This window comes from Scleropages formosus, chromosome 2 (assembly GCF_900964775.1).
Source record: "Scleropages formosus chromosome 2, fSclFor1.1, whole genome shotgun sequence".
In the NCBI taxonomy this organism is placed as follows: Eukaryota; Metazoa; Chordata; class Actinopteri; order Osteoglossiformes; family Osteoglossidae; genus Scleropages; species Scleropages formosus.
Window position 1 is genome coordinate 42,386,207 of NC_041807.1, and position 139,426 is coordinate 42,525,632.

At 48.2% G+C, this 139,426-nt stretch overlaps 9 protein-coding genes, 1 long non-coding RNA gene and 1 other non-coding gene across 16 annotated transcripts; 8 read left to right on the forward strand and 3 right to left on the reverse strand.

Annotated features, from left to right (window-relative positions):
- Window positions 1-1,499: 1,499 nt before the first annotated feature.
- On the reverse strand, window positions 1,500-1,571 carry trnad-guc (transfer RNA aspartic acid (anticodon GUC)). The gene has a single exon. It is a non-coding gene; the product is annotated as a tRNA-Asp (tRNA).
- Window positions 1,572-4,214: 2,643 nt separating this feature from the next.
- LOC108931179 (uncharacterized) lies at window positions 4,215-8,153 on the forward strand. The gene is made up of 3 exons (XR_001965886.2): window positions 4,215-4,377; window positions 4,638-4,771; window positions 7,216-8,153. It is a non-coding gene; the product is annotated as an uncharacterized LOC108931179 (long non-coding RNA).
- A 3-nt stretch (window positions 8,154-8,156) lies between these two features.
- Window positions 8,157-9,129, forward strand: LOC114909267 (zinc finger protein 257-like; the record flags this gene model as incomplete). Its single annotated transcript, XM_029247124.1, has 1 exon — window positions 8,157-9,129. A coding segment is annotated over one exon (969 nt), but the record flags the coding sequence as incomplete, so codon positions are not given.
- Window positions 9,130-16,886: 7,757 nt separating this feature from the next.
- LOC108931176 (FYVE, RhoGEF and PH domain-containing protein 2-like) lies at window positions 16,887-29,227 on the forward strand. Its single transcript, XM_018746797.2, has 16 exons — window positions 16,887-17,206; window positions 18,757-18,991; window positions 20,720-20,809; window positions 21,385-21,533; window positions 21,638-21,794; window positions 22,637-22,775; window positions 23,230-23,288; window positions 24,321-24,467; window positions 24,945-25,037; window positions 25,133-25,212; window positions 26,281-26,311; window positions 26,400-26,492; window positions 26,796-26,930; window positions 28,125-28,271; window positions 28,359-28,496; window positions 28,590-29,227. The coding sequence occupies exons 1-16, from the start codon at window positions 17,028-17,030 to the stop codon at window positions 28,788-28,790; spliced, it is 2,073 nt and encodes a 690-aa protein (XP_018602313.2). The 5' UTR covers window positions 16,887-17,027; the 3' UTR covers window positions 28,791-29,227.
- Window positions 29,228-32,176: 2,949 nt separating this feature from the next.
- Window positions 32,177-57,590, reverse strand: LOC108931184 (dihydropyridine-sensitive L-type skeletal muscle calcium channel subunit alpha-1-like). The gene is made up of 45 exons (XM_018746818.2): window positions 57,170-57,590; window positions 54,136-54,241; window positions 50,998-51,137; window positions 50,374-50,507; window positions 49,874-50,026; window positions 49,498-49,703; window positions 48,815-48,918; window positions 48,142-48,287; window positions 47,826-47,907; window positions 47,554-47,714; window positions 47,158-47,383; window positions 46,603-46,807; window positions 46,145-46,265; window positions 45,398-45,512; window positions 45,176-45,275; window positions 45,020-45,089; window positions 44,295-44,427; window positions 44,045-44,174; window positions 43,746-43,805; window positions 43,502-43,608; window positions 43,218-43,305; window positions 42,815-42,922; window positions 42,102-42,154; window positions 41,689-41,835; window positions 41,202-41,403; window positions 40,797-40,955; window positions 40,491-40,601; window positions 40,316-40,399; window positions 40,110-40,157; window positions 39,318-39,344; window positions 38,987-39,112; window positions 38,606-38,671; window positions 38,426-38,517; window positions 38,054-38,213; window positions 37,741-37,868; window positions 37,499-37,595; window positions 36,894-36,996; window positions 35,961-36,062; window positions 35,618-35,745; window positions 35,325-35,447; window positions 34,901-35,115; window positions 34,631-34,734; window positions 33,962-34,056; window positions 33,790-33,873; window positions 32,177-32,871 (listed from the first exon to the last, which is right to left on the reverse strand). The coding sequence occupies exons 1-45, from the start codon at window positions 57,355-57,357 to the stop codon at window positions 32,653-32,655; spliced, it is 5,556 nt and encodes a 1,851-aa protein (XP_018602334.1). The 5' UTR covers window positions 57,358-57,590; the 3' UTR covers window positions 32,177-32,652.
- A 1,237-nt stretch (window positions 57,591-58,827) lies between these two features.
- Window positions 58,828-62,141, reverse strand: tmem9 (transmembrane protein 9). Of its 4 annotated transcripts, none has more exons than XM_018746800.2 (6): window positions 62,080-62,141; window positions 61,148-61,253; window positions 60,021-60,112; window positions 59,841-59,949; window positions 59,464-59,595; window positions 58,828-59,375 (listed from the first exon to the last, which is right to left on the reverse strand). In XM_018746800.2, the coding sequence occupies exons 2-6, from the start codon at window positions 61,244-61,246 to the stop codon at window positions 59,235-59,237; spliced, it is 573 nt and encodes a 190-aa protein (XP_018602316.1). In that variant the 5' UTR covers window positions 61,247-61,253; window positions 62,080-62,141; the 3' UTR covers window positions 58,828-59,234. The 4 variants fall into 4 exon arrangements, with proteins under 4 accessions (XP_018602316.1, XP_018602315.1, XP_018602317.1 ...); XM_018746799.2 differs by having other exon boundaries at window positions 62,039-62,132; XM_018746801.2 differs by having other exon boundaries at window positions 62,061-62,114.
- Window positions 62,142-70,540: 8,399 nt separating this feature from the next.
- On the forward strand, window positions 70,541-87,535 carry LOC108931189 (differentially expressed in FDCP 6 homolog). Its single transcript, XM_029246022.1, has 11 exons — window positions 70,541-70,728; window positions 74,672-74,812; window positions 75,174-75,359; window positions 77,388-77,615; window positions 77,702-77,848; window positions 78,138-78,246; window positions 78,516-78,814; window positions 78,932-79,098; window positions 80,260-80,458; window positions 83,941-84,031; window positions 86,064-87,535. The coding sequence occupies exons 1-11, from the start codon at window positions 70,633-70,635 to the stop codon at window positions 86,249-86,251; spliced, it is 1,851 nt and encodes a 616-aa protein (XP_029101855.1). The 5' UTR covers window positions 70,541-70,632; the 3' UTR covers window positions 86,252-87,535.
- A 2,826-nt stretch (window positions 87,536-90,361) lies between these two features.
- ppardb (peroxisome proliferator-activated receptor delta b) lies at window positions 90,362-110,327 on the forward strand. The gene is made up of 9 exons (XM_018746817.2): window positions 90,362-90,830; window positions 99,134-99,507; window positions 102,662-102,813; window positions 102,928-103,066; window positions 104,271-104,473; window positions 104,577-104,783; window positions 104,947-105,190; window positions 105,811-106,136; window positions 106,559-110,327. The coding sequence occupies exons 2-8, from the start codon at window positions 99,192-99,194 to the stop codon at window positions 106,056-106,058; spliced, it is 1,509 nt and encodes a 502-aa protein (XP_018602333.1). The 5' UTR covers window positions 90,362-90,830; window positions 99,134-99,191; the 3' UTR covers window positions 106,059-106,136; window positions 106,559-110,327.
- An 863-nt stretch (window positions 110,328-111,190) lies between these two features.
- mkrn4 (makorin, ring finger protein, 4) lies at window positions 111,191-116,806 on the forward strand. 2 transcript variants are annotated; one of them, XR_003797124.1, is made up of 9 exons: window positions 111,191-111,304; window positions 112,174-112,302; window positions 112,870-113,144; window positions 113,405-113,595; window positions 113,816-114,060; window positions 114,233-114,343; window positions 114,466-114,580; window positions 115,817-116,138; window positions 116,447-116,806. XR_003797124.1 is itself a non-coding variant. In XM_029246085.1 (8 exons), exons 1-8 carry the CDS (start codon window positions 111,243-111,245, stop codon window positions 115,970-115,972), a joined length of 1,284 nt encoding a protein of 427 aa, XP_029101918.1. In that variant the 5' UTR covers window positions 111,191-111,242; the 3' UTR covers window positions 115,973-116,806. The 2 variants fall into 2 exon arrangements, 1 of the variants encoding a protein (XP_029101918.1); XM_029246085.1 differs by having other exon boundaries at window positions 115,817-116,806.
- Window positions 116,807-118,643: 1,837 nt separating this feature from the next.
- fance (FA complementation group E) lies at window positions 118,644-123,761 on the forward strand. Of its 2 annotated transcripts, none has more exons than XM_029246045.1 (10): window positions 118,644-119,001; window positions 119,111-119,714; window positions 119,823-119,867; window positions 120,096-120,152; window positions 120,401-120,544; window positions 120,638-120,761; window positions 121,600-121,675; window positions 122,647-122,713; window positions 122,819-122,944; window positions 123,214-123,761. In XM_029246045.1, the coding sequence occupies exons 1-10, from the start codon at window positions 118,763-118,765 to the stop codon at window positions 123,316-123,318; spliced, it is 1,587 nt and encodes a 528-aa protein (XP_029101878.1). In that variant the 5' UTR covers window positions 118,644-118,762; the 3' UTR covers window positions 123,319-123,761. The 2 variants fall into 2 exon arrangements, with proteins under 2 accessions (XP_029101878.1, XP_029101882.1); XM_029246049.1 differs by having other exon boundaries at window positions 122,823-122,944; window positions 123,214-123,447.
- A 4,784-nt stretch (window positions 123,762-128,545) lies between these two features.
- rpl10a (ribosomal protein L10a) lies at window positions 128,546-131,769 on the forward strand. Its single transcript, XM_018746793.1, has 6 exons — window positions 128,546-128,588; window positions 129,191-129,262; window positions 129,762-129,842; window positions 130,267-130,415; window positions 130,681-130,853; window positions 131,562-131,769. Exons 1-6 carry the CDS (start codon window positions 128,584-128,586, stop codon window positions 131,730-131,732), a joined length of 651 nt encoding a protein of 216 aa, XP_018602309.1. The 5' UTR covers window positions 128,546-128,583; the 3' UTR covers window positions 131,733-131,769.
- Window positions 131,770-139,426: the final 7,657 nt, after the last annotated feature.

Consider the following 139,426-nt stretch of genomic DNA (forward strand, 5'->3'; position numbering starts at 1 on the left):
GTGTCCCCTCCGGCCTTACGCCCTGTGTGCCGAGTTAGGCTCTGGTTCACCGTGCCCTGTATGGGGCGAGCGGTTCGGACAGACAGAGTACACAGCACAACCCAACTGCATTACACAACAGTCTGCCTGTACAGTTCCTTCCTGCTTTAAATACACTACCATTATTCCTGTCCCAAAGAAACCCAGAGTTAGCTGCTTGAATGACTACCTCCCTGTGACACCCACATTAGTTATGATGAAGTACTTTGAGCTTTGACCACTGCCTGACACCCTGGACCCACTGCAATTTGCATATCACTAGAACAGGTATACAGAGGATGCTATTGCCATTGCCTTCCACACTGCCCTCTCACACCTGGACAAGAAAGGGTCATATGTCAGAATGTTGTGTGTTGATTACAGCTCAGCGTTCAACACCATTGTGCCCTCAAAGCTTGTCATCAAGCTCCAGGACCTTAGACTGAACATCACTCTCTGCAGTTGGATCCTCGACTTCCTGACAGGATGTCCGCAGGTGGTGAGGGTGGGCAACAATATATCCTATACACCGACTCTGAACACTGGAGCCCCGCAAGGTTGTGTGCTTAACCCTCTCCTTTACTCCTTATTCACCCATGACTGTGTCACCAGGCATAACTCAAACACTGTCATCAAGTTCACAGATGACACAACGGCCATTGGCCTGATCACAGATGTTTATGAGACTGCATAAAGAGAAGAGGTTGACACCCTGGTAGGTTGGAGTCAGGACAACAACCTCTCTCTGAACATCAGTAAGACCAAGAAGATGATTGTGGATTTTAGGAGACATCAGGGAGGAGACCACACACCTGTTCATATCAACAGGGCAGTTCAGTATGCCATCCCATATCCAGGTCAATTTCTACAGGTGCACAACTGAGAGCATTCTGACTGGCTGCATCACTGCCTGGTGTGGGAGCTGCTCACCGCAGCATCGTAAACAGCTGCAGGAGGTGGTGAATTCGGCACAGCTCACCACTAGCTGTGAGCTTCCAAACATCCGGGACATGATCTACGCAGCCAGATGCCCTAAGAAAGCCGGGGCCATCGGCAAGGACCCCCAGTCATCCTGGTCACATGCTATTTTCTCTCCTGCTGTCTAGCAAACGTTTCCGATGTAGCAAATCAAAATCAAACAGACTGCAGGATACATTGGCTTCTATCTCCAAGCTGTTAAGACTCTTGAACAGTCAAACAGCATCCAAATTCGACAACTCATCTGGTTTTCGTTAAATAGTTTCACCTAATTGTTATTACTGTTATCCAAATCCTGTTTGTTGTTTTTTGCATGTGTTTTAAACTTACTGTAATGTAATGTATGTTATTTTTTTACCCCCCTACCAGAGCTTTCGGAAAGAGACACCGGTCATTGCCAGCAACCACTGTCGTATGCTGTATTGTTGTGCATTTGACAAATAAACCTTTGATTGCGGCAGGCGTTGCCAAGTTGGCCATACAGCTCAAAAGGGTCTCGGACTCTCCCCGTCGGGGAATCGAACCCCGGTCTCCCGCGTGACAGGCGGGGATACTCGCCACTATACTAACGAGGAGTTGCCTGAGGAAGCCCTTCTTCTCTCTCTCAGCACTATAATTCAGGGTTCATTGTTCTCTACTACATATAAGGAAAACATTGTTTCCGAGACGTACTGCCTAAATGTATTATTCATTTAGCAGAAGTTTCTTCAAAGCGACGAACATGTGTGTTTATTACATAGCAGAAAGAGACGCGTGATTCTAGTACAGTTAGTTAGTTTCTTTCCACCATATTGCAGTACCTTGCGGTATTATTTGTTATTTAATTGTAAATAAGTTGTCACGTTTCTGCTTTACTCTGTTCTTAATGATTATCTTCAGGAGAGGTTGAGAACGAGTGAATCGAAGGTGTGGAAGTTGGGAGTGCGCATGTGCGAGAGCGAGTGGAGCCGCTGTGAGAGGAGCTGTGTGGAAGTTGGGAGTGCGCATGTGCGAGAGCGAGTGGAGCCACCGTGAGAGGAACTGTGTGGAAGTTGGGAGTGCGCATGTGCGAGAGCAGCTGTGTGGAAGTTGGGAGTGCGCATGTGCGAGAGCGAGTGGAGCCACCGTGAGAGGAGCTGTGTGGAAGTTGGGAGTGCGCATGTGCGAGAGCAGCTGTGTGGAAGTTGGGAGTGCGCATGTGCGAGAGCGAGTGGAGCCACCGTGAGAGGAGCTGTGTGGAAGTTGGGAGTGCGCATGTGCGAAAGCAGCTGTGTGGAAGTTGGGAGTGCGCATGTGCGAGAGCGAGTGGATCCGCTATGAGAGGAGCTGTGTGGAAGTTTTTCTTTATTTCCCCTGGCTAGGTTGGCTGTTCTGAATTAATGTTTTTGTATTGTGTGCGAAATGTAAAATTACAAAAAAAAGTGTGGAAGTTGGGAGTGCACATGTGCGAGTGGAGCGACTGTGAGGAAGTGTGGAAGTTTGGGAGCGCGGGGTTCTCTAGACTAGTTATTATTATTATTATTATTATTATTATTATATTATTGTCGTTGGTGGTTGGTGTGTTCAGAACTTTATAACTCAGTCCTGTTGGAATTACCGTCCACAGTGTGTGGTTCCGAACTCCTTCCGGGTCATTAACAATATTGTAACGACCCGCGTTACTGATTTAATGTAAATAGTTGCATTGTGGGAAATTTGTAAATAATGTCTGTAACCGCTGGGGCCACTTCGGGGGGAAATGGTGGGTTGACTGTGTCTGCCACTATGTCGGGGAGAGCATAGGGGCGCTAAGGCAGATTGGAAAGTCTCCCTGTAAGCACAGGCTCTGGAGGAAAAGGGGTCGTCGGCCCGAGAGTATAATTATTTCTCTTGTGTTGGTGTTTAAATAAATCGTTCGTTATGAATGCTGCCTCTGCGTCCTCCTTCGCCCTATCCAAACCTACGGCGCTGCGTGCCACAATATGAACCATGGCATGATGTACATCACATGAGTAGCTGCACAAACTTGTGCTTTACCTGTCTCTACCCACATCTTTCTGTCCTCCTCCTTGAGGCTTGTTGTAATGCACTTTTGTGTTGTTCTCCGAGATGTATATTGTATGTAGCTTTGGTGAAAAGTGTCTAAATGATTAAAGGCAATTGTTTAATGTCGTGGTGAAATTATGGCTTGATGTTTATCATGTCTGTTTGACGGGTGGGGATTTCCGTATAATTTTTATCATTGAAAATAGGAATTAATTTCATGATTCATCGCAGGGTTGCTGTCCATCTGTGTTTCTCTTCTGCTGCGCAATTGGACACGGGTTTGAATTCAGCTTCGTGGAGTTCGCATGTCTTCCCCCGTTCGCCTGAGTGGGTTTCCTTTGGGTGCTCTGGTTGCCTCATGACGTTTCTGGTGAAATGGCTCTGAACTGCCCTTGTGTGTGTCTCTCTCTAATATATCCTACCCCTTGACAGATGCCATTGTAACAAGAGTCAATGTTATTCACATCACCTCGCAGTGGTTTAATGTTACGGCTGATCGGTGTAAGTGTGTTGGTACTCCAGAGGAACGAACGCACGCACGCCGGACTCCCCCACTCGCTGCTTCAAGCACCTTCTCGTCACCCTGCGAGGTCTGGAACCGCACTGTGATACCAAACCTCTTGTCCAGCGTGTCGAGAGCTGAATGGGGCTCCTGCGGCTGATCGGTTCCGGGTGGAGCGAATTTTTCATCCACAGCTTCTATTACTTTTTTATTTTAGCAACAAAAACAGAAAAAAAAAAACAATGTAGCGTTTCACAACCATATTAAAAAGTGAAAAAGCTACATCAGGGTTGTGGTGTTCAAATTTATTATTCATAGAAATTAAGCATAGTAACTGGTAATATTTCTCTGTAATGTGTTTTAAGGCTTTGCACTGCACTATGAAATGGAGAATCATTGTGGTGCAGGCTGTACCGGTACTAGGTCAAGGTAACCTGATAAAGGCAGGAATGTGGTCCTGCTCACATGCCAAGATGTAATCGCAGGCAGATGTTCCTGCCTCGGCTGTTAGCAAGGCCTACTTCAGAAAAACAGGAATGTTGGGTGTTGGCTATTTCTGTCTGTGCGAGCAGAGACTGAGAACGAAGAAGTGAAGAACTACCTCATGGAAAAGTACTGGTACACCTGTTGTACCACCTACAAATGAATTATGTATGAGCTTTGTAAAATAAAAGAAGGTGTTAGGTAACGAGTGGAGAGACACCCAGTTGTTCAGGGTTCTCCCATGGGCTGATGTCATGAGAAGTATTTGTGTGTCTGACTATTGTATGTATAGGTGAAGAGGGCTCCTGCGGCTGATCGGTTCCAGGCTGAGAGAAGAATTTCTTCCACAGGATACATATTACAACAGAAAAATTAGAGTAAACAAGGATAAGGTACACTTTGCTTTCCTCTTTGTACAGATTGAAATTACTTGCATGTAGGCCTTTATATCTGATTTAAAGTGAATGGAAATGCCAAAACTATAATCCAGGCAGTTACAAAACATATTTTTACATTATTTTCGGTGGGATTACAGGTCCTTGAAAAGACTTCCTCCTTCCCTCCATTTCTTTGAACAGCACCCTGGACATTTTTGAGGAATTCTTGGATAATATTCTAAACCCTATCATAATTTTGCTTTGGCACTTTTAAGGTGGTCACGGAACCTTGAAAATTTGTACCAGCATTGAGTGAGTTGCAGTGGGCGTGGCCTCTGGGTATAAAATGACAGTTGTCCAAAAGGGGAATACAATTTACTGGGAACAACTAACATATCTCACCAAGAAGGTAAGTACTTGGCCGCAGGGTGTCAAAAGCCCATGCCACAAGAATGGGGAAATGGGAGCCGTTTTGTATGGATACATCGAGAGCCTTGAGAATGAGTCAGAAATGATTTTTATTTTAGAAAAATCAGTATTCTGGTTTAGCAAGTGGTGTCCTCTTGTTATTTATTGGTTTTTTCCCCTTTCTTAGGAAAACGTTAACATCCTTTTGTTTGTAATGAAGCTGCTTTGTGTCTTTAAGTCTATTGTGACTGATTCCAAGTACTAATTGTAATCAGTTCACTTCCAATCAGCAAAAACATTAAAACCACCTGCCTAATATGGTGTAGGTCCCCCTCATGCCACCAAAACAGCTCTGACTCATCCAGGTATGGACTTCACAAAACCTCTGAAGGGGTCCTGTGGTATCTGGCACCAAGACGTTAGCAGCAGATCCTTTAAGTGCCCTAAGTTGTGAGGTGGGGCCTCCATGGATCAGACTTGTTTTTCCAGCACATCCCACAGATGCTGGATCAGATTGAGATCTGGGGAATTTGGAGGTCACGTCAACACCTTAAAGTCTTTGTCATGTTCCTTAAACCCTTCCTGAACAATTTTTGCAGTGTGGCAGGGCCACTGCCAACAGGGAATACCGTTGCCGTGAAGGGATGTACATGATCTGCAACAATCTTTAGGTAGATATTACAGTCCTGTGCAAAAGTTTTAGGCACTTAGATGTTTCACAAATATTTGTTTGACAGTTAATGTCTTCTACATGAGTGTCAAGGGGAAAGAGCATATTTTAGATTTCCAAGCATTCCTTTTGCAAAAGGTTTCAGTATTACAGTAGGGGTTTTGCATATTGTTTAAAAAAAAAAAAGTACACACAGAGACATTACTGTCTGAAACCATTTATCCCAAGCGGGGTTGCAGTGAATCAGAGTCTAACCCAGCAATAAAGAGTGCAAGGCTGGAGGGGGAAGGGACACACCCGGGGAGGGGACGTCAGTCCATTGCAGGGCCCCCCCCCCAAACAGGACTCAAACCCCAGGCCCGCCAGAGAGCAGGACATGGCAAAACCCACCGTGCCAAGCTGTTAATGTTGATCGATGGTTACTAAGCTTTGCAGAAGCTTCATTAATTAAAAGCATTATTTTTGGAAGGATTCTCACTTTGCAGCTCCCCCCCCTCAGTGCTTAAAATTTTTGCACAGTACTGTATGTGTCAAAGTAACATCCACATGAATGCCAGGACCTAAGTTTTCCCAAGCAGAATATTGGCCAGAGCATCACACTGCCTCTGCTGGCTTGCCTACTAACCATATTGCATCCTGCTGCCGTTTCTTCCCCCGGTAAACGACACACACACACACACACACACACACACACACACACACACACACACACACACACACACACACACAATCTAAAAGAAATGTGATTCATCAGACCAGGCCACCTTCATCCATTGCTCCATGGTCCAGTTCTGACACTCACCTGCCCATTGTAGGAGCTTTCAGCAGTGGACGGGGTCAGCCTAGGCACTCTGCCCAGTTTGCGGCTACAGAATCCTATATGCAACAAGCTATGATGCAATGTGTGTTCCGACACCTTTCTATCACAGCCAGCGTTAAGGTTTTCGGCCATCGGTGCTACAGTAGCTCTTCTGTGGGATCGGACCAGACGGGCTAGCCTTCGTTCCCCACGCATATCAGTGAGCCTTGGGTGCCCGTGACTCTGCTGCCAGTTCACCAGTTGTCCTTCTTTGACCACTTTTGGTAGGTACTGACCACTGCATACCAGGAACACCTGCTGTTTTGGAGATGCTCTGACCCAATCATCTAGCTGTCTGGCCCTTGTCAAAGTCACTCAGATCCTTACACACACACACACACACACACACACACACACACACACTTTCAGAACCGCTCGTCCCTTACGGGGTCACGGGGAACCGGAGCCTACCCGGCAACACAGGGCATAAGGCCGGAGGGGGAAGGGGACGCACCCAGGACGGGACGCCAGTCCGTCACAAGGCACCCCAAGCGGGACTCAAACCCCAGACCCACCGGAGAGTAGGACTGCGGTCCAACCCACTGCGCCACCACACCCCCTCAGATCCTTACACTTATCCATTTTTCCTGCTTCCGGCACATCAAATTCAATAACCAACTGTTCACTTGCTGCCTAATATATTCCACCCCGTGACAGGTGCCACTGCAACAAGATAATCAATGTCATTCACTTCACCTGTCAGTGGTTTTAATGTTTTGGCTGATCGGTGTGTGCTATTAATGATGATTTTTATCCATCGTAATCAGTCAGGATGTGTGGTGATTGTTCAGTACCAGTGTTGTTCACAGATCATTTTCATAGTTTGTGTTGAGCATGTTTGGTGCCACATACACATTCATACATGTAATCTATGGCAGATACTGATGGTAATTACCCTAACTCATCTGTTCCTCAGCATGTATTAACCCAGGAGTAGAGGAGAAGCACCAAGGCAGCAGGAGACAGGAGACATAAAAGATCATCATGGCAGAACCAGGAGGTGAACAATCTTCAAGAACACCTCATGGCCTCCTGCCAGAGTTGGACTGTTCTGGGAACCTAACGACCCCTGACTCAGAGGTTTCAGCAGTCATGGACATGCGCATAAAAACTGAGCCTGTTGAGCAGGACATGTCTCACCCTGCTGATTGTACTGAAATACAGGGTTTCAGCACTGAACAGCTGGGCTCAGGGCTGCACCTGTGTGTTGACCAAATTAAACAGGAGTCTGTGCTTCTCAACATAAAGCAAGAGAGTGATGATGGAGAGCTGTGCAGCACCACAGAGATGATCTGCTTTCCCTCAGAGCAGTTAAACTCTGGTACATGTCTGTTAGCCAAACAATGTAGGTCACAGACAGGTGAAGTTATGGCAGAGCAGACATCTTTGTTACAGGAGCCCTCTGTTTCAAACACAGAAATGCACGGAGCTGCATTTTATCCCATAAAAGAGAAGCATGAGGTCATAGAGGGGTATCAGTTAAGCTTCTCTCCGTTAACTGAACAACATAAACAAGAGACAGATGCAGTGAAATCAGAGCAGAATTCTTTACCAAATGACCTTACACAGAAGAGTTTGGTTGAGCCAAATAGCAGTTCAGCTGCTGAAGGTGCTTTGGAACAATCTATGAGACCTGGCACCAGTGGCATAAATCACAGGACCAGTAAACAGCCATTTCATGATAGTATTACTACTGAAGCCCAGAATTCGAAGGAAAAATTTCAATGTATTCGGTATGGAAAGAGTTTTTCTCAAGTAAGTACCTTAAAACAGCACCGGCCTGTTCATTCTCGTGAAAAACCACATGCGTGTCATCTTTGTGGGAAGAGGTTTGGCGACAGACGTGCCTTAACAACCCACCAGCGTATTCATTCTAGTGAAAAACCATATAAATGCAGTGAATGTGGAAAGAGTTTTTCTGACAATGGCAACTTAAGAAGCCACCAGCTTTTACATTCTGGTGAGAAGTCATACAAATGTTGTCAATGTGAAAAGAGTTTTTTCTATCAAAGTGCCTTAAAAAAGCACCAGGTTGTTCATTCTAGTGAAAAACCGTTCACATGTGATAAATGTCCAAAGAGTTTTTCTCGTTCAGATGACTTAAAGCAGCACCAGGTTGTTCATTCTCGTGAAAAACTGTTTGTATGTAGTGAATGTTCAAAGAGTTTCTCCCGTGCAGGTGCCTTAAAAGCCCACCAGGTTGTTCATTCCCATGAAAAACCGTTCACATGTGATAAATGTCCAAAGAGTTTCTCCCTTGCAGGTAACTTAAAACAACACCAGGTTGTTCATTCTCATGAAAAACCATTTAGGTGTAATAAATGTCCAAAGAGTTTCTCTCGTGCAGAACACGTAAAAAAGCACCAGGTTGTTCATTCCCGTGAAAAACTGTTTGTATGCAGTGAATTTTCAAAGAGTTTCTCCTGTGAAAGTACCTTAAAACAGCACCAGGTTGTTCATTCTCAAGAAAAACCGTTAGGATGCGATAAATGTCCAAAGAGTTTCTCCTGTACAGGTAACTTAAAAAAGCACCAGGCTGTTCATTCTCTTGATAAACCATTCGCATGTGATGAATGTCCAAAGAGTTTCTCTAGTCCAGAATACTTAAAAAAGCACCAGGTTGTTCATTCTCAAGAAAAACCGTTTGGATGTGATAAATGTCCAAAGAGTTTCTCCCGTGTAGGTAACTTAAAACAGCACCAGGTTGTTCATTCTCATGAAAAACCATTTAGGTGTGATAAATGTCCAAAGAGTTTCTCCCGTGCAGAACACTTAAAAAAGCACCAGGTTGTTCATTCTTGTGAGAACCCACACGGAAAAGAATGATTTGTTAACTCAACAAGCATTACCCTTGAAAATAAATGGCTTCGACTTTTTAAGATTTACATTTACATTTATTCATTTAGCAGATGCTTTTCTCCAAAGCAACGTACGTCTCATAGAAAATATAATTTGTGCATTACAGTAAGTGATAGAGACATAGTTGCAGATATGATTCTTAAGTACATTTAGTTTCTTTCCACCATATGCACCAATTTTCATCACGAGTAGCTGTGTAAAATTAAGAATATCGATGATTTATGATCACCTTCCTACTAAAAATTTTTTTTGAGATGCACAATAATTTACGAACGTTACAGGAGTAGCTCCACAAAGGCTTATCCAGGCATGATCTTAAGGTTATGATGCATGAATTTATGAGATAATGGGTGAAGTGTGTCTGGAATAAATGAGTTTCCAGACCCTTTTTTTAAATGTGGACAGAGATTTAACAGCTCTGAGTGAGAGGGGAATGTCGTTCCACCACAACGGAGCCAGAACTGAGAACCTCCATGCTTTACTTTTCGTGCAGGGACCACCAAGTGAGCAGATGTGGAAGAGTGTGCTGAGAGAAAGATAGACTTGAGTCGATCATCACTCCAAGACTCTTAGCTGAGGAGGTAGGCAAAATGAGTGAGTTTTCCAGTTTGATTGAGAGATCATGACAGGCAGACAGGCCAGCTGGGAGGTGTAAGATTTCTGTTTTGGTGAGGTTGAGTTGAAGGTGGTGATCAGACATCCATGCAGAAATGTCTGACAGGCAGGCAGCAGTGCACACAGATATATCTGATACTCCAGGTGGAAATGAGAGGAAGAGCTGGGTATCATCAGCGTAGCAGTGGTATTTGAATCCATGGGAGGTGATGACAGGGCTGAGGGAGGAGGTGTACATCGAGAAGAGGAGAGGACTCAGTACTGAGCCCTGCGGGACACCAGTTGAGAGGGGCACAGGAGAAAAAAGGGAGCCCTGCCAGACCGATTGATAGGATCTGCCAGATGGATAGGACTTGAACCATCTGAGTGCCATTCCTTTGATCCCAGGCTAACTAAGAGAGGAGAGTAGAATTTGGTGGTTGACAGTGTCGAATGCTGCAGACAGGTCGTGGAGGATGAGGACTGAGGAGAGGGAGGCCGCCCTGGCCGATTGGAGAGCATCAGACACCGCCAGGAGTGCTGTCTCTGCGGAGTGACCAACTTTGAATTCAGAGTGATTTCCATCAAGGAGATGGTTCTGGGTGCAGAATTCAGATAGTTGATCGCAGGTCTACCGTTTTAGAGTTTTAGACAGAAAGGAGAGGAGGGATACTTGCTTGTAGCTTTGGACTGAGTTGGGATCTGGAAAGAGTTTCTTTACCAGAGGTGAAATGAGAGTAGTTTTGAAGGCAGATGGGAAGCAGCCAGAGGAGAGTGAGGAGTTGATTATCTTGCAGATGAAGGTGGAGAGTTGCAGGGAGATGGTCTGTAGGAGTGACAATGGAATCAGATCTATCAAGCAGGTTTTGGCTCTGTGTGATATCAGAAGATCAGAGATTTCAGTTTCCGAGAGTGGCTTGAATTTGGAGAGCATGACCTTGCAGAGAGGTCCAGCTCGATCAGGGCAGGGTAATGTGTTTTGTTGTGGAAGAAGGTTGTTTTAGTTGAGGGGAAGGTTTTTAGCTTCACTTAATATCACAGAGCAACACAAAATTTCAACTTAACACTGAACTCAGAAGAATACAAACAATGAAAGAACAGCTGTGAGTTATGTCCGCATTCAGTTGCCTTTAAATAAACCCGACACACTGTTTTAAGTGTCGTGCATGGCAAACCACGTGCTGTCCGGTGTAATTGTGCAAAAACACTTCAAGTATAAAGTCAACATAGTCGTCTTTGCTCATCTGACCAAAATGCACATATCCACTACTAAAGACAATGAATCTCACAAAGCTTTCATGTGAAAGTGGCATTCCTCAGGAACAAAAACTCTATCTAATTCAGTCTCCACCATCTGGCAAGGTCTGTGAGTGCAACCATGTCCACTAATTGTGTGATACTGCACTAGAATAGCTAACAATTAACTGTGAGCACCAACAAAGCTTTGTATTTCCATATAGCAGCAGTCCTTTGAATTTTTTAAATTTCCTTATTGGTTATGTTGTTCTTATGCTTTTGACCAACACTAAGAACTCCCTCCCTTCTCGCTGGAGATGCTCGTAGAGTTAGAGCGGGACATGGGTTCACCCTGGGGACTGTTTTAAGGACTGCTCCCCACTGGAATTTTCTTAGAGAGTAATGTAGTATTCCATGCCACTCAAGAAACCCCTTAGGAGTAGGAGTGATGTACTGAACCTTAAATAGTTGTGATTTGCATATGCAATGTTGGATGATGTAAATAGTTGTTCAACCATGAAAGGACACTTGTCTATACTGTAGTGGAATTCCTTGTACTACTCATTTTGAGACAAGTGTTTAGAGTGCTGGATGTAGGGGAGCGCTATGGCTTCTCACCCTGTGGAAACTTGTTGGTATAGTATGTCATACTGGGATGTTTGATGTTTTATGAATGTTTCATTACTTTTTTACTCATATGTGATTAAGTGTTGCCAACTGAATAAGCATTATCAATAATGGCATAATGGTTTTTATTGTTTATTTATCAAATACAGATTTTAAATGGCGGAAATGATGAATTGAAAAATGTTCTCTGACAAAGTGTTCTCAGCCTGAAGAAGAAAAACCGGAAAAAGAAGTTAAAAAAAAAAAAAAAACTGGTTGTCAACCTGCTGAACTTGTTTTTGCTCTAGTATATCATATTGGGATGTTGCTTGATGTTTTATAAATGTTTCATTTCATATAAATGCTTAAATTTACATTTATTAATTTAGCAGACACTTTTCTCCAAAGCAGTATACATCTTAAAGAAAATAGTGTGTTTATTACTCATTTACCTGACACTTTCCTCCAAAGCAACGTATAATGTTAAAATTATTTACCCATTTATACAGCTGGCTAATTTTTACTGGAGTAATTCACGGTAAGTACCTTGTTTAAGGGTCCTACAGCTAGAGATGAGGCTTGAACCTGCAACACTGGGGTCTAAAGGCACTCGGTCTAACCGCCACCCTACCAGCTGCACTCGTATATGATTGTGTTACTAATTGATTAAGTGTTACCAAAATTCTACATTAATACAACCCAGTGTGAATGAACTAAATGCAGTTGCCAATCTCAAGTTAAACTGTGCAGTTGAAACAACTTACCTTTAGTATTGGGAGAAGTTTGACTGAACCTCGTTGATTTGTGCATTAGTAAGAAATTTTTTTTTTTTTTTTCTTTATTTTACCTAAAACTAATTACAGGGGTTTTGCATTTTCTCCTCAAATATATTCTATTTTGCTATATATTTCTAATACATTTTTATATTTCTATGTTATCCGCATTTTTAGATCGTTCTATTTTTATTTTACCACTATATCTTTGTCTTACTTTATTTATTTTACCCTATTTTTATCATTATATATCTTCGTATTTCTGTAGTATGTTTTTCTAATTTCTACTTTATTTGTATTACCTTATTTTTATTATCTCTACTGTTAGCATGTATTACGGACTGTCGGAAAAGCATTTCATTGCACGTCATACTAAGTATGCTGTCTATGTGACAAATAAAATTTGAATTTGAAATGGAGCATAGCGGAGGAGGGGTGCGGTGGCGCAGTGGGTTGGACCCTGGTCCTGCTTTCCGGTAGGTCTGGGGTTCGAGTCCTGCTTGGGGTGCCTTGCGATGGACTGGCGTCCTGTCCTGGGTGTGTCCCCTCCCCTTCTGGCCTTATGCCCTGTGTTGCCGGGTAGGCTCCGGTTCCCTGTGACCCCCTATGGGACAAGCGGTTCAGAAAATGTGTGTGTGGAGTATAGTGACCTTTTTTATGACAATTTTTCACTGTGGCAAGATTCTATGGATTTTTACCCTTCAGTGGTTGATTGGTGGAAGGGGGTTAACGTGAAGGCCAAGACCCTCACCATCAGCTATTGTATCCAACATGCCACTTTGGGCAGCATGGTGGCACAAGCAAGTAGCGCTGCTGTCTCACAGTGCTTGGGTGGTATGAGAGAATGTGGGTTTGATCCCTGCTCAGTCTGTGTGGAGTTTGCATGTTCTCCCCGTGTGTGTGTGTTTCCTCCCACAGTCCAACAGACATGCTTTTCAGGTTCCCTCATAGTGTGTGAGTGACACAGAGAGAGTGTGTTCCACTGATGTATGGATGAGTGACCCATTGTAAGTAGTGTGTCTAGCAGTGTAAGTCACTGTGGTGAATAAGGTGTGTGGACTAGTAACACTATATAGTATCCATTGTAAGTTGCTTTGGTGAAAAGTGCCTACTAAGTGAATAAATGCAAATGATACCAGCTCACTTGAGGAGGAACTCCAGAGGGTATATTCTTGCCACAATAATGGAAGGACCTTCGATTGTCATAAGGCTGTGGAGATAAAGGCTATTTTGAGGCGGCTGCATGAGTAGCAGGCCAGAGCCTTTCTGTTTGGTGCCAGAGTTAAGGAGGTAGAAGAGAATGAGAAGTGTACCTCCTACTTTTTTTAACAAGGTGAAGGACTTGAAAGGCAAGAGAGGGTTTACCTCTCTGCGGAACCAGCAAGGTGAGTCCTTCACCGATCCTGCCCAGATGTTGGAGGTCGCATCCTGTTTTTATGGAAATCTTTTTAAACTCAAGGAAACAGACCCGGTAATAGAAAGGAGCTTTTTGGAGAATTTGATGTCGTGGGTTCCCAAGGACGTCCTTGGTGTCTTAGAGAGCCCTGTCACTTTGTTCAAGCTGTTGGAGATGCTTGGCAAGATGGATCGGCTCAAGGTTCCTGGCCTCAATGGTTTACTGGCGGAATTTTATTCCATGTTTTGGGACATCCTTGGGCCAACTTTATTGTGTGTTTTCGAGGAGGTGCTGGGCAGGGACATGCTTACTAAGAGTATGAGGACAGAGGTGCTCTCCTTGTTGTACAAGAAAGGCGATAAAGCTGATCTTACCAAATGCAGACCCCTCACAATGCTTTGTACTGACACAAAGATCATCGTGAAGGTCCTGACCGAGCGCCTGAAGAAGGTATTGGTCAACCTGGTTCACCGTGACCAGATGTGCGGTGTGCCTTGGCATTCTGTGCTCTGGAATTTGCATTTGGTCCAGGATGTGATCGCCTGGGCAGAGAACTGAAAGATCCCCCTTGCCCTGGTCAGTTTGGACCAGGAAAAGGTGTTTGACCGAGTGGATCATCACTTCCTGTTTAACACCCTGAGCAGAGTAGGCTTTGGCCCTAATTTCCTGAGGTGGGTGAGTGTTATTTATACATGTCACGCCCCCGGGAGCAAGCCAAGCCACCGCACCTCCTGCAGATCAACCCAACCAGGTATGAAGGGAGCACCATAACCGCATGGGGTTGCAGAATCTTGCAAATGTCTCCCTATGTGGCTTTGTGAATTCAGTGGTCTACTCCCTGTACCTTATTCCGTTTCGTGTTTCTCACTCTCCGGGCTTCCAACCCCCAATTGCTCTCCCACTTACTGAGTTTTGCTTCACCCTGGAAAGACCCACTCCTGTCTACAACCTTCATTTATTGTCTTGTCCCTGCGAACACCCCAAAAAAACACGTACTCGCACTAGGGTCCAGTCCCTTAATTCCTGTCTCCCGCCCCCGTGACTGACAATAGAGAAATAGGTAGCCGAGTTACCATCAATGGCTCCCTCAGGGGGTGGGTGCCTCAGCTTAGTGGAGAGAGGGAGGGCTCTCCACTCTCCCTATTCCTCTATACTCTTTACATTGAGAAACTGGTGACCACCGTTCACACCCACCCAAGGATCGATAGTCTGCTCCTGCCGGGGGGTAGTGGTGGTGAGGTGGTGAAGCGGGCCCAGTACGTGGATGACACTATATTGTTCCTGCGCTCGGACCGGTTGCTTGGTCAGGAGCTTGGCCTGGTTCGAGCGTGCCTCTGGCGTGGCGCTGAGCTTTGGCAAGTCTCTTATCAAGTTCTTTGGCAGCTGGAAAAAACAGATAGGATGCATCGGTTGTTTTTCCCGATGCGATGGTCCTTTTAAGGTGTTGGGGTCAACTTCCTTTCGGAAGGTTCCGCCAGGGTAAACTGAGAATAACACTTGACTAGTTGACTAGCCAGATGGAAAATGGGTTTGTGGAGGACCAGGTCCCTCTCCTTGATAGGGAAAATGCTGGCGCTCAAGGTGGACATTCATGGGAAGAGGGAGGTCATGTACCTTCTGAAGGGAGAGGGAGGGAAGGAAAGATGTGCCCGGCATTCCTCTTAAACTGGATTGTTTAAGTTATATAACTGACTGGCAGCTCCGATCGAGCATCCCCACCAGTACTTTGTGCATCTTTGGTTGGCCCTTCCAATGCAAAAGTTGGTGAAGTCCTGCTCCAACACCGGACCAAAGGCCGAGACACAACCCACTTATTACAACTATGCTGTAAAGTGGAGTAAGAGCACAGCGACCGGGGTGGAGGCAGAGACACTCTTTAAGCACAGGGCCTTGTATAAGTATTGTATAAGGCTGTGGTCGAGAGGAGAGGAACTCGAGTTCTTCTGGGGCTCAAGGAGGGCATGTGGGCCAGGATTCAGTCAAAGGAACTTGACCACCATCTGCAAGATTTGAACTGGCATTGTCTACAAAGTAAGCTGCAGGTCAAAGTAGTCCTTTATAGGCAAAAATTTACCAGCCACCCACTCTGCCCACGACTCCAGTTTGGCAAGAGTGAAACTCTCGCCCATGCCTTTTGGGACTGCGGACAGGTGCAGGAGGTCTGACGTTTGGTGACTCGCCTGTGTAGGAAAATCGATCCGCAGATGGTTTTGACGTATGACAAAGTCTTGAGGGGATGGAACCCTGGCACTGGTGACCAGCGTAGCCAAGCAAATGCTTTGGAACGCAAGACCCAGCTGGTCCAGACAGGGGAAGACTTGGGTGTCCAGGGTATGTATCATAAAATCTGAGCCAACCTAACGTTTAGGATGGAGAAAGATGTCACGCAATGAAGTTACTTAGAAGTCAAAGAGAGGTGGAAGGGCCTCTTTTGGCCATAACCCCACAGGTTTGTGGCAGATCCCCCATCCTTGGGTGAGTAACACATGTCTTTTCACACTTCCAAAATACCGCAACCCCTATTTTTGGTCAATGCAAGTGTTGTGTTTTGTGGTGTGTTATGTGTCTTATGTGAGGTGTAGGGTTTTTAATCTTTTTAACACATTTTATTTAATTCTTGCACATTTTTATAATTTACACCACTTTATTGCACTTTCAAGTAGTCACTTGTAAATGACTACGTGTGATGTGTTTGCATTCATTTTATTTATTGTCACTTTATTTATCTTATATTCAATTTAGTAGTGTAGTTTAGGTTAGGAAGGATGGAGCGAAGAACTGAAGACTCACGGACAGCGTTCATTAAGAACACCCACACAGCACACTAACCCCAGAGCGCTACACAGTATCTGGTGAAAAGGGTCTAAATGATTAAATGCAATTGTTTTACGTCGTGGTGAAATTATCATGGCTTGATGTTTATCATCACGTCTGTTTCACGGGCTGGGATTTACGTATAATTTTTCTCATTGAAAATACGGATTAATTTCATTAATCGCGGGGTTGCTGAACATTGAACATGATTGATTTGTGTTTCGCTTCTGGTGCCGCGCCGTTCGACACGGGTTTGAAATCAACTTATTCTTGGTGGAGATCCGTCGCATGTTCTTCTCTGTTCACTTGGGTGGGTCTCGGCTAAACGCTTTAATAACTGTTACGCACTGCATCGTAAGTGTCCCTTAAATTAATGACAACAACAATAACACGGGACGGGTTGCGTGTTGCGTTAAACTGGAGGCGCGCAGGGGGAACCACGGGACATTAATGCGCTCTCTCTCTCCTATAGGCTATTTCCGTGGAGACGAGCGGAACCCTGCGCGCGACCTGCAAGCACGAGCGCTGGGCGCGCGCTCTCTCTCCGCGTCTGTGGCCGCGCGTCGTCTGTCCGCGATGGAGGAGACGCTGAGCGTTCTGGACATCGTCTCCAAGTTCGAGAGCCTCAGGTGGGTGCTCGCGCATCATGGGGTCGAATCCCGGCGGGCGGGCGGGCGGGCGGGCGGGCGGGGGGGTTAGTTCAATTACTCTGTATTATATAAATTAGTAGGTGCTAAAGTATCACAGCTGGTCACACGCACATGATACACAGTGTTGTGCCATCAACTCTGTAACTCTGATGGGATTCACTCCATCACGAGTGAATCAATGTCATTACATTTATTTATCTAGCAGACACTTTTCTCCAAAGCGACTTCCAATGAACTCTGTGTAGTGCTATCAGCCCACACACCTTATTCACCGCGGTGACTTACACTGCTAGATACACTACTTTCTACAATGGGTCACTCATCCATACATCAGTGGAACACACACACACTCTCTCTCTCTGTCGCTCACACACATGATTATAAACGTCATGTAATGTTGGTTCCCATGGTGAACATTCAGCAGTGAACACTTAGATGGCGCACGGTTGGGGGTGGGGGTCTGTGAAATGCTGCCTGATTCTCACAACTGGAAAGGTGAAGTAAAACTGCAGGCCGCTCAGAGGGAAACTGCCGTCTCTCGAACCTGGCTCACTTCCGACAGAGCCTTCGGGGAAGCGATCCCTGCGTCGAACCTTGGACCTCAAGGACCACGTTTACTGTGCTGCAGGTATCCGGACTCACCTGCCGGACACCTCCTGTCGGCCTGCACCCGACAGTCACTGGAGCAGGGTGCACAGCGGTTAGGGGTGTCACCGTCTAGTCTGAAGCTTCCAGGTTCAGATCGCCAGTCCTGCTGTAAGGCTCTTGATCACGTATTAGCCCTGAACTAATACAGTAAAAATGACTCTGTTGTATGAATGGGTGAATCACTGTAAGCGTCACTGGGTGTCATCTTAGACAAGGACAATTAAATAATGGTTGAAAATAACGGTTGCGCTGTGTCTTCAATTTATGAATACAACCGAAATTGGAACTCTCGATGAAAAGTTTTTTTCTTAAATCCAACCACTACATTACAGTCAGCAAAAGCTTGATAATATCGATGTCCCTTCATTTATTCACAGGATGGTTTCTGTGAAAGCTTCTTCCAAAGCTGTACTAAAAATACCTTTTTTTTAAATAATAAAAAGACTTTTGTTGTAACATTTTTATTAACTTTGAACTACGCTGAAATTAAAATTAAACTCGAAATTCTGTTGTCTCCACAACCTCCCATTCAGTACTGAATGTTTGTATAAATATGAGCAACATTCCTCATCCTCTTATTGATCATGGACACATTGGAACAGCAGACATGAGCTTTAAACACCGGACGTGAGTTGAATTAACCTGGTCTTATCTACCTGCTCTGGGTGTTCTTTACTGCCAAATAACAAGTTGACTGGAAAATGCAGGTTGTCCACAGAAAACGTGTTCTTGAAGACAGGCAAGTGAAAAAAAAAACAATTAAAAATACATAAATCTGTTCATGTCATCAAAAATCTTTATCTGGTGTTTGTAACAGAAGTTTCTAGTGTACACTGAGCCACGTGGGGACAGAGACCGTATGCGCTCTTCTCTCGATCCAGCCCAGATGTGCAGAAGAGACCCAGAGGGCCCGTGGAAGGCAGTGCTGCTCGGGTTCGAGAAAGCCAACCAGCGAGGTACAGAGAGCTAACCGACTCTGGACCTGTAGGGGGTGCCAGCTGCCAGTGGAGAGGGTTGCAGACCTTTAGGAGTCGGGCGTCCAACAGTCGGCTGACCCAGCGAATCACCCCCCCAACCCAAGATCAAGAGCAGGAGGAGGATGAGAAGAAGAAACAGGTGAATCGACATCTGCAGGGGTTTCAGCACAACACAGCGGTGATGTGAGTGGCCAAAGTGGAGCAACCCTCAGTGGTTCACAACAATACCAATGAATCAATCAGGTCATTATAGTTGTGGTGGTCCAGAGTCTGGACATTGCAGTCTCGCTCTCTTGTAAACACACAAACACACAGAATTGCTGCAGGGTCTATGGGCTTTCATTTTGTGCCAGAACTGAATTCATTATTATTTAAAGTCGTTGTTCAGATGGAAAAAGCACATCTTCTGGCTTTGAGGGCAGGTCCAATTTGCTTTTCGGGAGTGTTTACCTGTAAACGCTGTAGAAGGTTGTGACAATTTTCTAAGTTATTACCTGATGAGATTCTGCAGTCAGACTGCCCCCCCCCATTGAGTTAAAGTACATTACTGTGCAGTACCGTCCGAACCACTCGCCCCACGGGGAACCGGAGCCTAACCCGGCACACAGGGCGTAAGGCTGGAGAGGGAGGGGACACACCCAGAACAGGACGCCAGTCCACCGCAAGGCACCCCAAGCGGGACTCGAACCCCAGACCCACCGAAGAGCAGGACCCGGACCAACCCACTGCACCACCGCACCCCCTTGCTGCCTAGTACTGACAGTGTAAAATCGGAAATCTTAAATTTTGCTCTTTTATTTGCTATATATATTTTGCAATACAAAATGATAATCTCGACTTTAGTCTGGTATTCTGTACTTAGATATGAAATTGCCATGAGTTACTGATATGCTAAATATGCGTCAATACTCACTGTACTAATTTTATACTAGAAGTGACATTACTGACAAGTGACAAATAAGTCAAAACTTGCACTCGTGCTGCGTGAGGAAGCAACACCAGGAGCGATGAGTGAAAATCACAAAGACGCTGGATATATAAGGTCATCAGAAGCGACTTGCATGCAAAATTTTGGCTCGCCTGCTCAAAATAAAAATGACGCCTAGGTTTTTTGGCAAAGAGAACATAGTCTGCAGTGCTCCCCTACCCTAAGAACAATGCAGCAAAGGTGACCACACGTGCGTCGTCATCACGTCCACGTCATCACGTCCGTTCGAGGGGCAGCTATTGGAGCCACGACAGCAACGAGACGGATGACTTTGCCGCAGTCCCTGTCGTCCCTGGGGCTCTGAGAAGCCAAACCATCGGCTTGCAGCTGAGACGGAAAACATGCATAAACGTGGATGCGGCAGTGTGCGAAGAGCATTGTGACCACACTTTCATTTCACAGCCCAAGGGGCGTTGCAGCTAACCCAAGGTAATCCCATCCTTATCCACACAGAGTGCAACACATCGCAAGTGTTTTACAAGTGCTGTTTTCCATCGCAGCATCACTCTGATAGTGTCTTCACGTCTTCACGAACTGCTGGAACGGCAAAGCACGCACTGACAAGCAATAGACAAAGGGACTTGGACTCGTTTTTCTCTCAGCAGCAGTTGTACCGACTGCTGGAAACACTTGAAGAAGAAAATACACGTTGCTCAATGGACCCAGACCCCCTGACTTTTTCTCACACCGGCTCTTATGTTAAAGCAGTGAAAAGTAGATGTTTAATTACTTTGATTGTTTTCTGTAACCCGCACAGCTGTCAGGTGCGTGTAGTTCTGCAACCGCACTAGAGTCCGACAGCAGGGCCCCTTCTGGGACTTGACCCTGTGTGTTGTGATGCTCCGTCCTGTCGTGACCCCCCCCTTGCTTCACTACCAGGAGACAAACAACGAGAAGCTCCACAAGATCGTCTGCGAGCTCCTGGAGACGGAGAAGGGCTACGTCAGACGGCTGCACCTACTGGACCAGGTAGGACTGAGTAGAGAGCCGCCCCGGGGGCTAGAACTCTCACGCTGCTGCGGCAGCTTTTCTTCACAACAGAGCCACTCAGTCCCGGTTGCTATGGGGGGTCAAAACCCTCAGCCTGCAGCCTTGGGAGCTTTTTCAGCCCAGCCTTGCACCTGAAGCCTTCAAATCCCTTCTCCCACTGTTGAGCAAGGCACGTACCTTGAACTGATATTGTACAGATTAACACTGTTGGTTACTGTGGGGAATAGTGTCAGATTATTATTATTATTATTATTATTATTATTATTATTATTATAAGAATAATAATAACGGAGCTCTCTCACTGAGTGCTGTGTACCACTGTAACATGAGGACTACCAACCCCTGTAGCTCTTCTGAATGTAAAGCATCCAATGGCCTGTGGGGGTGCTGTTGTGCATAACTGAATCAGAGAGTAGCACTGTAAACTGTTGCTGTGAGGATTCCTTAGATGTGTGTGAGGGGGGATGGGAATAACACTGAGAATAAGTGATTTTGTGAAAATGTTTTGTGTTTGACACTCCCTCACCCACATGCTTCCTTTCCATCTTGCTCAGGGCTTCTTCTCGGCGCTGCTGGCCGAGGCCCGAGCAGCGGGATCCTTCCCTGAGGAGGTGGTCCGCCACATCTTCTCCAACATTTCCTCTATCCATCAGTTCCATAGCGGCTTCCTCCTACCAGAGCTGCAAAGACGCATATCGGACTGGTGAGACAAGCCCGCTCCCCGACCTCCTCTGTCATCTCGTGCACATGCACAGGTGTGGTACAACCTTGATGGACCCGAGCTTTGATTTATTCACGACTTCTCAGGAACCAGAACCCTCGCATCGGTGACGTGCTCCAGAAGGTGGCGCCCTTCCTGAAGATGTACGGAGAGTACATCAAGGGCTTCGACCGGGCCATGGAGCTCATCAACACTTGGATGGAGAAGAGCCCCCGCTTCGAGAAGGTCATACTGGACATCCAGGTGAGATGAAAAGGATTTTATGGGCCGTGCGGAATTGCTACCGTAAGGAGTCCTAGTTCCACCATGAACACTGACGCTTGGTGTGTAACATGCGGTTCACGTACAGTCAAACCCAGGTTAGCTGCACAATGAAAAAACTTTTTTGTATTTATACTGGCACTTTGTGTTGCAGACTGTGGAGTTAGTTTTTTAAAAGATGCAAAGGTTTTCAGTTTGGTTAATTTATTTTTAAGTGTATTATCTCAAACTTCTGTCTTTAGCAGAACAAACACAAAGTGCATTTACACTCAAACAGTATAGTGGGACCTCCTTAATTCAGCTCACTTTCTCATTGTTCACAGCTTGTGCTGATGTGAGTGGTTACAAACAAGTCAGTTTATAAACAGACTTCAGGTCCCTGTGGAGTCTGAGTTAAACAGCCAGTGAGCTTGATTCTGTACTCTAGCAATGACTGCACTAGGTTCCAGTACATCAGTATATATCATTTTATTATAATGAACTAGCTCCACTTCTGTCACTTTGGGAGAATTTATTTGAAACACTTGTTTGTTCTCTAATAAACATTAGTCCCTCTAAATGGTAAATTTTGTTGGAAAAGAGTGTCTGAGAAATAAATAAATTCTTGTAACCCCATGAGGTTAATACTGGTTAATATTAATATATATGAGTTTACTTCAAAGCAGAACAACTGTGTGGTATGAAGGCAAAGCCCACAGCTCACGCTTTCTCTTTCTCTCTCTCTGAGTTTCTATGTCTGATCCCTCTGTCGCTCACAGCTACTGAATCCCTCCCAGAGTTAAAGAATAAATGTGAAATAACTCTAAATGTCTGTGCGTCTGTAGAAGCAGGAGGTGAGTGGGAACCTATCCCTGCAGCACCACATGCTGGAGCCCGTCCAGAGGATTCCTCGCTATGAGATGCTGCTGAAGGACTACTTGAAGAAACTGCCCAAAGACTCCCCCGACTGGGGCGACGCACACAGTGAGTGTTTACGCATGACACGGTGGGGATATTGTGACCTTGTTTACACATGACAGTGTGTCAACATGCAGCTGTCCTGCAGGCTTGGTGGACATGACCTCTATAAAAGGCAGAAATCGAATATCACTCTAGGATCTGTAAGAGGTTTTAGTCGTGAAAAGACACTGTTTTAGACTTCCCGAAAATCAAGGGGTTTCCCAAAATGTGCCGTCCATCCATCCATCCATGTAATCCTGAGACAAAGGAGTTGGTTAACAACAAAGGTTTGAGATTTGAGATTTCAGAAGGGAGCGTCTGCCATTGTACCCTTGAGAAAGGTACTTAACCTGAATTGCCTCATACGCTGGCTCCTCAACTTATGAACACAAGTGGGAAGTCTGTCCACCATGCAGAGGTGTTCCAGCCCTGTACAGCTGCACTGTGTAACGTACAGCTGCCTCGCCTTGTCTTCCAGAAGCCCTGGAGATCATCTTCGAAGCAGCCCAGCACTCAAATGCAGCCATCGCCGATATGGTAAAAATCATGTGCCTTCCTTATCCTGTAAGATTTACCTGGATTCCTCTTTGGTTGCAGTGCAGTTTAAGATACAACCTTCACTGTCTGTCAGTTGCCACTGTGCAACATGAAGGTCAGATGTTCAAGAGTTTTTTTTTTTTTTTTTCTCCTCCTCTGCTCCTGACTGGCCCTTCATCATCATAACGTACATCGCTGATGATTCTGTTCCTTCTATTTGTTGAAGTATTTGTTCATTTATTTGTTTGCTTCTTCTCCTATTATTTTAGTTGTATTTATTAGTTAATTACTAACGGTGGCACAGCAAGTAGCACTGCTGTCTCACAGCGCCTGGATGGTGCGAGAGGCTGTGGGTTTCCTCCGGTTGCTCTGGTTTCCTCCCACAGTCCAAAGACATGCTGTTCAGGTTCCCCCATAGTGTGTCAGTGAGAGTGTGATCCACTGATGTATGGATGAGTGACCCATTGTACGTAGTGTATCTAGTCACTGCGGTGAATAAGGTGTGTGGGCTAGTAACACTACATAGTATCCGTTGTAAGCTGCTTTGGAGAAAAGCATCTGCTAAGTGAATAAATGTAAATATATATAATGTCTTGTTCAATTATGTGTAGATGGTTTGTCTCTTGCTTTGTCCGTAACCCTGTACTCTACGCTCTGCTAGAGTGTGTCTGCAGGATAAGGAGCTATATAAGAATAAACCACATTGCCCTCAACTTTCAAAAGACAAATGATTTTTTGATAACACACAACGGAGCGATGTTTTTTGTTTAAAATGGAATCTGGATGTGAAAATGAACACCCCAATGAATAGGAAGTTCATATAAAAATGAAGCTCTTGCCATGTCAGTAAACAGGAAGCTGAGCTGAAAATGAAGTTGTTGCTATATCAATAAAAGAAAGGGGATTTGAAAGTACAGTAAATAAGAAGTGTGAGTGATGTTTAAAACGTTGAGGAAATAAGTATATATAAACGGGGAGGGTGCTATGACAGATAGCCTGATGACCGCAGAAATTGTATTTCCGTGTCTCCAGGAGCGTTTGGAGAAGCTATGGGAGGTCTACGCCTTGCTGGGGATGGGAGAGGAGATGGTTGACCCGTCCAATCGGCTGCTGCGGGAGGGACCCGTGCTCAAGATCTCCTTCCGCAAAAACACCCCCAAAGAGGGCCACCTCTTCCTGGTGGGAGTCCTGGGAAGGACTGCACTGTTGTCTCGCACCTTGTCTCTCCTGTTCCTTACATTTATCAGTCACTTTTCACCAAAGTGATGTACATCTCATAGTAGCAACAGTGCATCAGCAACAGACGAAGAGCTTCAGACACACGCAAGACTACGGACACACAGCTTGTCTGTCTCACACCACCATGTTGTTGGTTCACATCCCTCCAGTAGCTCCTATAGGAGTGACGTTCAGATAACAGATATATAGATAATCATAACAGATGGTGTTGGGCTCATTTATGGAGCTGTCAGAAGACCAGGAGAGAAGTGGCTCTGAAAGAGATGGGTTTGAGACCCTTCTTCAATGTAGAAGGGATTTAGCTGCTGTGAGGTATAGCCCTGCAAGTAACCTTGGATTAATGTATCGGGTAACGATTAGTTAATAATCACAGTAGGTCACTTAAGAGGCATTTCTCCCCCGTGTTTCCCCTGGCAGTTCAGCAACATGCTGCTGTACTGTGTGCCCAGGTTCAGCCTGACGGGTGCTCGCTTTCTCATCAAGGCTCAGGTGGACATGGAGGAGATGCAGGTACCTGACGCGTTCAACTGTATCCGTTTGACTTGTGCATACCTTTCGCATCTTTGGCTTCCTCTTACACCCTCGCTGTCTGTGGTCACACACAGGTGAGGGAGATGAAGGATGCCGAGATTCCACATTCCTTTCTGGTCTGTGGGACATCCTGCACTCTGGAGTTTCGGGCCAGGTAAGACGACAAACTCACATTTCCTTGCGAGAGATCGTGTCGGGCAACAAGGGCAAGATACGCTTCCTCGCAGGTTCCTGTCCTAGTTCTGCTAGGATTTACAGCACTGGGCCTGGCTTTACTGATGCTGATCTGATCATTTAACTGATCTTTCTCACACTCTTCTTCAGGAGGGAATGAAATAATGGGATGTACATTTATTCATTTCGCAGACGCTTCCCCAAAGGGACGTACACCACAATAACAATGTCTGAACAATACAAAAGTGCATCACATCAATAGATGGAGAGATTTGGATTCACACATGATACCACGGTATAAACCAGTGTACATTACACATGTAACTACGTATAGAGATTGTCATTAAACAGCATGAACATCTATTGCAAGCACATAGAAGATCACGGGAGAAGTGAGTCCAATTTAACATTTATTCACGTAGCAGACGCTTTTGTCCAACACAACTTACAACAGATACTATGTAGCGTTACTGGCCCACACAGCTTATTCACCAAGGTGACTACATTGCTAGATAACACTACTTACAAGGGAAAACTCATACATGCACCAGTGAAACACACACACTCCGTGACACTCGCACACTGGGGGAACCTGAACAGCATGGCTTTGGACTGTGGGAGGAAACCAGAGCACCCAGAGTAAACCCACACAGACACAGGGAGAACATGCAAACTCCACACAGACTGAGCAGGGATCAAACCCACGTTCTTTTTGCACCACCCAGGCGCTGTGAGACAGCAGAGCTACTCGCTGTGTCACCGTGCCACCCACAATTAATTAGTTAATTAATTTCCCACAATATGATACGTCTCACAGTTTCTCTCACACGGCCACCTCCCACAAATGCAGATTCAGAACATCGGACCGAATGTTGCAGCCCAGACTTGGTGTTGCACTCGGGATACATGACACTGTAGACTGATCGATGATAAGTGGTACTAATAGTCTAGGACTAGACTGAATAACAGGGGAGCAGTGCACCTTATTTACTCGTGTAGCTGTTTTACCCAGATTAAATGGTGTTTTAATGTTTCATTTTGTACACAGGTCCCAGAGCGACATGGAGGCATGGACCAAGGTAGTGCAGCTGGCTGCTCTCTCTGTTTGTCTTCACATGCGTGTGACCAAACCTGTGCTCATCTTCTCTTGCTGAATCTCTGGACAAGGCCATTGAGGGCGCCATCGAGCAGAGCGAGAAGAAATCCGAAAGCTTCAAGGCTGCAGTCAGCAGCCCGAGTTCAGAAGAACAGAAGGTTGAGGTGAGTCTTTTAATTTATTAACAGCAAGGTGACCACCATGCACAGAAATGTCCAGAACACCACCGGGACCATGTAGACCTTCGACGTGCAGGTGACACGTTCACGCGTCTGATTGATTCCTTTAGAAAATGTTTGTCTAGAGGTGCAAAGTCACGTTTAGATCTGGACATTATGTGACGATTGCAGGATTACGCGCTTCAAGGGCGGTGAAGGCATTTAGCTGTGGGACTCGAACGTACAGCCGTAAAGTGAGAAGTGTGGAGATGGACCGTGGGAAGGATACTAAGTCTCTTTGTCCGGCAGGTTGTGGAGCAGCAGGAGCTGGGGAAGCGCGCCCCCCAGTGGATCCGCGACAGCCTCGTATCTATGTGCATGCGCTGCGGGGACAAGTTCAACGCCCTGATCCGCCGGCGGCACCACTGCCGCGCCTGTGGGCAGGTAGGACCATTCCACGAACTCTGCTGAAGGTGCCCCCCCAGTGCCTGAATTCGTAGCTGCACATTTTCACCCGATACAACTTGTTTAACTTGTAATTACGTGGGTGAGCAGATGGCCTAGCAGCTCGAACCCCTGCTTCTGGACTCAGAGGTTGCAAGCTTCAATCCTACCTTTTGTTTTAGCACCTCTGAGCAAGTAGCCACCCTGAGATGATATAGTCAAAATTACTCAGTGCTATAAAAGGGCGAAGGAGGCGTGGTGGCGCAGTGGCGCAGTGGGTTGGACCGGGTTCTGCTCTTCAGTGGGTCTGGGGTTCGAGTCCCGCTTGGGGTGCCTTGCGATGGACTGGCGTCCCGTCCCGGGTGTGTCCCCTCCCCCTCCGACCTTACGCCCTGTGTTGCTGGGTTGGCTCTGGTTCCCCGTGACCCCGTATGGGACAAGCGGTTCAGAAAGTGTGTGTGTAAAAGGGTGAAGCACTGTAAGCATTTTAATTCTGCTTTGGAAAAAAGAATACCTGGGTATCTACGAGCAAAATCAGCCATGAAGAATGTTTGATGTCTGTTTTAGTCAAATATGTGCTATGAGCTTAAATGATTATTTTCTCTTCCCCTTAGTTGCCAGTTTGCCAAGAAACCTGTTCATGTGTCTCTATTTTATTATTTTACTGTCATTATTTTGTGAGTCCAGACTTTGGTTTTTTCAGTCGCTACCTTGCTATTTTCCCCATCTCCGAATTGCTGTATGTTTGCTGCAGTTTCCATTGGGGCAGTTTCTCAGTTTTTATTCCTCTGTCACTAATCCTCATTTGCTCCGTGCTTTGCACAACTTTTCCGAGAGGAGCACTTTTTTTAAAAAAAAAAAAACTGAACTCAACTGGGAAACGACTGAGGAGAACAGGGACGATATCGGTCCCTTCAGGGACAGTTACATTCAATTCAATGTATTTTTATGGAGCTCTTCTCACGCGGTGACACAGAGCGCTTTAACACAGGCACAAGGCAAGAAAAACAAACACATCAGATAAAGAAACAAAGAAGACAGTTCACTATCGACTGTCGTAATAGCCTGACAGACAGTTACAGTATTTGTAGAGGTGCTGATCCCATTATTCAAAATAAACATGGGCCACATGAATTCACTTAGAATTTTGCCAGAATTTCTCACTGATTTCACTTCTTTTCCCCACAATTCCAGGTGGTGTGTTGGAGATGCTCGGACTTCAAGGCCGCGCTGCAGTATGACAGCGACAGGGTGAACCGCGTGTGCAGGGACTGCTACGCCATCCTGGTGGGGCAGCCGGACGGTCCGGCGGTCTCGGAAAGAAAGCGGGGCATCCTGGAGGTGCGTGAGGGCGGGGCTTTTCCACATGCGTGCGCTCACAGGTACTTGCCGCACCTCGACGGATCTCCGCTTGCTGTCTCCTCCCAGAAAGAGGCTGGTGAGGTATCCGAGAGGAGCCTGGTGTGCAGCTTCCTGACCATGATTGACAGGCAGGGGAAGACCAGGGGCTGGTTCGTCATCCCCAGGGACGAGCCACCGGTCCTCTACATGTACCAGGCGCCCCAGGTAAGTGGCGGGTCTCTTCCAGCCCGAGAGCTCCGCTCCTGCTGCGGACGGCTGATTGCGACGGCGCTCAGCTCTCGACCTGTTCTCTTTCAGGACGTAAGGGCACAGGTCACCATCCCCTTGCTGGGCTACCGTGTGAAGGAGCTGTCCCCAAGTGACAAGCGCACCTTCCAGCTGAGCCAGTCGAACCTGTTACTCACCTTCTTGGCGGAGTCCGAGGAGCTGCGGGACCGATGGGTGGAGGTGATCAGCAGGGTGGTGGACAGCGAGTACCCTGGGCAGCAGAGGGACTGACCTTCTACACAGGTCTTAATGAATATGTATTTGTAACAGTTTTTCTGATTATTAACTTTTTAACAATGTCCACTTGTGGTGTGGATGTGAAGGGTAACAATAATGTGATTTTCCTGGCAGACCTTCCAGAAATCATTGCTTTTATACACTTATTCCCCGTTAACCAGTCCTAATAATCAGTCCTAATTTTTTTCCTGAAAACTGACCGTATCTCAAAAAAATTGATCTTTTTTTTTGTGAAAAATTCCAGTTTGCTCCAAACCCATCCCAAGTTCATCTCAAAATCACTCTACATGATGCCTAATGTGAAAAGGGAAAGCAGTGTAACACTTTTTCAAAAAAGCTTTTTTGAATTGTACTTGTATCCGGAAAGTCTTTTTCGCGAACGCATGCATGATTGACATGGCAAACACGGGGTTGTATCTAAAAAGTATCCTCACCAGAGTTTTTTAAAATCCATATTTGAAATAGAGGTAAGAGCTATGAGTTTTATAATTTTATTATATATTTATCTTTATACTGTAGTTTTCTTATTCTACTCTAATTTATAAATAAATGCAGAAATTAAAGACGTTGTTATAATTTTATAGATGCTGTTTCTTAAGGTTTTAGTAGGTCTATAGGGTAATGGCAAACTATTTGCAGAAAATTTATACATGAAGGGTCTAATGTATATAAAATAAATTTTGAAAAGTTATTCCATAAGGTGGGGGGGGGGGCAGTGGGTTGGACCGCAGTCCTGCTCTCCGGTGGGTCTGGGGTTTGAGTCCCGCTTGGGGTGCCTTGCGACGGACTGGCGTCCCGTCCTGGGTGTGTGCCCTCCCCCTCCGGCCCCACGCCCTGCGCTGCTGGGTTAGGCTCCGGTTCCCCGTGACCCCGTATGGGATAGGCGGTTCAGAAAATGTGTGTGTGTGTGTGTGTGTGTGTGTGTGTGTGTGTGTGTGTATTCCATAAGGTAAAGTTACTGTGGTGGCAGGGTGAGTAGAGTGACTTGAGGAAGATGAAGGCTATTTGTCGCATTTAAATAAATGAATAATTAACTATTAAAGCACAGTGGGCACAAAACAGGATGCAAACACAATCTCGTAGGTGCACAACGGACAAGGCTAGTACATAGTTTCCGCAGCGTGCGGTGTGTCTCACTTAGTGTCACACACCGGGATCCAGTGTCTGGGTACATGAAATTCCAGATCAGTTAACAATAAGTGGCATGAATATTCACAGAATGGATCAGTGGAAAAAACACAGATATCAGGAGACTGAATAACGGGGATGTGTGAATATGTACATATACTATGATGATCTTTAGCTTTTTTGTAGTAAGCATACATTGCTTGATGATTCTTGTTTTCTATCAATTTTAAAATAAACATAAGCAGCATTTTTTGTTTTTCAAAGCCTTTTCTTTTTATTTCCTTAGTCATAATGAAATGCCAGAGCAGAGAAATTTAAGCTTCTCACAGAGGAACAGAGTTCTCAGTCTTTTTATTAGATCACATGTGATTAAAAGTAGGAACATAATTCCCTTGTTTTGCTGCATTTCATTGGATTCTGTTGGGGCAGAACCTATACTGTATGTGTTCTCACTGACTGGATGTGGTTGGGGTGGAGCCTGTAGGGGCTCTGTCTTCAATTGCAGCAAGGAGAATTGCTGTATTCACGTTTGATTTTCTTTGTTTAGAACGATGTTTATTTCTTTTACATGGAATCAGTGATCACATTTCTAAGTGATCACAGCCTCTCTCACAAACACTAAGAGAGCAGGAGCCAGGTGGGGCAGATGGGGGTGCACTCATGATTTTGAATCAAGGCCTTTTTCCATCTTAACGCTGTCAGTTTTGAGGGCATTAAGGAGAGCAGAGTTGGGTTTATGAAAACACGATGGTTAAATACAGCTGCATTGCTATGCATTACTACAGGCCCCTCCAACTTAAATTACAGAGAGAGATTGAAAAAAGTAGAAAAGAGTGCAATGGTAACGTCCACTTGGCACACAAAGAGTCTATGCCTCAGAAAACCCAGCATTCCCCCTCCTGCCTTCTCCTCATCCATGTCATTACATCCCAACACTTTGGCACAAGGCAGACATTCACACATTCATATATCTGACATCACACCAGTGCTCAGCGTACAGTACGGTACAGTAAACACGAGCCCGTACGCGTTCTCTGAGGTGTGTGCACATTTTCACGTCCGTTTCGTAAATCTCAACCTGTCTATACATTAGTGTGTAAGAATAAATCCATAGTTCACCATCAAATCCATGAGCACTGACACTTTATAACATGAGGTCCATGGAAAGCATCACCAAATCATCTGTAGAGTCAATTGCCTGCAAAGCGTGTATCTTATCTGCTTACGTTAGTCATTCTGCATTGAAACGCAAGGCTAAATTTAATTCCACTCCATATGCAAAAAGGTCCCCTTGAAAGAAACTGAAAGAGAGCTTTTAGACTCGTCTCTTCACTGAAAAAAGACCATAAAGTGTCGGTTCAAGACATGCCTCAAGTTAAATGCTACTTTTAAAGTATCCTGTGTCCTCAAACTCATAAAGTGAACATAGCTGGGAACCCTCTTCATAACTCATTTTGTCTGTAACTCCAAAGTCATTTTACCACCAACTCAAAATCAATCACTGCTGAAGAGTATGTTAATTAATTAATGTCCCTTACTTTACTAGTAGGATATGTTCTGTAAAAATCTTCCATATCGTTATAGTTAGAAATATTTTATAGAAACTTTGATCTACATTAAGGTGAATTTTTAAAAAATGAAAAATAAATATGTTGTCTTCACAAACACTATTCAGTGGTGTAAACGTGCAGTGGTTCTTTCTTGTTATTGATCACCAACAATGAGGAACGCCAGACACAAGTTGCAAACGCTGTAGAAGTGAAGGGAATTAAGGCGGTCCCACATTCCTATCCCGCTTTCCTCCTCATAACTGCCATCTACTGATTGGGCACGTAAACCCTGTTGGTGTAAGCCACACCACAAACAGGAGTTTTGGAAAATGTATCGAAACGATAAAATTCAGTTGCAAATAAACCAGAATATGTTTAACTTGACTGTTTATAACACATAGACCCAGTGTACTTATTAATACACTGAACTTTTTCACAAATAAAAATGCATTTCCCTTCAGTTCTCTTGGGAGGACACCAGTACAAAAAAATAAAAAAAGTACCGAGTAAATTAACTAGTACAAAAAACCTTCATCAGCTTAAGAGCCAAGACTGGTGAGAACAGAGGTGGCTCCCGAAGGACATGATATCACTGGTGGTTTCAGTGTTTATTAAAAGAAGTAACTGTACATTATACGTGAAAAAAAGAATCTTGTGCCTCTCCACTGCTCACGCTGGAGCGGGCCGATAAAAAGAAAAATTCCCATGAGGCTTTTCACCCTTCGCCGTTGCTGCAGGCCTCTAACTAATGGATTCCAAATTGCCATCTGAAAGGGGAAAAAAACTCCCTTGGTGGCACCTAGTGGCCTCTGCTGGCTGCCCGGTTGTTCACTTAGTCTTTGAATAAAGTGGGCTACCTGTTTAAAATTAATACGGTTTATTTTAAGGTATGGCTTCGTCGACATTTTTCCTCAGAAATGTACCCGTTTATTTCTTTTCAAATTTTCTTGGAGAGGATTTTTTTCTTGATAAAAACAACTGCTGTGAAGTTCAGAGATACAGCTGTGCTCTGCAACTTAGCTTTGGAACACCAGCACCCCCCACCCCCTACCCCTTACCCCCCCACCCCCTTACACAGCCAACAGTGAGGCCTTCCAACTCTGTGATGTCATCCACAAAACCCTCCTCTGCGTGTGATGTCACAGTCGATTGCAAATGAGGAGTCGTGGTAACCAGGACTAGAGGGGCGTGTTGGCCACGTGGGGCTCCAGTAGCTCAGCCTGAGGTGGGGGGGACTTCCGCTGGACCACATGGCCCTTTCGCCCATTGAGGATGACCATGGCCGCCTCCTCCACGGCTGCTGGGTCGAGACACAGCGCTTCGGCCATTTCCATCCGGGTAACGGTCACAAAGCGAGCATCCTGTGCCAAATCCTGGAGACCCTGTTGCACTAGGACCTGAAGTGGAGAAGGAAGGGTTCAGTCAATGAAGCTGCCAGACTTCGACCAGCTCAGCTGCGTGAGAGGACACTGCACAGAGGATTCACTGCAAAACGCCCAGTGCGAAGTGTCCGGAGCATGATGGCAAGTCTGATTTTTAATATCCATTAACCACAGATGGTCCTTGATATGCAGAGCCCCAGTGTTTGCTCTTTCACAGAAAAATTGCTCCTTATTTGCTATAAACCCGTTTATGTAGTGTAATAGGTTGTTAGACCGCAGAGGGATAAATTTTGTCTTGAAAACCAAAAGCTGAAAAAAACCCAGAGTCCAAAAAACTTCAGATTTAAATCACCTTCTCTGACTCCCACCACTGAGACACAAAGCACAATGCTTAAAGTAACACACACACACACACACACACACACACACACACACACTATCTAAACCACTTGTCCCATATAGGGTCGCAGGGAACCAGAGCCTGACCCAGCCCAGCAATACAGGGTGTAAGGCTGGGTGGCAGCAGGGAGGACACACACCCAGGATGGGACGCCAGTCCAGCACAAGGCACCCCAAGCGGGACTCGAACCCCAGACCCACCGGAGAGCAGGACCCAGTCCAACCCACTGCACCCCCCATTGCTTAAGGTAACAGTACACCCTAAATAGCAAATGTTTCCAAAAATTGCCAAAACCGGCCCATTAAATGTACTGTCTATACCATCAGGTTGTGAGTCATAGGATAAAGTCAGGACCTGTTGGAAACAGAAATATAGATTGAGAAATGCATTAAAAATAGGTTCTTTACCCACCCTCTTATGTTCCATAACATGTTCATTCCAGTAGATTCAGTAACACTGTAACATGCCGTAGTTCTGTGGCATCACTTGCGGGTGCTGTTCCCAAAACCCCACCGTGGTTTCTCGGCACTCACCTCCCGGATGAGCTGGTCTGCTGCTCCAGTGGGGCCCTGTCCCATGGAGTACTGGAAGTTACCCAGGCTAAACCTGAAAGGAAACTGCAAGGGGAAGGGCCACCATTCAACACCCAGATGCTTCGACAAAATGAACGTCCATTCCGAGACCTGAAGTCTTTGTAGGTCCCACCTGAGTGATATCCGTCCTAACTGTGATCTCTGAGAAGGGCCCATCTTGACTCTTCTTCAGGGGTGTGTTCTCCTTGTGGAGGACCAAAGATTTTCCTCCAAAGGGACACAAGCACACACAGAAGTTCACTCTAGTAGCATCATATTCATGGTTTTATTTGCTGGCAGTTTATTCAACCCCTTTTATACAAGATGACTTACAACACATTGTTTGTACAGAAAATTCACCTTCCATTTAACTGACACCTTTCTCCAAAGCTACTTACAATGTTAAGCTTCTTTACAATTGTTTACCCATTTATACAGCTGGCTAATTTCACCAGAGCAGTTGAGGGTATCTTGCAGAAGGGTATTACAACTACAGGTGAGAGTTGAACCTGTAACCTTTGGTTCTAAAGGCAGCAGCTCTAACTACGGTGCTATCAGCTGTCCCTTATCCTCTTTGCCATGTTTTACTAGTTTACACAGCAAGGTAATTTCACTGCACCAATTCAGGGTAACTACTTTGATCAAGGGTACCAAAGCAGGAATGGGGATTCAACCTCATGTTCTTCAAATGGGAGATAACAGCTCCAACTAATCTGCCATCTGCTGGCCCTCATATCTGCTCACTACCAAACACGCAACGTAGAGAAACTGCGCTGGTGTAATTTTCTGCTTGTGTACAAACCTGTTGAACATGGTTGTATGTCTTCTCTGAACTGGCTGCTGGTCTCTCCAGAAGTCTCTCTACGGGTCATGCTTTGGTCTCCTGTCTGCTGTTCATACATGAACCTGCAAGAGTGCATCTTTATTCTAAGCCTTATGCTACACAGCCTTAATAAGTAACAATACTTCTGTGGACACATTGAAAAGCTGACCTACAGGGTCTGGTTAGAACCTTCTCCAGCCATGTTTACAAAGGTTTACATGTAAGGTGAACTTAGCCCCTTGGCCTCACCTTTCACTGGCATTGTTATTGGTGTTGGTGTTTGTCGGCACCATGGGAAAAAACTCTGTGTTGGGCAGGAAGACCGAGTCCGGCGGAGATTCCACATCCTCGGGCCGGCTCTCGGTGAACTGCAGGGGGCGCTGACTGGTGACCTGCGTTGGGAGAGGGCTGCTTGGTTCAGTGCGGAAGGTGTCTATTTGATCCCCAAAGAGGCCGCCTGTCCGCTGTAGGGCAAAGATGAAGAGACATGACATGGTTTGCCACTGTTCCTTCCCGGTTGAACTTACCCTACTTCTCTCATACTTCCTCCTGCTATTCCTTATTTAACATCCTTCTATCTTGGGTCTCTATTCATGGTGTAGTTATCCTTCTTTCTCTTCCTGTCTCAATGTACCATGTTGTTATTCTCTTCCTTCTCAGGATTTTCACCTACCCTGTAGATGCCCTCCTCTCCTCCCTCCATGCCTTGATCCAGCTCTTCCTCCACCATCAGGTCTCCAGAGATGGCCCTATGGAGCTCTGGTGCTGCCTCTTCTTCAATGCTGCGCAGACCTGCCTATGATTGGGGATGTAGATTATAGAGCAGAAGGAAAGATTGAAATGAAGAAAATGGAGTATGTAGGGTGGGAGGACTACGAGTAGTTCACAGAAGAGTTCACAATGCTGGGTAGTAACACTAGGTGAGCACAAGGTGTGAAAGGATAAACTTGCAAGGTTGGACCATACCTGGATCTCCTCAGCCCGTTTCCTGGTGGGTCGATACCCATAGTACTCCTCCTGCCTCTTCATGAACTTTCGGAAATGCTCCTGGATGATGAAGGTGGCATAGAACTTGCCTATGGTCACTTCGTCATCTAAACAGCATCACAAAGTAAAGTGTGAGACTCTCCTGCAACCGCCATTGCATCCAAAGTCTTCTTCCTACATTCAGTAACTGCAGCAGTTGATGATCTGTCACATATTTGCCTTCCAAGAGTACAAGACCAATTGACACAGTTATCCACTGGCTTTGAAGCATATTTCAGGATCTGTTTTTGGTCATCAAAGAAAAGAGACCTGGCCATCTCACCTCCAATAGGGGGAATGACCTGGTCCAGCAGCTTCATACTTGTCCGTTTCCAGATCTTCTTGATGATGGCTCGCAGTTCCTCATTGGCCTGCTCAAAGTTACCTGTCGCAGACAACGGAGAAGTGTTTAGAGAAGTGCTGAGCAGGTGGTGAACCCAGACACTTGACATCACTTCCAATTGACCCAAAGCCACATACAGTCACATAAAGCTGGATTTCCATGGAAACAATCCAGATTTAGTAACCTCATCGTTCATCCCTTGTACCTTGATGCATTTTGGTCATGGAGGACTTCATACTTCAGTTTCCTAAACCGCACCTTCTACTTTAAAATACACTGCACTGCATTTAACAAGGCAACCATGCAGTAACTGCTAAATGCTAACTGCTGCATGACACTCTGCCATCAGAATGGGCTTCTCTGGTCCTCAGACATCATTACATTGTTGTTGATACGAGAAGTACAACAGTTGTTTTCTGTTCATATAAACGGTGTGTAATAATTTGCTTTACAAAATGTTAAACCAATCAGCCCACACTTCCACAGTTTCCAGGGATACTAACCAACCATCCCTCAGTTTTTTAGGAAATGATCGATTAGCCCTCATTTTTCTAATGAGAAGCCCTCAGCTTCAGGGGTATCTGTTCAATCATCCCTCCATTTTGGGGGAACTAATCAATCAGTCCTCAGCTTCTTGGGATGACTGACCAATCAGCCATCAGCTGTGAGGAAACCAACCACAAAGTCAATCCTCAATGTCGCCTGCAAACAGAAAGTACACTTGAACTCGATTCCCGTACCCCTGTCACCAGTACAACGTGAACTGAGCCAATTGGTATGTTGTCAAATAAATGTGAATCATAAAGAAGGAAGAAAATGAAATGCACTCTGCCAAGTTGCAACAGCTGCAAATGAATGGCAGAACCTGCCTACCTTCAGTCTTGATCTTCAGATCTGTTCTGACCAGGGCAAACAGGGTGGCATTAAAGGTCACTGTTCCATCGCTGTTCATTGGCATGTTCATCGAGATGAGGCGCTGAGGTAGAGGCATGGACATTTGTAGTATTTTTGTGGACTGTATTTAATATTTGTGCTGGAGCATCATTAGTCTCCAAAGATATGGAAGGATAGATGATCATTACTTTTATCATTAACCTTTGTTTAGCTCTTACCTCTGTAAAAAAAAAAAAATGCAATTTACAATGCTATTCACACATTTATAGAGCCGCTTATTCTTCCCGCGTAAATTCAAGGTAAGTACCTTCATCAAGGGCTCTACAGCAGTAGCTGGGTTTCAAACCTGGGACCTTCAGACTGCAAGACAACAATCCTAAATACTACAGCACCTGCTACCGCTTCATGGGAGAATATTGACCATATACACTTGGAGTTCCTGTCACTGCAACTGGTGTGTGCTGATCACTCAAATGTGATAGAAGACATTTATGTAAATGATCCACTGAAGGATTGTCGATGGTTTGTGTTGTTGACAGCAAACCTACGCTGCTTGGCTTGTCCTCCATCTGCCTCCAACTCACCTTGCATGCTGAACGGTGAGGGCAGAACTTTCCAAAGCCCAGAGGTGGCTGGATTCTCCGCAGCAGAGTCACCACATCTAGATGCTTGATGCGCCCCCTGCAGGACAGGAGGACAAGCAGTCATAAGTTGCAGCGTTACTGCAGTGTTACTTCTGCCCAGTGGTACTCAGTGCTGTTGTAACACCATCAGCATGATGGACTGATGTGTGTCGCAGAGGGAGAAATGTAGCCTGTGGACTTACGTGGCTTCAGGGTCGTACTCTGCCCAGATTTTCTTAAACTCATCTAGGTGATGTGGACCAAGGATTGACCAATCACGGGTCAGATAGTCAAAATTGTCCATGATAACTGCTACAAACAGGTTAATGATCTGGGGGAAAAAATAAATATATTTCTCTAAACTGGATCAAGATAAATTGTTGTTCCATCTTTAGTGTACTTGCTGTTAAGAGACATTTTATTAGGGACCTGGTCTCCAAAAAGATTAATTTGGGAGACTGAATTAAAAACACAGAGATCATCATATTCTGAGACTGCTGAGGTGTGCAGACCTACCAGGAAAGCGCAGAGCATGTAGAAGCTCAGGAAGTAGAAGACAGCAAAGTTGGAACCACATGTATACTCCTCGCCCTCACCGAACTTCGAATTTGGGTCGCACTTCTTCCCATACATAGAGGCCAGCATGACTTCCTGCCATGCCTCCCCTGTGGCAACCCTGTGGATTCGAGAGACACCACTGGTGGCTTGGTCTGGCGCTATTTTTCATCGATCATCGAGCCTACGCTTTCGGCACCCATCTTTGAAAGAGTTTGGGTCCAAAAACAACCTTTAATGATAAACTCCGAAAGCTTGTTCATGACCCATCAGTGATGCTCTCCGGGTTATCTACAGTTCTCTTTGAAGCACAATCCACCAGCCAGGGCTCACCGGAACAGTATGAGGACAGCCTGTGGGAATGTTTGGAAGTTGTTGTTGCGGTTGATCTGTGTGCCGTCTTCTAGGGCAATCTTGCCAAATACCTGAAAGACAGGTGAGAACAGGTGAGCTCCCAGGGCAGAGCTAGGGCGAAATGTGGGTAAGCATCACACACCGAGGTGGACCGCTTGCCTGCATCCCAATGACAGCGTAGATGAAGAAGAGCATGATGATGAGGAGTGCCACATACGGGAAGGCCTGTGGGACAAATATGGGGGTTATCCAGCATTATCTGGACGTTCCACTGTTTCTGTCTCTAAATCCTCTTTCTCAAAACCCTCAGTTTTCCAGAACCCCATCATGCCCAGCACTACTTCCCAGGAACCTCATACTCCTACCACCTCTCACAACAGCATCTCCTTCATGGGAAAATTCCACATTGCAAATGATTTTGCCTTCATTCACTTCATTACATGTATAATATACTTCAACTGCAGCATAATTCCATAGTGAGTAACTGGTTAAATAATATAACTGGGAAAATGCAACCAATTCCTGTGACCTCTGCCTGACCTGGAAGGACTTGATGAAGGTCCACAGCAGATTGCGAATACCCTCTGATCGGTTAAGCAGCTTCACCAGACGCATCACACGGAACAGTCGGAAGAAGGTGATGGACACACTCAAGTTCTCTGCATCCTTGGAAGAGGAACAAAACCAACCGATGAGCACACAGAGCAATGTGTAATGGCAACCTGTCAATTATTCTACAAACTGCCCCAAGATGCAGGGGTTAGGAATGCAATGAAGGCACTTTTACATTAAAAAAATGGCCATTTTCACTGATGCTTTTATATAGTGTAAAGGCCAATAATAATAATAATAATAATAAAAAAGAACTTACTGCTATAGCTTGCATGGGATTTTGCTCCTAAAAATAAAAAACATTAATATTTAGAACACTTTTATCTCAGAAGCTGATTTTCTGTATGCTAGCTGTCTTTTATTTCTGAAAGGCAGTGCAGTGATTGTAAAACCAGAAGAATCTATGAAAGTCTCCATAAGAAATATGTATCATGCTTAGAACAAGTTGCAAGTTTTCCATGATGGAGAAACAACCCCTTTCTGATCTCCTTCTTAGATGAAAATTCCCCCTAGAAGAAAGCCTCACTCCTAAATTTTTTCTTAAGTTCTGAATTATCCACTTCTTCCTGGAGATAAAGTCATCAATAAACTATTTCAGATAAATCAATGACTTTAACACCAAAGCAAAACATACCATGACTCAACACCAAGACCTCCTTCCAGCCAGAGCAAACTGTGTGAGACACTGCTTGGACATTAGCTCAGTACACATTGTGTAGTGTGCATTTCAAATGATCATGTTAGTCATGAAATCAACAGAGGTCAGATGAAAACTCAGCCACCAGCCCAACACAAGGTCCGAATCAGAACAGTTAAAGAGCAGGGCTGATCCTGACTCTTGGTTCTAAAGGGAAGCCATGCAGTAGGAGGTGACCCTGGCTCATGATCTAAATTACATCAGCCACACAGCTTAAAATAATCCTGATATGGAGTCAAAATAGAAGTGGCCATACAACACAGTACAAGGTAGGTGCACAGTCATGAGAGTGATCACACTATCAAAAGGAGACCAGTCACACACAGGTTCCATTCAATGCAAACGGATAGTTACATCGCAGCCATGGAGGCAGTAGAGTCCACCACTAGCAGTGAGGGCATTCTGGGGGAAACAGAGGAGAGAGGAGAGAGAGAGCTTGAGAACGAACCAGGAAGCAGAGGGAGAAGAAGAGTTTACCAGGTGATTGAATTAGTGTTTGACTTGTTATACTAGTACAGCCAAATAACTGAGAGAAGGATGAAAGTAGATCGGACACTCACATCAACCTCGCTGAGGATGACATCCACAATGCTCCCGACTACAATGAGGAAGTCAAACACATTCCAGGGATCTCCAAAGTAGCCCTGTGTGGGACATTTGGCAATTTGTGAGCTGTGGTTATAGTAGCTGCATCATGGGAAATGGTATAGGTAAGTCTCAGAATAAAGAAGTCACCTTAGCTTTGAAGGCCATAAGCTTGAGGATCATTTCCACAGTGAAGAGCACGGTGAAGACCACGTTCAGTGTGTTTGAGAGTTTTGTGATGTGTTCCGACTGGTTACAGTGCTAATCACAGTGAGAGATGGAAGAGAAAACACACATCCTTCAGAGGAGATCTCTGTGAATGGATTTCTTGAGAGATAAGCAACTGAATGTTGACCTGGAGCAAACATTATCTCAGTATTAACTCAGCGTAATGTCACTGAGGTTAAAGTGAGGGTTTCCAAGCAGGAACTGCAGATGGACCTATGTGAACCTTACCTGCATTCCCAAACACAGTGTGTTGAGCATGATGAGCAGGAACATGAGGTATTCAAAATAGCAGGATGTGACCACGTACCACACCTGGTATTGGTATGGGTTTTTGGGGATGTAGCACCGCAGTGGCCGAGCTTTCAGGGCATACTGAACACATTGGCGCTGATGGACCAGACAAAGACACATGGGTCATTGAGTTAAAAGTTTAGAAAGTAATGTGGACTGAAACCTGAACCAAAGTGTAATATTTAATTCCTTCTGCAAAATCCTGTTTTTCAGTTTTTCCTAGTTTGTCTGGAAAGAAAAGGTGAGCTACTTGGTTTGCTTGAGCAGATACAAGTAGGTTATTAACTTGTCTGAGGAAAAGGTTATGGGTTCCTGACCTGTGTTGGTATTTGGGTTAGTTACCTGGTTCTTGTTGAGCTCACAGTCCTTGTATTCCTGTTCTCCTTGCTCCTGGAAGGTGACGATAACAAAGCCTACAAAGATGTTCATCATGAAGAAGGCAATGAGGATGATGTAAATAATGAAGAAGACAGAGATTTCCACACGGTTATTGAAGATCGGGCCCATGTTGGGAGCATCTGAGTCGATGGCCTTGTACAGCAGCCTAGGGGTGACAGAGGTCAAATTTCAGGTCACATTAACATCATGGTGGGACCAGGTTTGAGATGAGGACCCCAGACCATCACCTCTATAGGTAGGATGAGTTCATTGCTGTGCTCCACTAAAAAAACTATCTCTAGTCTTCTTGAATGGAATTTGTAAAGGCCCTAGTTGAGTTATATATTGAAACAAGACACTCGAGAATCTCAAAAGGCCATCTAAATTCTGATCACATCTCCTTGGCATTATTTCGTGGAGCCATGGTTGGAAAATGACTGGAGGGACTTACTTGGGCCAGCCCTCAAATGTGGAAACCGTGAAGAGGGCCAACATGGCATTGGGGACATTGTCAAAATTAAAGTCGTTGTTGACCCACTGCCGATGCTGCACTTCCACAGGATGCAATGTGTTCTCCTTATAAGCGATGAAGGTTCCTCTAAAAGTGAGGGAGACAAATGTAGGCTCATCTAGCGAACTGGGCACTGGTGTTTTATCAGTGCTTATTGTCAATTACTTTTCCATTTACATTTTACATTTATTTATTTAGCAGACGCTTTTCTATAATGGGACTTCATACTGATACTATAGTGTTATCAGCCCACACACCTTATTCACCAAGGTATTAAATAATTAGATCTTAAATGAAATTAAGTGATACTGGATTGTAAAATAAAAATATATACTACAGGCACTCTTCCTTACTGGCAGTCTGCTGCAGCTGTTTTCGTGGGGTCTGTGCACATGTGGAATGTGCCCTTCAAAAGCAGGTAAAGAAAACATTTAAATGTATTAATTAGCTTCAGAGTACATTAATAATACACTGATTGCTCCGCATAACTGGGACTGAACATGTGTTTGGAATTCTTTGACTTTCTAACTCCAATGTCACTTTTATGAAGTCACAATCTATACACTAGGTAGGTTCTGTAAACACTTCAGTTATCTCAGGCATAAGCGTAAAAATACTTTTAAAATTATTACACACACACACACACACACACACACACACACACACACACACACACACACACACACACATTTTCAGAACCGCTTGTCCCTTACGGGGTCACGGGGAACCGGAGCCTACCCGGCAACACAGGGCATAAGGCCGGAGGGGGAAGGGGACGCACCCAGGACGGGACGCCAGTCCGTCACAAGGCACCCCAAGCGGGACTCGAACCCCAGACCCACCGGAGAGTAGGACTGCGGTCCAACCCACTGCGCCACCGCACCCCCTCTTAAAATTATTACTTAATTTTTTAAGTATTGCTAAAAAAATTAACTAAATTAAACTGACTAAAACCACATAAATATGACTATAATTTTCCTTACCCCCACTTTCACTGAATCTGGTTTTCAGCCCAAGCTCCAGAAGACTGGAAAGACTGTGATGCACATGGCTGTGCTGAGCTCACCTTAAAGAGCTGGACTCCAATGCAAGCGAACATAAAGTCCAGCAGTAGGGTGACCAGAATGATGTTGCCGATGGTCTTGATTGCCACGAACACACATTGGACCACATGCTGCAGGACAGGGCAAGACGCAGACATAGTTAACGCAGTCACCCAACCCTTAGCATCAGCAACAGCCTGGGAACACTATGTGATGCTGGTTTACTCCATGCTGAAAAGTTAGACTGTATCAGTGCTGTAGCGGTTAAGGAACAAACATTTTCTTCTAGGTTCAAATCCACGACGTGTGGTACGGACCTGAAGTGCTTGTTACCACAGAGACTGTCAGTGTCTTAACATTAGACGTAGAGAGGTAGAGTGTGTGTGCTGAACGTGAAGTGTGTGTTCGAGAGAGCAGTTAGCCCACCTTCAGCCCCTTAGCACGATTGATCGCTCGGAGAGGTCTCAGCACTCTCAGCACCCTGAGAATCTTCACTACTGAAATGGCACTAGATCTGCACAGGACAGATCGTAACATCAAAGGTCACACTATCATCCCAGGACTTTCTCAAAGTCTTACATGGTGTTGTCCACATGGTCGCGTTTTCACATGGTCAATAAGTGAAGCTGCTTAAGAAATGCAAAAAAAATCCAATTCTGCTCATTCTTAATTTAACGGTGAGCTACCAGTGAGGCAGCTGAGTCACTCACTCCATTCCCATGGAAAGCAGAGACACGCCGACCACAAGCAGGTCCAGGATGTTGAACGAGTTGCGGCAGAAGGATCCCTTGTGCAGGATGGCACCATATGTGATCATCTGCAGTCGTAGCAGACAACTGCTCAATATGACTCGATATGGAGGATCAACAGTGACACAGAGGTCACAAAACTGGGCACAGACTGAGCAATAGAACTTTCCAGAAGGTTGAGCAAGGAACTTAAGCTCTCTGTTACCTTGAGTACAATTTCAATGGTGAACACAGATGTGAACACAATATCCGCATAAGCCAAGATCTGGAAGAAGATACAGAAGGCAGTTAGATGAGAACAATGGAAGTGATATCCGCAGTACAGCTCCACCCAACATAAATATACCTCTTAATATACTTATCTAACATGGCAAACCATAACAATTTATATACTATATATAACAGTTTTTCTATAATTTGCACTCGGCCATTTCTGTTGGCAGCTTCATGCTACAAGGTTACATGACAACCAGTGTATTAACTGGTAGGTCAGGTGAGCGCGACCTCGTTCCTGAAGGACTTCGGATCAATGGGGTCCTCAGCTGCCAGGGAGATGCTGCTGAGCAGGATGAAGAGGAGGATGAAGTTGGTGAAGGTGGTGGCGTTGACAATCCGGTGACACAGTTTGCGGAGCCTGAAGTGGCACAGAAGACAGAGGCAACTGATTCAAAACCCATGAACACGAATGGCTATGCATGGTTACATCATATCACATGTAGCCAGAACCATGCAGCACGTGATGGACAGAGCTCACTTGTTCTGCGGTCCAAAGATGAAGAAGGCGCTGGCCTCTGGCATGGGTACTGCCTTCTCCTTTAGCTGCAGATCTGCCATGGGACGGGGCCTTGGACTCAGTGGGATCTCAGGCTCCTCCTCCTCATCATCACCTAGAAAACAGGTTGTAAGGAGACAGTTTTGGGAATGTGTACGTGAGTTTCATAGCTAGTGTCACATGGCAAGTATTTTTACATTTTTATACTTTGTGTTTTCTACAGAGGTTTGTAAAGTTGTACGCACATTTATTCATGTTTATTGCACAGAAATCTTCAAAATGTATGTCATGTGATGTTGTGGAGTATGCGTTGCAATGGCGCCATATTTGAACCCTGCTACTCCTACTGTAGCGCTCCCCAGAGCAATGCTGTTTCTCTTTACACGTGATGTCTCTTGTGCTTTGATGCATGATGACTACTCTTAGTAGTGTTCTTTGATGTATGAGGTCACAAAAAGTCACATGACATTGTTTGTTCCCTATAAATGTGCATGTTTTCCAAATGCTGCAAAAAGCTTTGGGATGAAAGGCATCCATGTCGTAATACATCTATAAGTGTGAGCGCAGTCTTATGTATGTTTCATAAGGGTGTCTACAAACTCATAGTGTAGTAACCATGTCAAGAGCCTGGAGCAGTAGACTGAAAGCTAGGGAACTAGATGCGTTGTGGATGACCGCACTACTCACACAGAGGTCACCTAGTTTACCTGGGAAATCTGCAGGCGGAAAAGGATCCTTGACTTCATTGACGTTAGATTCGAACTCGTCCACTTTGAGCTGAGAAAAACACAAAACAAACGAAATATAACAAGTGTATCTGTGACAAGAAAGTGCGGCTATGAATGAAGAGGATGTAAGCCAACCTTGGCTGTGGTGGGCATGCCCTCCGCCTTAGCCCTCTGCTCTGCCAGCTTTTTGGCCAGCAGCGCCCTCTCCTCCTCAGACTTGTCTGGCACATTGGCCCTGCAGCAGAGGAAATGCTACTGTTGTCATTTTAGTGATGACTAACAGGTATGTCATCAATGATCTGGCCAGGGATACGATCCATGACACCTGGTAGCCTGCTGGCCACCGGCTCTGCTCACCTCAGCATCTTCTTGCGCTTCTTCTCCTCAGCCTTCTCCTTCTGGGCTGAAGTCAGGCTCTCTGCCTCTGCCAGGTTGTCCACGGCAATGGCCAGGAACACATTCAGGAGGATGACTGGGAAAGGGCTGTCAAGGGAACTGCTGGCACAGAGGTCCTGAGTGCACACTGATGGTGCTCAGTTGTTCAGCGTTTGTGAGAATCGGGGTGTATGTACAGACACAGGACTGTCAACGCACAGCTTGTCCGTTTGATACCACCTCTATATTTGTTGCGAACAGAGGAGCAAAATGGAGAACCTACACACTTCTGATTCTGAGCCCCTTGTGAGTGGCACCACCAAGTAGTCAGAGTCAGAGAAGCACAGTGCTCTTGCTGGGGACTAGGGAGTGATCACCTCCTGTAGGTACGTACCTACACAGCAGCTGCAGGTCTGTCAGCAAATAGCTGCAATGCAGAGTTACTCACAAATGAGCTCATCGGTTTCCTTGAAGTGGATTTATGATGTTAGAACGTTCCAAAAATGCAGAGAAACCAGGTGATCTATGATTTCTTGCACCTTGGTGCCACAGAAAGGAGAGAAAGGATGATGGATCCTGACAGAGAAATTCTCACTGTCATCCCACCACAAACACTCTGACACTGGAAGGACATTAGAGTTAGAACTAGCATTAGTGTTATCAGTACTGCTAAAGCAGACGGCCGAAGAGCGAGACAGCGGTGCTCCTAGGTTCACCCACGAGGGATACAGTTACCGCAGACATAGAGGATGATGAAATATATGCTGACCAGGATCCCAGGGAAAACAGGACCTCCATGGGCCATGATACCATTATACATTACAGAATCCCAATCCTCGCCGGTAAGGATCTGCACAGTGAGAGGGAGAGAAACCGTGTTAAACCCTGGCCTGACATGGCACCGTCATATCAGATTTATAGTGGATGGACACTCTGACCATTTCATATTACGTTCCAATCCCTTAACCGATGCCCTCTAATCAACGGAAGCAAGACGTCTGGTAACAAGCACATATGGCACAAGACGCCACTGTTTTCAAGCACTGTTAACCATTAGGTCACTACAAACCATTATCAACATTTAGATGTTTTCAAAATCTTCAGCTGAACTGAAAGGTCAGAGGTCAGGTAACGCTATCCTGTGTCTAGTGCGCTTTTTCCCCCACATACATCCCAGAGCCACTTACCTGAAAGACAGTGATGAGTGCCTGGGGGAAATTGTCAAAGTTGCTACGCTGCACCTGATCGGGGAAGTTGAACTTGCCCCCAAACACCTGCATGCCCAGCAGGGAGAAGATGACGATGAAGAGGAAGACCAGCAGCAGCAATGAGGCGATGGAGCGCACCGAGTTGAGCAGAGAGGCCACCAAGTTGCTCAAGGACTTCCAGTACCTGGGGGAGCAGAAGCATGGGTGGCTAGGAAGCTGAGCTGAAGGTCACAACAGAAAGTGCTTTATGGGTAGTAATTTGGAATATGAAGCAACTGGAGTCCAGCCCGAGGGGACAAAACATCTTGTCCAACCAAGATGGCTTGCCACCTCCTCCAGGACTCCAGCTGCACTTGAGCAGCATCGGAAAAATCTGTTCTCATTTACATGTCCCCCCCCCCCCCCCCCGTTTGCCAACCATACACCTGCTCTTCAGTCTCCTACAATGGAGCTAAACGTGAAGTCCATCTTCACAGCATGCTTCCTCCAAGTCCTTCGAACCTTGAGAAGTTGCCAGTGATTCACAAAGCTTACTTAGTGATCTTGAAGAGGCGAAGCAGGCGAATGCAACGTAGCACAGAAATCCCGAGTGGTGTCATGACGTCCATCCTCACGAGCACCAGTTCCAGGATGCCGATGGTCACCACAAAGCAGTCAAAGCGGTTGAACAGGGACATGAAGTAGGAGGGAAGGCCAAGAGCATACATCTTGATGAACATCTCTATCGCAAACAGTGAGAGCAGCACCTTGTTGGCAGTCTCTGCAAACCAAGAGCAAGAAACGGAGGAGCAAAGGCTGAAACGGCAGCAGCAGCACAAGGGGTCAACAGTAGCGAAAGTGAATGCAATAAGTAGACAGGCAGAATAAGATCAAATGATCAAGAAGGTTGCAAAGTTTCTGTGAAGTTTTTTGTGAATGAGTTTCTCAGACCTTGCACTTCAGTGAGCGTTTCTGACTGGTTGTGGTGCTCTGTGGCAATGGCCAAAGTGTTGAGGAACACCAGCAGGATCACCAGCCAGTAGAAGGTGTCCGACTTGACCCAGGCGCGACACTTCCGCCGAAAGAATCGGTTCCAACGGCGCCACTGGCGGCTAATTAAGGAGAGAGAAAAAATACTTCATCAGACATCCATCTGTGTTAAATGTTCCTTTCCTTGTGAGTTCAAGCTTTTCTCCAAGCTACTCTTCATGTGATATACTCACAAGTAGTAAACAATGCGGTTCGTGCCTTCCATTTCATAGAAGCTCTCAGTTTCTGAGCCACCCTCCTCTAGTGGCAGGAGTCCTGTCAAAATTACAGTAAAGTTTGCCTTCGTTTTTTGGTCAAAAACTTTTATTGGACCCTTGAACCGAAGCTCACATTGCATAGTGTTATTTAGGCTTGAGTAAAGAAATGAGAACCTCTAGGGTGGACAAAGGTGAAGAGGGACCCTACACTCAGCCAGACAAGTGCAGAGCAAATGAGATGTTACCAAGTGTGTCGGTTTAACCCCTGGAAAAAAACAGCAAACGAAGGCACCTTTACGCTCTTGGTCGTTGTCCATGATCTCAGCATGGGTGATCCAGTCCATGTAGCCCTTGAGGTCCTCGTCCAGCTGCTGCCGCTCGCGTAGCTTCTGAAACTCGCCGCGTGACTTGGCCTTCTCTCGCTCCTTCGTGAACTCTCTTTGTAAGGAGCAACAAATGTATTACATATACAAACATGCATTAGTACATATAATAAATTATGTGTACAATGTTTTAATGTGCTTCTGCATGGAGCAGATATATGTATGAGGAAAGGGGCAGTGAAAAATCATTACAGGGGGTTGCGGAATGGCCTCTAATTTCCAGAGCTTAAAACTTATTGTTAAATTAAAGATACTTCTACATGTGCTTATTTCAATTCAATTCAATAAAATGCCAGTTAGGACTGAATAATTAAAAACTTGAATAAAGCAAAAATCAGCACACTTGTGACAAGGGAGTACCGTGGTCAACAATCGCTTTTCGAATCCCTTGTTTCTCTAACTGTAGTTACTGGTTAAAGCCGAAAACCCCAAAATGTAAATTCCAGTTTTCGAAACTATAGTCCAAGACCAAAACTGCTGGACTGCGCAGCCCACGGATCAGGCATCGGCGATTAAATGATTAAAGGTCCCCAGATTTCTCCCAAGATTACAAGATTAACAGCACGTGGAAGAGTAACTGACCCGCAGAGCACACCAAGAACAAGGTTGAGGATGAAGAAGGACCCCAGTAGGATCAGTGTGGTGAAGTACAACCAGGGCCACTCATTACCTATGGCATCGTTCACCTGCAGAACATGGGTTAATCACTGGCAAGACACAATTAGAGATAAAGAAAATACAGACGGAATAGTCGCTGGTAGGACATGGTCAGGGTTAGTCAACATATGGGAATGGTTAGAGAAGGAGAGAGACAGAATGGTCACTCTAAAGGCATGGTCAGAAAAAAGAGAGAGGGGGGTTACTTGTCTGTAGGGCATGGTCAGCCAAAGAGAAGAATTATTCACCATAAGGGCATAGCCAGGCAAGGAGAGAAAGGAATTAGTCACTAGTAGGATCTGACCCAAGAAAGAGAGGGTTTATTCATCATATGAGCATAGCCAGGGATTGAGAGGGGGGTTAGTCACCTTTGGAGAATGGCCCCTGAAAGAAAGTGAGTGGTTAGTCATCTGTAAGGAATGCCAGAGATGGAAAGAGAGGGGTTAGTCACCTGCAGAGCATACCCTTGAATCAGAGACTGCATGCCAGCTGCAGAGCACAGCCACAGGCGGAGTGGGGGAGTTGCCTATTTTATGGGCTGTGACCCCCCCCACTTGGTGACAGGTGACAGGTGTATCGGCACAATCACTGGGCAAGTGAATAGTTACCCAGTAGAGCACTTCTGTCCAGCCCTCCATGCTAATGCACTGGAACACTGTGAGCATGGCGAAGCCCAGGTTGTCGAAGTGAGTGATGCCGTGGTTGGGCCCGGGCCACCCGGGGTGGCACTCCGAGCCATTGATGGTGCAGCGGCGCCCATGACCCGCCTGGGCACAGGGAGAGGCCTTTTCATTTTCCGCTGTGGCGATGATGTCTGCAAGGAAGGACGTAGGGCAGCTGGGTTCAGCTACATGGGCCATCACTGTGTTTGGATGTTTCAAAAGTAGAGTTCTGTCTGATAAAGGTGCGCACTTGGTATATGATACCTGAATTTGGATTTGATAATGATACGTCATTCAGCATAGACCCCATAGCCACACCAACCTGTGCCTATATAGTAGCAGGTCTTATGCATCTTGCATTTGAAGAGCTCGAGGCCCACAATGGCATAGATAGTGACCATGAAAAACACTAGCAGGGCGACGTGCATCAGTGGGAGCATGGACATGAGGATGGAGCTCATCACCACCTGCAGGCCTGCGGACAAGAGGGCAAAAGGTTCTTATATTCTGCCTTCGGTGTCTTCAAATTCTGTGAACTGACATAAAAATCCCAGTTCACTTCATCCAAACACAATCAATGGCAGAAAGATTCAGTCAAGAAAGCTAAGGTGATATAAATGCAGGTTTGAGATTCTAAAGAGCACTTAACGCTCTTGGGTGAACTTGTTCTGGGAATTTCTCTAAACACGTTTAGACTTTCAACACAGAGGTTGTTCCGTGGTTGCACAGGGTTTGAGAATTGCTCTTGATGGACTGGACAACCCTACAATGCAGGGACGGGGTGAAAGTCGGCAGCGTGGCACACACTAGAGCGATGCTTACTGGGGACCCCAGAGACTAGGCGCAGCGGTCGCAGGACTCGGAAGGCTCTCAAGGCCTTCATGTCGAAGCCACCACCCTTCTCTGTTGGGGTCCCAGCTATTCTGTTGATGGTGTCCAAGCTAAACGTGAAAAGCCTGGAGGGACAAAGTGGACAAGCAAAATGACATCAGCACACTGAACACTCCCACCAGGAGGACCAAAGCTTTGCAGAACTCAAACCCAACTGTGCTAAGACAGCATCACCAAGACGTTGCTAATTACCCCAAGAGAGATGAATGAATGACATCAGATTTCAGAGACATTGTGCAATCTAAGAACTTTTACATTTACTGAAATAAAAACACGAGGGAAAGAAAAGGTCTATCTCACATTTATAACATGAACAATTAGTCATCTCAACACAGTTCAGATGTGTTATATTGCAAAATACTACATTTTATAATATATTCCAAATACTTGAAGATGACTTGCTTTAGCCTTACAAAAAATAACATGTTTCCACACAAAAGACAATATAAATGATTATATTGAATACTAACTTATAAAGTGAAACATCTTCAACAGACCAACTCAGATTGCAAATATATGCTCCAGACTTTTGCTCTACAGATGAGGTCATCTTACCCCATGAACACGATGACAAAGTCCAGTATGTTCCAGCAGTTTCGTAAATAAGCACCTTCATGGAACAGGAAGCCATAGGCTACGATCTTGAGGAAGCATTCTAGCGTGAAGATGATCAAGAAGATGGATTCGAGACTCTCCTGTGGAGCACAGAGGAGCATTACATTGTGGTTCTGCGCTTTGATTCTCGACATTATGATATTGAGCCTTAAACCTGGTTCTGGAAAGGGTCCCAGTGATGTGGGAAGCATTTTGCATGGTTCCAGTTCCAAACAAAGGGTGATCATGAGCTTCTCGTGACTGTCGGCTTGTAGCTCTAACTTCACACGTCACGCTGACCTTCGAAGAGCTGCTCTCCACACAACTCTAACCTCTAGTCAAGACCGAAATGGACCAACTCCAGTTTGCCTACCAAGACCACACTGGAGTGGATGCTGCTGAAACTATCGAGTCATGCCCTGGTTCAGCAGAGGAGTGCCTTCAACAATCAACTTGTCCAGTTGCGCTGTTCCAGGACGCTACCTGAGATCATTCCTACCAACAGCCATTAGGCTCAGAGTATCTCATACTGCAGTCGATGTGAAAGATCAGTGAGCACTTCTGGATTTCTTGGAGGATGTTAGAGCGACAATCTGGATTCCTTCACGACGTGCTGTCGGAGAGAACATCGGCTCCAACAGCCATTGAGTCCACAGCTAGAGAACAAGCTCATATGAACTGCACAAAAGATTTTTCACAACAAACAAGGAGTGGCCTAGTACTGGACCCTCCTGTGCCATCCTGCCCCAAGGGGTGTGACAAGGGGCTGAGTGACTGCACATGACCACGAGGTGGCATCATTCTTCCGGTTGGACAGTGGGAAAAGGTTCTGAAGGATCCCACGCACAGCCAGCCTTGCACTGAGAGTCAGAAAGGGGATGAGGGGTGGGAGAAACAAGTGGGGTCTGGATGCGCACCTAATTACTCAGCAAACAGTAAATGTCTCACCCTTTAACTGTGGGCTAAGGCCTCCTACCATTCTCCATGCCCTCATGCCTTGGAGGGAAGCACCCTTGGAGACCAGTTTGCTGTACAGAACAGGGTACCAGAACAGCAATCTGCAGTTACGGGAAGAAAATGAAAGCTATTTCGCAATAAACAAAGATGTGTTTTCATCACACTCTACAATCGGCTCCCTCCACAAACGTGTTTACAGATTCATTCAGCTCATGCTTTTCTTTAAAGCAGCATATAATCAGATACTTCCCGTCTGGACTACTGCAGCTCTTTCCTGTGTGGCCTTTCTGCTACTGCCATCAAACCTCTGCAGCTTCTACAGAATGCTGCTGCACGAGTTGTGTTTGATTTGCCAAAGTGTTCCCATGTATCTCCTCTTCTCATTTCTCTGCACTGGCTTCCTATAGCTGCCCGAATCAAATTCAAAACCCTCATTACTGTGTACAACTGCATCAATAGAACCGCTCCCAACTATTTACAAGACTTCATCAATCAGTACACCCCAGCCAGGCCCCTTCGCTCGTCTACTTCTGCTCGCTTGGTGGTTCCGCGCACGAAAGGTAAAGCTTGGAGGTTCTCGGTTCTGGCTCCATTGTGGTGGAATGACCTTCCCCTGTCACTCAGAACTGTGCGTGTGTGTGTGTGTGTGTGTGTGTGTGCACCGAGTCTGTCTCTGTTGCTCTGACTCTCTTGTGTACTGTTCTGTTTTGAACCGAGAAATAAAAAAAGACTGAGATGAAGATCATTCGGGGTGGGGGTTCAGTATATTCCTTTAAGTCTTTATCACTTTTCAAAATTTTATTATAGTAACGTTTTAGTCTGTGGGATTCAAATGAACCCTCGGTCATTTATAATAGTCACCTTCCGTGACAAACCGGTCATAGAGGCCTTACATAGACATAATGGAGCAACTTCTACCCTTTGAAATCATGGAAAGCAAATGAGATGTGACTGATGAACAACAATCCTGCAGGAGGTGTGGGGTATCTTTAGACCCTGCGCTGACGCTGCACTCCTTGCCTTCCCGCTGCCTCCTCGCTGCCCCAAGGAGCCGATTCGGGCTCTCTCTAAATATAAACTATCAACATGTGGGTCGAAGGAGCTTGAGGCCAGACACCTGCTTTCCTTTCAGCGCCAGCAGGCTGCTGCCTCCAGGTCCCGACACGCTGCGCCTTTCGGTGGGACGCTGGGCAATGACCTTGAACCCTAGAGTGACCAAAACAGCAAACATGCGGGACGTCTGCATGTGGACAGGACTGCATCTGAGTACCTTCACGGAAACACAGAGGAGTGCGAAAGTGTCGAACTGTAAATCAGGCCCCCAGCGGTGACTAAACGTAAGCAACAATGAGAATGAGTGTAACGGTGTGAAGGGTGGTGCATCTCACCAGGTTACTGCAAATGTAACATCGCATTATTTGATTCGTCCCACCTGTGAGCTGAAGGTGAGTGCGAGCGTAACATTTCTAGGGAGCTCGATTGTAAAAAAGGTTCTCGGTTCACCTCTCGCCAGGTGATGTGCTCTAACACCCTTAAGAGATGGATGACACCTCCATCGGTGTGCTTCAGTGAATATGAGCCCAGTGTGACACCAAACACTTGTCATGTTGTGTGGATTTACACTGGTGAACCTACGCTGCTAATCAGCAAGTGTCCCACAGATCTGCACAGCAGGTACTACACAGAATACTGCGTGTTTACTCCTGCTCTTAGGGCCACAGATCCAGCTCATGAACTGATACTGTCATCTGAGCTCAGCACCGAGGTCCAACATTCCCGAAGACATCACAGCACGTAATACGGTGGTCTTCGAAGCAGAGGAGAGATGTGAAGGTGCCCTCGTGTTATGCCGTTGATCCGTAACACCCACCTTAAATTAGTGTGGGAACTAAAGAGCGAAAGAGGAAAAAGTGTACGAACAATATTGAAAGGTGAAGGTGGGTTAAACCCCGGGCGTCTGCGCATACACGGCACGGCCAAACGAGGTGGGTGATGTGGATAATATCAGGTTCGTGTTCAATGAGGCAGGTAATATCGATGTGGTCTGTGCTAAATGAGATGACCGATGCTCATGTGGTCCATGATAAGTGAAGATGAGTGACGGGGGTCTGCGGCCGGCCGCAGCTCGCTGAGATCGCTCACCAGTTGGGAGTTCCTGCTGTTGGAGTCCTCCTCAGGCATGGGCAGGAAGACCGCGAGCGCCACGCAGTTGGCGAAGATGGTCAACAGGATGATGATCTCAAAGGGCCTGAGGACGGAGCTCAGGAAAACAGCGGGGGAGCGGAAACACGTGGAGTGGGGCGGTGAAGAGCCGGAGCGGGAGCACCGTGGGTTATGCTCCGTGAGCAAAAAAATCGGACTGGATGGGTCCGTGCCATGGAACCAAAAGTGTCCTTTCCCCATTACGTAGACTGACAGCGAGGATATTCTTCACCTTTAGCCAATGATTTTCTCCAGCGCAGCCTCCAATAGCGCCTTGCTCAAGGGTACCACAGCTGGAGGCGGGATTGAAACCTGTCAAGGCAGCAGCTCTACTCATTGCACTACCAGCCATCCCAACTGCTACTTAGACACATCTGTAAAAAAAACACTGTATTCATAATATTTTTTTAATGTGATTCTAATATTGCATGGTTTTAAGGCTCATTTTGCAATATGTTTATTTGGGGCTTCCTGTGATTGTCGGTTTAAGGCTGAACGCCAGGTTCGACCCCCTCTCAGGCTGTGTGGAGTTTGTGTTCTCTCCGCGTCTGTGTGGGTTTCCACCGGGTGCTCTGGTTTCCTCCCACAGTCCAAAGACATGCTGTTCAGGTTCCCCTATAGTGTATGAGTGATGGAGAGAGTGTGTGTGTGTTCCACTGATGTATGGATGAGTGACCCATTGTAAGTAGTGTGTATACCAGTGTAAATCACTGCGGTGAATAAGGTGTGTGGGCTAGTAATACTACATAGTATCCATTGTAAGTCGCTTTGGAGAAAAGTGTCTGATAAATAAATACATGTAAACGTAAGGCGAGTGACGTTCAGTTACAATCAGCTCATTCTGCAAGTTTCTTGGTCCCGCGTTGCTTTTCATGTGAAGTGTTTCCATGTTCCTTTCTCTCTGGGTTCGAAGCCCACTAAACCACGAACAGGCGCTGTGCCCAAGATGAAGCCCAGGAGGAGACCTGCAGCGCTGGTAACTCGATCGCTCACGCAGTCCGTCAGTGTGACTCGGGCACCGGGGCCCGGCCGGCACGGCACGGCAGGGCACGGCACGCACCTCCCACGCGCTGCAGGGGGCGCTACAGTGGAATTCCCCTGCCAGCTCAGCTCAGCTCGGCGTCTCATTTTTAGGCAGTGATGCCGCAGAACAGCTGCAGGCCCTCGGAATCCAGTCCATCTACTTAAACGGGTTTATTTACTTAACAGAAAATGTGTTTTGATTCAGGTTTTCCACACATTAATAACAAAAGTCTAATTTTGCTCTCGCTCTCTCTCTTTCCCTCTCTCTCAACCCCATGCACTTAAAGATGGCTTTTTAAGGCTTTAAAAATATTCTAAATAAAGAGAGTTCCTTTGAGTGCTCGGGTCTCTTTTTGGTTCATAAACAGCTCTTAAACAATGTTCAAAATATTAAAGAGCAGGTTTTGGGAACAGAATATGCTGCTTTTTCCTTTATTCATTTAGCTCATTTCCCCAAGGCGACTATTTACAGTTATTTAAGTACCTTGCTAAAGGGTACGATGGCAGGAATACACATCTGAACCAAGGAGATGCTGTAACATCTACATCTCCTGCTCTCTCCTTCACACACCACAGACACAGGAGGTAGAGGAGGATGTTTCAAATGTGACACAAGTGTGTGAGAAATGTGTTCACTGCCCCGCAGAGAAAGTGTGTCACATAGGAAAGCCTCTTCAGCTTTGCTCAAGTCCACTGTGCAAAAAGCATCTTGAGAAACCATGAGGGCCACCAGGATCTGGCTTCCAGCAGCGATTGAGGAGAGATGCCTTCTTCGTTCGGCCCACAGGTCACCTCATCTCATCGCAGGTACGTCCAGCCGGTCTGTCCACACCAGACTGGGGCGCAGGGCCATGGGACGCAAAAGGCTTTCTCAAGGCCGCCCTGAAGACTGCCTACTGTGCAGGAGTATTTATGGTCCCCACGCTCCGTAACGAAAATGGAACGCAGGCGGGCCGGCCACATATCGCTGGGTTTAAAGGCTTCCCCTCTCGCTCTTCCACCAGTGCCCTCAAATAGCGTGCCTTTAGCCTGCACATCAGCAGCCAGACGGCGAAAAGACCGGCGCTCGCTGTGTCCACAGTCGACTTGTCCTCAGCAGGCCCATCAGGTCCTTTGACATAACTTGAGGACTCTAAAAGTGACTGTTGTGGAATACAGCCCTTAACAGGTGCTCACTTACACTGCTTCCATTTATAGTTTCCGTGTCACACTGCTTCTCAGTCCCATTTGCATCTTCCCGCCTGTGCGTGTGCATGTGTCCGATCCTCTTTCCTGCTCTACACCGACATAAAACATGCGTTTGACCCACACAGAGGCCATTTCTAGCATACTTCTTCGAGGTTGTAACAACTTCGGGACAAACATCTCCTAAAATCACTGTAATTCACTCATAAAGCACAACAGCGTCTGATTAAATTTGAAAGGGTCCCGGAACTGACCATTTTCCTTAATGTATGTATAGCGTGGTGTGTAGATGGCTTTTCTCCAGACTCCATGTAAGCTCCTTCAGTGTGTTTGTGTGTGTGTGTGTGTGTGTGTGTGTGTGTGTGTGTGTGTGTGTGTGTGTGTGCGCTGACAACTTGGTGCATACTGGCTTCCCCGCTCGCTCCTCAGTGCTCACTACTCAGGCTGCTTTTCTTTTTCATATATGTAGCTTCCAGCCTCCTGGTCTTGTGGAACGAATAATAGTGGGCTGAACCTGCATGTGTGCGCAGTGGTTAGAGCTGCTACCTTTGTATCTAAAGGTTGCAGGTTTGAGTCTCGCCTCCAGCTGCACTACCGTCGAGTAAGGCACTTACCCTGAATTACTCCAGTAAAAAAAATTACCCAGCTGTATAAATGGGTAAATAACAGTAAAGCAGCTTCACACCGTAAGTTGTTTCTGCACAGTATTCATTCGGCTACATGAATGAAAGGTGTGTGAGTGCGCACGAGTGGCTGCAAAGGATACTTCCATTCCACGATGTTGATGCAGGTCCTGCGGAAGCGGTTCCTTAGCGTGAAGACGAAGAGGGAGCGGGCGGGCCGGGGGTTCCCACCTGTGGCTTGCAGCTTCTTCAGCTTCTCCCGCTGCTTCCTCTTCAGCTCCTCCTCGTCCATGATGAAGGACGTGAGGGCCACCTCGTTGGCGCCCTCCATGTTGACCAACGTGCTCTGGAATCGATGGGATAAAGGAGTTCCGTCTCCTGCTCTAGTCCAGGGCTCCTGGGGCTTGTCTCCGGGGTGCCGTCGCACTCCCCCTTCTTCCCTCTTCCCTTCCTTCCTTTTCCTCGCTCCAGGGCAGAGAGGCCACCTCTCTTCTAGGCTGGCTCTACGGAAGGGAGCTGCCCCAGGCGAGGAGAAAAGTGCCGCAGCTCCTGAGCAGGAGGAGCAGTTGGCTTGAGCGAGTTTTAAATATAGACAGCGCAACTGTCCTTCCTTGGGGATGAGTCGGGGGGGTTCGGGGCTGGGTGGGGCCGAAGCACAGTGGAAAGAGGGACTGTGGGGCTGTTGGGGGAGAAGAAGGTCAAGGAGGTCTTGACCTCACAGGAACAGGAGCGGCACTACACAGAGACGGCTTATAGCTGTCATGGCCCGGTCAGTTAGGGGTGGCCCACCACAAACGCTCTTTGGCACGCGGCGGGGGGTGGATGAGGGTCCCGAGGAGAGACCAGTGGTGTCCCGGGTCCCGGCCAGCAGAGGCGTCTTGCTTTTTCTTCAGTGACACTACACAGACAGCAAGGAAGGTTTACAAAACACGCAGGAGGGGCGGGTGGTGCCTGGGGCCGCCAGTTTTGGGATAAACCAGGCATGTGCTTTAATGACTCTCCGATAAATTAAGGGGGCTGGAACCCGTGGCGTGTGCCGAGGAACAATGACCGTAGCCCCCTTGCGTGGTACGCAGACACGCATCCAAGAACACACATGGTCTGTAGCAGCTTTGAGAGAGCGCCCCCTTGTGACACTGAACAGCTCCATATTTTCCCTTTTTTTAATGAACTGCCTGTGAGACCGATCAAACTGTCAAACCAATTCCCTCCGGATGCCCAAACGAGCCCCCAGTTCCGCCCTTTCCGTCAGCCTCTTCGGGCCTTGGTGCAACATTGCTCTAATGAGACAGTGTTAGTCCCATCACGTGCTTATGAGTTGAACCCAGAAATGAGCGGCGATGTGGCCGGTGAGACGGTGGCAAAAGAGCTGTGCACAGCGGGACTCCTGGGCTCCTTGTGTCTTTCCACTAGGGCATCCAACACATAGCTTTATTTACCATAAATCGCACGGCTTCGACAAGCGACGTCGCGAGGCCTCGGCTTTGCGGACAGCCAGCAAGCGATCATCTAAATAGCTTGCGAGATGTTTAAACGGACCTGCCAGGACGAGACAACCCACCTCAGCCAGCACTGTATAGAGAGCTGAAGGACCTGACTGACTGCAACCTGCCAGATCCACAGGTGACCAGCTGAACGTGTACAGTCACACGGAGAGGCTAGAGGGAGGAACAGATATTTATGTGTCTGTATTCTGATGTGCTGTCCTGAACGTTGTCACGGCAACACCTGACAACACAGTGAAGGTGCTGGGTCCGATGGTGCTTCAAACACAGTGTAACTGAAGATTAAGGAGGTTCTCCAGGTGCTTTATTGTTCAAGAAACATTTTCATGTCTATTGATTTTTAATCAGTTTAATTTTTATTGCATTTTCTTCACTTTTGACAAAAGTGGACAGGAACAGGAACTGCCACCTGTCAACTGCGTTCACCGAATGGTTCAAATAACCCGCTATCTGAGATTCCGGGAAAGCTGCTGCGCAAGAACCCCACCGGTCACCTTATCTGGTTAGTTTTACACTGTAAGCAAAGTAAATCGCAGTGGACACCAGTGTCTGCTGAGCTATGGAGTCATGTAAATAATGTAAATCAGCAGTAAACAGTGGAGAAGTGATCAGCCCCCGGGAACATGCAAGGACAGAGAGCCGACATTAGGAACATTGGGAAACATCAGCTGAACACCGAGAGTCGGTCGTCGTTACAGGGCAGTTAGCTGAGCATCTTGTGGCGGTCGAAGACGGTTCTGCGCTGTTCCTGAACCTGCCTCTTCCAGCGCTGCTGCGCTCCCTCCACCCGCTCCAGCACCGTGCTGCCCCGACCCGGGAGACCCCCGGCCTGACAGCGCACATCCTGCAGGGGCAGATGGACACCGCAGTTGGGTGTGTGTGTGCGCGTGCGTGCGTGCGTGTGTGCGTGCGTGCGTGCGTGCGCGCTGTACCTCACTGTCCTCCTCATTCTGTAACGGTTGTGTGTAGGGCTCCTGCTTGCGGATGAACGGGTCGACCAGCAGCAGGAATAGCATGTAGAGCAGCAGGGAGCCGACCACCGACAAATAGATGATGATGGTCACCTGCAACAAGGAAGAGGAGGATGAAGACGGAGGGCAGGCAACAGCAGAAAGAAAGAAGCTGTGGTCCAGGGCCGTTCGTTTTTAAAGAACGAATACATCCATAAACTCCTGAAAGAAAACACAGAGCTTAAATAAACACCGAAGGAATGGAAAATATTAGAAAGTGTGGGAAGTGCCTTAAGGCTGTGTGGGAGGAGTCTCAGTCATGTGGGAGGAGTCAGAGACACAAGGGAGGAGTCTTGTACCTTAATGGTGTTGCTGCTGCGCTCCTCAAACTTGCACTCGCAGAGCAGGCAGTAGGCCTCCACGTCGTGTCCAGGAACGGGCATGGGCTCCACCACGTGCAAGCAGTTACTGAAGAGGACGAAGACAGGGTTGGTGGCCTCCCGTGCACAAACGCATGCACGCACGCACAGTGTTCTCACCAGTCCTTCTGGGACACGTTCCTGTTGTAGATGTGTCCGCTGATGTTCCTGTACGGGGGGCAGATGCACTTGCAGCGTACATCCTCAAAACTCTGCGGGCGAGAGCACCCAGCGTGAACAAAGTGCTGGGACTGGCACGTCGGCGCTACACCACTCACCTGATCATTAGCTTCATTCGATGAGCTCGCGTTGACTCAAGTGAACTTTCAGTGCTGGCAGCAGGTTACCATGACAGCGATATAGGGTTAAAAGAAGCTTTAAAGAAACCGCAGCTGAATATAATATGTAAGTGTGGCGTGAAGAGGTAAAAACATAGTACCACTTAGTGAATGGGGGAGTGCAGGCAGCACAGGTCAGGACACTCACACAAAAGCTTCCTTCTCTTTCAAACTAACAAACTTCACTTTGAGGGTAAGTTTACATGAAAAAAGTGGAGGGAGAAAACAAAAAGTGAAAACGCACAACCCTAAGCTGAAGTCGCACTACTGTTTTGTGGCATCCAGGGTGCAGAGTGATACCTGGAACAGGAGACCAGCTCAGCTGGGCCTTTAACCAGCAGGAAGGAGAGCTGGGCCCCCTGTGCAGGGAATAGCGTAATGCCTGCAGTGGAAAACGCAGTACACTACACTACACTACAGTACAGCATACCTGACTGACGAGGGACAGGTGCAGCCACAGTACTTAAACTGACTGTTGGAGGAGACGAGGTGTCGCACTCTGGACCCAGACCGCTGCGAATGTTGCATTTGCTCGCAGCCCCTGCTTTATGTCTTTATGCCTTTGTTTGTTGCTTTGTTTGTTTGTCTTGTTCTTTCAGAATAAAAAATACGGGTAAGGCCGCCCATGCTGCCCAACAGCCCGTCGCTCTCGGAGTCACTCGGCCCAAGATCGTTAGCGAGCAGCACTCGGCAATGCAGCCTGCTATGATCCGAAATAAAGGATAAAGCTTTATGGAGCTACTCGTGTGATGTACACTGGTTTTTACCGTGGTATGTGACAAATTGACAGTGTGCATCCAAACCTCCCCTTCCATGGAGGCAGTGAAATCTGTGCTGTTCTCTCAGTTGTAAGTCGCTTTGGACAAAAGTGTCTTCTGAATGATACATGTAAATACAATGTAAATGTACCTTGCTGGCCTGTGCACAGGAAATGACATCACAGAGCAGGAGAGTCGGCAGCAGCGCCGAGGCCCACCCGAGGCTTCGGACCACACCGGACATCGCCATGGCAACCCTGAGGGACACAGACACAGGACCACAGATCCCATGCACAGGGGCCAGACTCAGTTCCATATGTTTTATACACTGTTATTCATTATAACCTCAAGCTTTCGCAATCATTTTGGAAATGATCCGTTTTTCCATATTTTGATTATCTTAATGAAGAGAAAAACTTTCAATGCACTGAATTCTCCATTAAACCAATTATGAAATTCAAGTGTAACACACAGGACATACATAGATACATTTAACATGCAACATCTGCAGATATTATTTCTTTATTCAGCACAGCATAAGTTATTACTGAAGATGAGATTTTTATCGTATTTTACTATTTAATCAATCTACAATGTAATAAGGCACAGAATAAGAAAAACGTTGTACTGATATATATATATTACACATGAGCGCCGACAGCAACTATCATCATCATCATCATGATGATCATGTCCTCTATCTGTGCTAGAAAAAAAGTTATTCCCTATTTCTGCAGCAATTCAATCTATTAAGTCTAGTCTTGGCACTGACTGTACACACACGTACGTAACGCGGCATGGACATCATCATCACACAGCCTTGAGAACCAGTTTTACTAAGATGTAAGTGAACGATCGATCTTACACACAAAATCCTGCAATCATGATCACATTAATTAATTAATTATTAATCATTTTATAAGCAATCCCTGGGTTCGATTTCTTTTGTTCCTCTCGTCGATGGCACGATACTAACTACTCAACATATTCTCTCATCCCTACCCGGGTTTCACAACAAAAAGCGCAACACAAGTGACGTTACGTTTCTTTCTCTTCACGCGCACTTTATTGACACGCGCTCACCGCACTGCCGCTCCGCCGACGGCCGTTTTGCACGGCTTCCCCTGACGCTCTGATTGGTGGGAAGGGGCAGGAATCAGCCGTAAGCCCCGCCCACAACCTCTCGTACGGCTTTGTGACTACCCTATCGGTGAGAAATATACCGCCTTTAGGCCTCCAAAAACCACCAGCTTGACCAATCAGATGTGCGAACAGGCTCCCTCGGGCATGTTAGGGCTTGAGTTCAAACAGGGGACGAATACGATTGGCTATGTTCTCTGTGACGTAGTTGCACCCAAAACACACGTGAACAGCGTGGAGGCATAGCGCGTGCGCTCAGGTGTTAATATTGTGTTCCGTCAGCTGTTTTCTAAGATTTCTCCAGTAAACTTACATTATTATTAATTTAGAATGTGTTTTTCTCCAAATGCAGTTTCAGTTCGGTTTATTTCTAGAGCGCTGTTCTCACGCAGTGACACGGAGCGCTTTAACGCACACATGCATAAGGCAAGAAAAACAGATACATCAAAGAAGACAGTTGACTAATGATAGTACTTTTATAGAGCTAGTATAAGTAGTATGTCTACTGCTACGGAGGAAAGGAACAAAAACTCCCAACCGAAAATAGAGAGAGAAAAAAACCTCTGCAGGTTCACGGTCCAGTAGTTGCCCACCCTCCTGGGCATTATAGATTAAATAAGATTTCTAAACCAGTTTACAAGTAATAATGATATTGTTGCTAAATGGTATCTTGAATCCCCAGCTCAACGTGGTACGTTTCATCCACCGTGGCAGTCGGTCATCATCTTCAGTCGGCATGGGATGCGTCTGTGACCACTGGCCGGCCTCCTCAAGTCTTATGTAGGGATACAATGCTCAACAAGAAGAAATAGTTAGTAATTTGTAACTTTAACAAGTCAATTTAATATGCATTGGTATAAAGGTGTGGTATAAAGGTGGTTAAAAACAAACACAGCCAGGTGGAATTACATTTCAAGGTGGAATGCCTGAGTAAACATGTTAAGTCTTTAGTCTGGATTTGGAGACAAAGACGGACGGGGCATTTCTGACAGTAACCGGTAGACTATTCCACAGTTTAGGTGATCTATAACTAAAGGTGCGACCTCCTACTGAGGTCTTATTGATAACAGGTACTTTAAGATAACCTGCATCTAATGAACAAAGATATCGTCCTGGGTATAAGAGTCAATAATCTCACAAAGGTAAGCCGGAGCAGTGCCATGTACTGCCTTATAGGTCAAAAGTAGGATTTTACAACCATAAATTATAAATGCGACCGGGAGCCAATGCAACGATTTAAGTACCAGTGTTATATGGTCGTACTTCCTAGTTCTAGTGACAATTCTAGCAGCAGCATTTTTTACCAACTGTAATCTGGATACAGTCTGGTATGGACAACCCAATGATAAAGCATTACAGTAATCCAGCCTGCTGGAAGCAAAAGCATGAACCAGTTTCTCAGCATCCCGTCTACATAGGAATCGCCGTAATTTAGCTGTTTCTTAATCAGAATCAGAATCAGAACGAGCTTTATTGCCAAGTATGTTCACACATACAAGGAATTTGTCTTGGTGACAGGAGCTTCCACAGCACAGACAGAATGACAGTGCCAAGATAGATGAGAAGAGAATATGTGAACGAAGGATAAAAAAATATATAAAAATATAAAGTACCCAATATACAAAAATAGTCACTAGATACAAATGCAAGGGAGTGTGAGTAAGAGATATGATGTGATAGAAGTTATAAATATAAATAGCATTATGTATTGCACTGGTTTACTCTCTAGGGGAGAGATTTAGGTGTTCATGAGGTAGATGGCCTGAAGAAAGAAACTTTTCTTATGCCTGGCTGTCCTGGTGCTCAGTGCTCTGTAGCACCGGCCAGATGGCAAGGGTTCGAAGAGGAAGTGGCCTGGATGTGAGGGCTCTACAATGATTTTGCTAGCCCTTTTACTGACTCTGGACGAGTACAGTTTTTGGAGAGCTGGGGGGGGGGGGGGGGGTGTGCCGATGATTCTTCCAGCAGTCCGAACTATCCGCTGCAGTCTTCTGATGTCTGACTTCGTAGCTGAGCCGAACCAGACAGTTATAGATGTGCAGAGGACGGACTCGATGACTGCGGAATAGAATTGCATCAGTAGCTCCTGTGGCAGGTTGAACTTCCTCAGCTGGTGAAGGAAGTACAACCTCTGCTGGACCTTCTTCACAATAGAGTCTATGTGGAACTCCCACTTCAGGTCCTGTGAGATGGTGGTGCCCAGGAACCTGAATGACTCCACTGTTGCCACAGTGTTGTTCATGATGGTGAGTGGGGATAATGCTGAGGTGTTTCTCCTGAAGTCTACGATCATCTCCACTGTTTTGAGTGTGGGGGCGCGGTGGCGCAGTGGGTTGGACCGGTTACTGCTTTCCAGTGGGTCTGGGGTTTGAGTCCCGCTTGGGGTGCCTTGTGATGGACTGGTGTCCTGTCCTGGGTGTGTCCCCTCCCCCTCTGGCCTTACACCCTGTGTTGCTGGGTAGGCTCCGGTTTGCCGTGACCCCGTATGGGACAAGCGTGTGCGTGTGTGCATGTGTGTTTTCAGCTCCAGGTTGTTATGACTGCACCAGACAGCCAGCTCTTGGACCTCCTGTCTGTAAGCAGACTCGTCGCCATTCCGGATGAGGCCGATGAGTGTGGTGTCGTCTGCAAACTTCAGGAGTTTGACAGAGGGGTCTTTTGCGGTGCAGTCGTTGGTGTACAGGGAGAAGAGCAGTGGGGAGAGCACACATCCCTGGGGGGCGCCAGTACTGATCGTGCGAGTCTTGGATGAGAATTTTCCCAGCCTCACTATCTGCTGCCTGTCTGTCAGGAAGTTGGTGATCCACTGACAGATGGAGGTGGGCACAGAGAGTTGGGTTAATTTGGACAGGAGGAGGTGTGGGATGAGGGTGTTGAAGGCTGAGCTGAAGTCCACGAACAGGATTCTCACATAAGTCCCTGGTTTGTCCAGATGTTGCACGATGTAGTGCAGTCCCATGTTGACTGCATCATCCGCAGACCTGTTTGCTCGGTAAGCAAACTGCAGGGGGTCCAGTGATGTCCTTGAGGTAGTCCAACACCAATCTTTCAAGTGACTTCATGACCACAGACGTTAAGGCGACAGGTCTGTAGTCATTAAGTCCTGTGATTTTGGGTTTCTTTGGAATGGGGATGATGGTGGAGCGTTTAAAGCAAGAAGGAACTTCGCACATCTCCAGTGATCTGTTGAAGATCTTTGTGAAGATAGGGCACAGCTGGTCAGCACAGGTTTCTAGGCAGCCTGCTGAGACACCGTCTGGGCCTGGTGCTTTCCTTGTCTTCTATTTGCGGAAGACCCGACACACCTCCTCTTCGCAGATCAAAGGTGCAAGAGGGGGGAAGGTGGGGGTTACTGGAGGTGTTAATTGATGCATGGGGAGGGGGTCAGAATGGGTGCGGGGTGTGAGACAGGGTTTATCAAACCTGCAATAAAACTCATTCAAATCGTCGGCCAGTTGTTGAGTTGACACGGTGCCGGGGGGTGGTGTCTTGTAATTGGTGATGTCTTTCAGGTCTTTCCACACTGATGCAGGATTGTTGGCTGAAAACTGTTTCTTCAGCTTTTCAGAGTAGTTTCTCTTAGCCACTCTGATCTCCTTTGCCAGTGTGTTTTTGGCCTGTTTATACAAGACTCTGTCCCCGTTCTTGTAGGCGTCTTCTTTGGCCTGACCAAGCTGTCTGAGTTTTGCAGTGAACCACGGTTTGTCATTGTTGTATGTTAGATGAGTCCTGGTAGGGATGCACATATCCTCACAGAAACTAATATAGGATGTTACAGAGTCTGTGAGCTCATCTAGATCGCTAGCAGCAGCCTCAAAAACGCTCCAATCGGTGCATTCGAAGCAGGCTTGTAAGTCCCGCTCTGCTTCGTTAGTCCATCTTTTAACAGTCCTTATTACAGGTTTAGCTGATTTCAGTTTCTGCCTGTAGGTCAGTATAAGATGAACCAGGCAGTGATCAGAGAGCCCCAAAGCTGCCCGTGGGACAGAGTGATATGCATCCTTTACTGTGGTGTAGCAGTGGTCCAAAATATTACTGTCTCTGGTGGGACATGTAATATGCTGTCTGTATTTTGGCAGTTCACGGGAGAGATTTGCTTTATTAAAGTCCCCGAGAACGATTACAACAGAGTCCAGGTGTTGTTGCTCTGTGTCTGTGATCTGATCAGCCAGCTGTTGCAGCGCTGCGTTCACGCACGCTTGTGGTGGAACGTAAACACTTACGAGGATGAACGAGGAAAACTCCCGCGGCAAGTAGAAAGGCTTGCGGTTGATGAAGAGCGCTTCTAGGTCGGGACAGCACATCTTCTTCAACGCTGTCGCATCATCTGTACACCACCTTTCGTTGATGTAGAAGCATGTCCCACCGCCACACGATTTCCCCGCCGATTCCGCGTCGTGATCCGCTCTGAACAGCTGGAAGCCCGGCAGATGTAGCGCGCTGTCCGGGATGGCGTAACTGAAGGAAGCACGATTTAGTCAAAGCATTTACATGCGATACAAATGACAGCTTTCCATCCAGCAGGACACCCAAATCTTTGACACAATCCGGACGCTTGAAGGTAATACCATTTGTTGTAAAGACTGCCGTGATGATGAGTTTTTTGGTATCACCACCCACCACAAGTACCTCTGTTTTACTGGCATTTAGAGAGAAAAACTTTTACTCATACATAATTTTATACTGGTAAAACAATTAGCTAAAGACACCACATGCCATGGATCATCAGACTTAAACGATACATATAGCTGTGTGTCATCGGCATACGAATGGAAATTCACATTTTGTTTGCAAGTAATGTCACCCAATAGTAACATATAGAGTGAGAACAGTAATGGACCCAACACAGAGCCCTGTAGCACACCATACTGAACTGTAGTTGAGATGGAGGGAGTGAAGTCATCACATTTCAGTACAAATTGTTCACAGTTAACTAAATATGAGCCAAACCACTTCAGGACAGTACCCCTTAGTCCAACCAGGTTTTCAAGTCTACATTGCATTTACTTATTTAGCAGACACTTTTCTCCAAAGTGACTTCCAATGAACTCTATGTAGTGTTACTATCAGCCCACACACCTTATTCACCGCAGTGACTTACACTGCTAGATACACTACTTACAATGAGTCATTCATCCATACATCGGTGGAACACACTCTCTCTCTGTCACTCACACACTATGGGTGAACTTGAATAGCATGTCTACGGAGTGTGGGAGGAAACCCATGCAGAACATGCAAACTCCACGCAGTACATTTACAAAAGATCAATTAACATCTTCTCAACTCTGCAAAAGCTAAGAGATTATGGCTTTTTCATCAATTAACTTTGCCGAGTATTCGGATCTGGCATGAAAAAGTGCTTTTCTATAATTTTTTATACAATCGGACCATGCTACATAATAAAAGTTCACTTTAGTTGAACGCCATTTACACTCTAATTTACCACATTCTACCTTGATTCGTTGAACCACGGCGAGTTTCTTACACTTCGAATAAATTTCGTTTTTGGTGGAGCCGCAGAGTCTAAGGCGAATTTTACCACTGAATTATAATGAAAATCCCTTTGACCAGTATGTACGCTCGTTCCAACATCTGAGCTTCTAATATAATCAACAATTTTAGCAGTAGTATTTTCATCATATGCCCCACGATTTTGGTCTTACTGTGGTCGGATGGCACCGGCAGGTATAGATCAAAGGTTAGTAAGTGGGGGGATGCAGTGGTGCAGTGGGTTTGACCAGGTCCTGCTTTTTGGCAGGTCTGGGGTTCAAGTCCCGCTTGGGGTCCCTTGCAGTGGACTAGCCTTCCGTCCTGGGTGTGTCCCCTCCCCCTCCAGCCTTTTGCCCTGTGTTGCTGGGTTAGGCTCCGGCTCCCCACAACCCATGTGAGGCAAGCGGTTTCAGATAGTGTGTGTGTGCTAATAAGTAATGATAAGAAATAGCCTCGTTTAAAGGGATAATATTAAAATGAGGGACATCTACACCACAGGTTATGAGGAGGTTTCCTGGCTGTATAATCAGGTTTTATTGTGGTTTCCTCCTGCAGAAGTTATGGTTTCAGGTCAGGTTTTGTCCTGGAGCCTCATCTAAACAGACCCCATTTCTTCTAGGACCTGCACCTATAGTCAGTCTTCCTCACCTGCATAGAGCACCCAGGTTCTTTTCTCAACATACTACGAAACACGGTCACCCCATCATTTTCCCTCTAAGTGCCCCCAGTGGTTACACATGCTCATTTCACATTATCCCCCATAATGCAACTTATTTACACAAAACATCTTCCCCTCTAAATACCAGTAACGTGGGTCATTACAAGAGGAGTACGGTCCAGGTGGACGGTAGATAAGGAATATAATTATAATACTCTGGTTTTGACTTGAAATCTAGCTGTAGAATTTCAATGAGGTAACGTTATCATGATTCCTTGGTGTTATTTTTAATGTATTATTGAAAAGAACGCCAACTCCACCTCCGCGACGTACAGAATGAGATTTATGGAAATAATCATATCCGTCCGGAGCGGCTTCTATTAGCGGAATCGTATCGGACTCACCGAGCCAGGTTTTGGTAGAAAGAATAGACCAGACTTGTAACTTGTTTTTAAGTTGTTTTCTAGAACAGCTTTAATTGTTAGTGAACAAATGTTTAACAGACAGCATTTTATATTACAGTTTGGCCTCGGTGGTAAGTTGAGAATGTTTTTTTTAATGTATTTTAGGTTTCTGGCGCAAACGCTCCTATCACCAAGTCTAGTTAAACGCCGTGGCCTTATAATGGTTTGTATATTTTGGCTGCACTTAACGCTTTTATTTAAAGTTTTGAGGCCCACAATACAAAGCGATTTACAGACAGTGTTAATCTACCTAGAATTACTTACCCATTTATACAGTTGAGTAATTTTACTGAAGTAATGTAGGGTAAGTAACTTGTTCAAGGGTACTCAGCTGGGGGTAGGATTCAAACCTGCAACCTTTGGGTGCAAAAGGCAGTAGCTCTAAGCACTACACAGTACCAGCTATTTGTTATTAAACAAATAATATTGCTAATTGTTGTTAAACATAAACACGTTCACCTTTACGTTCACTCATGAAATCAGGGGAGAAGTGAGTCTGAAAGGTAAAGCACCGAGGTTCTCGGTTCTGACTCCGTTGTGGTGGAACGACCCCCCCCCCCCCCCACTCAGAGCTACTGAATCCCTGTCCACATTTTAAAAAGGGTCTGAAAGCTCACCTTTTCTGGACTCGTTTTGCCCATCATCTCTCAAGCTCATGTGTGGTAAGCCTTTACACAGCCACTACTCCTGTATTGTATGTAAATGTTTGTGTACCTTTTAAAAAAAGAAAAAAATGTAGGAAGATGATCAGGAATCATCTGAGTTTTATGCACCTACTGGAGCGATGAACATCGGTGCATAAGGTGGAAGGAAATAAACTAAGTTTACTTAAGAATCACACGTCTGCAGCCATGTCTCTTTCTCCTAATGTAACACACACATTGTATTTCTCTGAGATGTACGTCGCTTTGGAGAAAAGCATCTCCTAAATGAATAAATGTACATGCAGAGGTGAGTTTTCAGAGGGAGAGATTCAGCAGTTCTGAGTGAGAGGGGGAAGCTCATTGCACCTCATCAGAATGTTGCTGTGCAAGTTGTGTCTGACCTGCCAACGCGTTCCCATGGAGCCCCCCTCCCTCCCCCCAGTCTCTCTGCATCGACTTCCTACGGCTGTTCAGATGAAATTCAGCACTCTGCTCACAGCTGACAAAACCATCAGCAATTCTGCTCCCTGACATCGACAAGGCATGATCACTCACTACAGCCCAACCAGACTGCTATGCTCTTCCACCTCTGCTCCTGTGTACCACCCCCCCGCCCCCCACAAACAGACTTGGAGGCCCAAGGTTTTTGGCAGCAATTATTTCTCTCTTTATTTTCTTTAATGACCTCAGAAAACTTTCACTGTGGCTTTTGTGTCCCTTTTGTGTCATTTTCAGTAATATTTCAGTTATATCTTCTCTTTTCCCTACTGGGTTACTCTGAGCCATTACTTTTTATGATACATCATACATTTGTGTGTCGGTCCATCTCTGAAGAACAACAGAAATAGCTTGTTTCACTCTCATCCTTCTAATCATTTACTCTGGGAATCCCTTTTTTTACTCTTTTACACTCTGTTTTCATTCCACTTTTCACTCTTTCATACGCTGGATGTTTACCTTGAGCATGAATGGCACGCGTGCACATGTGCGTCCGTATGTGTGCCTGTGCGCACACGAACGCCTCTGGGTTCCGAACCCCTCCACCACCGTCACTCTGCTGACGGTGGCAGGCAGAGGGCGATGTGGCCCCATCGAAGCCCGGTGCAGAGCCGGCAGTGCGGGGGGGGGGGGGTGTTTGCTGAGGCAGGGCTACACGCAGCGGGAGAAGGAGGGGGTAGGAAATGTGACACACGAAAAAAAAACACGTCAGAAAAACAAGAGTCATGCTACTGCAGCCATGGACCTGCGCTCGGAGCTGCTGAAGTCCATCTGGTACGCGTTCACAGCGCTGGACGTCGAGAAGAGCGGCAAGGTGTCCAAGTCGCAGCTCAAGGTGGGGGCCGGAGCCGTCGGACCAGGGTCGGGGGAGCTTTTGTGGGAGGGAAGGAAGGGAGGGAGGGGGGCAAAGCCATCCTTCGACTGAGGTGCGACGCAACCGGGAAGTGGGGAGGGGGGTTCCCCTGCGTCCGCGTGCTGCCCCCTCCGTGGACGAGCGTCCTCTGGCAGGCTCAACCGGACCACGGTTGGGCACCGGAACCCCTCGCCTGGGACGGGGCTCCTCTTTGTCTCCCGTGGAGCGGTGCGTGGCCGAGCTCGGCTCGCCTGGCTCACGCTGCGACGATCACCCCCCCACCTTACCCACCCCACCCCCGTGTGCCAAATTAGCCCACCTGCACCCCGATGCTGCCCTCGCTCCCACCTCCCGGGGGTCTTGCAGGTGTTTAGAGAGAAGCCAGGTGACTTTTTCACCAAGCAAACTCCAGAAGGTGCAGCTTTCCTGGCAGTTGATGCGACTTCCGATTTTTGAAACGAGTTTGATTGCTACAGGAAACCTCGCTGCCGACGTGTGGCAGCCGCAGTTGTTGAGATGTGACATTTCACCACTGATAGTCAATCCATTATTCCAATAACAGTCGTAGCATAATAATTGCTTTTTCTATGCCTTATTAAGAGCTTTCCTTCGTTTCGCCTGCTGCCGTCTGTCCACGTGCTCTGTTTTCTGTGTGGCTCAGGACACCTGGGCCTCCAGACTCAGCCGCGATCCACGTTTGCGACCGGGCTCATCGTTCTCCCAGCGGCCGCCGCTCTTCTCGTGCTGATGCTCTCATGTTGTTCTGGTGAGGCTGTGCTGCTTGCTTGTCCCTCTCTGGACGTGCGCTGCCGAAGAGGAGCTCGTTCTGCCGTCCCGACGGCCTGAAGCAGCAGCAAATGTGCACGACGCTTGTCTCCGTGAGTCTGCGGTGGGTCCATAGCTTAGTAAGACACGAGGGGCAAAATCGCGTTCGCAGTTCCAGTGGGTGGATCGGGTTCGAGGACAGGACGGCCCCCACACTGGAAACCGAGAGGGTGTTGTGGTCCACAGTGTGAGCTCTGTCAGGTGGACGGGTGGAGGCTCGGCACTCTGCTGGGACAGCGTGCTTCTCAGAAGGCGGCCGTGACCAAAGAGCACACTTTGGAGATCTCACACGCACTTTGGAGATTTCCAGGCACCGTCAGGCTCATATCCTCCTGCGAGCACCACTTGGCTCTCTGGTGTGACTCACACTGGGACCCGATGCATTTTAGCGCGCAGTGGCGTAACCAGGCAGCGTAACGCACGTCGCGCACCGCAGCATGGAGCGCCGTAGAAAGTGTCATCATCTAGAGGTGGAAGAAACGCAGTGTGGCGTGTCGTCTGGCTTGTGCAAAGTTGTCACTGAGCAGACATTTCGGAAAGAGCCAGCAGTGCCGACCGATTCCCCGTGGCCCTTAGGTGTGCAACACGGTTTCTCGGCCGCGGCCTGGAGCCTCCGATCGACTCCGATGGGACCTGCTGCAAGATCTGTGGGATGACGATTCTGTGTCGTTCACCTGAGCTCCTCTGAGTTCTGCTCGTCCCCAAAAATCACTTGAGTATTTACTCTGTTTTTTCGTTTAATGTGTAGCACTCGCAAAAAGCAAAGGAGCCAAACCTGCTGTTGCTTCACAGGCCTGAGAAAAATTAAAACCAAATTACATGAAAGTTAATTACTTGTAATGATTTTTCTTTCTGCCTTGTGAGGCTTTACTGTTTCCGTGTTGAAACTTCTCAGTTTCAGATATTAATATGAGGACAACAGTAAAAACAGGCTACTGGAAAAACATTGTTACAAGTCTTTTTTATTTTTACATTTATTCATTTATCTGACGCTTTCTTTTGACAACGTCAAGCTGCTTTGCAAGCTGATTTGTCCTTTTAAACAGCTGGGTAGCTTTTACTGTGTCAGTGCAGTGCAAGTACCTTGCCCAAGGGTACTACAGCAGGACATGGGCTTAAAACCTGGGTCCTGAACACTATGCCACCTAATGAAATGGACAGCTCTGTCAGTTCCAAATGGAAGCAGTGGTCAGACAACCCTCAACAGGCAGCTTTCCTGGGATCTGAACCCATAACCCTGCAGATTAAGCGCTACCACCCCAAGCCCACCTGGCTCTCGGATCGTGTGCTGGGGCTAATCCGCATCACGCTGAGCAGGTTACGCAGTGTTGGACAGTCCCCGAAAAGGGCAGGGGAGGGAGGGGGGGATGTGGTCAGCTCCTCGAAGTGTGAACTGGAGTGTTCTGTCCTCGGAGGGGTGAGGGACACCGCTGTCACGCTCCTTCTCCACTCTGTCCAGGAAGCTCCACGCAACAGCTCCAAGCAACTGAAGTTTGAGATTCATAAAATGGGGTTTTTCCACACATTGTGACACATTTGCTAGCAGCAGATGTTCCTCAAACCCCAGCGTTGATCAGTGTCGATCTCCTACGTCTGAGACGTGCTTTATCTGCACAGTGTGGCCTCTCACACTGAACTAGCAGACCCACTGCAGGACCCCACCAAGGTAGAAAGTGGCATCGACCCACAGAGGCCTGAGGCGCACGAGTGGAACAAAATCCAGCCTCTGTGGCAATACTGTGCCGTAGACGCTGCGTTCGCTCCTTCCTAAATCCTCGTTAAGTGGGATTACACTTCGACACACAAGCCTTTCCACAAGTTTTTACTGCGACCGCCGAAGAGTGTGCTGCTGCGCAAACGCTGGACGTCTTGCAGAGTCCTTTTCAGCCTCTTTCAGAACAATCTGCCCCCAAGTGAGCATTTCCTATATAAACATACGAGTGTTTCTAAGGCAGCATGTGGAATACGTCCAGTATGTTTGATATTTCGACAGGACTCATACACGTATGAAATATCATACACATCGACTCATGTTTTCTTTCATGCCTCCTGTAATGACAGTCAGTCCTACAGCCACTTAACTGACTTGGGTTATTATGTGGTTAGTTTCTGTTCCCTGCTAATTTCGAGTAACTCGCAACGCTCAAGAATAGCTCTTTCCTTCTCTGGAGCCAGACTCATTTTGGTGGTTATGTGACACTAGCTGCGTTCCTTTGAGTGAACACATTGTCCAGTTTCCTGGCTCTATGGTCAGGTTGTATTGTGGTTTCCTTCTGCAGAAGTCGTGGTTTCAGGTCAGGTTTTGTCCTGGAGCCTCATCCACATGGAACCATTACGAATAAAATAACACCTGCAGAACTCCTGGTCAACTTTGAACACTTCTGCGTTGTTCGAATGTCACCTCAAGCTGTAGCACCCTTCATCAAGGTACCGAGCCTAAACTGGTAGAGTGAAAATTACCCCACTGTATGAATGAGTAAATCACAGTAGGTCACTCAACGTTGTTGGTCACCTTGGAGAAGAGCGTCGGATAAATGTGCACATTTTCAATTTTAAATTTCAATTTGACGTCCACACAGAACAAGACACAAGTAATTATGGGATATGTTCCATTGCGCGTGTGTCATTTCTGTTTGGGCCGATAAGGAGGTGCAGTCACCTGCCGTCTCCTGTGCTGAACAAGGTTTGTCAAAGATATACGCAGTACAAGGCATGAGCACTGAATAATATCATATCCTCAAAGCATATGAGCTTTGCAGAGCATACAGAAATATTGATTTTTCTCACAAGATGGGAACAGGAAGTTGAGGCCCTACACACATCCCACAAGCCTCTGCATTTCCTGTCCCTGACCTGCCTTTGATCAAAGTGTGCCGTGCGACTGCCGACTGGCACAACAGATGTCAAGTGCTTTTTGTGCATGCATGTTTCCTTTATTGTGTTCTTCTTCGAGAACATAACAAGAATGCCCTCACAAAGTGTCCAGAACATAATCTATTGTTAGCCTAACCCCTAACCTGAACTGCTCAACTGCATGCTTGGATAAATCCATATGATAAAGTCTTTCTCGTGGTGGATCTCCTGTGTGTCCATGCTGTAGGTGCTGTCCCACAACCTTTGCACAGTCCTGAGCATTCCTCATGACCCAGTGGCCCTTGAGGAGCACTTCAGGGAGGATGATGACGGACCCGTGTCCAGCCAGGGCTATATGCCTTACCTCAACAAGTACATCCTGGATAAGGTACTCCATATTACCTCAACTAAAGTAGTAGTAGCGTTCCCTACCTCAACAAGTACATCCTGGATAAGGTACTCCATATTACCTCAACTAAAGTAGGAGTAGCGTTCCCTACCTCAACAAGTACATCCTGGATAAGGTACTCCATATTACCTCAACTAAAGTAGGAGTAGCGTTCCCTACCTCAACAAGTACATCCTGGATAAGGTACTCCATATTACCTCAACTAAAGTAGGAGTAGCGTTCCCTACCTCAACAAGTACATCCTGGATAAGGTACTCCATATTACCTCAACTTTGTTGACAGTAGCATTCAGTGTTCACTCCATCAGGACATTGGTTGCAAGCCTTCTCTCTGACACCAGGTGGAAGAGGGGGCCTTTGTGAAAGAGAACTTTGATGAGCTGTGCTGGACCCTCACGGCCAAGAAAAACTACCATCCAGAGAAGAATGGCAAGAACATCCTGCTCCCAAAAGACGCCTTCCGCCTGTGGTGCCTTTTCAACTTCCTGTCGGAGGACAAGTACCCCCTGGTCATGGTTTCTGATGAGGTGGGTAGTGTCCCATGGCCCACGTGTGCTCTGTTCACACACGCACTTGTGTATGTCCAGGCGAGCAGAACTGATTTCAGAACTGCGGACTAATCACAGCAGTGCTAACCAACACAAACCACTCAAACCGTTATGAACCAATGTCAGTTAATGAACAGACCCATTATCCTGACAATTCATCTCATCTCTAGTGAATTATCTCTATCTCTAACATTAGAAATCAATAAATATTTGTATTAATAACCAAAAAATGTTGCTCTGTGGTCTAATCTCTCCTTCTGTTGATGGAATGAACTCTCTGTGTTGTCCTCTGAGATGCACGTGTCTCCTAAATGAATAAATGTACATGTAAATGTAACTGACTCAGCACCAAATACTAAATGAGATAGCAGGTGATGTAGCAGTTAGAGCTCCTGCCCCGCCGTCAAAGACCCAGGTTCGAATCCATCTCCTGCTGCAGCGCCCTTGGTCAGCGCACTGTGCTTACTTTGAAAGGGTAAAAATGACACAGCTGAGTAAATGGGTAAATCAGTGTATGTATCTCAGTACACAGAGCTCACACCGTAACTGATCTCGGAGACAAGTATCAGACAAATGAATGAATGAACATAACACTGAAAAAGGTTACTTTTATGTTCATGGCGGAGAAAATCCTTGGCTGAGATAGACATTCTGCTGCTAATCGCCATGTCCACATCTCTCTCACACACACACACACACACACACACACGCGCACACACACACACACACGCACGCACATTTTTTTCATTATATTTCTGAAAGCAGCGCATCAGCAGCAGTTTGAGCACCTGACATCTCGCTGTTGATGAAGCCTCTCAGGGTTGTTCCAGGAATACTGATGGGCCGCTCTCAGTTTCCAGAACCTCTGTGAAGAGCCGACGAAGGAGCTGTGAAGAGGGAGCATCGGAGCGGGAGTTTCCCCTTTCTCTCGGCCCTGCGTCTCTCTCACTGCGCCTTTGCCCGTTTCCTGTTTTATCGTACTTTTGCACAGCAGCTGGTGGTAGCAGTGGGTGGAGCTGGTCTACCTCAGCCTAGCTACACCCTCTGTGGCAGAGTGTGAGAAACATTTCTGCTAGGACGCGTTCCAAAGTTTCCAGTGTGTGTAAAGCAGCCTCAGGAGGGACAATCCCAGTAGCTGCGATCCACCCTCACCGGGGGAAAGTTCTCGTCCTGTTCTCGCCGCGTGCAGACAACGTTCTCCGCGTGACGTGCGTGAGAACTTGTCCTGCCGCAAGTGATGGTGAGAAGTTCAGTTCTGAGTCAAAGGTCATTTCAGTAAAGCGAGAATTCGTCTTGGGGACTGTCTGTGCTGTAGGGTGACACCCGGACAGATGTGGTCCGGAGGGACGAGAGGGTCGGGTTACTCCGAACGCTTTGACTCCACTGGAATCATTTGCACAAGTGGCTTTACGCGTACATTTCCATTGACGTGTATTTTCATTCATTCACAGTAAACACTGGACAAAGCGCATCAGCTGCAGACACTTGATTAAGGAAACGCAACGTGTTTCTCTCTCCGCGAAACCGGTCGCGACGTTATTGCCACAGAGCGTCTTCTGTGGATGTCGCCGGGCAGGTCTATCAATAAACAAACAATTCTATTTATTTTTATAGAGTGCTCTTAGCAGCTTCGCAAATTGGTTAATAATACTCAGAAGAGTCAGGTTGTTCTTATATTCACTTGCTGAATCCCTCCCGGTATTGAAGAAGGTTTTTTTTAAAAATTATATAAATATATATAATGGGGTGGGGGTGCAATGGCTCTGCGGGCTTGGCTGGGACCTGTTGCTCGGTGGGTCCTGCTTGCGGTGTCTTGCAGCAGACTGGCGTCCCGTCCTGGGTGTGTCCCCCCTCCATATAATTTCTACACATATAATTTATGTGTATATATCTATATATGTATATATGTATATATATATATAAATTATGTGTGTATGAGAAGATCAACATGTGTGTTGCCTTCTAATCGCCAACTTGCCTTCATGTCCCCTCTCCTCGTGTCTCCAGGTGGAGTATTTACTGAAGAAGATCTGCATGGCCATGAATGTGGAGCTCAACTATGTGGAGCTGGAGGACTTCATCTCCCAGGATGCTGTGCAGCAGAACGGGTTTACTGTCTGGGCCTTCCTGGACATGATGAACACCGGGAGGCTCACGAAAGGCATCAGCAGGGATTCGGTCAGCATGGCCATCGAGGAGGTGTACCGCGAAATTGTGGGCGATGTCCTGAAAGAGGTACCACCGACTTTGCTCGCGCCCAGCATCTGAGCCATGTCGCAAGCGAACCGATTTTCATTTCCATCTGGGGAAATTTCCACCAGGGCTACCTGTGGAAGAGAGGACAGCTGCGCAGGAACTGGACGGAGCGCTGGTTCACCCTGAGGCCCAGCACCCTAGCTTACTTCGCCAGCGAAGACCGCAAAGAGCGCAAGGGCAGCATCATGCTGGATGGCAACTGCTGCGTGGAGGTGGGTGGAGCCTGTCGTTCGAAGGATCGGCCCTGGGAAAGGTGTGAAAGGGCTTCACGAGTGCTTTGGCACCAGGCATGCGGGGGCTGAGTGTGGGAGGAGCTGGACTGAGGAGCTGGAACCGCGAAAGGGGCCCATGTGGGAGGGCTCGGCCATCAGGTCGGACGCGAGTGTGAACGAGAAGCTGTAGCGGCAGCGTTCGCTTGTTCCACGACGACTTTGGTAACGTCGTCGGCGTCGTCATCACCTTCCCGGTGCCGATGAGCTCTCTGCGCCCTCCCTCTGGCAGGTGCTCCCAGACAAAGACGGGAAGAGATGCATGTTCTGCTTGAAGACGCTCTCCAAGACGTACGAGATGAGCGCCTCGGACACCAAGCAGCGGCAGGAGTGGACGGCAGGTCAGTGGCTCTCCTGCATCGCCACGCACAATCGGTCCCGGTCTGTGACGCTGCAGTGACGCCGCCCGCCCACTTGTCGTTTCCCCTCTTCCCGTTTTGGAAACGAGGTCATTTAATTCATTCTGGACGTGTTCCTTTTGGGGACTCAAGGCGCAAATTGGCAATCGCAAAAAACCATGCCGTGATCTGTGGTCACGGCTCGTCGTCTGGGCTACCGTTACAAATTGCGTTAGAGATTGTTTGACCGCTGCGCCCCCTGCTGCCCCCAGCTATCCAGACAGCCATCCGGCTGCACGTGGAGGGTAAGACCTCCCTGCACAAGGACCTGAAGCTGAAGCGGAGGGAGCAGCGAGAGCAGCGGGAGCGACGGCGCAAGGCTAAGGAGGAGGAGTTGCAGCGGCTGCGCGCCCTGCAGGAGGAGAAGGAGCGCAAGCTGGCGGAGCTGGAGCTCCTGAAGGAGGCGCAGCGGCAGGCCCAGGCGTTGCTGGAGCAGGACGAGCTGCGGCGGCGACAGCAGCACGAGCAGATGCAGCAGGCCCTGGAGGTGCAGCTGCGGGAGGCTGAGGAGGTGAGCGGTGGGGCTCGAGGGGCGTGCGGCAGGGGCGTGGCCCAACGAGCGCAGTGGGGTGGTAACGGCGACGAGTGCGGAGCCGCCTGACCGCGAGATGACTGACGCCATCCTCAGGCTCGGGCCAGCATGCAGGCGGAGATGGCCCTGAAGGAGGCGGAGGCCGAGCGGCAGAGGAAGCGCATCCGCGAGCTGGAGGAGATGCAGCAGCGCCTGGAGGAGGCCCTCAAACTGGAGATCAGGGCCCGGCAAGACGAAGAGGCCTTCCGATACACTCAGGCCAGGTAACGCCGAGAGCAGGGGACACCCGGGCGGGCCAGCGCAAACGCGAGGTGACCCTGCCACAGGTAACGCACACATTCGCTGCACTGAGAATAATTTGCGGCTCACATTTTAAGGGAGGTACAGCGGTCTTCATCACGACGTGGTAAGAACGATCGCACGCACGCGCGCGCACACACACACACACAAAGTCCTCGTGTCATTTTCTGTTGGTGTAAAAGACTTTTTAGTCCCAGGTCTCTCGCAAAACGTTTGTCTTGTAACCGTCTTGAAGGCTGGACGTTCTTCTGAAACAAGTGATAAGCGGCTGAGGTTCAAGAGCTCAGTTCACTCCCAGTGCACACACGCGCACACACACACACACACACACAGAGGTCAGGTCTCTTATTTAAACAGGAAAACGCATATGAGGAAGTAAGTCACTTTGCATTTGTGTTCCTACTAGCTTTACCATTCTTCCACGGTAAAGCAGGGTAACCTTTTCTCACTGTAACAACGCAAAATGAAACCCACAATCCAGTAGCAAGGTTTGTTTATGAGAACTTAGTAAATATGGTAAATATAAAAGTGCATAACTCAACATCTTTCAGCATCTTTGTGATCGTTCCTGAGTACCATGGTATTTCACAGGTCTCTGCCATACCCAGAACTGGGCCTTTCCCCTTCTCTCTGGTTAGACCTGTCACCTTACAGTTAGAGCTCCGGGCTTCAAATCCCTGTTCTTGCTATAGTATCAATGAGCGACTTATTTACCCTGAATTCATACTGTGAAAATTACCCTGCTGTACAAGTTGTCAGGCTAAATACCTTGCTCAGCGGGAGGTGTTGTCTGGAGGTCCAAGACATGGAGCCTTCTCACAAGCCCTGGTGAGATGTTCAGCTGGTAGGCATGGTCATACATAAAGACACTGACCACACGGACTCCTCCTTTACGTAGATGTACACGTGGCCATGTTTAGATGGTCTGACCTAAAACGGTGGAGATGCACCTGAGCTGTCTATGCTGGGGGCAGCACACCACACACCACACACCACACACACCAGCTGAGCATCGTGGACCTTCTGTCGGACCACCTGGCGGAAGCTGACCGACAGAGCAGATCAGTGCGAGTTTGCACCATGATCTGCTAAGCATTAAGAGGAATGTGTTGCTTGTGGCTAAGGTTGCTGGCGGAGGAGGAGGAGAAGATGAAGGCTCTGATGACACTGCAAGAGGAGCAGGAGGAGTACATTCTGAAGACCCAGCGTGAGAAGCAGGAGCTTAAGCAGGAGATGGAGAACAAGACTCGAGCCCTTGAGGAGGCCCAGAGGCAGCTGGAGGAGGTCCGTGCCAACCGGCACAAGGTGGACCAGGATGTGGTGGTACGTAGCTGGGACTCACAGTGCTCTGTGTGTGTGTGTGTGTGTGTGTGTGTGTGTGTGTGTGTGTGTGTGTGTGTGTGTGTGTGTGTTTGTGTGTGTGCTCATAGGCACCCTTTCCATCCCATGTGACCTGGCTGCCATGACAATCATGTCACAGCTTCCTGTTGTGGTATCTGCTCAGTGTTTCTTCTCTCGTGCACAGTCTGACTCTGTCTCACACACACGCACACACACACACACACAGTACAGTCATTATCGTGGTTAATTGGTTAATTCATCAATGAACCTGAAAAACACATCTCTGGAAGGAAATCCACACATTTACACATACATGTTTTCACTTATCAGACACTTTTTTCCAAAGCGACGAACATCTCATAGAAAATACAATGTGTTCATTACATTAGAAGGAAGAGACACTTAGATACAGACGTGTGATTCTTAAGTACAGTTTAGTTCTTTCCACCATTTGAACCAATGTTCATCACGAGTAGCTGCATAAAACTTTATCCGAATATTGACGATTCCCTATCACATTCCTGATAATAATTTATATATATATATGTGTATATGAATATTTAGGTTACATTACAAGAGTAGCTGTGTGAAGGTTTATCCGGGGATTATCTCAAAGTTATAGTGCATGAACATTTACACCTTACATGAACTTAAGAGATGATGGGTGAAGTAGATCTGGAAGAGGTGAGATTTCAGACCCTTTTTAAATGTGGACAGAGATTCAGCAGTTCTGAGTGAGAGGGGGAGGTCGTTCCACCAAAACGGAGTCAGAACTGAGAACCTCTATGCTTTACCTTTTGTGTGCGGGACCACCAAGCGAGCAGATGTGGAAGAGTGTAGCAGTCTGGTTGGGGTGTAGCGGTTGATCAAGTCTTGTACATATCTGGAAGCAGTTCTATTGATACATTTGTAGACAATAACCAGGGTCATAAATTTGGGCAGCTATAGGAAACCAGTGCAGAGAAACGAGTAGAGGAGATACATGCGAACGCTTCGGCAAGTCAAACGCAACTCGGGCAGCAGCAGCGTTCTGTAGCAGCTCAAGAGGTTTGATGGCAGTAGCAGGAAGGCCACACAGGAGAGAGTTGCAATAGTCCAGACGGGGTGTCACCGTGGCCTGGACAAGTTGTTGCGCAGTCTGTTGTTAGATGAAGACGGATCCTGCGGATGTTACGCAGAACGTATCTGCAGGTCTGGGTTGTGGCGTGGAATTACACATTACACAGAAGACTTGACTCACGTAGTTCTGTGACTTTGAGGTGGTTCTGCGTCCTCCCAGAACTGAACCCGATGAAACAGCGCATGTCGATGGTCCAAGAGGAAGAGCCATGTCAGCGCTTCACCCACTCTCTTGCTGGAAGTTTCTGGAAAATATCCACACTTCCAAATAATTTAAAGACTTCACGTTGCATCTCTCGTTTCTGGGTATGGAGAAAGCCGTGCAGCGGTTAGAGCCGTTGCCTTGTAGGACATCAGCTCCAATCCCACTTCCTGCTGTACCATTGATGTAGATTCTTCCATTGAATTGGTAGAGTAAACATTTCCCATCCGGATAAATAGGTAAATCAGTGTACGTAGCTGAGTTGCTCTACCTCGGAGAGACAGTAAGTGTTACCTGAGAAATAGTAAATAACACTCTGGGGCCACTCTATGTGCACGAGCACGAGCGTTTTGGCCGTTTCTTTCTTTTTTGCTCACGTGAGAGACTAAGGACGGGGTTTAGCCATCGCTCTGGTGGACACCTCCATCAGCAGCCATGTGGACATGTTCTCTTCCCTGGCCTCCAGCGCGCCCACCGATCTTCTGCAGGACGCTTTGAGCCCATCATGCCCTCATCACGAGGACCTGCTCAGCGAGCTCTGTTTCAGGCTCTTCGCAGGACGTCTTTATTCTGTCTTTCTGAGCACCGCTGCCGACTCTTTGTACGGATGGGACGTGTGTCCACGGCGATGCGATGACAATACGCCCCGTTGCTCTTCTTAGGTGCGACGCTTGTTCATGCTTATTCTGGTGAGGCTGCTGTCCTCCACAGCTCACATCAGGGAAGTGAAATGATGCGTTGTTGTGATCAGGGTGCCAAACGTATCGTTGATAAAGCCGTACAAAATCAGTCAGTCTCTCAGTCACCCTGGAGAATGGCAGGTAATGCTGTGGTTAGAGCTTCGGCCTTGGAACTCACAAACTGCAGGTTTGAATCCCGCCACCTGCTGTAGTCCCCTTGAGCACTGAATTCATGGCAAGTTGTGTAACTGCAGGAACGGTGTTGGCCGAACACACAAAGGGGAGCAGCTATTAATGTGTTTTATCGCATGTTCAGGTTGTGAACAAAGAACCGCTCGGTGACACCTGACTCCACTTTGACCGATGCGCTACATTAGTGTGGCTGCTGCCCCCTGTGCAGTTGTGTCGTTCTGTGTGTTCACTGAACTGGGTCTGCTCTCGCTTCTCTTCTAATTGCTCTCGCTGTACTTATTGTTAGTTGTGCCTTTCCAGTCAAAAGTTTAAGCACACTTGCTGGAATCCCTTGGTCTCATAACTGGGACAGCTGCTAGTGTAGTAGTTAGAGGTGCTGCTTTTGGTTCTAAAGGTTGCAGGTTTGAGCCCCACCTCCAGCTGTGGTACCCTTGAGCAAGATACTTATGCTAAATTGGTCCAGTAAAATTACCCAGTTGTATAAATGGGTAAATAATTGTTACCTTAACACTGACAAAAGCATCAGCTAAATTCACACACAAACACACACGTTGTCAAAAACCACTCATCCCGAGCAGAGTCGCAGCGAGCTGGAGCCTAACCTGGCAACACAGGGCGCAGGGCTGGAGGGGGAGGGGACACACCCCAGACAGGACACCAGTCCATCACAAGGCACCCCAAGCGGGACTTGAACCCCAGACCCACCAGAGAGCAGGACCCAGCCAAACCCGCTGCGCCACCGCACCTCCCATCAGCTAAATAAATACATGTAAACTGACAGCATTTTACATTGTACAGGTTTCGGTAAATAATTTAAAATGAAGAAACTGGAAACACTCTTAAATAAACGAAGGCTTTACAGCAGTTGATTATTGAAGTCCCTGTAGGCAGTGAATCATGTCATGACCTGGGGCTGCACGTCTCATTTGGGGTCGGATCCCGTGCGGGTCTCGTCCTTTCTGTAGTGAGACAAACGCTCCAGCTGCTCTGCAGCACTGACTCCTGCTCATTTTGCAGTGTTATAATGCATTTCCACAAGTATAATTATGCTTTTGGGTCGAAAGGAAGTTCACTCCTGCCGTGTGTAAGAAGCCTGCTGTGTGTAAGAAGCCTGCTGTACTGTGTAGTTTCGTGCACCGTATAGATCGGCGGGGGATGTAATGCGCAGTTTCAGAGGTGACTGATAGATCAGCAGCACAGATAGAGACTCCTTCCTGCTGCCGCTGTGGACTAAAAGCTGCGTCCCTGCTGTGTCTCCTCTCTCCTCACAGGTGGCCCAGAGGAAGCTCCGCCAGGCCAGCACCAATGTGAAGCACTGGAACGTGCAGATGAACCGGCTGATGCACCCTATCGGGCCTGGAGGTACATCGCTCCGTCCTCCGTCCTCCGTCTCACGCTCCTTTCACCCCCTCTGCTTTAATGAGCACAAATAAGCCGTGACGGGGCCAGTAACACACCACACTGTTTCTGGCTGGAGTAAGTGCAGTGCGAGTGTCACCTCTGTTTGACGAAGAGGAAGACAATATGTCATATGTGCCATAACTCATTGTCCTGTAATGACTGTGTCGTTCATCTCTGAGAATTTGGTTCGCTTGCAGCCGCAGGGGTTACGGCGCATGTTCTGCAGAGGCAGGGCCGTCGGTGCCCTGCCGTGTTGTGTAATGGGGCCACTGCGGCAGCAGTCGCCCGGCGGCGTTGGCCCTGCGGTCGGACACCTCAGCGCAGGGTCCCGGCGCTCTTTTTCTCTCCTCCGTTCACTGACACAGAGCTGAGCTTGTGGTCTGGGACTCAAGAGCAGCAGCCCACACACGAACGGCATGCACACACACACAGAGGAACGCAGCCACAGACGCACATGCGCACACACACACACACACACAAATGCCACCAGACAAGAGAACACACAAAAACATCTTCACACACATGCAGTGCTACAGTGCCAAGGTGGGCCAACAGATGGTGCAGTGGTTAGAGGTGTTGCCGTGTACTCGCAAAACCCAGGTTTTAATGCCTTGCTCTAGTACTCTTGATGGAGGTACTTGCCCTGATACAGTAAAAATTAAAGTAAAATTTATGTAAATAGGTAAGTCAGTGTAAGTACACAAAGCTTGGTGGAAACCTTGGTGGAAAGCATCAGATAAATCAATGTATTTTCAAAAACACACACACAAACTCCTGCGGTCACAAATACAGCTGTGTGCATACCCACACGGGGACACGCACGGGGAAACGTCTTTTTTTATTAGCATTCCTCTAGCGCAGGGCACTTGGCTCACTGGCACTCGGAACATGTGAAATGTGTCAGAGAACCATGGGAGAGGTACCTGGGGACGAGGTCTGCCCAGGTCCACCAGTGGGGCTCACAGCCCACCGTCACTCAAACCTGGCTGTTGACCATCACTAGGGGCAGCGTCCACCTTGACGCAATAATTTATCATTACTGAGGTGTATAGTTTTAGTTGTCCTCTGTCCACTGTCCCTCCTGGTGACGGTCATTCTCTTCCAGTTGGGGTCCGGCCCACACGCTGTTCAACACAGCTGAAACTTACTGTCCAGGTGACACTGGGGGCAAGGGGGGGTGTATGTTTTTGACGCACGCTCTGTGCTTATGGGCAGGACTTGTTAATCATGAGCTTTGAGTGACATCGGAGGGAGGGACGCATACTTTCGCGTCTAAAGCTATATGTCACCGTGACCTTTGATAGAACGCTTCACTGGAGTCCCCAGTGCAGCAGGCCAGTGGAAGGCACAGCTTTAACACCGGCTCTTTTTGTTACGAATGCTCGAGTTATGAACATTCAGAGATACAAACATTTCCCATCTTAATTACTTAACTTCAGCTAAATTTCTCTCATCTATTTTCTAAAATTCCTCTCTGTTGAGATCATGCAGCCCGTGTTTCCTCTTTCAGCAGGCAAACAGAATAGGAGTGTGGAGTCGCCTTCATTCAATTCGCTTCTACGGTGTTTACAGTTCAGTTCTGCTGTTCCTCAGAGTCGCTGATCAATGACACACGTGTTTGTGGGACAAATCTAAAAGCAAGCAGCACTGAATAGAAGTTTGTGGAAAGTGTATTTTTTATTTTCCGTAATCTTTGTTCCCACTTTTGTTGTTTGTAAATTGAGGAGCCAGTGTGCAGTCAGAGAGACCGGGATCAACGCAGCCTTATTTACCTTATTTTCCATGTAAAGAAATGGCTCTGCTGGCAACAGCTTTTTCTTTCGTACCTGGTGGGAGTTAAAGTTCAGAAAGACTGCAAGGAGCGTGAGTGGCGGCGCTCGTTGCTGTGTCACTGCTGTCCCTCTGGCCACACAGCGCGCTGTCTCACTGTCTTGCCGCTCACTGGCTGGAGACATGACTCACGGAGCGCTTCTTTGCCCTGCTCCCCTTCCAGAGAAGAGACCCTCTGTGGGGGGTTTCAACGCCAGCTTCCGCATCCCGTCCCAGCGAGACCCCGGGCTGCGTCTGCGCCAGAACTCCGAGAACGAGGAGCAGCCGGCGGAGAAGAAGGAGAACGTGGAGAAGAGTGAGAGTGACAAGCGCCTCTCGCAGGCCTCCAACGGGGACATGGATATGTCCTGAGGGCACCGGGGTCGTCTTCCATACTACCCTGACGCGGGTCTCAGAGGAAGGTCTACAGCAGATGGACAGCTGGGGGAGCAGCCAATAAGGAACAACAGGTTGTGTGGGGCCTGTAGGGGGCGTAGTGGTTAAGGAACTAGGCTTTTAGGTTCACATTTAAAGTGTGATTGACCCAAAAGGCTTTCCTGAACTATTGAGCAGTGAAAATGGTTAAAGTCTTACGAAATACTGTAGGTCTTATTGAGTCCATGCTGGATGAGACCAAGCGACCCTCAAGTCCAACATGAATTCAAACTGGCAAGTTCCTCACTGGCTGCTCCCTGCTGAGGCTGATTCCCAGAGGTTTGATCTCTGCCTCTTTCTACAGGACAGAAACCACACACACACACACACACACACACACACACACACACACACACACACACAGAGAGACAGAGAGAGACACCAGTGTGACTTCCTTCTGCGAGGCCACTATGTCAGCTTGGACAACACGTCCGTCTTGAAGAAGAACAGCACTTCCACACGCGTTCAATGTTATGAGTTGTGTTCCTTGACAGTTTCCTTCGTCCTTTTGTCATTACATGCGTCTGGTTTGGTGAATACAGGTTCCCCTTGTGTAACGAGGTTCCTTTTATGAGAATTCGAAGTTGTGGTCAAATGCAATTTGTACTGTGCCGCCCAACAGGATGATATAAGAATAATAAGATAAATACTGATAGGAGAAAGGGGAAAGGAGCATGCAGATGTGTTTCATATAAGCAGTTTTAAACACATGTGTCTTAAGTCTGGATTTAAAGGTGTCCAAAACAGTTCAGATGTTCTGTGCTTGGTTTAGAGTTCTTTCATGTTTTCTGAAAAATAGGCAAACCATCCATGCGTGGCTCAGAAGCACGTTATTTTGTCTTCCTTTTAAGTCAACGGTAAAGAAGTTTGTTTTTGCAGTAATTCACATTATGAGCACATCTTCAGGAACAATCTTCAGGATTTACTCTCATTATACAAGGGAAACCTGTACATATGAACAAGTTTATAAAACCTGGCACAAACATGTGAACATAAATATATATATTATGTAATATTTTTTAATAGTCTCTTGATGGAGAATGTCTAAGGGAGTCTAAACTTGATTTTTTTCTTTGAAAAACTTTGTAGACCATTGCTGTTTTTTTAAATCTTTGCTCATAATGCTGTTTTACTGATGCTATTTAAATAAGGGTTGCACTGTACTTCACTGTAAATCCTTTTTACAAAATAATTCTCCCATTAAACTGAAGATCATCTTAAGAATACTGTAATTGTAATATTTCTTCCTAGAAAAGGTACATAAAGTGGATTTTTCCCTGGACATATTCTATGTTTGTTTCTAAGAAGAAACTAAAATATGGGGCCATTAATGTGTGTTTGTGTGGCTTCTCTTTTAAATAGTATAACTGCAATCATATTAATGATAGAATGACTCGATATGACCACCCGACAATGTGTGTGGGATATGGGCACAGAATCCATCTGTCCATCCATCTGTATGTCCATTTGTCCACCCATCAATCTGTCCAGATCACCCAGCTGTATGAATGAGTAAATCAGTGTAAGACGCTCTGCTAAACGACTATGATGCCCGACTGAGGACTAATGACACACTCCACTGTGAGCTGACCAAGGTGAAGCCTCGAGGTGTGTGTGCGCGCCACGGTGTGTGTGCTCTGTTGAGAGAACGGAAGCGCACCGCTAGGAGGGTGGGACGATGCCCCGACACAAACGCACATCAGATCTGTGTAGAGAAAGCGGCTGCTGCAGACGTCAGGGCGCTGCGGTCGGCCGCTCTGCTTCCTGTTTCCTGTCACTCACTCTGTGTGCTGCTCAAACCCGCTCAAATGTCACCATCTTAGGATGGAAGAGATGCAGAGATGGAGAGAGTTTCACCATATAATCTCTAGTTTTTCTTGCTGATAAATGGCTCTTCTCCTTCCTCTAGGCCACCAAAACCTTCCTTTATGAGTTTCAGTGTATTTTCCACAATAACTTAAAAGTTTCATTTTGTCACCTTGTATGGAATTGTGTTTGATATATGATAATTTTTTACATTAATATTCTTTGATTGAAGATGAGAAAACATTTGGGGGAGTCTCATGCCAGTTTCTGATTCAAAGAACATTCTTCTAATCATTTCTTAAAATTACTTTCTAATTTCTAACTAACTGTGCATATTTCAGATGCACAATTAAAAATGACAGGACCATTAACCACATCATCTTAACTTTTATGCTGCTTGAGTTGACAAGAGCTTTGAAAATGAGTCATGTGTTTCCTTTATTGAAATTTTAAACGCACCAATGGAGGGCTTTGCACTGATGTGGGTGTGGCCTTAATGTCTTTCACTACGTCACACAGGTGTGAGCCCATAGTGCCTCCTGCTGGACACAATGGCACGTGCCATTACAACGAATAGTGACAAGATTTTGAACAGATTACCTATACATCTAGGGTGCAGTGGCGCAGTGGGTTGGCCTGGGCCCTGCTCTCCGGTGGGTCTGGGGTTTGAGTCCTGCTTGGGGTGCCTTGTGACAGACTAGCATCCTGTCCTGGGTGTGTCCCCTCACCCCTTTAGCCTTATGCCCTGTGTTGCCAGGTTAGGCTCTGGCTCCCTGCAACCCCATATGGGACAAGCAGTTCAGAAAATGTGTGTGTGTGTGTGTGTGTGTGTGTGTGTGTGTGTGTGTGTGTGTGTGTGTACCTATGCATCTATTTAAAGTAATCACTTATCCTGACGAGGGTGTCGGTCGATGGTCCGTAGCCTATCCTGGAATCACTGAGCGCGATGGGATTGGGGGGGGGGTCATCCTGCATGAGATGCCAAACACAATCATTCACACACTACGAAGCTGGCGATTTAGCATCATCAGTCCTCTCAAAGTGCATGTGTTTGCACTGTGGGAGGAAACCAGAACACCTGGAAGAACCCCATGCTACATGGAATGTAGACACACACAGAGAACATGCAAACTCCACACAGACTGAGCGGGATTCAAACCAACACCCGTATGTATCGCACATGTTGGATAACTAAGCAACAGGTCAATAAAGTGACAACAGGTAACCAATACTGAATTGAGCAAAAGGCAAATGGTGTGGCGCCATCTAGCGGTCTCTTCTGACAGTCGATTTACAATTAATTGTCTGGGGAGGGGGGGGTGCGGTGGCGCAGTGGGTTGGACCGCAGTCCTCCTCTCCGGTGGGTCTGGGGTTCGAGTCCCGCTGGGGGTGCCTTGCGATGAACTGGCGTCCCGTCCTGGGTGTGTCCCCTCCCCCTCCGGCCTCCGTATGGGACAAGTGGTTCCGAAAATGTGTGTGTGTGTCTGGGGAGGTGTTCCGGGCATGTCCCACTGGGAGGAGGCCTCGGGGCAGACCCAGGACACGTTGGAGAGACTACGTCTCCCAGCTGGCCTGGGAACGCCTTGGGGTTCCCCCAGAGGAACTGGAGGAGGTGTGCAGGGAGAGGGAAGTCTGGGGGGGCTCTGCTTGGACTACTGCGACCCGGTCCCGGATAAGCGGAGGAAGATGGATGGATGGATGGATGGATGGATGTCTGCTACATTTTTTCATATATAATTTTTGTCGCCAAAATGTTTAAATAATCATTAATATCAATTGCTCCATCATCAATAACTACTTGCCCAATTCAGGGTATTGGTGGTCCAGAGCCTATCCCGGAATCATAGGGCCCACGGTGGGATACATCCTGGGCAGGACAGTCTCTTACACACACACACACACACACACACACACACAGGGCAATTCAGAGTCACCAATTAGCCCGAAACAGTACAGTACTACACATAAAGTACATTAAAATTTATTAGATTGCATTTACTTATTTTATTTGCTTAATGAAAAGCATACAAGAGGTGGAAAAAGTGTGCTTGTGTGCGCGCGTGTGTAAAAAATGCTTCATTACTACATGTGTACGTGACATTAAAAACCACGTGCTGAGTAAGTTTCTACAGCATTGCCAGGGCTGAAAGCACGCGACTTCGGATACGTACACGCCGTGTTACGTCATCTACGCACGGCACGGAACGGCACGTCACGTCACGTCACGTCTCGCCACACGGACATGTTCCGTAGACAAAAACAACAGAAAGTGCGTGCGCGCTCCCGTCTTTAAGCGCGTCATGTGTACGTGCTACGTACGAACCCGAGTGACAAACAGGCCACGCCGCGCGTGCCAGCTTCTGTGACAGCGGCGGCGCTGGAGACGAGACGAAGGAGCGCGCTGAGAGAGCGCGGCCACACGCCGCCCTTGAAGAGTTTGTTGGCGGCGCAAACTCCGTGTAAACAGACTAGGAACTGTGGTGGAAGAGCGCGAGAGCGGAGTGGCGGACAGACGCACGACGACGGCGACAAGGAGGAGCCGCCGCGGCCCGAAGAGGGCAGCTCGGCAGCGGCGATGAACTGACCGCGCGTCCGTCCGTCCGTCCGTCCCTCCCTCCCTGACTCCTCGTCAGTCTGGGGACATACAGACAGCGCGCGAGGAGCGGCGCGAGCGCCACCGGGGACGAGCTCGGCCCGGGTCACGGTGACGGTGAGTGAGCGCCTCGCGACGACGTACGGTACACTGTCAGTGAGAGTGAGTACAGAGTAGTAACTACAGTCGGTGCAGCGCCAGCGGGGCTTTTATTATTATTAATACAGTACAGTACTGCTCTAACTTAGTCTAAGACTTTACGAGTAACTAACCCGCTCTGCTTCAGTGGGCATAAAATATAATACAGACAGACAGTAACTACCTGAGTGGGACTTACAGCAACTGCCCCTTCAGTCACTGGGCTTTATTAACAGTAAGTAACTGCCCTACGCACACAGTGGGGCTTTATGTACAGTAACAGTGAAATGATGTTTAATGCCTCCCCCCCCACCCCCCCCGTATCAGTGTCCTTGTACAGTGGTGGTTTGTCATTGTTACCCCACAAGAGATAAAGGGGCAGCGGTGTGTGTGTGTGTGTGTGTGTGTGTGTGTGTTACAGCCCTCGCCGCTCATTGTCCCTGAGTGTGACGCTGGCAGTGCGGGCTATGGCCCCCCGCAGAGGAAATGCACGGCTCGCTGTAGGAGGTGCTGGCCGCGGGTTCGAGGAGCTCCGTGTGTCGCTCGTTCCGCTGTCGTGTGGCATCTTCGCAGAGCTGGCAAAACGCCACGGTCCAGGTTCCAGTGTAACGTACGGCCCGGGGTAAGAGGCAGCGTGAGGTACAGTAACACCGCGTGTCCCGTAGAGCTGGACCCTGTTTGACCGAGGGACGCTCAAGGTGATGGGGGGTCTAACTTGGTTTACTGAGCCTCTGTGCGGTGCCCCGCTCCCCCGTCCGGGGGGTGGCGATCACTTAATTTCACGTCGCTTTCACGTGGGTTTCAAGGTTTCGCTTCATCCCATTAGCATAAGGCACCCCGTTGGCGAGTTTCTCGGAACCGGCCCGGGGGGGGGGCGCTGTTCCAGCAGAAGAGCTGCACGCTTATGGAACATAACTCAAAGTTGGCCTCTAGACCCTTCAGTTTCGGAGACCCGCGCGTTTCATCGTGGTAACGTTATGTTTCCCGTCGGCCTGCGGGTCGGCAGGGCTCCGAGCTCCGACGCGCACGGGCCGGAGTGTGACGTGTCGGTGTGTGTGTGGCGCTCGCGGTGCCCACCACACACAGTCCACATGCCCCCACTCTTGGGTTTGAGAGAGCCTCAGCTCACACCCCCCCAATCCACTCCTCTCAGCAGCTTAGCACATGCCTTCATGCAAATCAGCTTGGGTGAGCTGCAGGTTTTAACTCAGGTGGGACCAGAGTTCATCATGGACCTCAGTGCTGGTGCTTACAGGTAGGCTTTGGGTCCTGTTCCTCCTTCCCTCCCTCTACCACCGCCCTGCAGCCAGAGGGACAACGGAGAATATTGATTGATGATTGATGCGTGCACCAAGACGGCTAACGAGGGCGAATGATAATTAAGCAGCGTCAAAGAGCACACACGTTGTAAGTAGAGGAAATGCGTGAGTTTGCAGTGAGTGCGCAGAGTCCCGGAGTGCAGAACGCACACCGTCTTGGGCACAGCGTGCATTACTAGTAAAGTTAGTATAAAAAACGTGGGCAATTTCAGCGAAAATCGTGGTACGGTGATGAAAAACCACACTAGTGTGTATCAGTGATATTCAACACGTGGGTCCAGGAGGTTCCCTGGAATTTTGGAGGTTCCTTTTCCTTTTATTGCTTTTCTCTTGTTACCCTTTTGTGTCCCTTTCCTCGGTTGCCAGTCTTGCCTTACTGTATGGCTTTACTGCCTTGTACACCAGCTGTAGTGAGGAAACGTACAGCTGACCTTGTATCTCCAGGCTTGTATGCTGTGTATCTCCTCGGTCTGCTCCTGCCATGAGTCGTTGATCCTTTGACCTGTAAAAGTCAGTTGAATGGAAGGGAATTGTTTCATGTTTTCGGGATGGAGGAGTTTGAAGGACGTGAAGGAGCTGCAGCTTGAATGAGCAAAGGCCGCATGGTGGAGAAGGGGTGTATGCCGTGTAGTGCTCAAACCCTCGCGGGGGTTCCAGCACAGGTGTGATGTGGGCACCTGAACCTCCTGGTACCCCAGAAGGAAGCTGTAGAAAGAGGAGCACCTTGGAAGGTGGCGTTTGGCCCCAGTGAAATGGATTGTGCTCTCTTTTATGGTGCAGGATGTTCACTCACACACACACACACACACACACACACACACACACACACTCACGCATCATCTGAAACGGCTTGTCCCATACGGGGTCGCGGGGAGCCGGAGCCTAACCCGGCAACACAAGACGCAAGGCTGGAAGGGGAGGGGACACACCCAGGACGGGACGCCAGTCCGTCGCAAGGCACCCCAAGCGGGACCCGAACCCCAGACCCACCGGAGAGCAGGACCCAGTCCAACCCACTTGCACTACCGCACCCCCCTCGCAGTGCAGATTGTAAAGAATATGAAATAATGTTTGCCAGGCATGAGTCGTGTGACGAGCTTCTCCTGGGCGATTTTTCGGGAGACGGGTGATTGGTGCGACAGGTGTCTGTATATAGCGGTAAAGGGGTGGTGAACTGTGCAGGAGGCCACTTTCACTTCATTGCTGTGTGTGACTTCAAATGCTCACGTAGCTGCCAGGTGCCCAAAAGCCACAGGTGAAAGGTGGTAGGAAGTAAAAGATGTGTGTGCTGAAGGCATGTCGATTACTACTCCTCCACATGGTGGAACCACAGCAATGGTCCAGCGATGGACACTTCTAGACGGCGGTGAGAGCAGCCACTGAGCGCGAACCGCTAACCATGTGTTCCGCACAGCAGTGTTGGCATTGACCCCATGTCCGAGGTCATCTTGTTGGGTTAGGGTGGACAAGCGAGGCGGATAAGTGTCCGGTCCAGCAAATGTCTGGTCCCCCGATGCGTCCGCTAGCCTGTGGATTGTTGCTAAATTGGTTAACGCTCTCAGTTGGGTTTGCTTATGTTGGTTGCTCTGCGCTGCTCCGCACTGAAACAACCGCACAGCAAGGATCGCTCACTGTCCTTTTTGCGTCTGCATGAAGCCAATAACTTGGAGCGGTGAATGGATCAGCTTTGCGGTGGGATCGTAGTTGACCCGCGGTAGAGTTCGGTCAGAGGATGCTGCTCCGACTCGTACCTGGGGCGCAGCAGCTCTTGCAGCATAGCGCCCAGCTGGGGCACGTGGTCGTCTCTCTTTTCCTGGAAAGGTGGACTGGCGAGCGACGTGCTGACCTCTTCAGCTGCTGGCGGCTTGGAGGACATTGACGCATTCACTTGAGCTCGTTCGAACCCCGAGCTAAGTTGGCCCGTTAGAGGCTCGAGGCCGTGGAGGGAAAACGGAGCCGGCGAGAGGCCCAGTTGCTCATTTGAAGGGCGATGCGACTCGGCATGAAATGGGAAGTTGGCAAAAGGCTCGGTAAAGCGTGGGATGTGCGTGTTGCCGGAGCACGCGTGTGCGTGTGCACGTTGTGTTCGGCGCGCTCGTGACGGCACCGCTCGCTATGTTCCTGCCCGCTTTGAGTCGCTCGCTGAACGGCTTTGCTCGCTTCCTTGTCAAATGAAAAGGAGTTTGGGACCGCAGGCCGGTGCCTCACAGCTTCGGGACTCTGGCTGCGAGTCTAGCAGGACGCTCTACGTGCGGTTTGCGTGTCCCCCATGTTCCCTGGTTTCTTGGCGCAGTCCAAGGACGCGTTTCACATGAACTACTCACACTCTGAACCGCACCTTGCGTGTATCGAACTGGCATCACATCCAGGATGCACCCTGCCTCGCACCCCATGCCTCCGCGATAGGCTTGGGACCGCCGGGGCCCTACGCCGGACAGGTAGGCGCTAACGACGGAGGGATGGAAAGAGGCGTTCCTGCTCGGCAGCGGCACTGCCCTATTGTGGCGTTTGAACTCGTTTCTCGTGCCGCCCTGTGTTTCCACTCGTGTGCAGTACAGTGTTCCGTTCCGCACCGGAGTCACTCGGCTTCAGCAGATCTGCAACAGCCGATGTGCATTGACGAATCACATGAGGGGGAATGTGTGTTTCCTGGCCACGCCCTCCCATGTGTGAACTGCAGGTTTCGTCCTGCGTCCTGGGTCAGCTCAGCGAAGGGCGAAGGAACCAGCAGGACGGGTTCCTCAGGGATGAGTGTGAGAAGGGAGACGATCTGTGTTTCCATGCGTGCTGTACCATCAAGGAGTACCAAGCATGTGAACACACACATAAAACACACAAGTGCAGTTAGAGTTCCACATGGTTGGAACGCTGGAAGTGCTGATTTAGCGCCAACAATAGGTGTCACCCACACGAGAGGTTGAACTTTGCCCGACCTTGTGAGGTTTATCTGCATCACTCTGTGCACAGCCTGCAGGTGTGTATGTGCGTGCATTCCAACACACGCTGCCGGCTCCACTCCGCATGGCACAGCATTTGCTCGGCAGCAACTCATCCTCGGGGTCGCTGATTTGCACCTCGGGCTCAAGCCCAGAGCGATTGCAGACACGGTGCCGTGACCCGGATCGCTAGCTGACTTATGGCAATATGTGGAATGATTTGAATGTGGCTCTTCGTGGTGGGGACACGACAGGACATGGCGGGACGGCGTCTCTGCACCGATGTGCACATGTGGAGGGAGGGCAAGTGCCGTGCGCGCTGATGGCTTCACGTTGACATTGATGGATTTCCCAGATGCTTTTCTCCAAAACATCATGCAGCTCAGAGTAAACACAAGTGCAGCAGCACAGAGGCCCTGGGTAGTAACACACGATGAGTGAAGTGACACTGCTGTCACGGCGGACATGCAGCGCTGCACACGGGTTCGAGGGACGCCGATGTCATGGGCAGGTAAAAAGCGTGGTGACGGTCTGACTAGCCAAGGTTGCAGGAGGACTTTAGAGAAGTGGCTCTGAAAGACATGGGTTTGAGATCCGTCTGGAGTGATTAGTTGGGATTCAGCAGCTGTGAGGGACTGAAGGAGCTCGTTGCACCATGAGGGGGACAAGTGTGTGAGTAATGCTTTGAGGAGTGTTTGTGTGCCTCACCTGTCAAGTTGTCAAGTCAACGTCTTATGACACAGCAGGCATCAGGAACGTGAATGGAAAGAAGTGCCAGGCACAGGGTTCGAATGTGGCTCCATTTCTGTGCTGTTGTAGTGTGAGTTTCCTCCCGCTGGCAGTCCGAGGACGTGTTTCAGGTGAACGTGACTCTGCAGTGGGGTGGGAGGAGGGGCAGCTGTGGGGCTGCTGGGGTCGAACGGGGTCATGGGGTCGCAGCAGCGCTCGGTTGCAGGAGCTTGTCTGTGGGGTGAATGGCGCTCTGTCACCTCTGTGACTGTGTGCTGTGGCTCCACCCCCTCGTTTGACTAAGGTCTCGCTTGTTGTTGTGTTGGTCACCCCACCCCCACCCCTCTATTACCATCGCATTGGACACGAAGGAAAGCGCTCACTCAGCAGCTCAGCCCATAGAGGAGGGGCTCTCAGCCCCGCTGCCCTGGATTACGATGGACTCGCATCTGTTACCGTGGTTTCCGAGTCCCACATCCCGCCCCCCCCAGCAGCCGGGTCCTTAATCCCTGGGTGTGCGGTGAACGGGGGGTGCGGATCTTCAGATTACCCTGGATTTAGACTTCTCCCTCAGACCCGTTGGTCAGACCTTTGGTCCCAGAGAGCCATGGAATGGTCTTGAGAGGTGTGCGTGGAGCCAAACAGCCCACGGTCCTCGCGCACACAGGCGGGGTTTCCTTTGGACCTTGGTGCTGTGGGACAGCGCAACCTCAGTGAGTGGGGCACCCTTCCACATGTACGCTCTGACATCCAGGGAGCAGCGGAGGCCCCACGTCTGTCCTTGCGGTTCTCCGTTTCCTCCAGAGCCATGGGCTGAGCACGACGGGGAGGAGCTCGTACCCTGGTCGCCTGCTCCGCTCTCCCATATGGAAACAATTGCCTGGGCAGATGCAGGAAGCTGGAGCCACATCCTCTCTCTGAGAAGAAAGGACTCATTGGTCACCTTGCTCTTCCAACAGTCTGCTACCTTTTCTGGTTTGCTATTTCTCGAGTTTCGCCCTGCTGCTGGCGCTGTGTCTGTGGCGTTCTCGCTGAACTACCACCACAACGCAGTCAGCGACCAACCAGAGGAGGATTCGTGACCCATCCTGCAGGGACAGAGACGCGAGGTCATCGTGTACATACAGCGATTATCGATGAGTTACAAATGCAAACCGCACTTTGGTTATGAATTCAGTTTTTGCCCAAGCTCTTGGGCTGTCACTGATGCGCCAACCCCACCCCCAGATTAAACACGCTGGCCTCTTTAATTTTACACTAATCAGCTCTTTTTCTGGGCCGGGGGTGGGCTCATAGCCTCTTTGGTTCCCCTAATCTCCGCAAAGCTGCTCGTTGCAGAAGGTTCCGGAGCTCGGCTACGGCGCCACGGAGGGTGCCCCTTACCTTCGGCTTACGCACGTCCTAAAAGTGAGTCCCTCTGGACCACCTCGTGCACCTCTTACTCAGCAGGTCGGACACCACAGCCTTGCCCATTTACACTTATTTTACCCATTTGTACTATATCAGTTTTGGGTAAGCATCTCGATCAAGAGTGCTAGAGCAGGAGGTGGGATTCAAACCCCCCAGGTCTTTGGATTGTGAGACAGTGGCTCTAACTCAGGGGTGTCAAACTCAATTGCACAGGGGGCCAAAATCCAAAGCACACTTTAGGTCGCGGGCCGAACAGGATAAACATTTATTGAACACACTAAAACTAAACTTTTAAAACTTAACTTTTTTGAACATAAATATGAATAAAAACAGACAGGAATATTATTCCGGAATAAATCAACTCAAACCTTAAATAACTTATATTTTTATGGAGAGCAAAATATTATATCCTGTCTAAATTATACAAGTTAGAAATAAAGTAAACGTTAAAAGAACAAACATTCGAATTTCTTTACTCTTATGTCATTTTATATAAAAAATAAACTTAAATTTTAAATATCCCAAAAGATTTTGCTCGCCATAAAAATATATCCTGTCAAAATTATACAAATTCAAAATATGAACATGCTGCATAACAAAACCTGGAAATATAAATAAAATTTGTGCTTTTCAGCAATAACAAATCAAATCATTCAGTTGTCTTTGCTCTTATGTCATTTATCAGAGCTGGACGCCTGGCATCTTTTTTTGGCAACAAGTTCGTTTGTTTGGTGTGAGGTTCTGTGTTGTGGAGATTCTCAGGATGGACTGCAGGTGCTCATCAGTGAGACGACTCCTGTGTGCTGTTTTGTTAGTCTTCATCACTGAGAAGAGCTTCTCACACAGATATGTGCTACCAAACGTGCACAAGGTTCGAGCCGCATGTAGACGGAGCTGGGGCATTTCTGCGGGAATGGAGTGAATAAACTGTGCGGGCCCTGCAGTGTCGTACTTTGCCTTCAGTGTGCCATTACACTGCAGCTCAATCAGCTCCATCTGAATCTTTTGTCTCATAGTGCCGTCTTAGATTAAATTCTTTAATTACAGCCACATTAGCTCCACAAATGAGACACACGGGTTTACCGGCAATGTCAGTAAACATATACTCAGCCTCCCATCGGTTTTTAAAGGCTCTGTTTTCAGAATCAACTTTTCTCTTCGGCATCGTGAGGGCTAGCTTCGCAATAACTTGCAGCATCATAAGCTAGACTTGATTAACGCGGGAAATGTTCGGCAAGGCAGCTGAAGCGCTGCATTATGGGATCTGTAGTTTATTGTGTTACCAGCGCTTCATATCGCCGGGCCATTAATAACAATAATATATAAAATGATCTCGCGGGCCGGATATAATTACATGCCGGGCCGGATGTGGCCCGCGGGCCTTGAGTTTGACACATATGCTCTAACTGCTGCCCCCCCTTTTAGTCCATAACTCTTGCTGATGCTACTGGAGTTGCACATTCCCACCTATTAATTTTTCCGGCGATGGTGCAGTAACAGTGTAACTTACCCTTCTTAGGCACACTGGAGAAGGAAGGGAGTTATTGATGACTTACTACCGGCGACGTAATGAAGCGAAGTCCCCACTAGACCTCACGCTCTGTTCTCACTTGGTCTCCAGCGCACTGGTGGGGGGTGGGGTGAGTGATCGGAGGAAGGTGGGGGGTTGTCTGTGGGGGGCTGCCACCTAGAGGTCGTGTGTCTAAGTGCACTGACTGGGGTGGAGGCTCTGTTTGTCCAGTGTTCACTCAAATAAAGAGGTGTGAAATAGTTTTAGTGTCTCTCTTGTGCTCTGCACACGTTGCAGACGAGTTTACCCCAGTAAATACATATCTGAAGGGTTTTTCTCTCTCCCTCCCTCTCGCTCTCTCTGTATCTCCCTCCCCAGGCCGCGATGCTGGTGGCATGAGGGCGTCCGGCATGCTCTAGGTGCCGAACACAGTGCCATGGAGGGACTGAAGAGTGAGCAGCGAGAGGAGCTGGCGTCCACTGCGACAACGGCGGTAGGACAGGATGGAGCGGCGCCCCACCCCCAGGGCAGCTGGTCCTCGCCAGGGGGCACAGGCCCCGAGACGCAGCAGGAGCCCGAAGGGGGCGAGGCCTCGGACGGCACTGAAATGGAGGCCTCGCCCGGCACCCCGCACTGGGACGGCAGCTCCCAGGAAGACGACGTGGAGCGGCCCGAGGTGCGACTGGAGCCGGGCAGCAGCAGTTTTAGCACGCCGGACACCAGCAGTCCTGCGGCATCCAGCAGCTACACGGGTGAGAGGAGCCGCAGGATCGTAAAGGTTCACGCGCTGTGTGTTCAGCAGCTTGTCGTGTCGTGCACACAGCCAGGAGCACGAAGCCATTCCTAACTTGACTTGTTTGTGTATCTGTTGCTTTGACCAGTAAGTCAGAATTATTAAAAAGGTTGATAAAGGCGACGTCCGTTGATTTAGTTACCATTACCTTAAGACCTGGTGAAACCGTAGGTATATCAGGTATAGCTATAATAAATATAAATACTTTCCGGCACTTTTTATTGAAAATATTTTTACTACTACTGATAATACTGTAAGTTGTATCCACCATGTCCAGTGGAGTTTTCGCTGCTGACTCTTTCGTTGTGCAAATGCTCGCAGCACTGTCACCCCGTTACTGATCACTGACACTGAGGAATACCAGACACGATGCGTAAACACTGTGGAAGAGAGTTGAATTAAGGCAGTGCCGCACTCCAGGGTGGTCCTGCATAAACGCTGGTCGCGGTTGCTCCACCCCAAGCGTACATTTGAAACAGTACACAAGCATATCTTGTATCTTATATCTTGCAAAATTAATATAAGGAGTTAGTGTGTTCAGCACCTCCCTTCTTTAGTGTTTTCCTAAACCAACAGTTGTCTGACTGTACAAGTGTGAAATAAGTTGACCTGTTGACTGCTTCCCTAATCGTGGCATTCGATCAAGGTGTTTGTGCTTGAAATGGTGTGTGTGTGTGTGTGTGTGTGTGTGTGTGTGTGTGTGTGTGAGACAAGACCACTCATGATCTAGTGGGAGTGGTTTCCATGGCTGTACTAACTGGCTTAGAGCCGCACGTCAGCGGGAGGTGCGAGACATGACTGTCAAGTGTCGCTTCCGCTGGCAAATCAGATTTCATCTGCTGAAAGACATCGACCACGTGTGTCAATAAAGGTCTAAGAAGAAACTCGAGCTCAAGAGAAGGGTGTGTGTTGGAGCCCTCGCCGTTGTCAGTGTCATCAGTGTGTGCCTTTCAGCTGCTGACTCCTTCCAGAAGAGTCTGCAGTCTGAGTGAGCAGGGTCACATGCGTTCTGTGGTACGCAGACATGCTGTTTAATGTCATACTTTGGTTGCTTAGCTGATCCTCTTACTAGAGTGTGAAAGAAACTTGGATCTCAACTTTTCCGGAATCATCCAGCCCAGACACTTGCCGAACACCCTTTTGCACACTGACCCTTTCTTTTATTAACAGTACACTTATAATGTTTTAAACATTTTACTTGTATTTTATTCAATTTGTGTCCGTGTTAGAGAGAACGTAACCTGTTTTCCCTCTAATAAACCCACATAAATAGGGTTGTTTGGCTGCTCTACTTCAACTCACTTCCACAGTGTTTACAGGTCCTGTCTGGAGTCGCTCAGTGTTGGTGATCAATAACAAGATGAGGAAAGCTGCACATTTTGGGGACTTACGGGATGAAATATTGAGGTTCGAATCCGGCTCAGTCCGAGTGGGTTCCTCCAAGGTGCTCTGGTTTCCTCCCACAGACCAAAGACATGCATTCCAGTTGAACCGGTGACACTAAATCACCCATAGTGAGTGAGTGTGGCTACTGGCATCCAGTCTTACGTCAGGTGATTGTGGGATAGGCTCCAGACCACTGCGACCCTGACCAGGACAAGCAGTTAGTGGAAGTGGGTGAAGAAACTTGAAGTTAATAAAAATGTTCAAGTCCTCCAGATTTTTATTAGTAACGATATCCAAGATTCTTATTGCATCTGAACTGAAAACTATTTGAGGACAGATTGTATTATTATAATAATTATTAGTATTATTGTTGCTTGCTTTACCGATTGTGACTTAGAGATGGACGTTGCTTTGGAGTTACTAGCAAACGGAATTATGAACAGGCTTCTGTTCTTACTGCCCTGTGCTCCTTGTCCACGTCCTTCTCGCCGTGTCTTCGTCAGTAGCAAAGGCCCTGTAAAGGAGAAAGGGCCGCTCTGTGTGCGCGCGCGCATGCGTATGTGTTTGGGAGCTAATAGAAACATTTTAAGCAGTGGATTATTTTGGACCAGCCTCTAGCTTTCACGGGATCTTCTGTGCTCATTATGGCAAGACGTCATATCTGCCTGGTTTCCTGTTCCACTTTAAAAGATGAAGAAACGTTCCATGGAGATTTCCCAATCACGTCCCTCAACCCCCTTCCCATCCCTCTGAGACGGCAGCTGAGGTGCCTCGAACCCGTGACCTACACACAGCCCTACGTGAGGAACCTAGACGGTTACGTGACTGCGTTAAATGCCAGTGACGTTGATGTCACCAGTATGTGCTTTGTTTAGCTTCTCTTCTCTTGGACAGGTCATCTGGGGACACAGAGTCTACATGTATTGTTGTAATTATTATCCATAATTTAGAGCGCGCTCAGTGTGCTCAAGCCGCTCGTGTGCCTCCTCATAGTGCTGGCGATCTCTCCTGCCTGGTTGCCTTTCCAAAGGTGCGGCAATCACGTTCATTGTGTTCCTAAATTGTGTTGTGTGCGCATAGCTCCGAGATCACTATCTATCATAATGATAATGAATAAAAGTTTATTAATACAGGTGGCCTTCTGTTTATTTAGCGGTTACATCCGATAAAAATGTTGCATTTTGCTAAAATAAATCCTTTGTAAAAGGGACAAGCTGCTATTCGCTGCTGATTGTTGGCCAATTTGTCCCATAAATGTGCATTTTTCTCATCTTGTTCCTCATCCCTGCCGCTCAGGAACACAGAACAGGAGTTGTAAACACTGTGGCAGTGAGATAAATTAAGGTGGTTCCACATTCCAGTTCTTATTTGAGTGCTCTTTGGTGCCATCTACTGGCTTGGAGGGTCAACTCAGGACATATTTGCTACTCTGGAGACGGACATATTAGAACATGCACAAGTAAAGAAAATAGATTCTCCACTTTATATTTTACCGCTAAGCATCCAGTGGTGGCTCATGACACAGGTATCCAGTCTAGTTGAGTGCCAGATAGCGGAGGGTTTCGCCTGTGAAGAGGTACATCGAGGCTACAGGTTCGAGTGCCAGAAGGATCCTACTGCTGGACCCCGGGCTTGGCCCATGGTTGAAACTTTGCAAAGTGTATGGTGAAAAGTCACAGTGATCTTGACAGCGTTTCTGCTGTGTGATGCCCCCTGGCCGTGCACAGACCTCTCGCAGACATCCTCTCCCTCGCTGTCGGAACAGCTGCGCCTGGGCCGCGACGACTCTGCCGGCTCGGGGATCAACGTCGAGTGCCGCATCTGCGGAGACAAGGCCTCGGGCTTCCACTACGGCGTCCACGCCTGCGAGGGCTGCAAGGTGAGCCGCTGCGGCCACGGGGGAGGCGGGGCACGGGGCGTGTGCCTTTGAGTTGAACTGTTGCACATGGGGTCTCCTCTCTTCTCTCCTCTTTCCTCCCTCTCCACCCCGCAGGGCTTCTTTCGACGCACAATTCGCATGAAGCTTGAGTACGAGCGCTGCGAGCGCAGCTGCAAGATCCAGAAGAAGAGCCGCAACAAGTGCCAGTACTGCCGCTTCCAGAAGTGCCTGGCGCTAGGCATGTCTCACGATGGTGAGGGGGGGAGGAGGTCAGCGCCACACACGGTCACTGAGGCCTCACTCTTGGACCCTGTTCGGCAATGTTTGCCCTAAGGACCGGACTCCATAGCTACCTATTTTCCCCCCCGTTAAAACTCGCATTAACAATACTCACCCGGGATATTTGGCTGTGCACAGCTCACACACGTGTACACGCTGTGTACACAGAGTGTTTCATTATAACATTAATAGTGCATGTAACACACATACAGGAAACAACAAAGCAGGAGCTTTCGGCAGCGGTCTGAGGTGTGCAGTGCAAACGCTGCTGTCCCTTAGATGCTGCGGTCGAAGAGCACCGAGAGGGGTGCCAATCACAGGACCTCCTGGAAGGGCATGTGTTCCCCAATCACGGGCTTACTGGGCAAAGTGTGCTTACTAGCAGAGCTTTGCTCTTTAACCCGGTTCCTGTGGGCAGCAGGCAGTGCAGCGGTACCTTTTGTTGCTGGATTCGCAGGTCGCGGGTTCCAGTTCCACCTCCTGGTACCAGTAGTACCCTTGATTTGGTTACTTGGCCTGATTTCATGTAGTGGAAAGTACCCAGCTTTGAAAATGGGTAGATCAGAGTGAGTAGGTTAATGCTGCAAAGTATCACGTGAATGTGATGCGACAGGTGTGACTGTTGAGCAAATGGAATTATCAGTGACGCAAAACAGAGAGTCAGCAGGAACACGAGTTGAGAGCACTGTGGGGTCACGAGTAGACAACAATACTGCCTGAAGACACCAGGTTCCAGTCCTGTGCCTCAGACCGAGGGGGTCGTAGTGTATCTAGCACTTGTAAGTCACCACGGTGAATTAGGTGTGTGGGCTGATAACACTACATAGAGTTCACTGGAAGTTGCTTTGGAGAAAAGTGTCTGTTAGACAAATAAATGTAAACATGTCAGGCAGCACATTTATGTTTATTCATTTAATTGATGCTTTTCTCCAAAGTTACTTACAATGTTAGTCTACCTACAGTTATTTACTCATTTACAGAGCTGGGTAACTTCACTGGAACAATTCAGGGTAAGTACCTTGCTCAAGGTTACTACAGCCAGAAGTGGGGATTGAGCCTGCGACTTTTGGGTCCAAAGGCAACAGCTCTAACCACTTCGCTACCAGCTGTCCCCCTGGTAGTCTCTCCTTCTGGAAACCTGAGTCCAAACCTCGTTCCTTCTGTTTTTGCGCTCTCAGCGATCCGATACGGCCGCATGCCGGAGGCGGAGAAGCGGAAGCTCGTGGCTGGGCTGCTCGCGGGGGAATGTGACCCCCAGAGCCCCGGCAGCTCGGACCTCAAGACGCTGGCGAAGCATGTGAACGATGCCTACCTGAAGAACCTGAACATGACCAAGAAGAAGGCCCGCAGTATCCTGACTGGCAAGACCAGCGCGACCCCGGTACGAAAGAGAGCCACCTACACGGGGGGTGGGAGCTGTCCACAGGGGCCACGCGTTGATCACTGTCACCAGCACTTGTGTTGTATCCCCCCTGCCCCCACAGCCGTTTGTGATCCACGACATGGAGTCGCTGTGGCAGGCTGAGAACGGGCTCGTGTGGAATCAGCTCATCAACGGCGCGCCCACCAACAAGGAGATTGGCGTGCACGTCTTCTACCGCTGCCAGTGCACCACGGTGGAGACGGTGCGTGAGCTCACAGAGTTCGCCAAGAACATCCCCGGCTTCGTGGACCTCTTCCTCAATGACCAGGTAGCCCTGTCCTCTGTGTGTCGAACGTTTTCAAGTGAACGTTTAAACGTTTCCATCTGGTTAAGTGGCCCTGTCATCCTATGGGACTGTGTTCTGAGCCTGTTGGCGCACACCCGGGCACTCCTGGGCACTTTAAAACCTGATCTGAGCTGCTGCCCTCCAGGTGACGCTGCTGAAATACGGCGTGCACGAGGCCATCTTCGCCATGTTGCCCTCGCTGATGAACAAGGACGGCTTGCTGGTAGCGGACGGACGCGGTTTTGTGACACGCGAGTTCCTGCGCAGCCTGCGCAAGCCTTTCAGCGAGATAATGGAACCTAAGTTTGAGTTTGCTGTCAAGTTCAACGCTCTGGAGCTTGATGACAGCGATCTCGCCCTCTACGTGGCTGCCATCATCCTGTGTGGGGGTGAGTGGGCTGAGCGACGCATCACATGAAATGAGCTGCTTCGGCGCAACTCGGCGCCCGCTAGGGCCCTCAACACAGTTAATACTGAGCACTGCGGCGGTGAGTTGAATAAAAGTGGTTGCCACTCCTGTTCTGTCGGGGTGCTCTTTGCTGCCAGGTAAAAACAGGTGGCACTCCCTCCACTACAAGCTGCAATTTCAGCAATCAGATCTGTGAAGAAACGTCTGTTTAAGTAAGAGGAATGTGTACCTTTCAAAATCCTCAATTCAGTTGTTTGTAAATTGAGGAGCCAGCAAGTGGCTTTATGTTTACACACAGCATGAAATTTTGCCAGAGCTCTGTAGGTGTTGAGCTGAAGCTCCTGGCTCATGTGAAGAACAGCAGGCTGTGGCACTGGCCATGACTGGGGCGGTATTACTCTGTTTTACTTACCAAAGTGTGACGTTCACTGCCCACTGTGCTGTCAAACGTCTGTTGTGGATGTCGTCTGGCAGCAGACCTTGCGCTCACCCAGCGAAATGCTCGGTGTCGGTGTGTCTTTTATGTCAGCTGACCGTACGTGAGTAAAATGTAAGGTTAAATAAGGTGGAGGAGTGACTTCTACTGCGTGTTTGTTGCAGATCGCCCAGGCCTGATCAACGTGAAGCAGGTGGAGGAGATCCAGGACAGCATCCTCCAAGCGCTGGACCAGCATCTGCGAGCGAGCCACTCGGACACACCGCACCTCTTCCCGAAGCTGCTGCAGAAGATGGCTGACCTGCGGCAGCTGGTCACGGAGAACGCGCAACTCGTGCAGAAGATCAAGAAGACGGAGGCAGAGACGTCGCTGCACCCGCTGCTGCAGGAGATCTATAAGGACATGTACTGAGGCGCTGCTCCGCACCAATGCAGCCCCCTTTAATTTAAAGACCTCTACAGTATACACATCTACATGATGTTTTTAAAGGTGTGTGTGTGTGTGTGTGTGTGTGTGTGTGTGTGTGTGTGTGTGTGTGAGCGAGAGAGTGAGAAGCCCAAGAGGGCTCAGCGCTGTTACTGGCGAGACTCATGTAGCACACAGAGCTGTGTCGCGCTGGGAGAAGGGGATGGGGTCCGGATCTTTCTAGAGCGGGCTGTTCCAGGAGAACACTCCCCGCCACTGCGGCCCAGACTGCCCTCGGCCCTTTCTAACGGGTAGTCGTCACTTTTTATAAGTGATATTTTTATAGATCAGCCCAGTTATGGAGTTTTATATATATACGTATATATATATATATATATATTATATTTTTTACAGTGATCCCCTCACATAATCTGTATTTTGGTTTATCATGCTGCTGCTGGTAGAAATTGATTAACAGGTCCAGTTATGTGACCATGTGTCTGTAGGTCAAGGGAGACGAGGGTCAAGGGTTCAACGTGATCAACGGAGACGCGTTACCGTGGCGATAACCAGCACTCAGGGTGTACGTGTGACTGAAGTGGAGCCACATCCCTTCGGGGCTGACACGCTCAGAATGGGTCGGCCCTGCCCCCACCCACTCGAGAAAGCACGGGGCTCTGCTTTTCCGCCTGTTGTGGCACAAGTGGGGCTGCCCGAAGGAGCTCTTTGAAGGGAAGCGCGCCAGTGACATCCTCGGCACGGTAGCTCTCACAGGTGGTAAAGGCGACTAAACGGTTTTCTTAAAGACCCGTCAGGAACAGGAAGCAAACTTCACATTGGAGGTTGATGTTTTTCCGCCTCCTGAAACATACTCCATGGTGGTTCGAGGACCAGGACCCAGTGCTGAATTTCAGGCCTCGACGCGATGCTCCCTCTAGCTGTCGTCATTAATGCCGCGGATACAGCGCTCTAACTACTAATGAAAAATACATTTCTGCTGTTGCAGGAGCTGCTTGAGTACATAATTCAAAATAATTACTAAGGCATTTCAGATTCTGGCCATTTTGATGTTTCTGTGATCCCTGCGTGGCCATTTTTTTATTATGAAGTGAGACGTGTCACCCGTGAGCAGAGGAGCTGCCGAAGGTCCCTTGTTGGACATCGTTGGCCTTGTTGAGTGTTTCACTACGAAGGTGTGGCTAAAGCTCAAAGTTACAGTGCTGAAGTTTAGCTGTCAAAGAAAAGCATTCACTGACGAGGAATTTGGGTTTTGCCCCTTTGTTAACCCTCCCGCCGCACATCCCAGGTCAACACTGGCTGTTTTGTCCTTGCATTAATTGTTTGCTTTGCAACAGCAAAGCTGCACAAATGAGTTTTGTGTGTGTGGTTTTTTTTTTTTTTTTTTTTTAAAACAATGGATATTATCTCCCAATAGAAATTCCCTGTGTTTCCCTTTGTTTCCGTACCAAATATCATCTGTAGGGTAATTTAGGCATGCCTCAGGGGTCACCTCCAAGGACAGTGCTTTTTTTGAGAACTTTGATTTTTGGGAAACTCTTAATTCCAGGAGTTCTGAGCTTTGACAGTGTTACACATTTTCTGTGTTTTACTTTTTCACAACAAAAGAATCTAGACCTCAGGCCCCGAGGGCTGGACCCACTTAACACTTGTGTGTGTTTTTTGAACTCCTTTTACCAGACTTCACAGTTCTGAGGGGTATTGGCTAAGAACTTGAACATGTGCTTTTTGGCCCTCTAGGAAAAAAGCCAGCAGGATTATTATTTTGTGTAAAACCTCAAGGAGCAGAAGTGGTCTCGTTGATGGACACAGTGGCGCAGAAAATTGTATCATTGGGCGTCTTCCGCTTGCCCGCAAAAAAGAGGTGTGTTTGTGAATGTGCTTCACCTGTGTGATAGCTGAGGATTGTTGGCAGTAAGGAGTCGAACGTCCTGCTTTACTGCTGCTGAGCGGAGTGTGTGGAGTGTGTACTGGGTGGGCTAATGTTGGCTCTTTCCGGTCGCCTGTTGTTCTCGCAGGCGCTGCATTGACAGCCCCTCTCTGAGTGTGTGCGCTGCTTGTGAGAAGAGTCCCATGGCTGTATGAGGGCAGGGCGCACGACGCTTCCAGGTATACCCCGGCCGCGGTCGGTGTCACTCTACAGTCTTTCTCGGTTGTACTCAGTATTGCTGCCTCGGGGCGCTCCGCTGTCCGCTTGGCCTTTCTGCTCGCACACAGTTTAGGTGTCACGTATGTTCTAGATCGCCGCTGCTGTCCCAGCAGCAGTGAGAGAACATTGTGTAAACTGTACGTCTCACAGTCCCCGTCCTCGACGTGTCTACGGTCCCCCGCGGGACAGGGCTCTTGTTTTGCTCGGCCTTGGACCCCGAACCTTGGCAAAGTTCTCACTGCCAATAGGATGTTTCAGCCTCTTTGTTTTTGTGACCCGCCAGGAGAGAGGTGAGCAGTGAGGTGTATCGGCGGAAGCGGCAGCCACCGTGCTTCCTGTTGAGCTTCGCTAAGGAACAATGCCTTTTGGCCTCTGCGGGATGCGGGCGTGTGGGATTTGACCCTCTAACCCCAAGTGTTGCTAGTCCTCCCTCTCCCCTCAGCCAATCTGAGCTTCATCTCATGAGTGACGAGCTTTCTCTCAAAGCCCCCTGTGAATCTACCTCTGCCAGTGCTTCCCTCCTGTCCATGGGACACAACCACACTCACATTTCCTCACACAGTTTTCCTCTTTGCCTGTAGCTGTGGATCGAAGTCGTCCGTCGATTTGTGCAGAGTTACTTGTTCTGGGAAGTAAAGAGCTCAGTACCTGCCCCAGGTGCTCACATCATCAGATCCACTGGCGGTGTCACGCATGGCCACACGTGCAGATGTCGTTCAGCAGCACATATCATATGAAGGAGATGTGTGCTTGCAGGTGTGCGGCCACAAATCCCTCTCCCCACACCACCACCAGAGGGGGCCGTGCAGCACAAGTTGGCTGAACAAAAGCACCAAGATGGATGGAACCAAGTGACCTTCCCTATGCTTCCAGCACAAGTGGGACCTCAGTTATACCACGCTCACCCGGCTCCTCACTGGACACACCCTCAGCCAGCTCTTTGGAACTCTGTCCGTCACCACGTCGTGCACGTCCCTCGCTCTCAGTAGGTGGGCTTGTGTCTGCACTCCCTAAACCTTCGTCCATGTGAGGAACCTAAAAACACAGTTACTGATGTGCTAGTGACATCGGTCCCTGATGGTTATCGAGTTGCTCTCCGCCCTTGTTTGTTCGCCTTGGAGGCGCCAGGGGGTGCTCACGTGGCCTCCAGCCCAGCCTTAACTCGTCGAAGGCTTACGTTGTGCACGTGACACGTCCCTTGGGTCGAAGCTCAGTTCCTGAGCACTTTTGCCTTTAAGGTGAGGGATTGCACACAGGGAGCGAGGGCTCTGCGGTGCCACGGCGCCTCCGCTGGCAGCAGGAGAGCAGTGCAGCTGAACACAGCACTAATTGAGAGGATACACAGCACACCGCCTCCTCAGTTCGGGACCAGAATAATCGGTTAGTACCTCGGTTTGGTCACAATTTCAAAGTATAACTAAATTAAAATTACTCAACGCCTGTATCTCTTTGCCATAAACTTCTGTCTGCGGCTGATTGGTCACCGATTCGTCCCGTAAACACGAACGGCGTTCTGCATCTTGTTATTGATCCACACTCAGGAACACCAGGCACAAGCTGTAAATACCGTGGAAGTGAGTTGAATTAAGACGGTACCACACTCCCACACTGCCACCTGCCGCTTTGAGAACCTAAACATCACATTCACACGGCTAGAGACAGATTTTAGAGTGGAACGGTCAAGAGAATGGACATGTCAATAAACTGGAAAATGTATCTTGGAATATTATGTGAGGAGACCGTGTACATATGTTTATAGTTGGTTCTTCAGCTCTTTCCTCATCCATTTCCCAGGGATTCAGATAAACATTGGAACTGTTGGGGGATGTGTTTGGCATCGTATTTTACACCAACTGATGGCAACGCATCCTCTGTGTGTGCATGTATGCGTTCATATCTAAACGCACTAACGTTGGCAGCACTCCCCGAAGACATGTAACAATCCATGAACTACAGATGCAGCAGGAAATCACTCCTACACATGTTCCTTCTTTGTAATGGTTGTATTGTTCATATGGTCCTTGTCCCTGGGCAATGTTGGTGTCCCATGACACTTCAGAGCATTTTCCCAGATGTTTTAATTTAAAAAAATAAACCTCAGTTTTATCATCCAGCCTTTGTTGTTTTGTGTCATCTGTATTTAATTGCTCTGCTGCTCTTCGCCTCTGTTATCCACTGAGAGAAAGACGCAGCGGTCAGCAATGTCATTCATTTATCGGAAACTTTTCTCCAAGGTCACTTATTGTCACCTTGACATTTGTACACCATTGACGTGGGATCTGAACCCGGGTCCTTTGATCGCAAGGCACCAGCTCCATACTTCAGAATCCTGGGAGGGGCGCCGGCCTGGTCGGGCCTTGCTCTTATTGGGCGCCGGGCATCATCCCACACCAGATCTTGTCAAGCGACAGCAAAGCGCAGGTGGGTATTGCTGTTGCTGTTGGAAGGTCCTGGGTTCAAATCCCACCTCCTGCTGTAGTGCTCTAGATCAAGACACTAACTGTTCATTCCTTCTGATATCTTTAAAAACATTAAAGTCGACAAAAGAGAATTCCAACTCAGTCCATCCGTGATAAATAAGCAGTTTGTTGAATGAAACTCAAGCAACAAGGATAGAGCTGCGAGGCACCAGGGCTACTTGCTGTGGCGCAACACTTGCGAGCTATATACTGCAGTAAATCAGTGTACAAACATCACACTGTAAGTCACCGCCGAGAAAAGTATCACGTGAATGAATAAACACAAATACATAAATGTGTTACAACCTCAGCTCGTGGAAAGTTCAACGAACTAACAAAGGGGCCACGGGGCGGCGCTCTTGTAAAAGGCGCATTTATGGCCGCGCCGAAGTCACGCCTATTGGCTGGAGCCCTGGCTCCGCCTCCTTCTCCTATTGGCCAGCTGGACACGCAAGTGCCGCCCCCGCTCACATATATGTGCACGAGACGCACGTGTCCGTTGAGTTCGGTGGCGGAGCGGAGACGAGCGGGAGGACATCAGCGTGACGGAACGGAGAGGCTGTGATGGAGAAGCGCGCGCATGGCTCGGCTCTGACGGTGGGCGCTCGCGGGACCGTGCTGTGCAGGTACGGCCCTCCTGAGGACAGCGGTGGGGCGGTTGCGGCGACGCACGTGTTTTTCCACGTGAACTACTAGCCATGTGACTGAGACGAACCCGGACCGATCTTATCGGCGTTTACGCGCGGGTTCCGTTGTACCCCGTGCTCAAAGTCGCTCCCCCAGCCCCCCCCCTCCCTGAAGTGATCCCCAACCGGCGGCGATATGGAACCGAACAGCGTTTGATTGAAGCCCCTCGGGCCACTGGGCGGCTCGTGCACACATACGCGCGCACGCACACACACAGATCAGATGCTGCCTTCTTCTAAACTAGGTTACAGGTTCGAATCCCACCGGCTCTAGCTGCAGCGAGGTCCCCGCCTTCATTTGCTGCGGTAACAAAGTAGCTAAATAACGAAGTACTTTAACACTCTGTAACACTTTCAACTAAGTGTCCAGACGAACGAATAACTATGTTCACCCGAGTTCAACTTCTATTTATCGGTGACGTCACGGGGTGCCTGGATGCTGTGGCGTGACGTCGCACGCCCCCTAGAGACCGCTACTCGCGCACACGTACTTCCAGCGCCTAAAGCGGCTCCGCTTCTGCTCTGAGCCGCAGGACGGCGCTTCTCCAGAAGCCGCTGGCGGTGACGCGCAGGGCGGAGCGCGCGCGCGCCTCTCCTTCGCTACTGTCTCCTATGCGTTCGTCGGCCCTTTGAGTGTTATAAAGTGTCGGTGACCACGCTTCCGTGTGCGATCCACCCCGCTCTTCTCCTGCTGCCTGCCCTCTCGCGAAGGCTTTCATCCCTGACCTGGTCACCTGGCACAGGTAGCGGTGCTGCTCACCTGAGGAGAACTTGTTCCTCCCTCATCATTGTCACGCTCTTGTTTTTAGGCAGTTCATGAATGGCTCCTGCAGGTTTGGCTCCAGCTGTCACTTCTCCCATGAGCTTCCTGCTTTGCCTCCAGTCCAGACCTGCAGATACTTCCAGAAAGGCTTCTGCTGGTTTGGAGACCGCTGCAGGTGGGACCTCATTTCATCGTGGTGCTCCGAACGGGTGGGTTATGGGTTAACTGACTAGCTGGAGGCAACTTGGCTACTTGCTTCAAAATCTGACCAGTGCTGCTTTCTGAGCAGAGGTGAAGTGTGCAGCGCAGTACTTGTAGTACAGTACCATGGTACATGGCTGACCTCAGGAACCTTAAATGTGGTCAAAAGTGCACGTGTGTGTGTGGAGAAACACAATCGCCTATTTCACACTTGAGTCATTAATATACTCCACTTGCCCTAAACTGCTGTGCCACCTGCTGTTCAGTAAAGGAACAAACTTCTTGTAACAGGAGGTTGCTGGGTCAGTGCCACACACTGCTACTGTACCTTGGGAAAGGGTCCTACTGTGACTCCTCTTAGCAGAAATAACTGCCCCGAGTGGGTTCGGGATTTACTAACTTGGGGTAAAAGTATAAAGGCAATGAATTTGCAGACGCTGCAAGGGTGTGACATGTTCAGGAGGACATGCTGGAATAGAAATGGACTGTAATGGCGATCCAGTTCCATGTGGAGGTCCAACGTGCCCTCACCTGGTTCCAGGTACCAGCATGTGCTGCAGACGGACACGGCTGCTTCGGGGAGTCGACGGGGCTCGGTACCAGCGGTCAACCCCCCTTCCTGGCGCGGCCGTGCGCAACCGGGGCGTCGCGGTTCCGAGCCCTCGCTGCCGAGGCCGCTGGGGCGCCGTGGCTCCGAGCCGTTGCAGACGGACGTGTTGACCCTGCAGCCTGCCTTCGAGTGCCTGACCATGGACATCGCTGAGGAGGAGGAGCAAGGGACTGGAGAGGCAGCACCCAGGCCTCCTGAACCACATGGTAATGTGGGAACTTGCATTTACATGTATCAGTCACACTTCTCTCCAAAACGTACAGCTTGTAAGAAATGCAATGTCTTTGTTATATTAGGATGTTATAGCGCATGAACATTGACACCAGAATGTAATGGGTCATGGTTGAAATGAGTTGGGAACCATGCCCTCAAGTTACCTCTGTAGTAACTGCAGTAACAGCCAGGTGAAAGCATGTCCTAGTTGTGACTCGTATTCGACCCCCCCCCCCCCCCCCCCCCAACACAGCTGATGCGCACGAGTCGTCGGACCACAACTTCAGCATCTCCCCTGGCCCTAGCTCTCTGGATGGTTCTGGAACCATGTGGAGAAGTGCTCCTCCCCCAGCATTCACATCCAACCCTGCAATGGCCCAAGCAGGTCCTGCTGCCACCAAGGAGGAGCAGCTACAGCCACCGAGGGCTGAGGCACAACCAGTGGTGTGTTGCAAGCTTTCAGCTGTGAAAGCAGTATTTGTGGAAATGATGGGCGTTTCCAATCTCCAATATCCTCCTCTACAGCGTCAACATTCATGTGATGGATTGCTTTTGCATGTTAAAATCCACTCAGACATGTGGCCTACTTGCAATGTGGTCTTTCAATTCCATTTAGGAATGGAAGTTCAGTTGAGCCATTCAGGCTTTATCTGCTTGGTCACAGGAGGACTCCAGCCAGCAGGGAGCAGAGCAAAGTGGTGCAGCAGCATCTTCAAGCAGGTCTCTGCCAGAGGAGGCCTATGAACAGAGCAAGGATGTGACCTGTGGTATCTGCATGGACAAGGTTTACGAGAAGCCCAATGTTCAGGAGCGCCGCTTCGGTATCCTGCCCAACTGCTGCCATGCCTTCTGCCTGAGTTGCATTGTCACCTGGAGGAAGACCAGGGACTTCCAAGAGGAGGTTATCAAGTGAGTGAGACATGCAAATGGCTTGTGCTAGAGCAGAGGCCCACAGCTCTTGTACTGGTGGGATGGGGCTCATTTAGACTGATGGGTCTAAAGTCCTTGGTCTGCCCAAGGTGGGGAAAGCAGGTGTGTGAACTTTTTTTTTTATAAAAATGGCAATGTGTCCATCCCACAGGTCCTGCCCTCAATGCAGGGTGAAGTCATCCTTCTACATCCCCAGCAAGTACTGGGTCTGTGATGGGGAACCAAAGCAGACCTTAATCTCTTCTTTCAAGGAGAGAACCAGGTTGACTTGAACCTTCAGTGTAGTCCATGCTTTGAGGGTAGATGTTGCTTTCCATCAATGACAGCTCATCCCAAACCTGTCTACCCCCCCCCCCCCCCCCCCCCCCCCCCCCCCCCCCCCAGCAAAATCAAGTGCAGCTTCTTCTCGCGTCATGGCTGCTGTCCTTTCAAATCTGAGTGCATCTACCGGCACGAGCTGCCCAACAGCTGCCAGCCTCGCAGGCGCCGCTCACCAACGGTAAAAACTCCTCCTTTGTTGCAGTGACGTTAATGTGTTTTATGTACGAATCAGTCTTTATTGGGTGGAAGTGACTGGCTCTTGCACAGGTGTGGCTTACAAGTGCCTTCATGTGTAGCAATTTCAAACATGGCATGTGAACTCCACACTGAGCGGGATTTCCTTCTCTAAAGGAGGTCAGCAACTGAGGCACCAGGTTTGCCTGCTGTGAAACTATGCTGCTTCTCCATTACTAGGTCTATAAATGACTGCCTGTAGGCCATCATTTTAATGATGGCTGTACACCTGTGCCTTACTAGTTCAACAACTAGTTTTCCTACTCCTCTGAATAGGACATTTAAGATAAGAGCACCTTAACATTACATGTTCTCATTTGGTGGGCCCCACCCCCACATACAAGGACTGAAAGGGAAAGCCGACATGTTCTTGGATCACATTCTCGAGCATCAGAAGACCATTTACTGAATCATTCCTAATCTCCATGAAGGGTCTCGAACCCATGTTTCAGAGCCACGGCTCTCCATTTGTGACATGATCTGTCAAGATCCTCTATCAATCCTACATGCACTTTGTATTCTGTGGGTGGCACAGCGAGTAGTGCTGCTGAGGTGCGAGAGGATGTGGGTTCAGTCCCCACTGTGTAGTTTGCATGTTCCCCCTGTGTCTGTGTGGGTTTCCTTCATGCTGTTCAGGTTCATCCATAGTGTGTGTGACAGTGTATCATCCACTGATGTATGGATGAGTGACCTAGTGTAAATGTATCTCGAACTTACCACAGTGAATAAGGTGTGGGCTGATGACACTACAGCGAGTTCATTGGAAGCTGCTCTGGAGAAGTGTCTGCTGACAGAATAAATGTATTCTGTTGTCCTTTTGGGGCAAAAGGTCTAAAGTAAAGGTGACATCCATTTTTCTATTTGCAATTTATTCCTTATGAGTAAATGAGGTGAGGTCAGCTGGAAGTTGTCAGCATCTCATTCTGCATTAATAAAGCAAACCAAGATCATGTTACTTCAGTGGGCTCCTGCACTTGCGCTGGGTCGGTGACAAATTCTGGTCTTGGCTGCAGTCAGGCTGCCCTCAGCACAGGGACTGACTGGGCTTCATTGGCTTTTTCACCAGTGAAACCTGTTCACATTTGGGTGAACTTCTCAATGAGCACTTGGTCTGGGATGGTCCTCCTTGCTGAACAAAAGGGTTCCTGGTGCCCTCGAACCCTTATTCCTTTCTCATCAGCCCTATAGGGGACGCCTGGAGGACCTGGACAGTGACAGCCTGCAGCTGCTGCACTACATCATTGCCCTAACCCTCCTGGAGGATGATGCCGCGGCCCTGCTGGACGATGACTTCCACCTCTTCCTAGAGGACGACGACGATGACGACCTGCTTTGAGCTGGTCAGCTGCTCTCTCCAAACTGGTGCAGTTCATGGCTGTCCTTCATGAAATGCTTAGTTCCATGTGTAGAAATGGCAACCAAGAAGAGTTGTGTGGTACACTGATCCTGATCACTACCTCTGCCTTGTTCTCCCAGGCCACTGAAATGGCCCCCCTTCTCAGGTTGGTCACCAACACCCCTGAACTTGTATACTAGCTCAACAGCCACTTGGTTACTCTGATTTACATGTATTTAAAATGCTGCTCCTGTATTGCCTAAAGTAGCATAAAGGGAACATCAATGGTCTCCTTTCCTGATTCAGGCCAGGATGCGTCTCCTCGATGGCAATAGAATGTTATTGGGCCGATAAGGTCAACTCAACTGTAATGGCTTGTAAAAGCTAGTGACCACTTCATTCAGGTGGCTTGTTTGAATATGAATCTTCTGTAAGATGTATTTGACTAAATATAAGTTTTCTATCTATTTATAGGGATTATGAAGGGAGTAGAAACAATTTCCATCTTGGACTCAAGTCTTTCCAGGCCTTGTTTGTATGATCACTTGTAGACCATAGAAGTAGAATATCAGTATTTTTAAAAAAAAAAAAAAAAAAATGTCAGCAGTGAATTTTATTTTATGGTTGAAGTGTAGTGTTTGCTCCATGTCCCCTGCCCCCGTGCTGCTGTTTTAGGCTGGTCTCGGATTCTGTGGGACCCGGAAGCTTCTTGGCTTGTGAGCCGTAGTCGTACCCTCGTGTGGTGCCACTAGGTCACATGACAGATGGAGTGTCCATTTTATATTTTACAAGATTGTTCACTTAAGGAAAAAATAAAAACTCTTGTTCCACAAATTGTGTTCATGATTCTAAGTGACATGTAGTGTGCAGTGATGCTTGAGTCCCTCACCACACCATGACGGCACATCCCCCTGTACAGTTATTTTGTGCGTGGGATCACAGTGCAGGCAGGTGCAGGGGTGTAGCGGTTGATCAAGTCCTGTAAGTATCCAGGAGCAACTCCATATATTTGTAGACAATAACCAGGGTCTTAAATGTGATCAGGGCAGCTATAGGGAGCCAGTACAGAGAAAGGAAGAGATACAGGGGAATGCTTTGGCATGTCAAACACAGAACACCACGGTACAAGTTCCATCAGCTATACTGCCTTGATGGCAGTAGCAGGAAGGGCACACAGGAGCGAGTTGCAGTATCCAGAGGGGATGTCATCATGGCCTGGACAACTAGTCAGCTGTGAGGCAAGGGTAGATCTGCAGGTCCGGCTTGTGGCTTTAAGGTGCTGAGAAAGCGACACCAATTGATCGCGCTTAGCTGAGATCAGCAAAATGAGTGAGTGGTCCAGAGGGAGTTTGACAGGAGGACAGGCTAGCTGGGAGGTGAAGAATCTGTTTCAGACAGGTTGAGCTGTAGGTGATCAGACATATTCTGCCTGTCTGCATTTGGTTTCTCAGGTGCTCTCGTTTCCTTGCACAGTCCAGACATGCTACTCAGGTAAATTGCTAACACTAAAGTGACCTGTGTGTGTGAGAGAGAGAGAGACAAAGTATCACTGGTGTGTTACTCAGCCGTTCATCGTAAGCAGTCTGTCCAACATGGGGCGAATAAGATGTGGGCTCAATGCCGCTGACAGTGTTCAGTCACTTCTGCTGCTAAATGAATAAACGTAAACACAAGCGGTGCTGCATACAGGAAAGGGCCGGGTATTTATAGTGCTGCCGTGTTCCAGCACATGCCATGAGGGTGCGGAGCCCGGTCTCAGTTAAAGCTCATTTTCCTTGAGCATCGAGCTGGAACGACTGGGGCCGAATAAGATATAACACTTATTGTCGGTCTGCACAGAAATTTGTCTTGCTTCACCAGCTCAGCAATCAATTTACCTCAGACATCACAAAAAAAAAAAAGCCATTACATAAACACAAATCCACAGAAACAGCATGAATAAATAGGCATTTGCATTTAGTGTTCCTGCAACTTCCCCCAAAGGAAGCGGAGCCGCGCGACCACCCTGCCCGAGACCGGAAACGCGTTCCCACTTCCTGCCGAACCCAGGAAAATGTTTCAAGATGAAACCTTTGGAGAAGTTCTTCATCCGTCACAAAGCTGAGGCTACGGATTTTGTGACGCACTTTAACGAGCATAAACGTGCACCACCTAAAAGTTTATTATAATGATAAACAATTCAAACACAATACTTATTTTTAATCTTTTATTAGCCCACTCTACTTTTATCAGACTGTCATCCTGAATGTGCTGTGGAAGTTCCTGTGTCACCAAGACGAACTCCTTGTATGTGTAAATATATTTGGCAATAAAGCTCATTCATTCATTCATACAAGAGCATTAATCCATAACAATCAAACCTACCCAGGGGGAAATAAAATGTAAACAAAAATACATACACAAAAAATTGCAAAACACTCCAGTAACCAGAGACATTACATCAAAACCTAAAAATCTTACAATAATGTACAGTCCTAATGACCTTATTGTTATTACACTCCTTGTAGTGTTTATGTACTGCTTAAATTCTTTAAGAAAAAGAGAAAATAATGGTACTCAAATGAATACATTTCGGCTCCATGATTCCCGTAAGGTTACATTATTGCACCGCAGCGCTTTTACTTCAGCGGAAAATCCCGGAAGTTCAACTCACTTCCGGTGTCATGGCCGGCGGTCTGTTTTCAAGAGTTTGGCGGGACGTGCTGTGACCCGCCGGACGGACAGCACGCGCTTTGGGCTCCCGATCTACTTGTTCTACTCGCATGATTCTGAATACTAGTACAGCAGCCGATGCTGGCCGGTGCCGCGATACGTACGACGATGGTCCCGGAGCGCCTGCTGCGTCGCTTTGACGGCCGCTCCCGCCTGCTGTTCCGCGCCCTCCTGCCGGGGTTGTCCGGGAGCGGCGACGCGCTGCGGCTGTTCCTCCGTCAGCGGCGCTGCGACCCCGACTTCTCCCTGCGCTCCTGCCTCGAAGCGCTGATCCAGGACGAGCTGTGCGAGGACGGGGACCCCGGGCCGCTGAAACTGTGAGTGCGCGCCGTGCGCGTTGCCGTGGCAACCGGCGTAACGGGAGGTCGTTGTCATGGAAACCTGGCTGGTGATGCGTTCTGCTCGTGCGCTACTCGCTCTCCCCAGGAGTCCCGTGGTGTGCCAGCTGCCCGTGTCGCTGCAGCGCGGCCTGCTGTCCTTCCTCCACCTGACCGCCCCTCTCCACCCGCGCTCCAGCCTCCTGGCTCTCCTAAAGCGCCTCGACGGTGCCTCCTGCCGGGATCCCTGGATCCGTGCGCTGCTGGCTCAGCTGCGCCGCGACCTGGAGCCGGACGGCCCCCGGGCGCCCGAGCTCGTGTCCCCGCGGTGCGAGTCCAGGCTGCGGGGGCTCCGCGGCAAGTTCGGTGGCGCCGACGGACCGTCCGCTCTCGTGGCCGCCTTCGACTTTGGGGTGTCCGCAGAGCCGTGCCGGGGTTCGCCGTCGGAGCTCAGCATCCGCTCGCACCCGCAGCCGCAGGAAGCGCACGGGAAGCGGAAGAGCGACGCTGCTGGGCTGGAGCAGGACTGCGAGGAGGGAAAGGGCAGTCGGAGCAAGAGGAGGCGCCTGGATCCCCGCGAGGACGACGGGGATGGGGAGCAGTGGCCCTCGGACGCCCAAGACGTCGCCTTGGGGCCGTCGCCCCCGACTTTGGAGGGCGTTGGCTCGGAGGAGCCCTCAGACCCCCAGGCCGCAGTACCCGAGCACATAAAGGTAGGAGCGAGGAGACCTGCTGCTGCCTTCGGGGGCCTCTGTCGTCTGTGCCTCCACGCGGACCACTGCGATCACTGTCCTCCTCCACCTTCTCTTCATGTCCCTCAGGCTGTGGTCCCCAAGATCCGGGAGCTGTTGGACATGCAGACAGAGGTCAGAATGAAAGTGAAGGTTTCTCCATCCTGGGGGATCTCTTTGGGAATATTAGCAATCTGCTTTTTGTGTATGTTACTCTCTCCTTGTGCTCGGTTGCCGATACCCTGTTGTTTACCGTGACTTGTTCTCACATTGGAGAAAAATATCTGTAAATAGTAAATAATAAATGTCAGTGCATGTTTATGGCTGATGGTGGGTTGACCCTGGTTTTTATTCCTTAACCAGTGGGACCAGGACGCTTCCTCAGTCCTGCAAGTGCTGAATGAGTGTGACCCATCCCAGGTGAGTGTGTCACATGCCTTGTGCCCTGTGGTTTCAGGTTAGGCCCTGGATCACCGTGACCCTGCACTGTAAAAGCAGATGTTGATGATTTTAATAGCTGCAGTTCAGGTATAAAATAGTATTTTTTAAAAACATTGTGGTTCATTAAATGTTCAGTAAATGTCAACAATTAATTAACAGTACAAAAAAGTTGAATTAAAAATATGCGTCATGGACAATATGTGTTGGTCGATTCCTCCCTCCTGTAGGTAGAGCTGCTGTGCCAAGCGCTGCGCCTGTCCCAGCTTCCGGAGCAGCTCCTGCCGCAACTGTGCACGGCCGTGTTGGCGCCGTCCGTCGAGCTGAGCCACAGCGCCGCCGCCGCTCTCATCAGGAGCCTGTTCCTCGGACGGGTGCGTCTCTGACCGTGGCTCACCGACACGTCGTCGGGCTCTCTGGGAACCGTACAAGTGTGGCAGCCTCTGTCCGACTTCCCTGTCCCACAGGTTCTCTCCCTGCTGGACCCGCCCTCTCGCTGCCTGGTCTCCGTGATGATGTCGCTGTGTGGTCGCTACCCACGGCCAGCCTGCGGTGCCCTGCTTGCCCCCGTGGTGCAGGCGGGTCGGCTCAGTGAGTGCAACACTGCTTATTTATTGTAATTGTTTACTCCTTTATGTGACGACGCTGTTAATCTGCTTACGCTGATTTACCCATTTACACAGTGGGGTAAGTACTTGATCGGGGGTGTTATAGCAGGAGCTGGGGTTTGAATCGGGGTCCTTTCGGTGCAAGGTGGCAGCTCTGACCACTGCACCCCCTGCTGTTTCACATCCTGGGAACTTTCTACACCTCACACACAAGTAGTGAAACTACTAGGCCCCTGGTTATGTGTCCACACTGAAGAAGGCAGTAAAGCATTACATTTACACTTACAATGCCACAATCTGACTTTTTTACCCGTTGTGTTGTAGCCTTGACACCAGTATTTATTATGTTAATAATAAATAAATTTTATTTAAGAATGCATAAAATTGTATTGTTTAATAGAGCCAGGACTGACTAAAGCATTTAACACAGTTGTGAGCTGTTTCATTTTAGCATCTCTGTCAATAAAAATATTGTATTGAAATGACTGTCTTGTATAGAAATACACTTGCTAAATCCACTTGTCTTCATCCACATGTATTATGGAAGTGAAGACATTTGCGTTGTAACTTTTTTCAGGGCAATTTCAGGTCAGTGTAGAATATTCCTGAGCACTCGTGGTATTGAACCTTGTTTTAACTGTGTCACGTTAGCATGGATAACGTAAAGGAAACATGTTGACAGCGAATGAAGTATGGACCGTGCCACGCTACATGAACACACACGTCCGTGCTCAGGTGCGCATGTAATAAACGGAGGCATTGAGTGCCCGTCTCTGTCCCCCCATGGTAGTGACTGATCACTTTGTGTGTCCTATGTCCAGATGCAGTTCAGGCTGAACTGCTGTGCCGACTCACCAGGGACGCCCTGGAGCCACAGCATCGGCTGCTGGTCCTTGGGTACGTGTTTACTATGGTATTTACTGCCCACATCCTCTCCTTGCTGTCAGACAGCCAGTGGAAGAGCTCGTCCTTCATGGTTCTTTACTGACTTCTCAGTGTACAAATGCACCAGAGGTCTGTTCATAACTCATTCTGTTTGTAACTCTAAAGTCACTTTTAAGTTGCAGTTAAAGTCAAAGTGAACTTTGTCACTTCCACAATATTTTTGGAACATACATCGGAGTGAAACGGTGTTCTCCAGGACTATGGTGTCACATAGAGGACAATGTATACAACATGTACTATTACTATTGCAGTACAATTCTCAATAACTGACCACGAAACTAAAAACACTGGGATAAAGTGCAGTTGTGTGGTCGGTTCAATGAATAGAAATGTAAACAGATTTAAAAGCTGTAATGCTAAAAAGTGAGTTTTTTTTGTGCGGTAATTGTTTGGAAAAGAGGGGTAGTCTGACCTAATGTAGGTCCATGTGGAATGTAATAAAGAAATACAGCAGCTCTACTTAGGATGGACATCAGTTCAAGTGAGGTTTCATCAGAGACTGTTGGTGAAATGAAGCGATGAGTGAAATAGAATAATAAGATTATTCACCTGCTGGCCTGTAAAAGTCTCAGGTACAGCTATAATAAATAAAAAAGAAATATTCATTGACTTTTCATTTTAACTCTAAGCTGCATTAAAATAAAAACTACAATGACTGAAGATGAAAGTACCTTCTTTCCACAAACTTTGATTTAACGCTGCCTGAAGACTGAGCCATCCCATAAACGTGTGCAATGTTACTGATCTCCAACACTCAAGAACACCAGACAGTTGAAATAGATCAACAAACTTGTCAGTGTTTGTCTGTTTGAATATTCGTAACTTGACCAATCATAGCACAAGTTTTTAGGTGCTTGGCATATACTTTTTATTACATCCTTTATTGATGACTGATGATGATGGAGACTCCTGTTGCCACTTAGGGAGGCCCTTACTGCTCCGTGGAGCGATGAGCTCCTGTCAGTGATCCACGCCTTGCTGGAATCCAGGGTATGCAGTTCGTCTTCACTCCCAGTGCCATGCTGCCCTCTGTCCTTCAGCGCCAATAACATCTGCGCACGCGTGTGTGTGTGTGTGTGTGTGTGTGTCTCGCAGCTAGAACTCACCCAGGAGCTCTTCTCCCAGCTTGTCTCCTCTACGTGCCAGCAGGCCTCCCACTTCAGCTCGAGTGTGAAGTTTGCCAAGATGGTGCTTGCTGTCCTCACCAAGTACCAGAGCCATGTGAGTGAAGCCCTGCCCCCCTCACAGGCCCTGCCTTCACCTCTCACACACGTTAGATGGATTCTTGTAAAACAAACTCTTCATTCGCATCCATTTAAATGGGCAGGATAAAAAATGCGTTCTTGGGCCATGAGAGTTCCAGCTTGGCTGGGCTGCTGGTTTAAAAGCAATTCAAGCGCCGTAATGTCACGGGCAGCGTGAATGCGCTGTGATAGCTCTGGGACGGGCCCTCGTTCACCACTATCATCGGACTGTGTGTCTTTGTGCAGGTGAGCCCCGCACACAAGCGCTCTCTCTCCTGCTGCTTGTCTTCCCACGGCTCCTTTCTCAAGAAGTCTCTTCTGGCCGCTCTGAAGCGCATCCAGCCGTCCTGACGCCTCTGGGGTGGACCGAGCCACGGGATGCAGGACATGGCAGCTCTGACCTTCTGCTGTACCCCCCTGGACACATTGGACCTACTGGGGCTTTGCTTGAGGGTGCTGCTGAAATGGAGATGTTATTATTTTCCTCAACATTAACGGTGAAATGGTGATGTGCGTTTGCCTTATTGCACAGAGTGGAAAAAAGCCGAGTGTCCGCATTCCACCTGTAGTCACTGACACATTCTGTTCCATCCATCCGTTCCAGGTTTTGGTGTTCTGTCTGTTCTTTTCAACGTATAGAAGATGTGGCTGTAATAACCGAGCTAGCGGAGTGTTAAAAACTGTAAATGACGGTTTGCGTGGAGGGACGCAGCGAACATGGAAACAGCCACAGGTGTGGTGCACTTATGGTTTCCTGAATATTATTAAAGACGAGAGTCATGGTTCCCTGTACAGTCGTGCCTTGTGTGGTACAGTTTTTTTCCTCCAGTTAATGGGCATAAAAGAATTGCTTTGTGTTTCAGAGTGCAGGTTTGTATCTGTTCATGTACTTTATATGCCATATATAGTGGGGGGAGTCAGTCATTTATTTCTGATTTGCACAGTTACACTGGGTATGCTAAGCATCGAAATGCTTGTGATGAGGCTCAGATTCAGACACTGACAGTACAAGCATGTACTAGACATGAACAAACACATATTTAAATAAGATGTGCTAATAAGTAAGGTAGAACAATAAGTGGTAAATATATAGGGGTCCGGAAGAGTTAGTAGTAAAGAGTCACGGTGCTAGATGAAGGACTACTGGCTGTTAAGTAGGCTGATGGCTTGGAGGTAAAAAGCTGTTTTCCAGTCTGGTTGTCCTGTGTATGGATGCAACGGTAGCGTCAGTGAAATGGAGGCGTGAAAATGCATTTGGGCTCGAACAGTGCTTTAAACGCACGACGCACACATCTGGAGGAGAGCTTGCGCACAGGGCCAGGTGCCCCAGCATCGGAAGCATCCCGTCCGCTGTCTCCCGGACCTCTGAACTGGCAGAGCTCAGCAAGCTGTGCGTGGCAGCATCTTCCCCAGCACGGATGCCCCCCCGAGCTCCTCCTCCACACCGCCATCATAGGCCTCGTCACCGCCGCCCGCGAGAGGAGATTTGCCCCCGGACAGAGAGGTGGCCCGGCAGCGGTCTCTCTCATCGTCACCGAGGCCAAGGAGCTGCTACTGGATGCCAGGAAGAAGAGCGCGGAGCGCACGGCCTTTTTGGAGTTGTATACAACGTGTCGGTGTTGCGTTTGCTGTCGTCTACTGGCGCTCATCGTGTTGTCTACAGCCTTGTACTGGTAACTTGACACGCAGTCGGAGTCAGACACACCACACAGATGGGGCCACGACCCCGTGCCTGTGTCTGAAGTGCTTCATGTGTTGCAGAGAAAGTGTCTGATGAAAGAATATTACATGTAAATACATTGTAGTACATGTCTTCTGTGAAATGTAATTGACTTTATTAAAAAAATGAAAAAGGTGCTTTTGTATCTATATTTATGCAGATTAAGAAGGGAGAAAGTAGGAAATACATGTTGTGGTAAATGTGATTACTATTATGTGTACCGTTAAAGTTTGTGGCATTAATGTACGTAATGTCTAGTGTCTTTTTTGTATATTATTGTGTATTTTTTATATTTTTAAATATTTTAATTTTTTATTCACTCATTCTGTTTTTATTTATCTGTGTCTTATCAAGATTTTGTCACCAAGACAAATTCCTTGTATGTGTAAACATACTTTTGCAATAAAACTCATTCTGATTTTTATTTGCAATAAAATGTGAATGAGCTTTATTGCAAAGCTTTATTACTGATGGCGCCGCGAACGGCCGCCTCGGTGTGGAGCGCCGCAGTTGTTTTACTGTTTTTGTTAGTTTGCCCTGTCTTTAGTTATACTCCTACAATAAATTTTACCAGGGAAGAACTGCTGAACAGTCCGCAGTACACACCACCCGACATTTTACCGGTTTTCGACTATTCTGACGTTTTGCTGGACATTGTAGTCGGAGGTGCAGCGGCGCTGCTCAAGCGCTCCAAGACGCGCAAGCGCGGAAAGCGAGCCGGCGCGCTTGTCAAGCTCCGAAAGCGCGGCCTTAGAACAGCGCTGTCTAGTATCCATGTGGCGAATCTCCGCTCCCTACCCAACAAAATAGACGAACTTCTTCTCCTGTCCCAAAAAAATAAGGACTTGTTAAACTCAGCTGCTCTGTGTTTCACGGAAACTTGGCTGAATGAAGCCGTTCCGAACAGCGTGTTACACCTGACGGGCTTCCAGCTGTTCAGAGCGGATCGCGATGCAGAATCGGCGGGGAAATCGTGTGGCGGTGGGACATGCTTCTACATCAATGAAAGGTGCTGTACAGATGTAGCAGCGTTGAAGAAGATGTGCTGTCCCGATCTGGAAGCGCTCTTCATCAACCGTAAGCCTTTCTACTCGCCGCGGGAGTTTTCCTTGTTTGTTCTTGTAAGTGTTTGCAGTCCACTGCAAGCGTGTGTGAACGCAGCACTGCAACAGCTGGCTGATCAGATCACAGACACAGAGCAACAACACCTGGACTCTGTTGTAATCGTTCTCGGGGACTTTAATAAAGCAAATCTCTACCGTGAGCTGCCAAAATATAGACAACACATTACATGTCCTACCAGAGACAGTAATATACTGGACCACTGTTACACCACAATAAAGGATGCATATCACTCTGTCCCACGGGGAGCTTTGGGGCTCTCTGATCACTGCCTGGTTCATCTTATACTGACCTACAGGCAGAAACTGAAATCAGCTAAACCTGTAATAAGGACTGTTAAAAGATGGACTAACGAAGCAGAGCGGGACTTACAAGCCTGCTTCGAGTGCACCGATTGGAGTGTTTTTGAGGCTGCTGCTAGCGATCTAGATGAGCTCACAGACTCTGTAACATCCTATATTAGTTTCTGTGAGGATATGTGCATCCCTACCAGGACTCATCTAACATACAACAATGACAAACCGTGGTTCACTGCAAAACTCAGACAGCTTGGTCAGGCCAAAGAAGACGCCTACAAGAACGGGGACAGAGTCTTGTATAAACAGGCCAAAAACACACTGGCAAAGGAGATCAGAGTGGCTAAGAGAAACTACTCTGAAAAGCTGAAGAAACAGTTTTCAGCCAACAATCCTGCATCAGTGTGGAAAGACCTGAAAGACATCACCAATTACAAGACACCACCCCCCGGCACCGTGTCAACTCAACAACTGGCCGACGATTTGAATGAGTTTTATTGCAGGTTTGAAAAACCCTGTCTCACACCCCGCACCCATTCTGACCCCCTCCCCATGCATCAGTTAACACCTCCAGTAACCCCCACCTTCCCCCCTCTTGCACCTTTGATCTGCGAAGAGGAGGTGTGTCGGGTCTTCCGCAAATAGAAGACAAGGAAAGCACCAGGCCCAGACGGTGTCTCAGCAGCCTGCCTAGAAACCTGTGCTGACCAGCTGTGCCCTATCCTATCTTCACAAAGATCTTCAACAGATCACTGGAGATGTGCGAAGTTCCTTCCTGCTTCAAACGCTCCACCATCATCCCCATTCCAAAGAAACCCAAAATCACAGGACTTAATGACTACAGACCTGTCGCCTTAACGTCTGTGGTCATGAAGTCACTTGAAAAACTGGTGTTGGACTACCTGAAAAACATCACTGAACCCTTGCTGGACCCCCTGCAGTTTGCTTATCAAGCAAACAGGTCTGTGGATGATGCAGTCAACATGGGACTGCACTACATCCTGCAACATCTGGACAAACCAGGGACTTATGCGAGAATCCTGTTCGTGGACTTCAGCTCGGCCTTCAACACCATCATCCCACACCTCCTCCTGTCCAAATGAACCCAACTCTCTGTGCCCACCTCCATCTGTCAGTGGATCACCAACTTCCTGACAGACAGGCAGCAGATAGTGAGGCTGGGAAAATTCTCATCCAAAACTCGCAGAATCAGTACTGGAGCCCCCCAGGGATGTGTGCTCTCCCCACTGCTCTTCTCCCTGTACACCAACGACTGCACCGCAAAAGACCCCTCTGTCAAACTCCTTAAGTTTGCAGACGACACCACACTCATCGGCCTCATCCGGAATGGCGACGAGTCTGCTTACAGACAGGAGGTCCAAGAGCTGGCTGTCTGGTGCAGTCATAACAACCTGGAGCTGAACACACTCAAAACAGTGGAGATGACTGTAGACTTCAGGAGAAACACCTCAGCATTATCCCCACTCGCCATCATGAACAGCACTGTGGCAACAGTGGAGTCATTCAGGTTCCTGGGCACCACCATCTCACAGGACCTGAAGTGGGAGCCCCACGTAGACTCCATTGTGAAGAAGGCCCAGCAGAGGTTGTACTTCCTTCGCCAGCTGAGGAAGTTCAAGCTGCCACAGGAGCTACTGATGCAATTCTACTCCGCAGTCACTGAGTCCGTCCTCTGCACTTCTATAACTGTCTGGTTCGGCTCAGCTACGAAATCAGACATCAGAAGGTTACAGCGGATAGTTCGGACTGCTGGAAGAATCATCGGCACACCCCCCCCAAGCTCTCCAAGAACTGCACTCGTCCAGAGTCAGTAAAAGGGCTGGCAAAATCATTCTAGACCCCTCACATCCAGGCCACTTCCTCTTCGAACCTTTGCCATCTGGCCGGCGCTACAGAGCACCGAGCACCAGGAGAGGCAGGCACAAGAAGTTTCTTTCCTCAGGCCATCTACCTCATGAACACCTAAATGCCCCCAAGGGAGTAAACTGGTGCAATAAACAACGTTATTTATATTTATATCTATTTATCACATCATATGTCTTACTCACACTCCCTTGCATTTGTATCTAGTGACTATTTTTGTATATTGGGTACTTTATATTTTTATATATTTTGTTATCCTTCGTTCACATATTCTCTTCTCATCTATCTTGGCACTGTCATTCTGTCTGTGCTGTGGAAGCTCCTGTCACCAAGACAAATTCCTTGTATGTGTGAACATACTTGGCAATAAAGCTCGTTCTCGTTCTCATTCTGATTCTGATTCTGATTCTAACGCGGTCTTTTCACGCTGTGAAGCCCCCCCGCCCTTCCGTCCTCTCCCCTCCACCGCACCGTGACACAACCAACATGGCGACAAGCCGATTCCGCGTGACGTCACGGCACATATATGTAACACCTCACTTCCACTTCCTCTCTCTCTTTCCAGCGCTGCCGAGTGCGAAACGTGAAGACAAGATGAGGTGAGTCCGATTTCTAAAAATATTCGTTCGAGATGTGTAGTAAAGTGTTTTATTTGAACATTTTATATGTCACAATGGCCGTCTGTTTGCCTCCGAAGAGACTTTTTTTTATTCGTGAGTTAGTTAATTTTTCGCGGTATTTTGAGTTGTGGAGAGAGGACTGACTAGCCGGCCTCCACCACCGCTTCTCTGAACGCAATCTCTTTCAATCGAGCCATATTTCAACATTATGAAATGACATAATGTGCCGGTGATTTTTTTACTCAACGTCATTGAGTGACATTTCCATTTATTTCTTCTGTAACTGTTAGATATGAGCCCTTTACTGATACGATGTCTGAGCGGCTAGGCTAAGTGACTGGTAACTTCACCGCTCCTCCTTCCTTGTCTTCATTTTCCGCGTGTGTGTGGCAGCCGGAGCTCAGCCCGGTTACGAGTTAACACTTCTGAGTTTCTCAAAGTTACATATTCACCCCACTTGTTGCCTCTAGGTGTGATTATTGTAAGCTTGTGGTGGGGGATCCTCCTCAGTATATAATCAGGCGAGTAATGTTCTCTGCGGTGACCTCTGACCCCGGCTGATGGCCTCATCTTGTACACAGCAAGGTTTCCAGGGATACGCTGTACGAGGCCGTACGTGAGGTCCAGCAGGGCTCCCTAGCCAAGCCACGCAAGTAAGTGCCTGCTGTGTGGCTATGATCCCCGTACCCCCCTACACAACCTGAGTCCATCCCAGGCCTGGTCCACTCTCACTTGTGTTGCTTCACACAATAGTCTGTAAAGCACAGCAGAGCCACGCCATCACTTTGTAGGTAGTCTACTCCGGCTTTTCGTTATATGAATGTTTGAAGGTATAAAAATTTTCCAGTTACAATGAGTCCTTCTCATTTATTGAAGCTGTAATATATGTATGCTGTATATATGCTGTATTTTTTTTCTCTTTTGGATCTTCTTTCTTTTTTCTAAGCAAGTTCAATAAATAGTGGCACATGTGAAACATCTCGGTATTGTTTTGGTTGAACTAGTACGTCCTATGAAATTCCAAGTGGTGAACCACTTATGTGTTGATCTTTTCACTTTTTCTGTCTGTCCCTGTGGAATTTGCTACTCCACTGTACTGTGGTATTCTGTGTTCCCTCTTGCTCATGGTCCCAATTCCTCTGTCTTCCAAAGGTTTTTGGAAACGGTGGAGCTCCAGATCAGCCTGAAGAACTACGACCCACAGAAGGACAAGCGTTTCTCGGGCACTGTCAGGTTTGAGTCCTTTCTGTTGCACCCATTCCTCTGGCTGCCTGCCTCAGCCCTGCCTTCATGGGGGCTGCATTTGCCCCAGTTCTGAGGTTCCCCTGGGGGAGGGAGGATGATTAGCAAGTGGGCCTGTGGCAGGCATTGCAGACGAGCCTTGGGTAGCCTGACCGAGTCCCCCACGGTGGGGAGACAGAGTGGGCGGACCCCTACCCTGGGTCTTAAAACATGAGGGGAGGCAACAGGCGAGGGGGTTGTACCCTAATCTCGTCCACCGCCGACCATTTTACTGTAGAAATGGCATCACTGGTGGAGTCCTCGAGAAGCCAGCCAAGGGGCTGCTGGTAAGACGCATGGGGTGGGCTCGGGGGATTGGCAGGAGGCCCGCCTCACCCTAGTTGTTCCCACTGACCGCCGTGTTCCCCCTGTGCAGGCTGAAGACCACTCCCAGGCCCAAGTTCTCTGTGTGTATCCTGGGTGACCAGCAGCACTGCGATGAGGCCAAGGCTGCTGACCTGCCACACATGGACATTGAGGCACTCAAGAAGCTCAACAAGAACAAGAAGCTTGTGAAGAAACTCGGTAGGTTCTGGAAGCGTGGTGCATCGGTGCGTACTCTGCTTAGAGTGTGTCTGACTGCCGCTGATCTGCTGTCGTCATCGCTGTCTGCCCATGGTGTCTGCAAATGTGCACCGCTCTGCTCCCTTTGAACTGTCCCTTTTCAGACACCTTGTTTGGTTGGAGCTAGACAGGGTTTTGAGCCTGCTGCTGTGACCCCAGTATTTTAATCAGGCCGCTGCTGTACTCTTACGCGTTGGGACTGAACTGGCCACCTCATGTCCCGCAGCAAAGAAATACGATGCCTTCCTGGCCTCTGAGTCCCTCATCAAGCAGATCCCGCGTATCCTGGGCCCCGGCCTCAACAAGGCTGGCAAGTTCCCCTCGCTGCTCACACACAACGAGAACTTGGTCACCAAAGTGGATGAGGTCAAGTCCACCATAAAGTTCCAGATGAAGAAGGTAGGGCGGCAAACTGTGGCATATGGCTTAAATTCTCACTTTTTCATGATACCTTTGGTCCAGAGCTGCTGTTTGCCATCATTGTTGGTACCTGTAAGAGCCCATGTTCTGTCAGTAATAAGCAGAAATGATCCCAAGTCTTGGTGTGTCTTTTGTTTTCATTCTAAGTGCTGCGTATGATAATGTTAATCTGATTCTTTTACATTAAACTTTTATTTACACTGTATATGTTCCACTATTTTATTGGGGTAATTCAAGGTAGTATATTAACCAAGGGTACCACAGTTGTAGCTGGACTTGAACCAACGACCTTAAGGTGTCAAGTAGAAATTCTTGACTGCTGTCCCTATTGATTGTATAGTAAAGGTGATTTGTGTGATTATATAAAGATGTCCTGATATGTAGCAGTCTTATTATGAGATTTTGTAATTTAAGTTTTTAAAATATCACTTGGTGTCCTGTTAGTATTTGCTTCTCCTGCATTTTTGTGGCAAATCCCAGTGTAGTGCTTAGTTTACTGATACAGTAAAACTTAGTCACCCTGCAGTGTAAATGGGTACATCAGTGCAAGTAGCCTTGTGTATAAATGTGACATGGTTACTGCAGAGAAAAGTGCCAGCTAAATTACTAGTGATGACAATAATAATGGGCTTGTGCCTCACCATCCATGTGGAGACTAAACAGATTCCCCCCTACTGATCCGCACAGGTGCTGTGCCTTGCTGTTGCTGTGGGACACGTGAAGATGACAGAGGATGAGCTTGTGTACAACATCCACTTGGCCATCAACTTCTTGGTGTCCTTGCTGAAGAAGAACTGGCAGAATGTGCGGGCACTATACATCAAGAGTACCATGGGAAAGCCACAGAGGCTGTACTGAGGGCTGCCGTGTGCCAATAAAGCTGAGGAATCTGTGACCCTCTTGTCTGTTCTCTTCAGTTCGATTTTCCTCATCCCCCCTACTTCATGCAAGTCAGGTGTGCCCTACGGCCCAATGCTGTTTGGAGCCCATCGCCATATTCAGTACTTTATAATTCAGTCATGAGTCATTCTCTGTACAAAACTTTTTTTCTTTCAAAGGTGCAGCAGCACTGTAACGTACCAGTATTGATGAAGAAAAACTTTATCGTAATTGTACAGAGAGGACATGATGATAAAGCTGAAAGGTAACACAAGTTGTGCTAAAGTCCCATCACTGAAGTTCATTTGAACACTTACTCTGCAAGGCACTGGTGTCCCATGGGTGATAGACAAACAGTTTTCCTGCTAACAATGTGAAGTGTATCTAGCAGGGTACATGCTATGGTGTTTGAGCACATTCTGGACTTTTTAATGGTACTTTGACAACACATTTATTGCTTTAAAAGGTTTTTTTCTGATGTACAACTCACTAAGGTCCATCAACAGCACGTGAACTTTAGATTGACACAGGATTACGGACACCCACCTTGTGTACCTGACACTACCATGTCGCCAGTTCATATCCTTGTAGCTCCTATACAAGTGACATTTAAATAGTATATTCAGAGATTATCATAGGAGATGGTGTTGGATTCATTCATGGAGCTGTCAGGACATCAGGAGAGAGGTGGTTCTCAAAGACCTGGGTTTGGGGCCCTTCCTGAATGCTGCCAGGGATTTGGCAGCTCTGAGGAATGTGAGGAAACACATTACTGATATAGCAAATAAGTTCAGCAAGAAAAGTAAATATGAGCTCACCATGATTAAAGGGTGTGCAGCTCTTGGTCCTTCGTGCCTTCTGGCCTGAACCACAGGCTCGGCTGAGCTCTGATCCCTTTGCTCCATCAAAGGTCAGATGTGTTGTCTGCGACGATGGCCAATGAGCCTCGCTCTTGCTGCTAATAGGATTAACATCCCATCCTCGGTGCTGCAGGGATGAGTAGAGTGGCTGTGACGCACCAGAAGGTGAGTGGGGTCGTTCCCCTGCTTTTGTTGATGGTTCCTCTCCGTTTCCCGAGGGATCGCTGAGTTGGGCAGATGGGTGGGATTCGCTCCTGGTGGTCGAGGTTTTGAGCTCAGGGACACCAGGGATATAAACGTTGTTCATTTCCCAGGCGCCAGGTTACTCTGCAGTCCAGCGCTGCTGAGGACCCGCTCTGGGGTGTGAGTCTCAGATTTGAGCGGCAGATCGGATCCCGCACCCAGCCGTCACCGCTGCTGTGAACCTGGAGCGGTTCACAAACACACAATCTGATTTCAGAAGGACATGTGACAGAGCCGGGTTCAGTGAGAATACGCTCAAGGTCTCGTAGTGTTTCCTCAGCGGGCGGTGACCCAACACCCCTGCAGCTCTGTGCAGGTCTCGGAGATGTACGTATCATTATTAGTGATTTTTGTCCTCAGTCGCGTTCACTCGCTTAGTCACTTTTCCCAGGGAAATTTGTACTATATCGGTTCAGGGTCCTACAGTAGGAGGTGGGGTTCAAGCCTAGGGCCTCAATCTCAAGGGCTGTTCACCACCTGTAGCCCGGCCATGCATTTACATTTTCCTAACCCTATTCGTGTGTGTGTGTGTGTGTGTGTGTGTGCGCGCGTGCGTGCATACATTACAGTGAATGAAGGGTGCTGGTGGGAAAATGGCCAGATGTTTGGCCTCAGGTTGTGTGTGTGTTTGTGTGACCTTGGTTTTCTAAACCTTCAGGGGACTTTTGTGAAAAAAAAAGTGTGTGTGTGAGAGAGACTGCGCAGTGGGGGTCAGCCATAAGGCCACCCCGTCCCGCACCCGGACGGTGCTCCTCAGAGAGCCGAGCGCCACGATCCGCCCTCTGCTCGTCACCCTCACTGTAGGTGAGAATCGAACCTCTGCATTATTTTGCCAGCATGCCCTGTTTTCAGAGACAGTCGGCCGTTTGGAACGGCAGTTTGTCCGAACTCAACCGTCACACCAACACACTGTGACCCTGAGCTCCCGGAGGGCTCCGGTTGGCTGGTCAGTGTGGCACTGTCCCGCTTTCTTTTGTTTTTCGTGTATTCATTATTTATTGTGAATTTTACTCCTTAGCAGTGTTCCTGTTCTCTGTCACCGAGCAGCTCACCTGTTTTCTGCGTTCAAGTTCAGCGGTTCGCCAGCGCTCTCTCACCTTCTTGCTGTATGGGATCACTATTAGGCAAGAGTGCTCTTCCTTCTCTCCCTGCACTTCAGCAGCAGTTAACGCAAATGGTTCTCTATGTGCGTAGAGGAACCCTCTTAACAGGGGCACCATATGGAAATGGACTGATCAAGCTTCATCTTGCCTGCATCCCACGACTCCCCGCCACCGATCATGATCCAGGGATGCTGTTCGGGGCACGCAGGAGTGCTTGCTGTTGTTCGTATTCTCACGTCTAGGGTGGTGATGTAGGGTTCGATCCCAGAGGACACGAGCAGGTCAGCTGGTGTCCTCATGAGATGCCAGACCCACTGAGCCTCTCTGTCGAACCTGTGTCTCGTCAGGGTTTCACCTCTGAGAAGAGGCTGAGGATGGAGGAGAAGAAAGCAGAGAGACCGTTCTCATGGTAAAGTGCTGAGTGCGATCAGTTATGTGCATATATGGCTATAACAGGTGACCTCCCCCCCGAACCCACATTCTGACCAACTGCAAAACTCACGCAATAACGGTTGTTATCATTATTTTTTATACTTTACAGTATAGACCGTTTGTCTTCTAAGCTACATATACCAACTTATACTTTTTTAAGTGCAAGGCAGCTGCCCTAAAAACTGTCGAGATCCTCTGGGCACTTGGCTTTCGAGTGTCATTCTCGGCACACCACCGCTTTGACGCAATACCCGTGCTCTAAAGTAATACTGGCATTCTGGTTTACCAGCATTTCTCTGATTCACCAGCCATACATCTTTACCACCAGTGCCTTGATGTGACAGATTTAAACATGGTGAGACCAGATATGTGCTCCATGAGGGAAGCGGTGTGAATCTGAGGAGTTCTGTGTCTGTGCTGCAGTGAAGGGGGGTCACAGAGCTCTGCAGGGGTTCAGGAGACACCTGGCCCATCCGGTGACCCGTGGTCCATCCAGTCCACGCTCACAGCGAGAGCACCAGGTATGCGAACGTCCGCTGAGCTGCGGTCCAGCATGACAACGCCCTACAGCTCTATACTCGATCCCAGCGCTTGTGTCCCTTGTGCCTCCCAGGTTGCAGTCACGGTCACACTCTTTTCGTGTCCCCGGAGCAGCTGGTCAGTAACTCGAGCGCTCAGGTGAGTTCGGTTTGCACTCCCTGTGGTGCCCCAGTGGAGCCAGCAGGTGAGCGTGGAGTTCCCCCTTACCACGGCGTCTAATGAAACCACACAGCCGGAAGTGACCGTTGACCGTCAATCCGTTCCAGGTCCTCGCGGCACCCGCGGAGCCGAGCGAGAGTGGAAGCAAACTGGAGACCGGCGAGGAGCACAGTGAGGAAGGTACAGTGCAGCCACTGGGATGGAGAGAGTCCTTCTTCTTTGAGGGGCCCTGGTCGGATAGGTGCGGTAAAATATGGACCAGGCGCAGTCCTAGTAAGAGTGGGTGGGTGGGGTGTTGGAGCGGAAGGGGCAGGTGCGGTCAGTGTAGGACACTGAGCAGAGGGATTCTAAATTCAGTTCAGTTCAATTCATTTTTACAGAGTGCTCTTCTCACAGTGTGAGCTGAACAAAGGCAAAAAGGACAAATGCTGAACAAGGCAGAGATATTTGGCACAATTTCTGGGTAATGAGGGTCATTGGGTGCAGTTCTTTCCAGGGTGTGGATGGTAGGAGTGGGATAATGAGATACATCTGTGGGCCACTGGTACAACGAATGGCTCCAGGTGATGAGCACATGTAACTGTGTAACTGTGACCTTCAGAGCTGAGCGAGGAGGACGCAGCGGTCGCGACCTCGGACGACCTCTGCATTCTGGACAGACTGGGACTCAACAGGTAGTGCTTTTTATGAGGTAGTGATCGGCGATGACTGTATTGACGAGAGGCAGGGCAGTGATCAGTGATGACTGTGTCTCATTAGCTCTTTCTCCTGTCTTTCAGTGGAGTGATGACTGAGGAAGAAATGCAGGTGGGACCCAGATTCTTGGATGACTATCAGCTATAAATTAATATTCAACCTGCAGGATGAGATGCTTCGAATTCTCGGGTTCGAGTGTCACTTTGGCAGCCCTCCGGTGAGAGGGGTGCGGAAAGGGGAACGTCTGCTCATCAGTGGTGGAGATCATTCCTCCAAAATTCCCTGCTGTCCAGGTTGTTTCACAGTGTCTTGTGATCTCACAGAACACTCTGCTGACTTGTACCTTGTGCTGCAGCTCAGTTATTATATCGCACTTGTGCTTTGGGTTCTGTGAGGGTTCTGAGCGCTCGCTGGCATCACCCCGTCCCCAGAACGCGTTCGTCCAGCTGGCAATGGCATTCCGCTGCGACCAGCACACACTGTGCCGGCGACTGCAGGCTGAGGAACACGCGCGCGACCTGACCGAGAGGAACGTACATAAAGAGCTGGAGCAGGGCCACGATGCTCTGCAGGTTCGACCTTCGCCTGGGCCCCTCCATCGGCTTCACCACTCAGTAACAACCTCGCGCACACACACACACACACGCCCTTGTTTATGTAGAGGCACTCCTCACTTAACAACCGAGTTCCGTTCCTACGACTAGGTCGTTAAGCGAATTGGTCGATAAGCGAGGAGCCGCCCCTTACCGATATTTCAAGCATACTGTACCGGTAGTGGGTTTGTGTCATCCATCTTTAGATATTGTTTTATGTCACTTTTGCACCATTTATAACATTTTTAGTATATTTATAGTATATTTAGTATATTTCTGCCGACATCTTGTACTATGGGGTGCACAATAAAGTACAAATTTCTAGACGAAATAGGTAGTCTTGGAGATTGCGAACGCTAGCGTAATGAATACTGACCGACTGTGGGAACGAGACTGAGACCGAGAAAGGTTAATGCGAGATGAGATGCTTGACGCCGAGATGCCGTGCTGCCGTTTCCACGACAAAAGTTCTCGTACAGCGTACGATACTGACTGGTCGGAGAGCTGGTCGTAAGTCCGCGCGGTCGTTAAACACGTAGGTTGTTAAGTGAGGAGTGCCTGTACATGGTTGGCACCGTAAAGGTCTCAGATACAGCTACAATAAATAAAAAATGCTTTTTATGATTTTTTAATTAACTTCCAGCTCAGTAGTGATTCATCCCATAAAGATGCGCAACAGTCCTTGTCTTGTTGCTGATCACCGACACTCAGGAACACCGGACACAAGCTGTAAACACTGTGGAAGGGAGCTGAATTAAGCCAGCCTCACACTGCTGTTCTGCTAGTGCTCTTTACTGGCATCTAACGGCTGGAGGCTTAAAAACAGGTTATTTACTCTGCGGCAGGAATCTCAGAAAATAGACACATGAAGGAAATGTGAAATAAGACAATAAATAGGAAGGCAGCCAAAAGAGCCGAACGTTTAGCAACTCTTTCGTCCGTAACTCAAGAATCCAGGTTATTCTCTTCACCTGTGTGTGTAAAGCAGATGCTGAAGGCTCTGTGTCTGGACAGCAAGCGTGCCCAGATCCTTCAGAGGCTGGAGCTCTGCTTGAACATCCTGGCAAGCACCATAGGGCGCATTTCCAGCACGGCAGAGGTCCTGGGAGCTGTGCATCAGGTACACGAGGACCGTGTTTGTGTGCGCGTGTGTGAGTGTGTGGGACGAGCGGAATGGCTACGAAATCGGGGGGCGTTCCAATAAAATGGACACGGCCATTTAAATTCGAAAAGGCTGCACTGCTGTCTTTGCTGAATCTAAGTTCGAATCCACGGCAACCAGGAGGCTCGCGTGAACCGGGCCGTAGAGCTCATGATGGCCCACGTGGAAAACCTGCAGCGGCGACACGTGAGGGACTTGGCCGAGTTGGAGGAGGCCAGGAGGCTGGCACAGAGGAGCGGCTGCTCCCGGCAGCTCAGCGACCCCAGGGGTGAGTGCTGCCCCCGTGTGGTGAGGAGGACTCAGTGCAACATCCAGAATTCATTGTTCAGCGAGTGGGGGGTGGGCCGTGCTCTCATTCACACACTCTCGCGCGCGCACACACACGCACGCACGCACGCACACAGTCTGAAACCGCTTATCCCAAACGGGGTCGTAGTGAACCGGAGCCTACCCCGGCAACACAGGGCATAAGGCTGGAGGGGGAGGGGACACACACAGGACGGGACGCCAGTCCATTGGAAGGCACCCCAAGCGGGACTCGACCCCCAGACCCGCCAGAGAGCAGGACCCGGCCAAACCTGCTGCGCCACCGCACCCCCTCTTCACACACTCAGCAGCAGTTAAATGCACACAGGAGCTCAGGGAGAGACGTGTGTGTTGCAAGAACAACCGCAAGCAGAGAGCCATCGCTGCGCCGACCTGTTTGGTCGATTAGGTTCAAAGCGAGACTTGTTACCGCTGCTCTCATTGAGATCTCTTTGCAGACGAAGGAGAAATGAGGCAGAAACTCGTTAAACCCGTCCAGGTAAGTGGCTCCAGTAAAGCTCGTCACCCACATGCCAAAAACTGAGTTTGTCAGCACGGAGGCCTTAAACTGCACACAGTTACGATACAGTCTGTTCACGGGTGAAATACACGTTACTGGCAAGAAGGTGATAACGTTATTGTAGAGCAGGGGTGTCCGACCTCTTCTGGCTCAGGACCGCAGTGACTGGTGTGAACTGGCTCAAGGGCCGCACATGTGAAAAATTACATTTGTGACATGCTGCATCGTAAATATCAAAATGGACAAAGTATTATTTATTCCATTGTATTTTATATAGGTCTGTTTTGTGCTCAAGATCTCTGACTATTGCGTCATTATCGTGTGATTCGATAGAACTGATAGTGCTTACCGTAGTGTTCTTCCGCTCAGCATTACAGAAAAGGGCCTCATGTTGGACCCCGGTTATAGAGAATAACTAGATAGTGACGACTGCATTTGTAATATTGTGATCTATTGCACTACAGTATGTAATAGCTACATGTTACAACAACTGTAACGTGTTATTATTATCATCGTGTGGCTCGTGCCTTGGCAGCTGGGAAGCCGTCGCAGAGTGAGCGTCGCCATCATTCCCAGCAGCCAGGTAGGCGTCCGGTCGCTGGGGGTCCGAGGGGCGTTAGTGACGTGCTATGATGTACTTTGGCTTTGCACTTCAAATAAGGTGAGTTCCTTTTCCCCTCCCTGTCTTTCTCTCTCTTCCCTTCACATACCAATGTGATGTTCACACACACACACACACACACACACACACACACACACACACCTGCATGCATCCTGGCTGCTCACACACCTACACCAATGCTCACCCACATACATACACACACACGCTCATAGAGTGGGAGACAAAGGGCTTTTGGATGGAGGAGCCAGAGGACAGTGCTCATGCCACCATTTCCCCCACAGCCCCAGAGCGAAGAGCAGAGAAGCGTCGGGGGCCCCAGGGCTGCTGGGGGGGCGGGTACAGGGCAGCAGGATGGCAGGTACCGGCGAATACCAAAAGGAGGCATCCTGATTGGTCAAACCTGGTCTGACAGGTCATCTAATTGCAAGACCAATCCT

Bases quoted from the DNA above. Each gene is read 5' to 3' on its own strand.
- LOC108931189 (XM_029246022.1), top strand. From the start codon at position 70,633: ATGGACCTGCGCTCGGAGCTGCTGAAGTCCATCTGGTACGCGTTCACA. The intron at 77,849-78,137 runs GTGGGTGGAGCC...TCCCTCTGGCAG, and splicing joins ATGGCAACTGCTGCGTGGAG to GTGCTCCCAGACAAAGACGG. The intron at 78,815-78,931 runs GTGAGCGGTGGG...CGCCATCCTCAG, and splicing joins AGCTGCGGGAGGCTGAGGAG to GCTCGGGCCAGCATGCAGGC.
- LOC108931184 (XM_018746818.2), bottom strand. From the start codon at position 57,357: ATGGAGGGCGCCAACGAGGTGGCCCTCACGTCCTTCATCATGGACGAG. The intron at 43,609-43,745 runs GTAACAGAGAGC...CTACGACTGCAG, and splicing joins CCATTGAAATTGTACTCAAG to ATGATCACATATGGTGCCAT. The intron at 39,345-40,109 runs GTAACTATCCGT...TTTTATTTTTAG, and splicing joins ACTGCCTCCATGGCTGCGAT to GAGCAAAATCCCATGCAAGC.
- LOC108931176 (XM_018746797.2), top strand. From the start codon at position 17,028: ATGCGCTCTCTCTCTCCTATAGGCTATTTCCGTGGAGACGAGCGGAAC. The intron at 24,468-24,944 runs GTGGGAGTCCTG...TTCCCCTGGCAG, and splicing joins AAGAGGGCCACCTCTTCCTG to TTCAGCAACATGCTGCTGTA. The intron at 26,312-26,399 runs GTAGTGCAGCTG...TCTCTGGACAAG, and splicing joins ACATGGAGGCATGGACCAAG to GCCATTGAGGGCGCCATCGA.
- ppardb (XM_018746817.2), top strand. From the start codon at position 99,192: ATGGAGGGACTGAAGAGTGAGCAGCGAGAGGAGCTGGCGTCCACTGCG. The intron at 99,508-102,661 runs GTGAGAGGAGCC...GGCCGTGCACAG, and splicing joins GGCATCCAGCAGCTACACGG to ACCTCTCGCAGACATCCTCT. The intron at 104,784-104,946 runs GTAGCCCTGTCC...GCTGCCCTCCAG, and splicing joins ACCTCTTCCTCAATGACCAG to GTGACGCTGCTGAAATACGG.
- mkrn4 (XM_029246085.1), top strand. From the start codon at position 111,243: ATGGAGAAGCGCGCGCATGGCTCGGCTCTGACGGTGGGCGCTCGCGGG. The intron at 113,596-113,815 runs GTGTGTTGCAAG...GCTTGGTCACAG, and splicing joins GGGCTGAGGCACAACCAGTG to GAGGACTCCAGCCAGCAGGG. The intron at 114,061-114,232 runs GTGAGTGAGACA...TCCATCCCACAG, and splicing joins TTCCAAGAGGAGGTTATCAA to GTCCTGCCCTCAATGCAGGG.
- fance (XM_029246045.1), top strand. From the start codon at position 118,763: ATGCTGGCCGGTGCCGCGATACGTACGACGATGGTCCCGGAGCGCCTG. The intron at 120,545-120,637 runs GTGCGTCTCTGA...CCTGTCCCACAG, and splicing joins GGAGCCTGTTCCTCGGACGG to GTTCTCTCCCTGCTGGACCC. The intron at 120,762-121,599 runs GTGAGTGCAACA...TCCTATGTCCAG, and splicing joins GGTGCAGGCGGGTCGGCTCA to ATGCAGTTCAGGCTGAACTG.
- tmem9 (XM_018746798.2), bottom strand. From the start codon at position 61,881: ATGATTGCAGGATTTTGTGT. The intron at 59,950-60,020 runs GTGAGAACACTG...CGTCCTCTTCAG, and splicing joins AACGTGTCCCAGAAGGACTG to TAACTGCTTGCACGTGGTGG. The intron at 59,596-59,840 runs GTACAAGACTCC...TCCTTGTTGCAG, and splicing joins GCAGCAGCAACACCATTAAG to GTGACCATCATCATCTATTT.
- rpl10a (XM_018746793.1), top strand. The intron at 130,416-130,680 runs GTAGGTTCTGGA...CATGTCCCGCAG, and splicing joins GAAGCTTGTGAAGAAACTCG to CAAAGAAATACGATGCCTTC. The intron at 130,854-131,561 runs GTAGGGCGGCAA...TGATCCGCACAG, and splicing joins TAAAGTTCCAGATGAAGAAG to GTGCTGTGCCTTGCTGTTGC.